The sequence below is a fragment of the Megalops cyprinoides genome, chromosome 22, assembly GCF_013368585.1.
Source record: "Megalops cyprinoides isolate fMegCyp1 chromosome 22, fMegCyp1.pri, whole genome shotgun sequence".
NCBI lineage: Eukaryota > Metazoa > Chordata > Actinopteri > Elopiformes > Megalopidae > Megalops > Megalops cyprinoides.
In genome coordinates this window covers 5,334,214-5,440,013 of record NC_050604.1, presented here as the reverse complement: position 1 = coordinate 5,440,013, position 105,800 = coordinate 5,334,214, and the positions used below count along the sequence as shown (strand labels likewise).

Sequence of the window (105,800 nt, the reverse complement as noted above, 5' to 3'; positions counted from 1 at the left end):
ATCGGTGCAACCCAGAAACATTTAGAGGCAGATGTTTGTAGCCTGAGTAACTCTTCAGACTGTTGCCAGTTGGGATGCCAACATTTAAACTCGCAGTTTGAGAAGGAAGTATAGAGTGAGAGAAAAATATAATTTCAGTTAAAGGCATAATATACTGTTGTAACTCAACAAGAAAATCAATCACTCATGTCGTGAATTCATCGAATACTTCTCAGTCGAAACCCTGGTCATTTTTTTGTTTGTGGAGTATGGTGAACCATTTTAATACTTAAAATTTTACTCATTGCAATTCTGTGTGGAAATTTATTTATTTATTTATTTATTTATTTTGATATTGATATTTTAATTGCAACTTAAACTCGTGGAAATGGCATTTTGATATTAATAAAGCAATTTCCCCACGTAATGTAACTACTGTTATCAAGAATTACAAATACTACTGAAAAAAATCAAAAATGTATTTTTTGACATGAGGGGAACTGATGATGGAATTATCAAAGGAATTATAATAAGCAAACTTGGGAGTTAATTTATATCTCTGTCACTGACTGGCCACTTTGTAAATGCTTTACAATAATGACGTAAAGGCAAGTAAAACTGGACCAATCAAATCAATAAACAGAAGACTGTTGAGCTTATTCGAATGAATTGTGAATATCAAGAATGGTGATTTTGGCTTCTGACAATAGAAGTGTTGATATCAAGATTTGCAATTGTGATGAATAAGAGTAGGCGGGAACTAAATGAACAATATCTTTAATGAAACTGGGTTAAATTTAAATGCAACATGCATTAATTCAACTGTACCATGCAAAATGCAATTATTGATACCACGGCCTGGACTGACACCCTTGCCATTTGACCTCGTAAATCTAACATTCTTGGCTCGAACTTGTAGCTCTATCTCTTGCGCTGTGTTTGTAGTACTCTTTTGCCTAGGTAGTATAGCAGCACTTTATTGTCTCAGTAACTGTATTTGATATATGTAACCTTAGATCAGATTAGTTCTGTCTCGCTACACTGACCTTGCGCTCAGCTTCAGTACTATCTGCATTGTATTGCCCACTATATGCGCTTTTGTACGTCGCTTTGGATAAAAGCGTCTGCTAAATGAATAAATATAAATGTAAATGTAAATGACGTGACTCCTGAACTGCCAAAAAAGAAAACCCACTCAATATTCTTGCATGAAAGGCTATCCAATCAAATTCCTCATACTCCTGATCTCTGTTGCGAACTGTCCAGTTAAATCCCTCTCCATTCTTGATTTCTGTGTGTAGTGTGTGGCGACTGTCCGATCAAATTTTTCGTCACACTGTTGATCGACGCATGGAGCGCGTGGTGACTGTCTAATCAAACCACCCGCCGCAGATGTGATGTGAAGTCAGCCCCAGCGCTGGCCTCGGGTTCCAGCTCAGCAGCGAATGGCACATACGCTTACGTAATACTTGACGATACTGGTTAAATAAACTCAAAACATCGAATCAGAGGGAAACTGCACATGGTACAGTGCAATAATGATCATCCCATATGTGTTAAAATTAGTCCCAAGCCTAAAACAACCCTCTGCATATACGTTTATTTAATGCGATGGTAAGCTCTGCTGCTTTACCATTTTTCGAAATCTTAAACTAACCTGGCATTTGGTGAATACGCGCTTTACGCCCGCATATGTTAGCGCTTAACACGCATGAAGCTGCAATGACACGTATGTCCAAGTCGGTTTCCTGCATTGGACAGAAAAGTAGTTCATGTGAGCCCTCAAGGAAGTGCTTGTCATGTTTTCACATTGGCATCTGCATGCCACGGCCGCTTCCGGCTACTAACGCTACACGCTGAAGTATGGAAATGCAATTATATGCTTGGGTGAACACCAAAATGATAGATCTCATTTTGATATCCGTGAGGCATGAGGTTATGTTCATACATCATTGCCTTATAATTAAGTAAGGCACACTAAATATCCACCTCGAAGGATCTAATCAAAACAAATACAAATTTGTCTTTGTGTTCTCGTCAGCATCAACATTACACTGCATTTGCACTGATTGATCGGACTTGGAGATCCAATTAGCAGCGTAGTATACGCAACATATTAATTGATTGCTTCGGTAATCAGCGTTTATGAATACAACATGAAGCAAGGCCTACCTCAAGCAAGGAACCCAAGCCCCGCCCCTCCCCCCAAACACTATTTGACGCGTCATGCAGCTTCATTCTGTACGGCATTTGGCCCAAGCGTTATGTTTTTGAATGACATGCTCCAAGCTTAGCGCACACCAACGCTCTTTCCAGCAGAATTAATATGATTAATTGCACCCAGCCTCACACATGACCAAGGTTTCTGATAAATAGTTTTGTCTGTCTTCAGTAAATTGATGAAAAACCCACTTGTAGATTTAGCACGTTATTGATTTCACACAAATCATCATTCATAAAGTTAAATCATACAATAATGTGCAGTCTTTGTTTATTAACACTGGTGCCGTGCTATTCTTCACCGTCTTATCCTGTTTGCCCTGCTCCGTGGCTTGCATATAAGCGTTGCCGCTGCACTGCATATCTCCCTGGGAAAGCATGTCGGCTGGAATAACCACTACCTTACAGGAAATGTTTCACACTAAAAATACACCACCAATTACGGCACAGTCTTTCCCCCTCAAGCCACGCATGTCCCTCCGCCAGCGTTTGACCTTGATCCCGCTTGAACGGGAGTGCACTTCATCTTTGAGGGTGCCCCCATCATCGTTATGGAAACGGCGCTGTCACAGATTCCATAAAAAGGAACGAACTCCGCAATTCACAGGTCAAGCGCGATCGTTTATTCTCAGGAAGACAATGGCTTGAAAGACGAAGAGATGAACTGGCACTTTTCTAGTTTCTGTTGCCACGCTTATTCTTTTAATCGAACATCAGAACAGTAAAAACTGCCCAAACAAGCCAGTTAAGATAAATGGCAGAATACATAAGTGATGCTTGTATTGCATTTTCTTCACCTTTAGGTTTCCAATATCCAATTACATAAATATTGCGCATGATATGAAAGAGTTTTGCCTAGCTAGTTCTACTTGCATACAGAGTAAACTTTCCACTCTCTACTGTGACCACACAAGTCACGTCAGAAACACCTTAAAGAACACAGCAGCCCCTGAACATGTAACCGACACAAAACTGTGCACACAGGCCTACGTTCACGTCATAACACCCTTTAACATATATTAAAGCATTTTCGCAAATCATTTCATAAGACACATTAAAGCATAGGAGCTGACACCCTTTCAGACAAAACAACCATTCGCTAAACAACCGACATTGACGTTACAGGTGATGGACTACAAGTGACACTGTCAAATATTGGTCTGGAGCTGCAGTGCTGGGTGCATAGCGTCCTCGTGGTTATTTGCAGTCTTCTTCCTTGAGGCTTGATCCACACCAGTGAGCGTGTTCTCAGCATGCTGGGTAGAGCACATTAACCATGGTTCAGCGGAGGATCATCAGGAATGTCCTCGCCAGCACACCTGTATGTAGTCTGACAGCAGCATTAGTGCCACGATTTAGCCCAGAGGTCCTTTAAAAGCTACTGTGGGCACACTCCTGTTAGCACAAAATGGTTACAACTTCTCATCTCAGCATTATCCAAGCTGCCAAAGATGTTGTGCTGCATTAGTATAGACCACCTTGGTACACACTGAACATAAACACGCAAACAGACCTCGTGAATGTTATCCCACTGAATGAAAAATAAAATAAAAAAGAGCATTTATCATCTGTCTGTGGAGATTCACAGTTTAACAGTGGCTTAGGGCCTTGTTCAAATTCTCCCTGTATAATTCATCCAAGAACAAAGAAATCAAATGTGAAGTGGTGTGGGGAGGTTAGATAAACCCCCACCTGCTCCTATAACATATGCTCATTCGTTATGTTATGGTATCCTACAGTCAATTTAATTCAATCATAGGTTTGACCAGGAGGTCATTGACATGTATTTGAAAACAAAAATAGGCATTTAACTTCAGAATCAGATATTTGTTTGAGTAGTGTCAAAAAGACCTTCTAGCACAATTTGCAGAAAATTATATGCAACCCATCCCCTTGAAAATAATGATTAAATATTGACGGTGAGTCAAAATGCATTAAGTTCATGTTTATTAAATATAAACAATTGTGGTATGTATTTCTCTTCGTTTTGACAATATGGACACTTTGGACATGGGGGAAGAATTACTTTTAGCAACTTTCACTTAATAGGCATCAAGACTGGCAAGGCAGATATTTGCTCACATTGTATCATGGATCAGAAAATTTAATATTGTCTCAATTTCAAATGTTTTTCCACAGGAACCTTACTTTTTAACTGTGCTCCTGTATCTGGTTATGAAAGATATTCAGAATCACAGTTCTTAAACCCAGGGTCTAAGAACAGAACACTATGATAGACAATACACACATTACAGACTTTTAATGCACAAATTATCCACCCACAGACCGTAAATACCATATTTGGTTAAGACAACATACAGCAACAGAGACAGAATAATGTTAACAATGAGACCAATACAAGACATGGACCCAGCTGGATGGCTCTGTTCACTCAGACCTGTCTGCTTTGTTTTTACTTTTGAGTGTTGAACTTAAGTGAAGGTTTTTGTTATATTGTAGACTTGTTACACATTAATTCTGGTTATGGTGGAACTTCTGATGAAAACAGCACTTGAAACAAGCAACAATAAAGAACTGCTATGTTTTTGTTGTGTTCAAAACCTGTTGTGATTAGAGTCAAGACACCAAACTGCCCAGCTTCACCACCAATACAGTGTTTCACACGTTCTTTATTTACCCTAAAGCTTGTCAGTCTGTTATTTTTATCAGCTTGAGGTGACAATTGGTGAATGGGGGGGAGGGGTAAATCAGCATAAAAATAACATGGTGGATGGAGACAAGCTTGCTGTTGACAAGGTAACGGCTCCTCAGCTGTAGCGCTCTCCGTAAAACAACCCTGCGCTTATACACGCATCCGTGCAGGCAGAGAACCCTGCCCAACATTTCCATCACTGCCCCCACCCCACCTCTGTCTGCCTCCCCCATTAGCTGGAGAGTGCAAGTCCATCCCATCTCCCCACCCCCCTACCCGCTGCCCCGCCTCCAAACCCCGCCTACAGGCCCTTTTTCTCCGCCTCCCGCCTGGTCTTGTGGACGTAGGCCTCCCGGAAGAACTGGCAGAAGAGCACGAAGTAGCTGAGGTACATGAGGGAGGACCAGACCACGTTCTGCACGTGCGACGGGCAATCGTGGCCCGGCTGCATCCAGGAGAACACCAGGCAGTTGACCAGGCAGCCTGCTGCCATCTGGGCGATCTGCGTGGCCGTGACGAACATAGCCACCTTGCGCGACACCCGGAAGCCGGCCGCCCGCAGGGCGTAGTAGGAGTACATGACCGCGTGGACCAGGTAGTTCATGGTCATGAACCAGCCGCCACCAGCCACCATGTCCTTGTAGGAGTACCAGGAGTAGAGCAGGACCGTGACGTGGTGGTACCAGTGCAGGAAGATCAGCTTTTGCTTGCGGAGAACGATGAACAGGGTGTCTCCTGTGAGTAAGACAGGAGTGGTGAGAGGAGTGGCCAGGATCCTCCTGAAAGCCCCTCCCACATCAGATCTGCAGCCACCAACCCCACCCCCCAGTCATGCTTTGTAGACCTGCTGGTGACCTGGCTTGGGATTAAAAAGATTCTAGTGAGCATTACCATTAGTTTTAGCAAACAAACAGGACACATGCCGCCACTAAATTCTTTTCACCTGCTCTATGTGCAGGTCAGCCTCCAAGTCTGATCTTCAAGCCCTTGCACAGTCTGTCCTGATTGACTGAGTGGAGTGAAGTCAGTTTATACTCTTCACCTACATGGTCCTTCATCAGGACTGCCAGTGCCTACAACTTCAATACACTGGCTACATTCAATTCATCATTTATGGCAACTTGGTGTGCAATGGTGGGTCTTATGTAACCACACGTGACATTTCAGGCTGTGCTCACAGTTCACCGCCTGAACAGCCTGGGGCAGGTTCAGATGGACAGGAGTGCCAGGGTGGATGGCGGGGTGAGGGGCGGGCCGCGCCTGCTGCGGTAGACCTACTGGAGAGGATCAGCCTCTCCCCCACGCAAACACATCAAAGGGAGTGTCTTGGGCCGGGCTGCTGGGAGTGAACCAGAGCTGGTCTGGGGCCACGGCGCTGCCCCAGCGGGGAGTTCGCGTCTGTCGGGGGGCCCGCGCAAACACAAAGGGCCAACGTGGGCGGAAAATGAAAGCTCACTCACCGAGGCTAGAGTTTGGTTATGGATTCAGAGCTGGGCCCAACCAGGCACATCAGAGAGAGGGAGGAAGAGAGAGCCAGGGATAGAGACAGAGAGATATGCATACGGAGAGAGGGAGAGAGGTGGACAGAGGGGGGGGGGGGGGGGGGGGGGGGGGGCAGAGGGAGAGCGCAACATGCATGGCAATAGCTAGAAAGAGAGACACAAATAAAGAGAGAGGAGCTTGATAAAGTGAAAGAGAGAAGGATGGAGAGAGGTTGACATAAAGAAAGAAAGGGAGACAGAAAGAAAGAAAGACAAGTTTGGGAGAGTGGGGGTGTGGTATGCAGGAAAAGAAATGTGTGTGCGTGTGTGCAGAGAGAAGGAGAAGAGAGAGAGGCAGGGAGAGAGAGAGAGAGAGAGAGAGAAAGAGCGATGGGAGAGTGGGAAGAGGAAGGGTCAGAGAGAAAGAGATGCGAGAGTAAAGAGAGAGACAAAAAGGTGAGAGACAGAGAGGGAGGAAGAGAAAGAGACAACCAACATTTATTTACTATGCTGCATTTTATCACCAGGGTTGTGACAAACTAATGCAGACAATTTCCAGAGGGAATCAAAAAACAGGACCAATTTGGAAAAAAACTTAAAATTCCTGGAAAATATTTCAAGACAAAAATAAATACAATAAATACTGCACACATATACAGTGAGGTACGTGCAAGTTATCAGAAATTCATGAGAGGATTGCTTAAAAAGAGCGAGTGAAAGAGCCAAAGGGGGGAAGAGAAAGAGTGAGATGGCGAGAAGGCAGTATGTTAGTTTCACATTACTTCCTCCTGGGTTTTGGGAAAAGAGAGGCTGCTGTGAGAGTGGTTGGCTGCAGGTGTTAGTGCAAACAGGCTCAATTTTCTCTCCCTCAGCCCAAAAACCATTACGCATCACCACAGTTCATGTGCTGTATGTGCTATTTGGGGCTTCAGACAGGAGGTGCTAAATCAATGGGCACACAGAGGACCAAAGGCGAAGGCATTTCATATGCATATCTACATGGAAATGAATTATGACTTCTGGAAGGTGAAAATCAATTGGTAAATAGGAACCTCAGGGTAAGTGTTTAGTTGGATGGAGCAAGTGCACACCAGCACAATGTCCCTCATGAGTTAAATTTCTGAATGCTCTATAGGTCTGGCTGAACACTGTCTCTAGGTTAATTTCCAGCAGGGTGGTTATTGGACTCTGTTATGCTGTGGCAGACTGGATCTCCTCCAACAGCAAGCATCTGCTGCCGACTCGGTGTTTCTACATCCATCCACAAGTGACAAGAAACAGAGGCACCAGATCACATGCAAAACAGAGAGAGGATCTCGCACGCCTACGCAGTGAATATTTAATCACGGAGCGCTCGCCAGTGTTACTGTCGGAAAACATGGCACTCACAGACACTTTTAAAGCCACTCAGCCACTTCTAAAATCACTATTCATTTATTTGCTTAGCAGACTGAATAATTTGGGGCAACTTACATTACATTACATTATTGGCATTTAGCAGATGCTCTTATCGAGAGCAACTTACATAGGATACCTTTTTTACATGTTATCAATTTATACAGCTGGATATTTACTGAGGCAATTGTGGGTATAAGTACAGTATCTTGCTCCAGCAGGGAATCACACCGACAACCTTTCGGTTACAAGTCTTGCTCCTTACCACTATGCTACACTGCCACCACATATCCATCCCTACATTAGATACATCCTCAATTCAAACAGCTGGACATTAAGCTTATAGGTTAAAGGTCACACACTTTACCCAAGGTGCAGCTGCAGGGTTACACTTGGAATTTGAACCCCTGACATGCTGATTACAAATCTAGGTCCACTACATAGCATTTTCACCATTTAGATCTCACCCAAGATGAGAAACTATAACACAAGTCTTGCATTTCTTCTTCAGTGAACAAGGTTCCCTGCTCAACAGCACTGTGAAATTGTGGTAAGGAGCAGGATTTGAACCCGAAAGGTTGCTGGTTTGATTCCCTGCCTGGGCACTGCTGTTGTACCCTTGGGCAAGGTACTTAACCTAGAATTGCCTCAGTAAATATCCAGCAGTCCAAATGGATAACATTGTAACACATCTAAGTTTCTCTGGATAAGGGCTTCTGATAAATAACAATAATATAATGCAATCCAACCACAGCTATAGAGATTCACTCACCCAGCTCAGGAGCCTTGCTGAGGACAAAGGCGTACGCCCAGAATTTACTGACGGGCCCATTGTAGAAACTCTGGTCGCACACAGACTGCTTCAGACCCTTGGTCATCAGGATGAACACCATGTACCCGCCGGTGCGCACGGCTCCAAAAATACTGTAAAGGAGGGAGAAGGGGAGGGGGTGGTTCAGAGAGGAGCAAAGCCTGGCTGGCCCTACCTCCTAACCTGCCGGGCTAATCTTTCTCTGCAGCACCTAGTGCGCTTCTCTGGAGGGCTAGCAGGCAGAATTTAGCATGTGTACCCATATGGAGTCTAATAAAAGAAACAACACCCAGTGTGCACTGAACCCCAGGAAAAGTGTTTTGTTGGTAGTACTGTGCAGGCACAGAACTGATGGCAACCAGAAGACCAATTGCTTTTAGACATGATTAGCATGTCCACACACCTTCCCTGGGTTTTATTTTCTCATGAAATCAACTGCAGGTCCATTAGTAACCTGTGCGTGTGTCTATGAGTATACCTACTTAAGAGCCTTTCTGGATATTCAAGTACACATTAAAAAAAAAACGTGTATCCACAGGTAATCAGGTGACTCTCCCCTTACCTGAACACAGCAAGGGACAGTGACCACAGCACCAGCGGCTTCCTCAGCTCGAACTTCTCCCGCTGCTTCATCAGCCTCCGCCCACCCAGGATACATGCACCATAGAGGGCGGAGAAAAGGAAGGACTTCTTCCTGCAGGGCAGACACAGCTGTCAATCCACTGGTCCCTGACCAATCACAGTCACATTTGCACCACTGGCTTCCAGGGAGAAGGAAGCACACAATCTCCCCATAATCTGGTGGTGGGAAGGTGAGACTTCATGAACTGAATAATGGCTGGAGCTATTGTACCACATGCTGTCAGTCACTGACGTGTAGAAACCATAGTTCTTCATGACAAAACACTGATTGGTTGAAGTCAGGGGGTAACTAAGGGCAAAAAATGGTTGCCCTTACTTTGGGGTTTATGAGACTTCACTCCCCAATCACTCTCAATATGAGCATCAGAGGGACTGGTTACATAACCCCTCACATGGGTGAGACTGTGACCCTGAGGTGACTCTGACTTAATGACTCTGGCCTGCAAACCTGGTGTACCCCCCCCCCCCCCCCCCCATATCTGTTCTCAGAGGCGGAGGGGGGTACATCACTGCTGTGCCATTGATGAAGGAACTTAACTTCCACTGGCATCTCCCTAGATATGGGTGACCACAAAAACAACCGAGTAGCAGGTCACTGGAGTGTACCCCACCTTGCAGCTGGGTTCTTGAATAAGTTGAGTCGAGGTCACGCAGTGACAATCACTGGGAAACACCCACAAAACATCTGGGCAGTGCCGACTAAGCAGTTCCATTCAGAGAAGGATCCCATCACTCACAGACACAGCCTGCACATGAGATGATGTGTCCTTGCTGATTGTGAGTCCTTAGTTTAGGGGATTCATCTCAGGAAGTTCAACTCTCAGCAGCATATTGCTGAAACTGCAGAGCTGGCTTCACTACAGTAGAGCAGCTGTGTGAATCACGGCACTGACAAAACACTCTGATAGCATAATAGCAAGGAGAGCAAAAGGAAGACCTGACACTGCCAGGTGGGTATGAGTATGGTGGGTATGGGTATGCATGGAATGCCTTTACAACCTTTACAACCTTTACAACCGCCTTTGTTGTTGTTGCACAGGTTATACCAGCACAATTCCCAAGGTGTACCATGACAGCACAAAAGAGCATTGACAAACTCAGAGAAGAGCCACAGATTACAACTCCATTTTGTGTGTGTTTTTGTTTGCATCCTTTAAGGTGGCTCTTATTATAGTGATTCTGAAACACCCTCTGATAACTTCAGATGCCATTAAGCTTGGACCATCATTCCTGACAATTTGGCACCAGTGAAATATACGGAGTCTGAACACTATATTGACAGACCCTGAGGCTTGAACCCTTGGCCTGCTGGGCAGGAGTTCAACGCCCCGCCCATGTCTCCGTGGAGCTCCCCGATACGCACTCTGAGACAGGTCTCTGTTCGTTTCCAGAGCACATCACCGGGTCGGTCCTGGGCCAGAACTGTCTCTATTCATTGTTTTTAATGACTGCTGGAATTTGGGTGGCGTGGGTTGGGAGGGGGGGGGGGGGGGGTGACTCTGCCTCTTGGCCAGGCTCGGCGGACAAAGAGAAAAGACAACACGTCTGAGCGGCCGAGAGAAGGGAGTGAGAGAGCGAGGGGGATGGGGGGATGGGGGGCACCCGCTCTGTCATTCTGATAACACTCCTTCAGCCAGCGAGCCAGTACAAATCCCTCTCCCTGAATGACCTACGCACTGCACCACAGGACATACTGGAATGCGCTAACTGAAGACATGGGGAAAAGACAGCTTACCATGGACACTACAAACAATAAAATTATTATCTAAAAATAAAGGTTTGCTTGAGTCACTCCTCTATAGCCTTGAACCCACAGAAAGATGTGAATCATCTGAATTGACTGTATGGGTAAGGGAAAAGCTCCCAACAAATTAAATACAATGGTAAGAACACTGACTGTCTCATAAATATGAACATGAAGACAGGACACTGTCATTTTGATTAACTTTAACATTCTCATTCTTCTTCCAGATGCCTACAAAAAATTAACTTGGACGTTCTTTTGTATCTTTGACATAGATAATGCAAAAATGCCCCATGTCCACATTTAAAATAGCTAACCATCTTAAATACGTTTGTTGTTTTTCATCAGTGCACATGAGACTAAATATCTTAGGGAGAATATTGATTACAGATGTATATTGTAATTACTGCCCTGTAGGAAGGACTGAAAGACCTTCATGCATTTTCAAGTCTTGCAAATTCAGAGCGATATAAAAGGGGACAGAAAAAGTGGTGGTGGGAGGGTCTGCCGAGGACAGGAGGGAGCGAAAGAACAGTTCGACTTGGAGAATCGCTCTGCACTCGGAAAAGCATGTTCAGAGCGGCATGCATACTTGGTAAAGAGAGGCATAGCACAACGTTGTTTTTCAGTCAAACTTTTCAGACATGTCACCGAAGTGGCAGAGAGAGAGAGAGAGAGAGAGAGAGAGAGAGAGAGAGAGAGAGAGAGGGAGAACTGCTGAGCCTTACTACAGCCAAAGGCCTCGAGGTAAAATCCCAGTAACTACGGTCACCGGGAAATCAACCACTCCCATGCACTCAGTAAGGGGTGGAATTCACCAACTAACTAATTTGGGAACAGAACTGCGTTAACTTCACCTGAGTCACAATCAGATGACAACACAAATGGGCTGCAAAAGCATTTGGCTCCAAGGCTGGTCAGTAATGGGCTCCACACTTCTTTTCACCAATTAGCCTTATTTCCAGCAGACAAAAACCTCATCCTCAGTTCTACACATGTTCAACGCCAAAGCGAAGCCAAGCCCTCAAAAAAACCTGCATCTCCATACAAAGATACAAAGAACCACACTATCTTCCTGTGGGTGATGGGGCGTTGACAAACAGACGAAGAAAGCAAGGTAAACAAACCCTCTGACGACACTCTCTCCTTAAATGAGAGGACAGAGGTGGACAGATTACCCCCTTTTACTCTTCTCTGCAAAATAAGCCCCAGTCAGGGCTCGAAGCGAGGTGCGAGAATGAGAAAAGTAGCTTCTTGTGACCTTTTGGCTTTGGGAACATTTCTCTTCTAAGTTTGTTGACAGGGGATGAAACGGCACTTGATGGAAAGAAACTGCCGCATTCCAACAGCGCTTTCTCTTTTTTTCTCTCTCTCTCTCTCAGGGATGAAGCCAATTACCTGGGCTGCCGAGTGCGGGGACGAGGCGAAGGGAGGATGAGAGCTCTGAATTTTACATCACTCACTTTTATGACGTGCAAGGAGCCTGCCAGCCCGCATATTTATGTAGTCTTCGAGAACAAAATCACCCTGGTCACTGGCAGTTGCCCTTTCCAAGAATCTGTGCTGGCTCAATTCAGGGCACCAGCCAGGTTCGCTCTGACAAATAGCTGCTTTTTACGATACTGAATTCTACGCTGTCCTTGGGAAAACTGTATCTCGGCCTCAGAATACGCCGCGAAAGCAGAAAATCTGTACAAAGTTCTGACTGCATTTACATACATATGAGACAATACACTTAAAGTCACTCCTCTGAACAACATTGCATTTTTTTATCCATGATACTGTAACTGAGGAAGTAACATTTTTAATTTGCATACTTTTGGTACAATAATTCATATTCTGCTCCTTAGTCATCAGCTGTTTCTTTTTTTTTTTGCTGTTGCAGTGTGATTCTTATACTTGCTTTATCACTTTATCACTATAGTCTATTTTGCATCTTAAACTTGTCTTTGTTGCCTTCTAAGACAAGAGTCCCACAGAAAAATGTATAATCTCTGTGGGGACTTCCTCATCAAGAAAGAGGATAAATCATTTAAAAATACCTCAGTCTGCCCCTCTCTTTTCTGTGTTCTCGCATAGTGAGCAAAAAGGCTAGCTGCAGAGCTGAGCTCGCAGACTAAATCCCGGACTTTCTGTACTTTGGGTCGGCCTGTGTTGATTGCAGCATTATTTTGTGCTGACGGCTTCTTCGGGGTGGTGGGGGGAGTGCTGTGCACTCTGAAAAAAGTCACAACTTGACAGGGCGGGCTGTCATTTGTCAGGCGATGAAAGCTTCACCTTGTGAAAAGTGACAAAATGAACAGGGAGAGGAGAGGGGAGAAGGGGATGAGAGGAGAGATACAAGAGGCACAAGATGGCGCTCAAGATGAAACGTGCTTATGTTATACTTTCCCAGAATTAACACCCACCAACATAACATCTGTCCAAATGGTTTGTTGTCAGTACAGGTTAAAATATTATCATCATGCATCTTCAGCTGGTTTGGTACAGGGGCCTACCAGCTATGTAGGGAGTTATTTGTTCTGGTCTTTGGACCTGGCATTATCTTAATAGAGATATCATTCTTGAATGGTACACGACTGTTTGGTTTTAAACCTGCTGGACCTTTATACATCAAGTATTCATCCCTGGTTTGTGTTGAAGTAACACTGGTGGTAACCAGGGGATTTGTCCTTTTCCTATGCTTAGGTCCTGCGTTGCAAACTGCACCTAAATCTGACATGCAAGTCCTTGCTGATCTGGGAGGGAGAAACAACCATTAACAATGCAGTAATGTAGTATAGTTGTAAGGAACAGGGCTTTTAACCCAAAGGTAGCCGGTTGAATTCCCCGGTTGGGCACTGCTGTTGTACCATTTAGCAAGGCACTTCACCTCAGCAAATATCCAGCTGTATAAATAAAAAACACATATGAAATGTAAGCTGGACAAGTACTTCTGGATAAGAGTATCTGCTAAGCAACTGTAATGAAAATGAACACTGAACAGTGGGACCAATCAGAGCGACAAGTTTAATATTTGGTTGTCTAGTTTTTCCACTCTAAAATATGAAGCCATCCACAAACCGCACACTGATGTGAACACAAGTAGTTTTGTACAGTATAAAAATATATTATTACATTGCTGTGCATTTTGTAAGTGGTTTTGTATTTCACAAAGAAAGCGTACTACTGAAAGCAGATCTGTGCACCTCAAACTATGCAGATCTGCTTTCATCGTTGGCTCTGAAGGTCTTTTGGGTTTTCATAGAAACCTTTTGAATTAGAGGACTGGGGGTGTCATTCAAACACACTGAAAGTAAGGGGATCTTGGATGGAGGCACACATGGAAAGCACATTCAAAGTCAAACTGTGCAACCATATGTATGCCAACTTTTACAGGTGAGTGTGAATACATTTTTCTGCCAGCTTGTAAAGTCTGGGGGCCTTGTCCAAAACACCTCTTACTTGGAAAGTAAAGTACAAAAATCATGGCTGCATTAGGGCTGTGTATTGGCAAGAATCTGGTGATGTGATTATGTATCATGATACAAGGGTTACGATTCAATATATTGCGCCATATTGCGATACTGTAAGCAAGGCGATATATTGCGATTTTTTAAATCTAATTTTTGGAAAACTGACATAATATAAAGAACACACCACCGTATGTATAAAATCTCATTAAAAAAATTTACTTTTTTATGCAATCAGAACAGTGGGATCTGAATTTGCATTTATCACAGTCCCTGTAACGACCAACATCATAGCACTATTTTTTGTGCAATCTGAGCAAAGGAATTAACATTTGCCTATATCAGTCAAAAAATAAAAAAAGTGCTTGCAGGATTCTTTAGGTAAACAAATTAAGTTGTCACGGCTCAGGCAACGACTCAAACGCAGGCCACCGGAGAGTCGAGTTACGGGCGGATTTATTGATATCGCAGGCAGGATCGTAACGACAAGCAAGCAGGGTCAAAACCAGAGAGCAGTCCGAGGGCAATCCAGGTTCAGGGGGATCAGGAGCAGGCAGGGTCAAAACACCGGGAAGACAAAACAATCAGGCGATCAGAGCAGAGCGGCAGGCAGGAATCAGGTCGGCAACAATCACGTCAAACACGGAAAAAATGCACAGAAGAGAAACGGTGAGGACGAAACAGGTGTACACACGCTCCTACGAACTAGCAACAAGACAGGGAGACACGGGTAGATATAGGGCAGGGCTAACTAGAGAATGGGAAGCAGGTGCACAGGTAATCAGGCGGCGGGAGATCGGGCGGGAAGCGGGGCAGAGCTAGAACACAAGGAAAACAAAAGCACATGGACAAAAAAAAACGAAAACACCACACCTAAGAGGGCGGAGTACTGACATAAGTAATTTTAGCCAGTGTAGTCCAGTCGAGGTACAGTTCGCTGAACTCATAAATAAGCAATCGTTATAGCTAAATAAATGAATAGCCTTCGTTATAGCTACGTTTTGTATGAGCATTATTACCGGACATTTTGACCGGCAAAATTTTACCAGGCAAAAACCAGTAATTAGCCTACTGGATAACGGAAACCCTGATATATATACACAAACTGTACATATTTTTAGATCCTGCTTTAAAGGGTCACAATATGCCAGTTTTCAATTTCTCAAGTAGTTACTAAAGGAAAATGCATAGTCCCTGTAACATCCCACATCTGTTCGCCGTGGGAGCCAGTCTAACTCTTTCGGATTCAGCCATCGGTGGTAACGTTGCGAGTCAGCTAGGTTTGCTAATGCTAACGTTAGCGGTGCGTCCTTACGCTACGTCCCCTCTCAGTTTACATTGTTACATTGGAGTGGAAGAGTTAAACGGCTGAAGACAGATTACAACACTGCTGTCTAGCAGTCGGTACAGTATCACAAAACCTAATATCGCGATACTCAAGTGTATCGATATTTTCTTACACCCCTTAGACTGTATAGGTCCTTAATTTGAGATTAGTTGTGGAATGTGAGGTCACTTTGATTAAACTGTCACCCTGACATTCTGACAACATTATTTTTGTCATTTGGCGACAGGCGGGTGTGTATGTGCGCATGTGTTTTTGTGTGTGTGAGAGTGTGAATTTAGCTGGATTAAAAAAGAGTCAGACAATGGCATTACATTACAGACAATGGCATTTTCCACCCTGTCCCTACTGTTGCCACAAAACTTCCTTTTCACTGCATGTGCAGGCTTGCTTTCATTTCTGTAATATCACTTAATGACAGCAGCTCATGGACCACTCCAGGACTGCCTCAAAAATCTGTTGATTTACCACAATTCAGGTATTGACACACGATATTAACATTATGGAATCAGCGATATGGAGGTTTAATTTGGGAGCAGTAAGGAGCTTTAATTTGGGAGCAGTTCACCACGTTCTCTGGGAACAGAAACACATGCAGCCACTGATAGAGGTGTACGGGTGTCATCAGTCTACAGTGCCTGGTCAGGGGTGAAAACAGGTGCTAAAGACAGAGAGCAGTTAAAATGAGATCATGCTAACATTACAGCTATGTTGTAGAGGGGCTATGTTGTTGCAAGAGATCTGTATTTCTTTAGTGTACACCGTGCTTAGCATAAAGAGGAGGGGCATACCTGGAGATGGCCTACAATAGGCTGTTTTTTTCTGAAACAGAGTGTCTTTGAAAATGTACAGTGGAAGTATACTTGTAAATAGGGGAAAACTGTTTAAAATAGACAATCCACAAAAGTCAAAAGGGCAGAAATTTACAAAGGCAGTAGTAAGCTCTGCCTTGCTCAGTCAAAGTGACAGAGGTTCTGCTTTTGCAGAATGATCGTCCTGGTTGACTTTGCCTTTTTTAATCGAACCAAAAGGGGATGGAGGTGGGTGGGGATCGGAACACTGCAACCCAGTCAGAGAAGCCGGTCTAATGCTAAAGCAGAGCAATAACCTGAAGAAACTTCAGAATCTGCCCCATGCAAGGTGTACTGTGGCAAGGGTGTCTCATTTTGAAGCACTGTTCAGCACACCCATCAGCAGCACAAGATGAAGCACAATATGCCATTGCTCCTCACCAGTCCATTGTCACATCAACTTACTGTAATAGAGGCTGAAGTCAAACTGATGGTAGTACTAGGCAGAAACCAGTACTAATCTTAATGCGGTATAGCTCTACAATTTTACAGACAGAAAGAAGGAAAAAAGATGAGTGGGGCAAGACAAAAAGACTGAAGGAAGAGAGTGGTTGTCCTAGCCACTGGCTTTCACCAGGAAATCCAGTTAACAAGTTCAGCTGCTGCCTTGGAAATGACACAGAGGTCAGCAGGACCTCAGAGCGCACTCAAAGCGAGCTCTGCGAACATGTAACAAAGCCATCAAGCCCCCCCCCGACTTGCCATTGGCCCCAGCACTACGAGGATGTGCCTGTGGCTATGGAAACGAGGTGAGAGGGAGATGTCAGCGCGAATCCGTTTCATGTGTCCATTTTTATTGCACGCTGCGGAGTAGCCAAATTGCTTAGCCAGTTGTGGCTAAATGGATTCGGTCGGAGACAGGAGACGATGAGTCACTGACTGTCGGCTGAAAGCACTGCAAATTAAGCCGAGGAGCGCCCAACAAACGGAGCGATCACTTGTCTGCTTCTGACGATATGCAGGCATGGAGCTCCTCCTCCCTCGGGTAGCCGGTCGTCAGCTGGCCTGTTTAGTTTAATGCACTTTGGGAAACTTCAAGAGGCCACCTGCTGGTGTCTTGGTGTCCACGGCCTGTGATTAAGACTCATGGCACTGCTTAAGAGCACTGTTCACTGGGAACGGGGTCAGACGATGAGAGGTCAGGTTAGGAGGTGGGTGGGGGACAAAGACATTAGAAAAAAGCAGCAGGAAGTCTGCGAGAAATGGTTCAGTGTCCCCAGGGAACCAGGTGATTTTCCCTGCATCAGCTGCAGAGAGATCCACACAAAGCCTTGCACTGTTCACAGGAAATCCACAACCCACCACACACAATCTGGCAACTGACTCAGAAAAGGCACATTGAACGCATAATTGTGAACGGGCACAATGATGACACCCGCGACCTCTATGTGACCTCTGTTTGTGCCCTGTCCTTACAAATTCAGCAAGGCTGTTTTCTGGTGTGGTTTGATAACTGCAGATGGATATTTTGGATGGAAAAAAGAACAAGACAGAGGCAAATCAAGGGGAAGAAGACCATTAAGTAAATATGGCCATTTGGATTTAAAACCACCCTGGAGGCTAGCAGTTGAAGCACTGCACCTGGATGTCTGCTCCTGATGAATTACTTCCGACAACAGCCTGACTGCTTTTGGTTGTTGTTGTTGTTGTAGTGCTCTCTGTCTGACTCACCAGATGTGACATAAAGCAATGAAGACATTCTGGAGAGCGTGCTCAGGATCAGAGAACATGGAGCGACGAGCGATGTTCCATTTTTCGTCGGCTGCCCCTCTACAACCCCCTTGTGCGTTTGTTTGCTTGGCAGACGCTGTCATCCCAAGAGAGATTTGCAGAGCAGTTTATACCCAAAACTTCTGAGCGTTCCACGTTCAGTCAATCACCACGTTGCAGAGCGATTTACCCTTGCATGCCTGCCTATCCCCGCTAACTCAGCTGAATTTACCAGGTCATCAGGTGGCATTCTCCAGCATTTCCTCCTCCGGGGCTGAAATAACTGCACCCGAATCCTGCATGCGCACTCATTCTTGCCCCCTAAAGCTTGCTTACACCACCTCCTGAACTCCCAATCATTCTTACCTCCTAAAGCTTGCTTGCATCACCTCCTAAAGCTTGCTGGCCTGAAGCTGTGCCCAGGAAGAGTAATGGCTAAAGACAGGCCATGTGTTGCCAGAGGGGGTGGCCTTTCCCCCCAGCTGCTCTGCTCTGACAAACAAACCCGTGAATATTTCAATGATACTCAGAGATGTGCCCAAGGACAACCACGCGCACCCACTGGAGCAAAATGAAGCCCTACCATCTGGTGTTATTTAGCGTTAATGACTTTGTAACTGAATGTTAAATGGGCCACTGAACCTCTTGCTGAGCAGGTAATTAATACTAATCTTGATAAAGGGGAGATGTACCTTAACATGCCCAGTTGTGTAATATCGAGTCTGTGCAAAATGACACCTCAATTTCTGCCTTCTCGCTCTCAAAAACCACCAGAGGGACTGTAGTCAACCCATTCACCACTCAGGCAAGTGAAGCTTAGCTGGTCACCCCCACAAGTATTCATTCTACTGAGTGCTACTGAAGTCACTGCAATGCTCCATGCTATACATCACAGACCCCCAAGTGGCATCCATGCCTTAACGGTACAAAGAGTTCTCTGGAGCTGTGCCAAATAGTCTTACAATACAAACATCACTCAGTTCCAAGGCCCTGAAACATCTGGCCAATCAGCAAGAGTGATCCACGCAGGTAGCATCCTTTATGATGCAGCAAAGCAGCAAGCACCCAAGTCCAAGACACCCTGTCATGTTGCAATGAGGTAAGAAGGGCTTCTTTCTGCTCGAGGCACCTTGAAACCCAGCATCGTGAAAGTGCTATGATCTATTAACGAATTATCAGGTCGCATCTGACACGTTATAATGTTATGTGATGTATCATTTGATACAGACAACAGCTCGCTTTTTTCCAAAAGGAGAGGACAAGGGGAGCAGTGAGGTACAATAGTAAGGATCGAGGCTCATAACCCAAAGCTTGCAGGTTTGAGTCCAAAGTCGGCCTTTGCTTAGGCGAGATGCTTGACCCGAACTGCCTTACTGAAGACCCAGCTGTACACATGAATGGAATGTAAAAATTGCGAACTACGCAAGTCACTCTGCATGTGAGCGTCTGCTACGCGAATGTAATGTAATGTAATGAAACATGACGAGATGCCCTTGCTCAGAGCTGCTGCGAGTCACTTTCCGGCAGCACTCTGCGGCTACCGTCCCGCAGAGGTTGGGCGCACAGCGCAGAGTCAGACAGCGAGACCAGGAGGTGACAAACGACTTCAAACCTGGAGGTGACTTTCCACAGAAGAAATGCGTTCTCTCTGGGGGGGGGGGGGTGCTCTACCATTAGATTCTACTGCTCCCTTTTAGCAGGCACCAGATTTAACATTTACACCCAGAATGCAGAGGGGCTGGACTATCCCTACAAACAAGTACTGACCTTCAATTAAACAACAAAGACTTACAGTGTGGTGAAAGAGTAATCACCTAACCTTAAGAAAGAACTTCAGACTGAACATACCATATTTACCTGTAATGTTGTAATCTGTTATATTACCATCTTGATGAGCTCTTTAATATGCTCTTTAATTGAAAACAAGCAATATACCTGAAATGGTTATGCAACAAAAAGACTATTACTGCACACTTCCTACTGTTATCACATTCCTGAGAAAAAAGATACAGACACACACAAACAAAGGTTCTCACATATGCACACAGATTTATCTCACACAAACATACACAGAAATCTCTGTCACATGAACACTACCGCAATTCTCTCACCCTCTATCACAAACACAGACAGTACCTACACACAATTGTCTGACAGACACACACGCGCACACGCACACACACACACACACTGAGACACCCTCAGGAGAAGATGAAGCTGGTTTCCCAGTCTTGCTGCTCCAACACAGAGCCAGGCCCCGGGTGGCACAGTGGTGTCAGAATGTGTAATGACTCAGAACATCGGTGGAACGCTCACAGACACGCTCCTCCCTGGACCAAGCACCACCTCTCACTCAGTGCAGTGGGCCAGAAAGCACACAGTGCACACTAAACACTCTGCTTACAGGAGAAAGTACACACTCCATGTTACACACACTTCTTACAGCAGAGAGCACACACTAAGTGTTACACATACTGCTATCAGCAGAGAACACACACTCTATGTTACACACACTGCTTACAGCAGAAAACACGTTACAAGCACACACTCTGCATTACACAACCAAAAGTGTGTCCTCAACATGGTAATGCGACATTCTAACCATACCATAACTACATATCGATGCTTATATCTACTTATATAAACTTATGCTCTATGAATTGTTTTGATGCAAAGAGACATTTGTGTTTATATTGAGTTAATGCTAAGAGATGAGTTTGTTCATACTGAGTTGTAATGCTAGGAGCTGTGCGTGTCCATAAGAAGCCCTAGACCTTGAGGAGAGTGTGTTCATAATGCGTCTTAATGCTTGGTGACATTGTGTTCATAATGTGTCATAATGCCAGGAAAGAGTGTGTTCATACTGAGTCCTAATGCTTGGTGAGAGTGTGTTTATAATGCTGAGTGGATGCTGCAGTGCAGTGTCTGAGCCACTTCCTCTTTACATTAGCTCCCATTTAAGATTGCATTAGGTACTTGATCTTAGCCAAACACAGACAGTCCATTGCGAGCACTGTCTGCCTGGCGAAACAAAACATCCAGTCAATTTGGCTTCGTGACAAGAACAGCTAACTGCATTATCCTGATATTTTTGGTGGCCAGCCTTACGCCATGACTCCGCCGTGACAAAAGACCAGCGGAGGCCTTAGCTATTCTGCAGACGCTTGCTGACTGCCTGGATGCAGCTGGTCAAAGCAGCCCACTGGGGGACAGGGTGTGTAGAACCTACATGCTCAGTATGGGGACAGTAGAAATTTGTTTTACAGCAAAGTTCCAAACAGCTCTGAACTCATAGCTTGGTATGTCATGTAAACAAACAGAGCCACAGATGAAAACTAAATTAGCATTTGCACATCCTTCACCTGACTCCCCACATAATGGTGTGGTCTCCTTAGATTACATTTCATTACACTATTTTCATTTAAGCAGACTTTGTGATCCAGAGCTACCTACATAGGTAATAATTCTATCCATTCATACCGTTGGACATTTGCCAAGACTATTGTGGGATAAAGACCGTACCCAAGACAACGACAGTGGTGCCCCAGCAGGGAATCAAACGTGCAACCTTTCAGTGATACGCCCTGCTCCTCACCACTATGCCACATTACAAACATTCGCTCGCCGCATGGCAAAACAGCTAACTGACGAGTGAGGGCGGGGTACAGCAGTACTCAGCTAGCTAAAGAGCAAGCCACTGTTTGTAAATAAACATTCTTCTCCACTTTTTGGAGCTGCTTAATTTGTACCCCGTCTCCCCAGCAGCAACGGTGCTATGGAGGCACGCCTCGGGCGGCAGGACGAAAGTGCGGAGTCAGCGACGCGACCGTGTTTGAAAGTGCCTTGACATAACACAGAAGAGCCGTTTGTGCTGGTGCCGCGGTCAGGGCTGTGAGAGAGTTGCGCTCGTTTTAAAGCAATCGTGGCAAAGGTCTGGAGAGGTTAGGGCGCTGTGGGTGCCATTCTGGTCATCTATCTGTGCGTTTGCACTACCCCTATTGATTTTGCGAGTAATAATGCAGATATCATAAAGTGACTGTTCTGCATAGAAGGCTCGCCTCATTAATGGGAGGCTGGGTAGTTTTTTACACACTTTTATTCCACACAATTATAATTAATTAAAAATATGATTTTTGTTGTATATTATTTCACTACTCTCTCAAATGTTTGTTCGTATGGACATATTTGCTTTTCAGAAAAGCAGTTGTGGCTGACAATTACGATCACTGTTTTAATGATAGATGCATTTAACAAGGCATGTAACAGCATTACACTTGTGTATATTGTAATTGGTTATTACCAAGCTCTCTGACTAAAAAACAGCATCTGGATAAGAAACGCACATGGATAAGCATCTGAGATACATTTATATCCTTTCTGATCACCTAACATGCATGGCGCATGTTTCTTATGAATGTTTAGAAGCAGGAGTGTCCACATTCTGTTACAGTGTCATGTGACACATACGGAATTGCAATCCTTCTGGCAGAACCAACTGGAATGTATTGTACTGTAAATACCAAAACACGCAACTTGCGTAAACTAACTCTGAAAGGTGTCATACCGGATGGTACCGCCTTTATGTACCACATGTAGATTTTTTTGTTAGAATGCGGATATGGACTTTGGGGGCGACATGGTAGTGTGTAAAAAAATGAATTAACATCTAGACCAAAAGATGTTTCAAAAGGATCTCTGCCTGCACTGCCCGCCACATTGACTTAGACACACGTGCTTCAACGCTCATTATCAGTTGTGCTTCACTGCCTTGCACTTCCAAACATGTGGGCAAAAAAGTGCGCTCAAGTGCGCAGCGGCAAAATAAAAATATTTTTTAAAAATCTGTTATAAATTACCTCAGGATCAATGGATTTACTGTAATGCCACACTGATATAAAATATGAATCCGTGTGTTCCGCGTTGGTAGAAGCATTCTGGTGTCGCAGTTTGTTTCTCCTCATGAGTACCTGGTAAGTAATTTATACTTGATTGAGGGTTAATAATAAATAGGAAGCGCTTTCACTACATCCATCCGCCAGTGATGAATCATGCATCTGAAAATTTCTTCAAGAGGTCTGGGCAGCCGCAAAGCACATGTGTAGCTAACGAGGCGTCTCCTTTTCGTTTTGAGACGCAAATAAACGCGTTATGTGGTGGGCGCTCTTCCTTCCTTGTCAGTCAATGAGACGTGCTTCATTCAGTCTTTTCCATACAGCCGGAGCACTACATGGATGGGCAGTGATTCCAGCCTCCTCAGGGAGACATACCTTAATGTAGCTAAAATATTACATTCGGTGCCGGTAATCGGATTATCTGTAATACTAACGCATGAATTGCACATGCACGGCCCCAATCTAACGCTAAAACTACCCGAATCACCTAAAGTCACACAAACCAACTATGCGAGGACGCGCGAACACACATAACATTGCGAAAATACTCAAATATGAAATAGTGTATCGCATATTTAAGATACTTCACCATATATTAATTGCATTTCATATACACTGACATTTACAATGTATATAGTCTACATATTAGTTGACACCATATTCTAAAGCTGCATAAGATCACGGCCTTTTTTCATCTTAATAACAGACATCGACTATTTATATATTACTAAACGTTACACATTACCACGCCCGCCCGATCTGTCCTGCGCTAATCATTTCAACGATTAGCTAAGGTAGCTACATACCAGTTTTCTTGCATCCATTGAATAGCTTCGTTTTCGTTGAACTGTCTTTCAAATTCGTATTCTTGCAGAGTCAGGACTGACATGTCCATTAAATGTCTTACGTCACAGACACAGAGACAGCAAATATTATTGTACGGTATATGCTAAATTGGGTATGTCTCTATTTATCTCAGCTGTGCCACTGATCTCGCATCGCTCTCCCTCCACCAGCAACTCATCCACTTGCTCGCGAATGTTAGCGAGTATAAGCCTCCTACTTCCAGCCGGCATACGCCCTCACCGTCAAGGAGGCGGACTCCAGGTCCTAAAGCCTTTTAGCTCTGTAGCATCCTTATAACGCTTTGCCAGCACAGCCTAAAACCGTACGGAGGGATTCAGTGTTTTCCAATCCGCGATGCTGCCTTACCGGCCTTAAAGACGATTTTGGCTCCAAACGGATTTAATTCTGTAGGCTTTATTGATCTTAAATACTAAATTGGATGTGACAACAGTTGTCAGTTATGTACTATATACTCACTGTGGAAAAATGCATTGCCGCCCCAGTGGTGATTGTGCCATGAAGTACATACATTTAAAAGTTACATTTGCTGTTTTAACACGCAACTCAGACTAATTTAGGACAGCTCTTGGTTGATTACGTTTAATTCATTGTTTTTGTCGACCAACAGAAATTAATTTAGAATTAACTGCAAGAATGAATCAATTGAACAGTTCACAATAAATTACCTTGAATGCAGTCAGATCACCAGTAAAGCGCCAGCTCAGTCAGACCCTGACTAATTGAGTCTAGTTGCAGCTTAATGCAGGAAAGGGGGTGATCAAGCAGAACTAGGGCTGTAAAGTACTAATCTCACCAGGCCTCTCACTGATAGGATCCAAAAGAAACCATCTGGGCCTGTGTGAGGTGTAAACTAACACAGAAAGCTGTGAAATAATAAAACATAAATGTGATGTTCTTTCTCTGTCAAATATTTTTAGCATAAATGCTGTTATTAATAATGTTTGTATGTGCACCTGTCATCCTCAGTAGTCTTAAGTGTCAGGTAGCAGCCACTGACCTATGCCTGTGTGTCAATGACAATTTTACATATGTGAATTTACTAGTCTGATGTGTTCGATGGAAGAAAATGTTTGCCCCCTCTCTCCCTCTCCCTCTCCCTCTCCCTCTCCCTCTCTCTCTCTCTCTCTCTCTCTCTCTCTCTCTCTCTCTCTCTCTCTCTCTCTCTCTCTCTCTCTCTCTCTCTCTCTCTCTCTCTCCACTATGAATGAATGAAGTATTGTACAAAAGAATGAATTTAACCGCTAGGATCCAGCCCTTATGTTGGTAAGACTACATCTCTATCCTGGCCATGGTTCAGACATGCTGCATTATCAGAGATCTAATTTTACCATCAACATATACACATGGCAAAAAACTCTCCTGGACAGTTAATATAATATCAGTATGTGGATTAGAATATGAATTAAATAATATTGATTGCAATATACACCTTCCACCATATTTATTCCTCATATCCTTTTTAAATATGAACAAAAATCATGACACAGCAGAAAAAATGGATGTGTCAGATTTTTTTCTGCCTAAAGAAATTGCACAGAAAAAACTCAACACAGTATATATTTCTTTCTGTTTTTTTGTCACTTTTTTGCTGTATTTAGTCAGAGAAATGAATAAATATGAAGGCACTGTATACATTATGAAGGACTGATGATACACATAACTGTATTCTGTTTTAATATGTTTGTATATTATGGGTCTTCCATCTTAGACAATTCCTTAGTATTATCCCATAGCATAGCATAGCATAAAGAAAGAAAGATGTGTCCAAATGTTTGACTGGTATTGATGTTTGACTGGTATTGTATATTCAACAAAACCAGACATTTATGTATAGCACATTTAGCATTGTTATCTGTGAATTCATGATTTACATTTTACATTTATTCATTTAGCAGACGCTTTTATCTAAAGCGACTTACATAGGTTACAGTTCTTTACAATGTTATCCATTTATACAGCTGGATATTTACTGAGGCAATTGTGGGTTAAGTACCTTGCCCAAGGGTACAGCAATTGTGGGTTAAGTACCTTGCCCAAGGGTACAGCAGCAGTGTCCCAGCGGGGATTGAACCGGCAACCTTTCGGTTACGAGTCCTGCTCCTTAACCACTATGCTACACTGCCGCCCTATTTTTAGGCACTAAAACTAGGGCCACTGAGAAGTAGAGAGAAACATGTACAGTACCAATCAAAAGTTTGGATAGACCTTTGCTTCTTTATTTTTACTATTTTCCTCAGTTTAGAATAATCATAAGGATATCAAAACTATGAATTAACACAAGTAGAATAACCAAAAAAGTGCTAAACAAATAAACTAAACAAAACTATCTCATATTTTAGATTCTTCCAAATAACATTTTCTAATTAAAATGCTTTTGGAAAAAAAATCATACATAGGCATCAATTTCACTGTTTATATTTGTCTAAGAAACAAATTTCAAGCATTTAAGCATAAGCCTTTACATCAAAATGTTTTTGAATGCATGTTTCCCATTATCTTAATCAGGTGTGTCCAAACCTTTGACTGGTACTGTAGGTTGGAGTTTAATATGAAACCTGAGAATAGCTAATGGAAAATCTCTGTAAAAATAGCCAGGTACAACAAAAGACATGGCCCAGAAAATAACAAGGCAAAGGCAATGGAGGAAGATGTGAAAAAGATGTTGTTGTCAAAAATATCATATTCACGTACTTTCAGGCTGGTTAGTGCTCTCAATATGAATAAAAAAATCAAAAGAGAAAAAACTATACATGATGTATAGTTTCCTAGCTGTGTTATCTCATTCCATATGAAGACCAACACAGTAATACATAGTCATGTGACTACTTGTTGTGTTGCACATTGAGATATCTTTCATTGAGGGAACCTTAACCAGCAGCATGCTGCAAGTGTAACTGCAATGAGGCTGGTTGGCCTGTAGGTGGATGTAGTGAATTTTAAGACTTTAGAGCCTCTCCTGGCTTTCTGTTAACCACATTCTGTTAACCCCCAGTGAGGGGTGGCCCACAGTGTGTGCAGGTTTTTGCCATTAACTTAAGGTGTTTGGATTTGCAATGAGAAGATGAATGCAAAATAAAAGTAGAAACTATCATCTTGTATTTAATGGTCTTGACATGCACATACATACACATTTTCATCTGGCAGATTGCATTTGGAGCAAGAAGGCATACACCAGCATGAAAACCATAGAACTGACTATGGCAGAAAAAACAGCTAATCTGTAAGAAAAGAGAACAAAAAAGTCATTAAGAACCATAGCACAGACAATGGCTATATCAGGTACAGTAGTTTGGAAAGTTATTAAAAAAACTGGTGGACTTCAAAATAAACACAGAGCAGGTTGCTCATGGAAAACAACTGCAGCTGATGACAGAAAAATCCTAACAGCTGTGAAGAAAAACCCTAAAACAACGGTCAATGACATCACTGCCAGTCTACACAGTGCAGGTGTGAAAGTATCACAATCCACTGTTCACAGAAACTTCAACAGCAGAATTATAGAGGGTATACTGCAAGATACAAACCTCTTATCAGCAGCAAGAATTGAAAGGCTAGATTAGAAGTTGCCAAAAAATACAGAGGCAAGCCAGAAGAGTTTGGGAGCAAAGTTTTATGAACAGATGAGACCAAAATAAACTTTCACCAAAGTGATGGAAAGCCAAAAGTGTGGAGAAAGATAGGAACTGCCCATGATCCAAACCATTCCACCTCATCTGTGAAACATGGAGGAGGTAATGTCATGGCCTGGGCACATATGGTTGCTTCTGGAACTTGTCTTTATTGATGCAACAGATAATGGCAGCAGCAGGATGAATTCAGAAGTGTACAGAAGGATTTTGTCTGGCTATGTACAAAGAAAATTCCTCCAATCTCACTGGCCGGTGCTTCATCCTGCCACAAAACAATTGTCAGGGCTCCCGCCCCCTAGCTGTTGTGTTTTTGTTTTTCCCTGTCCATGTGCTTTTGTTTTCCTTGTGTTCTAGCCCTGCCCCGCTCCCCTCCTGGTCTCCACCCGCCTGATTGCCTGCACACCTGCTTCCCATCCTCTCGTCAGCCCTGCCCTATATCTTCCCTGCATGTCCCTGTCCTGTTGCTAGTTCGTAGCAGTGTGTATTTCGCCTGTTTCGTCCCCGTCATTTCTCATCTGTGTGCTGTTTCTCGTTTTTCGACCTGCCTGTTATCGACCTGATTCCTGCCTGTCGCTTTGCCCCGATCGCCCGATATTTCTGCTTGCCCGGTGTTTCACCCTGCCTGCTTCAGCTTCCTGAACCTGGATTTGCCCACGGACTGCTTTTCTGGTTTTGACCCTGCTTGTTTTCCGATTGCAATCTTGCCTGCGGATTTAATAAATTTGCCGGGAACCCGATGCTCCTGTGGTCTGCGACTGAGTCCTTGTCTGAGCCGTGACAACAATGACTTCAACCACACTGCCCACGCAACCAAAGCTTTAATCAATGACAAGTTCATTGTGGAAAGTTTTAGTCTGGCAAAGTCAGTCACCAGATCTAAATCCAATTCAGCATACATTTTATTGCTGAAGAGAAGACTGAAGACAAAGAGCCCCTGTAACAAACATGAACTGAAAACAGTTGCAGTGAAGGCCTGGAAAAGCATTTCCAAAGAAGATACCACACGTTTGGTATGTCAATGGGTTGTAGACTTGATGCAACCATTGCCTCAAAGGGCTATGCAACCATATATTACCATACATATTATATATATCACCTTATGACTTCGTTTTGTTTTGAAAGTCATCTGTTAACTAACTTTTGCACATCTGAAAAAGGGGAATCATCATTAAAATGGCTCTTTCTATAAAATGATAAAAGTGTATGTGCATGTATATAACATGAAATAAAAGCTGAAAGCTAGTCTCTACTTTGGTCTTATAGTCATTTTTTTTATCTCAAACGCAAATGCCTAAAGAAGCTACTGTTAATATACTTTGGCGGGCACTCTCTCTCTCTCTCTCTCTATATATATATATATATATATATATATATATATATATATATACGTGTATGTTTGTGTGTATTCCATTATATTAATATGTTTATATAAAACTATATATCTAATTTTATCTAATATCTAATTTGTTCATTTACATACATCTGATTATAACTACACATAGCTTACTTTTGGTTTTTATATAATTTAAAACTGAGATTGAGAGAATTATATACATATATATGGATATGTTATAGATTTATATTATGGATGTTTATTATGTATGTTATGGATATTAATATACAACCTTCATTGTCACTTTCTGCTACTATTGGCTGAACTTCAATGGTTTTCCTTGCTCTGCCGTACTGAAGCATGTAAGTAACGACAACAAAGACAATTGCCAAATGCGCAGATTGTACAGATTCTTCATCAGCCGTCGGCTGAGGGATTTAGGAGGTAGGGACTGGTTTGGGTAATGAAATGTCGGCTTTGAGGGGCAGTGTCTCAAAAATGCAATACCCATGTTTTCCAGCAGGTGTCTCTATATTACTACTACGACATTGCTGTTACGGTTCAGTGACGATAAAAGCCAACAGTGCAGGAGTTATATTGGAGCAAAGCTATAAATTTAGACAAACACATTCTTATGTCACATATTTCCTTTCGAACTTAGCATGAACTATATATGTTATCGCCTTTAATTTTCCAAGCCACAGACACCATAATTTTTCTGGCTAGGAGGTGATGAGAGTTTTATTTTCACAAAAGGTGAAGCACAAGGTCCAAACATGTTTTCTGTAGATGCTGTGTAAATTAATATTCTTCATCTTTCCTTGATTTGCATCTTCTCTTGAATAATCCTGTCCATTGCAGCTCTGAAGTTGTAGTTTGCATTTACCATATAATGTCAAGGCAACAACTTGAAAAACGGGGACAGTCAGCTTATTGAGTTATAGGTTGGTGAGGCATAACCCACAAAATGTTTGTTGTTTTTCTTTGTTTAAAAAATATTACTTAGCCATCCAGGATTACGTGTTCTTAGATTATTGATATTGCTGTTTGTTTCACCATAACAAACCGTGGGAATCAGTTTAAAAGAACAGGATTACATCTTTGTAAACTATTGATGATGATGACGATTATTATTATTATTATTATTATTATTATGTAATCTGTGCATTGTCAAGCATTGGGTACACAATCTTCCACTTAGAAACATATAAACAGTCTGAATCAGTCTGGTGCTGATCTGAAATATAGAATAATTACTTTAAAACCAACATCTTAAAGCCTTATGGTGTTGAACAGTTCAGTGATGATAAAAGTCATCAGTTATATTGGAGGCAAAGCTATTAATTTAGACAACTACATACAAGCTGCACAGCTCTTTGTCCAGGCTCTTGTCATCTCAAGACTGGGCTACTGCAATTCTCTCTTGGCTGGCCTTCCTGCATGCACCACTAAGTCTCTGTAGCTGATACAAAATGTGGCTGGTTTTTAACCAGCCTAAGAGGGCTCATGTTATACCTCTCTTTGTGGCTCCCTGTAGCTGTCTGCATCAGGTACATGGCCTTCTTGCTTGCGTTCAGAACAGGCAACAAAGTTGCACCTACCTAAGTGAATGGTCTACTACAAGCGTAGTTCCATTCCGACCACTATGCTCTGCTACCGAACGGCGTCCAGTGGTTCCATCACATCACAGCATAAAATCACTATCCAGAACTTTCTCTGCCATTGTCCCCCGATGGGGGAACGGCCTTCCACACTTCATCCATTCTGCTGAATCCCTCAAGAAACATCTGAAGACACAGGTCTTTTGCACTCACCTGATCACCTGAATCTCCACCACTTAAAACAATTTCTGTACTAAACTCTGTTTTACTTGGAAAAAAATTAATGGTTTAGTGCACATGTGTTTCTACCAGCTAGCTTGTACCTTGTCTGGGCAACTGTTGAAACATGAATCATTCAGCACTTCTAATATTATGACTCCATGTTTGGGTTTTGCTTGTATTGGTCTCTGCCTCACTTGTAAATAGCTTTGGATAAAACCGTCTGCCAAATGAATAAATGTAATGTAGTAGTAGTAGTAAAATGTAATACAATTGAAATACAACTTCTTATGACATTATAGGTTTCGAAGATTAACTTGTGCTGAGCATTTGGGCTGGTTCAGGAGAGCAAAGTTTTATTCTCGTAGTCTGGAGGAGAGTCAATACAAACACAAGCATAGTATTTGCCAGCTCTGTCCTGTGCAGACCAGACAGACAGAATATATAGAGCACTTGATTACATTGAAACTAGTGTGCCACGCTCAACTGCCTCTTATTAGTTTCTGCACAAAAAGCCAGAGACGTGACCTAATCAAATCTGGACTGCATACCTGTATGTCAGTTGAGCAGACGTCATCCCACGCAGGGGAGGCAATATGCAGTTTCAGCTTTTCGCACTTCGTCTTATATAATAATTAGCATACAGCACATACATCATGGCCCAGCATCTTCCACTGATGTTTGCAATTTGTACAGTTCAGTCTAAGGTCACCCTCTTACAATATTGGTTCATTCTATTGTCACCCCCTTACACTTTTGTTATTCAAAATATCAGTTTATTCTTAGGTCACCCTCTGCTAGTCAAAATGCCAGTTCATTCTTAGTTCACCCTCTTACAATGTCCTTTCATATAATTTTACTTTCACAATAGGGTTTGAGCCCACCAGGAACTAAGGTCACATTGAACAAAGGTTTAATTGACTAAACAATATATTGTCAAAAAACAATGCTGAGGATTATTGTGAAAGAACTGCATTTTTTCTTCAACTGTTTTAACACATTTTTAGGAAAACGTAACAAAGTGTAAAACTCAAAAGCTATGACCCTTTCAGACATATTCTCACCTATACCTATATTAAGAAAAACTGTTAATTACCAGGTCAGTCCTTTAAATACAGCAGTCTTCCATGAGGCCACATTTAAAATGCAGTTCTGGCAAAATACTAAACTATTACGTTGTGTGCTAACAATTAGCGCTCATTCTAAAAATGGCTATTTTCTGGTGGTGGATTGCAACATAATTGATAATTATTACGTCACAACATTAGTGTCTGTAACAATCTGGAGCTGGTTGCAGAAGCTGCTGGTTACCATTGTGCTTGTGGCTGACAGCCAAGACATGCCTGGAGAGCAACAATAATTAACCACGTCATAAACAGAGTTTTGCCATCGTCAGCAGGTTGACAGCTTGTGCAACACAACCTGAGCTGATCAAGTACTGCCTCATTCTCGTATACTGCTCTGGGAACTGTTAAGTGAAATATAAGCAGCACCGTATAACACTGCATGCCTTTATATGCAGCTACACCACAGCTATGGCTACTGCTATGAAATCATTCGCCTTACAATTCTGTAATCTGAGTGCAGAAAGGATACATAATGGTGGTGGTACTGGCAGGAGAACTCTAACAGGAGGCGTCAGCCAAACCTAAAGCAACATTTGCCACAGGGAGATTGAAAAGATGCCATTGCTGTTAATGGCATGTTCCAAGGCATAAATTTACATAATAACCACAAGAACAACATCGCTATGAAATGAGTCACTTCATTTCTATTTCAGAGAAATGGGGGAAGGATACATGTGTTGTGGAGGTGATATGTCAGGGAAATACTCAGTAATTGTAGAAACACAACAGCAATTATTGACTGGGCTCAGCTGCAGCGGATACAGCCAGTCTTCACATTTGGAAAGCATTGCATTAGCATGTGTGATTAGTACAATTTGTTTGTTTTGGTTTTGTTCACAATTACTGTAAATCCCCTTCCATTTGGGGGAATTGAGATGATTTTCCTCTTTCTGAGATCATATTGCATTTATTCATTGTTTGATAACAATGTTTGACAAAAATGAATTGTACTATTTTGTATGGATGATTAGACCAGCAGTTGGTCCTAATTTTGAGTTCCTCTCCAGTGTTTGCTCTTGCAATATGTGTTTATCAAACCAGACTCACAGAGTTGGGTTTTGTAAATTTTAGTGACCTTTCTTTGTGCCCCAGAGAGTTTGGTCTTTTGTGTTGGAGCTTTCTATTCTGACACATATCAAGGCAACTTAAAAAAAAAGACAAATTACTATTGTTCACTGATACAGCGTTTATACAAAGGACTTGGAAACATTGAATTGACCTGTTAACGGATATGCTTATGATGTCTTACAGATGGAGGGTAATTATGTCTGACAGATGGAGGCAGATGGAGGGGAAATGATGGACATGCAGAGCATATTTATGACTAAAACATTTATGACTGGAAACTATGTAGTAAGTTCATGAAGCAACACATCAGTGAATAACTCTGCCTAGTCTTATCTGAGTCTCATGGCAAGGAAGTTCTTGCAGTAAAGCATATGAATAAATTACTCTTGTACCAAGTGGAAAGTCCAACAGACAGCCTCTTCCATCAGCTTTATTGCGCTTGAACATTACATACGCTGTAGGATGTTGACTATCAAGTGAGGAATATCCCCATACAAAACTTGCAGGGCAGCGGTGCTCTGTTGCTCATTCTGAGACAGGTGCTAGTCTGTGCTAACACCTCCTGTTGAAAAACACCTGGGAGAGATCAAACCCTGTCAAGTGCTATCAACCAACAGACACACACATCCACACACAGCTCTGCAACATTAACAACTTGCAGAAAAGCACAACTACACTCACAGCAACACCCATGGAAATACACACCTCCAGGTGTAGCTACACCCACAAAAACACACAACTCCACCCATGGAAATACACACCTCCAGGCACAACTACGCCCAGGATAACAAACAGTTCCATCCATGAAAATACACACCTCCGTCCACAGCCACACACAACTCCCCACATAGTGATACAAAGCTCCATCCATGTAACACACATCCTTTCAGATGGCAACACATGCCTCCACCCACAAGAAACACACACACCTCCAGCCACAGCCACATACACCTGCCCACATGGCAATGCAGAGCTCTGCTCATGGCAGCATGCACACCAACCTACAGAAAAACAAACCTCCACCCATGGCAACACACATCTCCACACAGGGTATATGCCCACCCATGGCGACATGCACGTCAACTGACAGGAAAACACTGCCCTACTTCCAGCCTGTGAATGTGTGAGCCACTTTCGGGTCACATTAGACCTGCTGAAAAATCTGGACAATTTGGATTTATTCACAAGGATAGTTATGGTAACATTTGCTCCATCCACGTGTTACAACTTGTGGTCAATCCCAGTAAGAACCTATAAGGAGACGAATTTTCTGACATTGAATTAAATGGTACAGTTTCAGACAAAGAATATGTGTTAGAAAACGAATGATCGTGTTATCGAATTAGCGATGACAGTTGACGCCAGATTAAAGTTTTTGGTAACATGAGAGAGTAACATGAAACAGACACGGAAAACAATGTGTCATTGAAATCACTTCCAATAACTTTGGTACATCTTCTCCCATCACGTTTTTACTTGATTTGAAGCCAATATAACATGTGCTTGTGTGGGGTTATAACCCTATTAATAAACTCTTATAGTCCCTCTGTTGTAGTCTTTGAATAGCGTATGAGGGATCCATATAGCCTACTAGCGTCATACTGATAGCAGATGGAAAGACTGATATCAGTTATCAGGTGCTTACCTACCACAGATTATCCAAGCTGTAAAGTCTCAAGGACAGATTTCGGCATTATGATCACCTGAGAAATTGTCCGCGTCGGCATCCGCGTATTTCCCACCTTCCCGTTTGAAACGCTTCAGCTGTTGAACAAAGCGAACACCTCTACGCGTCGGTTTAGCAGTGCTATCACATCTCCCGAGCAATCATATTAGCAACACCTGGCAACAAATTCTGCTCTCATACGAGCAAGAATATTTTCACAGCGCTACTTTTGCTGATTTCATAGTAATTTGATATGCTGGAAAGATATACAGGGTGCTGGCAGCTTTTCGGTGTTTGTTCTGCCAACAATGTCATTTTCCCCTTATGGCTTAGGGGCTCGTAAAATTAATGACATGTTCTTTTAATTCCATTGGTTTGATTTCTTTTATACGAATTACGACACTTCAGAATGTGGTAGATGTTTGCGGTTTGCCGTTTGATCGTGTTCGTGTGATGTTCAGGTTAAGAGATGTCGGTTTTTGCGGCGTAGTTTACAATTATGAGTAATAGCACTTGAGCTAATACGGAGATGCATGGAAGCCTGATTGAAGCAATAAAAGAATAAATCAGGAAATACCACTGGAGGGTACAAGTAACGTGACAAGGAGTCTCGAACACAGTTTGATTTCATTACAATACATTCTGTGTTCTCTCTCCCATTTCTGACACGGTTTGCCTCCCTTGCAGTGTGTTTTATTAGTCTGAGACCTGCTCTGCCCGTTTACTGAAGGATTTGGCCACGAGCTGATTTACGGTGCCCCAGGAACAGTGGGCTACTATGTGGGGACGTCTGGAAGCAGTTTGTTTTAATAATGCGAGATCGATCAACGGAGTAGCATTTCCCCGTGCCGTCTAGAAATTCGATTTTAGCCGACTGTTAAAAAACATGCACCAAAAAGCATTGGCTATGAGCTTTTTAGGCTACGCTGACTGAGCGCGTCACGAAAGTTATCATTCAAATTCAGGCTAACCTTAACTGAAAAAAATCACCAACAACTCTTACTCGCCTCAAGTATGATAATGTGTTACTTCTAACACTATAAATAGATGCCAGGTCTTTGGCAGACATGCATGGTAATGAATGTCCCCCTTTCCCAAACACACTTGTAACTAGGGGAGCTTTGAATACGATTGCTTGAAAACTTGCATAGAGAGATGAGTTGCCGGGAGCAACGCGAGCCTGGATGATCAGAATCTCGGTTTGCCTTTCAGAATATCCGAAACCTCTGAATTCACTCCATACTGCTACGTCGGCGTGCAATAGTCGTGAATATAAATGACTTTAAATAAAAAAAATGCTTATTCATGGTGTGTATTTCAGTTCATAAAGTCCTCTGAAGAAAGTATCATTGGAGAAAATGCATCTTCCCGGCAGTTTTATCTTTTCGTTGCGCAACTGTACCGGGTAAGGGTACAATTAGACCATTGCGCCGTTAAATATAAACTCTTATCATTTAATTACGGGCTGGACTGGGAGCCTTCCAAAATGATGCAGCTCCCCCGTTCTCACCGAAAGACGCGTTTTCCAGAGTCTGGCAGCCGACTGGCACGTGATCGCTGGTTAATACACCGCTGATTTATGTTTAACCCGAGGGGGGTTATGAATAGAGGAGCGGAGCTGCGTCTGCCCGCTGTCTGTGGCTGGACTTCGGCTCGCGCGACTCCTCCGCTGCCCCTCTCACGCGCGCCTCTCTTTCTCTCGCCTGACGACTTCCCCACCTCTCCAAGGGAGTCCTGCAGAAAGGAAAACGCTTTCATTTCCACAGCCAAAAAAGAAAACCCAACACGTTGAATCCATCGGATTTGCGCCGTGAGTGTCAGAAGGTTTGCGTTTTCGAGACCCTGGAGCTACTCAGCTGTTCTCTCTCCCGTGCTTGTCCTTCTCATTAGAATTTGAGGAAGTCTGCGGGCAAGGTGCGCGCTGTCGCAGCCACGGTGCAGTCATGGTGGAGAGCATGGAGTTTGAAAAGGAGGATAAGAAGTACTGCATGCAGCGCAAGCACGTGGTGATCATCTGCGCTGTGGTTGTGGTGGCTGCCGTCTCCGTAGGGCTCGGTGTGGGCCTCAGCCGCCCGAGCCCCGCCCCCTGCGAGGAGGCCACCCCCAAGCCCACTGTGGCCCCGAAACCCACCCCCAAGCCCACCGAACCCCCGCAGCCAACCCCCACCACTCCCCCGTCCGACCGCGGGCCCTGTGCCCCCTCCGATGACGCCACAGGCGAGTGGAAGAACTTCCGGCTGCCCAGCTACGTCAGCCCGGTCCACTACGACCTCCACCTGGAGCCCGACCTGAATACAGACACCTACACCGGGCGCGTCTCCATCCAGCTGCACGTCACCAGGGCCACCACGCACCTGTGGCTGCACATCCGGGAGACCTTTGTCAGCGGAGTCCCCAAGCTGCAGAGGCGGACCGGGGGTGAACTGCAGGACGTGCCCCTGAAGGGGTGCTTCGAGTACAAGCCCCAGGAGTACGTGGTGGTGGAGGCCGCCGAATCGCTCCCAGACACCAGCGGTGATGACCATTACATCCTGACACTGGACTTTCAGGGATGGCTCAACGGCTCCCTGGTGGGCTTTTACAGGACCACCTACATGGAGAACGGGGTGTTGAAGTAAGTGCTCTCATAAATCCGCTCGCATATTTGCCCTTACATACAGCACAGGCAGTGCCGGGATACTCCGCTGGCAGGACCGTTGTGCTTGCATGCATTCCCGTGTGTGCTTAATGAAGCACGCAGACCCTCTGTTCGGCACAAACATGTACAGCCGGCTAAAGGCAGACATGCAAGGTCATTCTGAAACAGATAAAGACAGGATAATGAATGTGTTTTCTTAGATGCATCATGCATTCTTCACACAGCTTTGTAAGGGTCATTAACTTGTAGAATGCTTGGTATGTCCATCCAAACATTCCCCCCGTGTGTATAATTTTTAAATAATTACGGTTATTTTGCAGGGAGGGTAAAATGAATTTCAAATCCAAACATGACGCTTACTGACAGTGGTTTGGGAGAGTATGAATTATGTTTGAACTAGCTCAAAGTGTCCTTGAATGTTTAAGCACATGGAATTGTAGATGGTCAGAGAGTGGTGTTCCACCTGGGAGGAATCATGCTGGTGAGTGGGAGTCTGTTCTGTTCTGGTTCAAAAACAGTGGTGCAGCACCGTCCTATGGAGCGGTCCTACCCACAATGCACTACAACAGCATCCCTGCTGTTTAAGTCTCGGTCCTCAGCTGAATGTCATGTGCTGTCCTGGAAAAGCCTTTACAAGTGGACTGAAAAATAAATCACAGATGTAGCACACACACATACCCCCTACACACACCCTCACATACCAGAGTACGCAGGGTCAGCAGAGTGCAGTGTGTGAGATCTGTCATCTGGGATGGCGGTGTGTGTGTGTGTGGGTTTGTGGGGGGTGGGGGCTGAGCAGATGTTTATCTATTTCTTTCTTCTTGGGCTGTTACCTCTGTGAAGGGGAAATAGGTGCAACAGTCTCTTTAAAACAAAGGAAATGACAAAATGGTGAGATGAGACCATGAGACATACTCCCAAGGTGACTTGGGAGGCACTCAATGCACCTCTGACATATGCATGCACAACACACACACACATACAGACAAGACAAGCATGTACATCATGTCCAAATCTGGTAGGTAGAGCACTATCACAGTGAGTACACCGTTTGCTTGAATAGTATTCTGCAGATGTTTCAAGTTGATTGCGAATGGTGCAGGCCCTTGCTTTTCAAAGACTGCATTTAAAATACGAGCCTGGGATCAGAGAGGCAGGTACTGTGCTACAAGAAGTCTGCAAAAGGACTTTGGGTCTCCTTCCGACTCTCTGAAAGACCCTTTTCACATTTAAGGAACCAATGTCAAAAAGAAGCACTAAAATAGTAGTCCATGTACTCTGCTTCCTGCCAACTGAGTATCAGGAGAGCAGGGCTGGTAGGCTGAGAAAGCCTGCCTGATTGTAAATACAGGTTTTCAAGGTATGCCTTATAAATGCAGACCATACCAAGGTGCGCGTATTTGTGCAGAGAAGTGTGTTAAATACAGACAGTTTCCATCTTGCTCTGAGACTGTGGATTCTTCTGGTGGGTGAAATGAAATAGCAGAGGTGCCTTGACCCGCAGCAGCGCAGACCCCAAATGCCGTACTCCACAATGAACACCAGCCCTGGTTCTCATTTTCAGCGTAACTTAGCAGCACTGAGCTCAGTTTTGGCCCTGATTCAACCCAAACAGTGCGCCCGGTCCCCGCCTCCAGGTGAAGTGCTTGAGTGCTAAGCACTAGCCTGTTTTTTTTTCTGGTCCCCCCCAGCACCCCTGTCCCCATCCCTGTCCCCTCCCCGCTCAACATGCTTCATTCATTTCGGTCGACTGTGGAGCCCACGCTGACAGTAAAACAAACAGCAGACAAAAAAGAACATCGCTTCCTTAAATTGTTAACTGAGGAGTGCAGAACCCTTCACAGCTGCACTGGGGCCCAGCGTTCGCTTAGGCACTGCAGGCTCAGTGCCACAGCAGTGTTATGAAATATTGACCTTTAGTTTTCTTGATTTTCTTGGAACTGGAAGTTCCTGCACGGCGTGCAGCCTTGCAATCAGCCGTACGGGGATGAATATTTGGAACAGGTGGGAAGAGATGCTTGGGATCCACTGCCAATCAAGCCTTTAAATGTGTTATGCCGTCATACACGGTACTTAAATATAGCAGGCCCATATAAATAACTGTTAGAAATCATCAGTAAGCTAGTATTAATAGTGTATTATGGAGATCTCCATAGTAAATGTTATCTGCACTTTATTGATGTGTGCACATGTTAATTAAATAATACACTGAACGCACTGAATTAGCAATTATTCACAGTGTTTTGTGTGTGTGTGTGTGTGTGTGTGTGCGTGTGTGCGTGTGTGTGTGTGTGTGTGTGTGAGTAGTCACAAACAGATGTGCAACTGCACCTATCTGCAAACCCACTTGATTCCTCTGATAACTAAAAAGCCATTATGATCTGTAAATGAAAATGTGAAATTGTGCCATTTGTCAATTCTGTGAAAACATATGTAAGTGTCGTCTTATATATATGAACTCAAAGACAACTGGCATAGGGAATTCACAGTCAATGTGATCTACCGTGTCAGTTCCTATAATACAACATGTGTCTTTTACACTACACTGTCACTGCAGTCAAGTCTGAGTGAAACAGAAAATTCACAGAAGCAAAAAAATAGTGCTATTGGTTTTCACATTCACATTGCTGCAATACTCTCAGTGTTATGGGCGATGTTCTGAGTGCATCCAAAATAAACTGAATGCAATGGTTATTCCTCACAGCGCTCAAATGGTCTGTTGTTTTCAGGAAAATTGCTGCCACGGACCACGAGCCGACGGACGCCCGCAAGTCCTTCCCCTGTTTTGACGAACCCAACAAGAAGGCCACCTACAAAGTGTCGATAACACACGACCCTTCCTACAGCGCACTCTCCAACATGCCTATCGAGGTACCGCGTCCGGCGCCAATGCGGCGATCTTTGTGTTTTGCTTTGCTGTCTACGCCCCTCTAAAGAGTTCAAGCGATTGCTTCGCGCTCCGTCCGCGTGTGCCGAAACATGCGTTCGTTCCGATGGATGCCATAAATGCCGGTGACTTTCACCAAACTTCACAAATTGTGTTGTTGTTTCCCTGCCTTTCTCATCTGACGTCGCTGGGTCCGTTTCATTAGCCTCGTGTGGGAGTGGAATTGAAGGAGGGAGTGAATGTGGTTAATAAAAGATGCAAAGAAGTATTGAGCGAGGCCCAACTTCATAAATCTTCCTGCTACGCCGCTTCCAAGTTTGGCTGCTGGAAGCAAAACAATTGCAGAGCCCGTGCGACGTTTTGCTAACCTGAAAAACCTTCTTTCCCCCTCCCCAGAAAACTGAAGTTCTCCCTGGCAATAAGATGCTTACCTCTTTCCAGCGGTCAGTTCCAATGAGTACCTATTTGGTGTGTTTTGCTGTGCACCAGTTTGCCTTCGTGGAAAGAACGTCATCACGAGGAGTTCCTGTAAGCTATTCTTTCATTGCTATTTTTCTTATTTTATTTTGACTGGTCAAACCTGCTCATCCCTATTATGGAAAGAGAAGGTTGGAGCTGTACTGTTATTTTTTTCTCCCCTCGTGCTGCTTGTCCTCTCCAGCTGACATACGCGAGCACATTCAAAGAGCACCATGGCCAGTGCAGAGTATTTTGGCTTTCAAGGTATTTTTGGTCGATAGAGGATACTACCGAGCTAAATGCCAAGAGGACAACGTCCATGGGTCACGTGCCTTGGCTAAGGCTAGCTGGCTAAATCTAATGTTAAACAAAAAAAGGATCAAACGTCTTGAGCTGAGATGTGCAGAATCATTATTCAAGACTTCCTCCATCTCTTAAGCTCCTTCCAAGACCACTTCTTATAAAATAAACTTGTTAAAAATAGCTGCAGTTTCCTGTCAGGCAGTCTTTTATTGTGTCACTGTTGGCTATTGGTGAATGAATATTTTCCACTCTGATTTTTTACGCACAAAATCTGTGACATATGACTTATAGCCATGCTTACGTCTGTATACATTTAACTCAACATTCACATCATCTGACATTGAGTTGTCCGGCAACTGTCTGAATGAGGTCCTAGAGGACAGCTGAAGCCCTCTCTCTTAAAATAAATCAGCGTAACTGTATAAATCACGTCCATGTTAATGAGAAAGTACTCCAACATTTCAGCTAATAAGCTTTGACACAGCTCTGTCCTTCACTTCTCTAATTACATGGCACAGCAACATGATGGCTGTTTGATTGTGCACTGAGGTAGCCAGCCATCTCTGCTCTCATCAGCTTCTGTTATGGCAAGCTGTTATTCTGTGTTGATTTTTTTCCTACTGAAATGTTTCAAACACATGCTTTGGCAATTTCCGAGTTTTCATTTTTCAGTAATATTTTTATAACAGATGAAATTAGTTTTAGGGAAATGTACTCCCAGGTCTAACAAAAATATCAGGAATGTTACATTGATCATTATTATTATTTTTGGCAGATTGGAAAGCAATCATTTTTACACAGAGGGAGAGACATCTTTACTGGTTGCACATAACACATATGGTTACCAGGGCTACAGGAAAGATTTGGGAATATTAAAAGTGGCTGTCCATATGGTTGCAGACCAAGGAGCCAACATAAACCTCTGTACAAAAATGAAAAAAAATGAGAATATATTTTAGAGAATATATTTTTAAATTATTGCTGCTTTGGTATGTTGCAATACATTTCTGCTTTGCATTAATACATTGCGAATGAATTTGCAATACATTTTTGGGCTGAACAACATATTTCTTTATCTGTTAGGAAATATTTTGTTTTGGCATATTCAGGTTACTCACAATGGACCATACAACACTTGATAACTGTCCATGGTCAAATCTCAGCACTGTAAGATATTTAAAGTACATAGGAAAATGCACTGGCGATGGACACAGATAGACTAGCCATAGGGACCTAATGCTAGCACGACACGGAACATGTAGGGTATCAAATCAAATTAAGTCAATTAAACACGTACTAGGTTTTAGGGGTGGAAGCCCCTTACAATTTCTCTGCATTTGGTGCATTAGGTATGGAGGGAAAAGCCTCCATAATGTCTCTTAAAAAAGGATTAACAGAGACATCCAGAGCTTCCCCTGGGACATTTTAGGGAAAACCGGTGCTGTGTTAACCATTTACTTGCAAGCTATGTGGCCACAGTAATGTTACATTATCATGTAATATATTATCCTGTTTCTTTATCTTTGGTGCATTATTTGCTTTTGTTTCAGAGATACAGTATGGGTTTGTGTGGTTTGTGTAGGCAGTATAAGCCATGAGTTAAACCTGAGTTAAATCCTTCAAATGATCCAAAACTCAAAACATTGCTTTATAAATTTCACAAAAGAGGATCTCTGTAAGATCTACATGCCCGACTTTGGAACTTGCAACAACTAAAAAGTTGCTAAAGATGTTTTAATGTTTGTAATATATTAACTTTGACCTTGTCTTGTCTTGCAGCTGCGCATTTACGCACAGCCATTACAGATTCACACGGCAGAATACGCAGCAAATGTAACCAAGATTATTTTTGACCACTTTGAAAGCTACTTCAACATGAGTTACTCCATTCCCAAGCTAGGTAATTTTCTCTGTTATCCCTCTTTGTGTGCCAGCTTTGACAGTTGTTTGATGTAAAATCACACATTTTTCACTGAAATGCTAAAACCCACGTCATTGTAACAGGGTAGACATTTCTTTAATGAATTCTTGGCATTCCAGCAATTAAATTTCCCTATTACAAACATCCAATTTCAATTTTCTGGTCAATGTGCATGTTAAAATGATAATTGTAATGTAAACTACTGATGTAGACAACTGCCTAAGTTCTTTTTGTCTCCTCATCTTTTTTTACATATCACATTCTCTCTATATTTCACATACTTTTCTCATTGGTCACACTTCACCTCTCTTTTCATGGGAACTTTAATCTAACTTCTCTGGCTACTCCGAGCATCTACCTCAGCTAGGGTGTCTGTCAAGCGGGGCTTCAGTTAAAAACACCATTTTTCTGGTTTTCAACAAGTACTTTCCAAAGCCTTTCTGTTGTAAAGAGCAGTGGGGCCAAGCATTGCTCCAAAAAGAGTGTCCCACATGTATTGTGAAAAGAGTTCAAGAATGACCGTGGGATGTTACACGCGGGGAGCAGGGGAGGTCGCAGGGAGCTATTTTGCAGATGTGAAACACACACTGAGCTTCTCACTCTTTTACAGACAAGATCGCTATCCCAGATTTTGGCACCGGGGCCATGGAGAACTGGGGTCTGATCACCTACAGGGAAAATAACCTCCTTTATGATGAGAAGGAGTCGTCTTCTTACAACAAGCAGCGCGTGGCCAGCGTCATCTCCCATGAGCTGGTGCACCAGGTGAGAGCACACTGTGCGACACCCCAGTCACTCTCTCCCTTAACGCAGCGTTACTACAACTGTGAAAGAACGTTATGTTATGTGAGAAAAGGTTGTGTTATGCGAAGGGTGCGCTTTAACTTTAAGCTGCTGCGGTTCACTCCTCCTTATCAGTTTATAGACTTGGATTTGGTAGAGTTTATGACCGTAGTGTCAAATTCATTGTGACTGCTACCTTCATTGTAGCCTGTGAGGTCATCATCTTTGGCCATTTAGGGAAAAGTCAAACCATTGTTTCTTTCATCGAGCATTTCTTTTTCACGAACCAGTGATTCACAGTGGGAGGGAGCAGTCCCAATTCTTGAACCAATAGTATATAAACACACATTAAGTCTGTCTTGGTTGTATTATTACTGCGTTATTACTGAAAGATACATATTGATCATTGGCTACTATTTCACGTGACTATCTAATGCCTATTACCTACGAATGTAGAGAGCTTCTAGGATTAGCATGTACCCCAGAAACAGCACTCACTACAGGTTTTCTTGAGAAACTTCACTTTATACTCCCCCCTCCCGGAACGGCGAGGACGGCCAAACTCTGCCTTGTGATCACAACAAATTTCCTGTAACTCCATAAAATCCTTTATGATGTTCAGTGCAATAGGGGCTGTTTAAAGATAATCACAGCGATAAAAAAGTCAAACGCAGCGCTCAGCCATTTATTTTTATGGACTATCCAAGGCTGTTGTTGGACACGAGTGGGAGTGCCGCAGCGGGGGGCAGTGATGTAGCTGTGGCTCTTTTGGTTATTCGGGGTGAGAGATGCAGAGGGGGTCATTAACACCCTCAGTGCTTATGAAAGGGCAGACGAGCCCTTTGGCCCTTGTGCAAGAGCACAAGCTGCCCCTGCCAAAGGCAGCAGAGGAAGAGGGAGGGCAGGGCCTGCAGATCAGATAACATTTCCAGCTTGAAGCTTGTAGCGCACTGCATGTGCCGCCGTTCTGTTGTCCACAGCAATAGCAGGGGAGTTTTGGTCTCTATCTGCCAGGCAGTGAAGCCCAAAACCAATTCAATTTGTATATTTCTGTTTCTGTTCTATTCAATAAAGTGGTCTGGTTTGCATTTTGGCTTGTTTGGTGAAGTTTGGTTTGTGTTGTATTTGGCCTGGTAGTTTTGTATTGTATATCTGTAAAGTGATCCAGCTTCCACTTCAGCTTGGTAGGTTGGTACTGTATACATGTGAAGTGGTCCTGTTACCACCTTGACTTGGTACATTTGTATTGTACACGTGTGAAGTGGACGTGTTTGCACTTTGGCTTAGTAGGTTCAGTCATACAGATGCGTAGCATAGTCTGGCCCAGCAGGTTCCATTGTACAGATGTGTAAAGTGGTCTGGCTCACAGTCTCTGTTGTCTCGGCTGTCTCTATTGTACACATGCTTTAAGCAGCATGATTTGCAGTTTGGCTCAGTGCAATCTATGCAACAGATGTTTAAGAAATGATGCCAGAGGAGACTTGGAGTGGGCCACTGAATTCCTGAAATTCAAAAACATTGTGGTTGTTACAATAATGTCATAATGGTGTTGTATTAACGTTATTAAATAATTGTGTCGCAGGCTTTGCGAAATGAACCTGACAAATTTAAATTGGAACAACAAACTCGTGGCTCAGCTGGACTGTCAGGCATGGGACCATTTTACAGTCTTCATTTCAATCTTTTAGACATTGACCCCAGCAAAAGCTACACATGCATGATTTACAGTTTAACTTTTTATGGCCCATTTGACATAAGCAAATCCACATGGTTTCTTTTGTTCTCTTCAATGCTCTGTTTGATGGTGAAACTCTATTCTCAGAAAGGGCTATTGTCCTCAGTAAGTGAGGCCTTTCCCTGAAGTGAAAACATGTCAAAAGTCAAAAATCCTTTTTTAAACATATTTCAGTCATCTCCCATAAAATAATCAACTTGGACATTTGTTTTCCTTAGTAACCAAAGAGGTTTTTGTAGACATGTGTGGCAAATTTTGAACAGAGATTTTGAAGACAAACACAATTTTGAAGACATACAAACTTCCACTGGCAAAAGTGGAAGGCAAAAATCTGGTAACTTGACAGTTAATTATCTCCTTATTCTTTTAAAAGGAAGTGGCTGCAAGAAGTACCACTCTACTCAAGGCTACCCAACTTAAAAAAAAACTGCACATACGTTATTTTCTACTATTAATAGTAATGGATGAAATTAATAGTATTAACAGTGTTAGTGGTAACAAAATTAATATTAATTATGGTGTTTATAAAAAAACAGTTTATTTGGGAGAGACCCTCTTCTGCAGGAACAAAGGGAGATGCAGTAAATAGAGAAAACTAGAGTAATATGAACATAGTCACTGGATGGCAAGTGACAGATCGCTGGTACAACATCACTGATAAAACGGTGGTGATAGCGGGCCATCTTTGTGTGAAAGGAAAAGAAATGATCAGTGATCAGTGATCGGTAAGTAAGGAATATTGTGTTCTTGGCAGCAAGGAGACTCTAATTCTCACCTCACTGCCAAGGGTTTGGAGACAATCAGAGGTGTCTTTCCTTCCTTGTCTGAAGTACTTTTCTGTCCTAAGGCTGAAGACAGATGGTATCCTCTGACATCTTCAGATGTCACTGTCTGTCAGTGTCCACCAGAATGACTGGAATAGGGGAAATGTTCACAATTAGTTTCCCTGTTAATGTGAAATTCTTGACCTTACACTATGTGTATAATCTCTATAATGTACTAAAATGCTAATCTGTATTGGAGAGAAGGAAACATGATATACACACGTACATTCATAGGACAGATTCTGTGATTGACTACTTTTATATTGTTCAAGGTTATTATTTTGAAACCTGGGACAAAAGTGGTTTAAGGCCACACCTAGCCTCCTTTACCAGCCATGCGTCAGGCCTGGATGACAACATGTCTAGTGACAGCCGTGTGGCAATAAGGGATAGAGTGTGTAAACAACTTGCTGGTAATAAGCAGCACTTCTACCTTCAGTTAGTGGGGGTCCATGCACACTTATTTCATTTAAGTGTACAGTATTCACAGACTGTTGTATCAGACTGTCTGACAAGTCAAGCTTGAAGATGGCTAGGAAGCTGCTAGACTGTTTGGTAGACCAGACCTGATTGTTTAGGGTTATGATGTACAGAAGTATGTAGGACACCCTCTCTGTATTGCTGAGCTAGTTTTCTGTAGTAGCATGGTTACATTAATTAGGCACAGAGTGTGTGTTGTGAAGGCAGCAGTATGATATGGAGCAGGACTCATAACCCAAGCATACTGGTTTGATTCCTGAGTACGGCATTGCTTTTGTAACCTTGGGCGAGGTCCTTAGGCAACCTGAATTGCAAAATTTTAAACCTAACCCAAACTGTAAATATCCAGCTGTGATAATTGATAAATCTAAATATTGTAAGCTTTGTAAGTCTCCCAGGGTAATCTCATGTGTCTGCAAAGGGGCTCTAGTGAAATGTAAGGGGGAGATAACCATTTGTATTCCAATGCCCCTTTGCAGTGGTTTGGGAACATTGTAACAATGGACTGGTGGGACGACCTGTGGCTGAACGAGGGCTTTGCCAGCTTCTTCGAGTACGTGGGCGTAGAGGAGGCCGAGCCCACGTGGAAAATGGTGAGGGGTTGATTTTTTTTGCCAGGTGGGGTTCCCATCTCCCCCCACCCTATGCCAAACTGTGGCGTGCTCCATTTTGCAAAGCCCTGAAGGAAACGCCCCTCCCTATCCCCCTGACAGCGGGACATCATGCTTATCGACGACGTGCTTCCGGTCATGGTGGATGACGCCCTCCTCTCCTCCCACCCCATCATCGTGGATGTGTCCACTCCCGCAGAGATCACCTCGGTGTTCGACGGCATCTCCTACAGCAAGGTACCACTTCAACCACTGAGCTTTCTGCCTCCGCAACACTCTGCCAATGCATTCACTACATTTACCCTGTGTGCCACTCCTTCAGTTATCTCACTTAATTTTCACTGGTGAAATCCTTATTATACCCATGTCATTGTAAACACTATGAATGAAATTATTTAGTGCTTTACAGGGAAATATGACTGCACTAATGAATTCTCTCCTGTAGGGGGCGTCCATCCTGAGGATGTTGGAAGACCTGATGGGCCGGGATGATTTTAGGGATGGATGTCGGGTAAGAAACCCTTTCATCACCAGTCTTCTCCACCTTTAAATGCAGATGACAGCCAAGACCATGCAGCTGCACTCTGTCTGATGTAGCTACACAGTACACTTGAAACACCGCAGCTGCACTTTTCTTTTGCTGAAGCGACACATTGCAACTGAGAAAATGCACTAGCATTTTTCTTTCCTTGTGGAATCAGGGCGGCAGTTGTGACAGCTACAGACTAGTCTTTGGTGATGCATAATACTAACACATACTCTTTAGTATCCATATTTTCCCATCAGAAGATTATTCCTTTAGAATTATACTACACTAACTGCTAAAAATAGAAAAAAATGCCGGTCTGATGTTTCAAGAACAAATCAGTAAGAAAATGCATTATTCTTAAAAATGTTTGAAGACAAATAATGCCCAAATAAGAATATTTTCTTATATACATATATACTTGGAGCCTCTTTTTACTAAATCAGTTGCATTCAGTTGGATAATGCAATGCAATGTGAAATCATATTTTAAAGCCCATCATTTCACATATTTATTTTTATTGACAGTTGTATGTAACAGTCCATCAATATTTGCACAAAACAAGCAAAGTTGCTATGCTAACCTTCATGTATTTGTTCTCCTCCCCAGAAATATTTGAAAGACTTTCATTTCAAGAATGCAAAAACTGCAGACTTTTGGCGCTCTTTAGCAGTGGTATGTTATCTCGTGACCATTTTCAGTTTTAAAAATAAAGTCATCATTCTTTCTTTAGCCTTGACAACTGCAGGAAGACTAAAAATAATGTTGTACAATGATGCAGCAGGTAAAAGACAATAACATTGTACACCCATTCCCTAACTGAATCATAGCAGTGCTGCATGCCCATGAGGTAAATTAATGACACTAATGTTGTATAAATGATGTATGTAGGTTAGCGGACTGCCTGTGGAAGCAATCATGGACACTTGGACCAAGCAGATGGGTTACCCTGTTTTGAGCTTATCGCTGACGGGTGCTGAGGCCAGTCTGACACAGAAGAGATTCCTTCTGGACCCAAATGCCGACCCCTCCCAACCCGCCTCCCCATTTGGGTGAGCACGAGAGAGAGAGAATGAGAGATGAAAAGAGAGGGAATAGACCACTGCTGAAAAATGTAACAAAAGTTATTGAATTATTCATGTAATTCATTTACATAAATAAAGAGTCAGAAAGATATGCTTGTACCCTCTGTAAAGTATTTAAGCTTTTTAAAACTTCCTGTCTGAAATGTGGTTGTATGTACATCATATTGGACCTTGATGTTTTCTAAGAGAGGTAGTTCTAGTTCCTTGAAAAATGACCCCAGAGAGAGTGTTTAGCTGGATGAACCAATCACACACCAGGTTATAGGGGTATAAGGTCTGGTAAGGTTGGTAAGTCCACCCAGACAGTTTTTCTAAGTTTATGCCCTTAGAGAAAAACGCTTAGTTCCCTCTTAACTGGTGAAGTAATGAAATTATCATCCTTTCAGGTACAAGTGGACTATTCCCATACAATGGCACTCTCTTGGCAGCAATAACAATGGCACTGTGATGTTCGACATTGCCCAGTCAGGTAAAGCTGTGGTCCATTGTATGATAAACTACCTGTTGACTTATGAAATAGTGGCATGTGCACGTAAGGGAGTTTATGTTTTCCTTTGTTTCTTTTGTGTAACGTTTTCTGAATTATAATTCTTTTTTGTGGACAATCTGAATTTGCACTCTGCAATGCAATTAAGATTAAACTATTATAACTTTATCATATTAACAGAAAAACTATCTCATATGTACATTTTTTCTCATTTATAGCATGTTCTTGTTCCTTTTTAGACAGGGGTAGGAATAAATGTGAGGGGCCAGCTATCTAATGTGTTTTTTTTTTTCTGCGTAGAGCTGACAGTGACAGGATATAACAGCGCTGCGGATGGACTGCTCAAAGTGAACAGAGATCACATGGGGTTCTATCGCGTCAATCACCACGACAACATGTGGAGCACCATCAGCCAGCAGCTACTCACAAACCATTTGGTATTGTTGTTATTATTATTAAAGTTGTTAATTTGTTGATTATTGAAATTTGTTATGAGTCCATTTTAACGATGGGTATTTTAATGAGGTAATTCAGGCAACTTACTCACTGAAATGTAAAATAATGGCCTCTTCTACATTCGAATCTACAGCTGTAACATCACCTCTGTAATTTTTGTAACATCAGCATCAGTGGCGTCATTACCATCAGCAACAGCAGCAGGGCTCTCATGAGCAGACCATCTGATTTTATTTTTCAGGAATTCTACACTGCTGATCGATGTGGCTACATTGACGACGTGTTTGCCCTGGGAAGGTAAGGGGAGTGTTTATTTAATAGTTTCGTAAACAGCAAGACACATTGTCTGCCACGTTCACTAGCAGCATCACCCTGGCACCTTCACCATAGCTCAGCGGTGTCAGAGCATCAAACACCCAAAGGAGAAAGGTCACCCAGGTCCTTCGAAACCAGCTCACACTGACTAGCGCATGCTCCCAAAGTAGAACAAGGCACCGCGCAAAGGCGTAATCCGGCTGTTCCCTCTCTCTGTTAATCAGGGCGAATGTGCTGGACTATGGCAATGCTTTTAACCTGACCAAATACCTGGGCGCTGAAAAGGAGTACATCGTGTGGGACAGAGTGGCGTCCTCCATCTCCTACATAAACGACATGCTGATGGACGATAGAACACTTTACCCGAAGTTCCAGGTGAGGTCTCACGTGGGGCGACTTACATTTCGGCTGGTCAACAGGGGACACTTTAAACTGTCTTACCGTTTAACTGCCTGACATCAGAGGCATGCTGTGGGGATAGGTGAGCATTACCAGGGGCCTTTTTGGCCGTCAAACCTTTTTCCCTTAATAACAAACTCAGTCACAAATAGAAGGTGTTACTTTCTCAGTTTATACAGTGTTATGAGATTGATGGTCACAGAGACTTAAAATATTTGGGTTAGCATATGAAGAAATGTAGGCTTCCTTAAATGGTTAAATCAAGTTGGTCAAACTGTTCCAGATCCTTAGTTTTTCTTTAAAAATAAAACCATGTTGCACCTCAGCAGGAACATTTGTGACAGGAAGTGGCTGACAGTGACAATAAACATTTGTGTAAGCGGTACCTTTGAGGTATGCGTGGAATTTCAACATTGAGGCATTCTGGGGGTTTTCATCTGCTCAGCAGAGGCCGGTCCTCAGTGTCAACTCTATGGTGAAGTCGTGCCCCCTGCTGGCCAGATAAGGGCATTGCACCTAAAGCAAATAAGTGGGAAGTCGTTTGACAGTAAAGCAGGCTCAATCAGGCCGAGAGCCAGGTCTGAGAGCGGTTGTAGTGATGGCCAGCTCCATGCCAACATGACTGCATTGTTCTTTTTTCTTCTAGAAATATTTCCGTGATCAGGTGCGGAACATCACCAAGGAACTCGGATGGCAAGATACTGGAAGCCAAACAGAAAGGTAAAATGGTGCTCAAGTCATGTACAAGTAATGTACAGTAAAAATGTACATATTAGTGTATGAATGAGTGTGTCTGATGTTTTTGGGGAGCATGCATTATATATATATATATATATATATATATATATATATATATATATATATATATATATATATATATATATATACATACATATATACATATACGTATATTATATTTACATGCATATTGCTAAGATAACTTCCTATTATACTAGGTTATTGCGTGAAACAGTGTTGGGAATCGCTTGCAAGATGGGGGACCAGGAGGCTTTGGATCAGGCTTCTCAACTGTTTGACCAATGGATCAGTGGCACAAGGTAACTGGTTGACAAATGCATGTGACTTAAAATCATAACTAATGAAACCGGAAAAAAATGGTATTGAACATACAGAGCACAGGTGGTCCATCAGGCCAGTACCCTCTCCTGTTCTGTTCTCAGAAAAATGCACAGCCAGAATCATCCTTCCGCATTGCCCTCCCTTATCCTAATGAAAGATATTTGCGTGTCCTTTGAATAATTTTTAGACTGTGTTACATAATAATAATAATAATAATAATAATAATAATGCAAAAGTACACTCATTAAAGTTTAATCCAATGATATTTGCATGAATTGAACCATGATCCAGTATGTTCACCATTTATTGCACAATCAGATAAAAATCTCTCTAGCCAGTTAATTGGTAGTAGAGGGAAATTGCTGCGGTCCTCATCTCTCCTTTTAGACAGTCACACAAGCCAATCCAGTTTAGTCTTCTCCAGGCTCTTTTTCCCCATCATGACCTTTGACCTTTGCAGTGTGGGTGTTAACCTGCGGCTGCTCGTGTACCGCTACGGGATGAAGAACTCTGGCACGGAGGAGAAGTGGAATGTCACATTCGAGCGGTACCGCACCACCACGCTGGCGCAGGAGAAAGACAAGCTGCTGTACGGCCTGGCCTCTGTGGAGAACGTTGGCCTGCTGCACAGGTGAGAGATGCCACAGTCCCAGACCGGGAGGATCCACCGTGGTCCGGTTCTGCTGCGGTTCCCCCGGGCGATTAAACAACCCTGTATTGTCACTGAATGCCCTACCTGTGTTTTTGTCATTGAATGCCCTACCTGTGTTTTTGTCATTGAATGCCCTACCTGTGTTTTTGTCATTGAATGCCCTGACTGTGTTTCTGTCACTGAACGCCTTGACTGTGTTTCTGTCACTGAACACCCTGACTGTGTTTCTGTCACTGAATGCCCTGACTGTGTTTCTGTCACTGAACGCCCTGACTGTGTTTCTGTCACTGAACACCCTGACTGTGTTTCTGTCACTGATCGCCCTGACTGTGTTTCTGTCACTGATCGCCCTGACTGTGTTTCTGTCATTGAAAGCCCTGACAGGGTTTCTGTCATTGAACGCCCTGACAGTGTTTCTGTCATGAACGCCCTGAAAGTGTTACCGTCAATGACTGCCCAAATTGTGTCATAAAACCTTCTGAATGCTCATCCAAAAAATATATATATCTTGAGAATATATTATAGAGAAGACATATTCTAAATCAATCAATATATTTCAAATATGTAAGTTACTGCCTATAATTTATCTTGGTACATTGCAGTATGTTTCTGCTTTGCATTAATATATGTTAAATACATTTGCAATGAATTCTTGGGCTGAACAACATATTTCTCAAAATTATTCAAATTATATATTTCATTTTGGTATGGGTGTGTGATGATTGGTGAATGTGTTGGGAATGGTGGGTGTGATTAATGAGACCCACATGGTTGCACTGAAGGAGGGGGTAAATGCATGATCATGCAGCATGACTGTGGTAAGGGTGGGGTGATAAACCATTAATCAGACTGCCTGGGTTGAGGGGTGGGGGCCTTAAGTATAGCCTGGCTGACAAAACAGACTCTTACTATAATGTTTTGCCTTAAGTTTTAGAACAGCACCTACGTTAAAGGCATTTACTTCTGAATGCTGATGTGGTGCAGAATTTAACCACATGAATGCATGCACGGCACAACGATGCTTTAAAAGAATCTTAAAGCAGAGTTAGGTTTTTCGCACCTTGTTGGTGATTCGTTTTCGCTTTTTCCTCCAGTCACAGATGTTCAGACACTCATTTCAAAAGCCGCCTGAGGAATACAGCCGGTGTTAATGAGGGGCTACTGTGAGACCGCTCCGTATTCACTCTCTTTTCATCTGAAATGCAGCGTCACCTCCAGCACTTACGGATTTCATTAACAGAGCAAACAGCAATTACGGGAAATATAAATCTCGTGAGCGGGGCTGGTTGAATTAGGGCGAGGGGAAGACATGATACGAGTCAAAAAAACAAAAGCAAAAAAAAAACATGTACAACAAACCATTCTCTTCCTGTGTCATACTGCCTCTCTCTCTCCCGACAGACTCCTGGAAGCTGCACGGGACGAGAGCATCGTCAGGAGCCAGGACGTGTTCACCCTCATCAGATACGTCTCCTTGAACAAATATGGAAAAACCATGGCATGGGACTGGATGACCCTCAACTGGGAATATCTGGTGAACAGGTGAGGAGGCCCAGCTCAGCAGTGGATGAACACACAGAGCAGCTCATTACATGCTAAAGACGTCAAAATGGTTTATTCCCAGGAATCTAATTCACTACATGCAAAAGACATCAAACCAGTTTATTGCCAAGAAAATTAATCATTACATGCTAAAGACATCAAAATGGTTTATTCCTAGGAATCTGACATACTTCTTGCAAAAGACACCAAACCAGTTTATTCCCAGGAAAATTATTCATAATATTCTAAAGACATCAAAATCGCTCATTTCCAGGAATTGTACTGGTGTCAGAGACGTGACAGAAAAGGTCTGAGAATGCGGAGTGGTGAAGCTCCACTTTTAAAGGTTCTCAAATATTTTCAATGGTTTGGTTTCAGCTATCTTTCAACATTGTTGGATGCTGGAAACTAAGTTTTACTTGCCAGGAAAGGAGGCATTTAAAAATCCACATAAAGTGTATAGTTGGACATACCAAGTTCACACCAAGCTGATGGCCCTTACAAGGCATGTTCACACAGTTAATCCTGACTACGTCCAACCAAACACTTCATGTAGGTTGTCACAGAGCTGCCGTATGTTTTAAATAGGACAAATATATGAGTATGCAGACAGCAAGAAATCAACAATTCACCTCATTGCTTCAAGTTGCCCACTTCACGACAGTGTAAAGAAATGTAGTATCCATTATAAACAAAGCGTTAAGATTTTTCCTGCAGTAGATTAATAAAATGCACTACCACAGATCAGCCAGCAGATGTCAGCACTCTAGTAGATTTAGGGGAAACAATTTCAACGTTAACTACAACCTCTTGGATTTCAGTCTGGGGAAATTAACTTCACGTCAATACATGGCCTGACTGATTCTACACACTGAGAAACAGCTTAAGTTGTCTAGTGTTCATGATTATGGTTTACTACACAGTCAAGGTCTACAAATGTGATGATGCTTTTCTTATCTTCAGTAATTTCAGTTACCTTCATCACGCTTGCAATGTGATCAGTCATGAATCACACTGTACATAACCTTTATGATCTGGCTGTTCAAATTGGAGTAACTGAGCTGCTCTGAAATACCTGGCACCAATAACATTCTCTTATGTACATTGCATTATTAGCAGACACTTTTATCCAGAATACAATTTTATCCATTTATACAGATGGATATTTACTGAGGTAACTATGGGTTAAGTACCTTTACCAAGGGTACAACAGCAGTGTCCCAGCAAGGAATCACAGCAATAATCTCTCAGTTATAAGCCCTGCTCCTTACCACTACACCGCACTGCTACCCTATATAGAAGTACAAGTGTGATTAACATTGTTCCTAGTAACATAATAACCTAATAACTTCACCGTGTAGAACATAGTGTAAGATTCCAAAAATAGACATGAAAGTACAGCTAAAAATACTTTGTTCTGAAGGTAAAAAGGTTTACACATCAGCAAATATTAATGCGTGTGTTACAACCTGGTCAAACACTCAACCAATAGGAAACAGCTGGAGGTTGAAAGCTCTGTGCATATAGGAAGGAGGTGGGGGAGCCTGGTAAAGTATCTGGACAGTGAAGCGAGATATCGCCCTTCCTGTCACTGAGCCAGTTTAGGGGACGCAGCATTTCTCACGGCAGGTCGGTGGGACTCCTTGTAATGTCATGCCCGCATTTCTCGCCTTTACCCTTTCAGATTCACCCTCAACGACAGGAACCTGGGCCGCCTGGTCGCTAGGATCACCACCACATTCAACACAGAGCTCCAGCTGTGGCAGGTAATGGCAGAGGCGTTACACCTAACACCGAGCCCCCTCACCGGGCACAAGACTGACCATTCAATGAACATCATTATGAACCTCGGCACTTACAGCAGTTACGTTTCTAATGAGGCGGAGACTCCTTCTTCACACCCTCTTCAGTCAGCGAAAATGTATTTCTGCCATTAGGAAGACATCTCTGTGCAGCTACAGGGATTTTGAAGCTCTTGCCCCCTCTGCAGACCCTCCTTATATGTATACAACAATGTAGTGTCAAGTATTTATAATGTAATTTTGGGGGCTGAGTTTGTCTCTTATCAGTGTGGTGTAGATACAGTCCTTACCTCACATGTCTATAGCAATATGGTGCCATGTATTTATGATGTAAACATACCATTATTGAATAATTGGCTTTTGTGGTGAAGATACAGCCCTCAGCTCCCATGTATATAGCAATATGGTGTCGTGTATTTATTATGTAACTACAACATTATTGGAAGATTGGCCTTTGTGGTGTAGGTACAGCCGTCAGCTCAGGCATACGTATCAATAGTGTCATGTATTTATGAGGTGATATTAACATTTTTTGGGGGTCTGGTTTGTGTGGTATAGATGCAGCACTTCTTCGAGAGGTACCCAGAGGCAGGGGCAGGAGAGACGCCCAGAAAGCAGGCCCTGGAGACGGTGAAGAACAACATCGAGTGGGTGGCGACCAACATAGCCGAGATCGGCGCCTGGCTGGAGAGCAATGTCATGTGACGGCGGTGGCCAATCACCGCGGAGAGCAGCACAGGGGTGAAAGGGCACCATCTTATGTTTCATGTGCAGCGTACCCACACTACATGAGTAAACTGAGCACTATCCTAACAAAAGGAGCCGCCTCGAAGCAGAGTGCGTATATCCCAGAAGCCCAGAAAGACTGGTATTTATAACGTATACTGTAGTATTTATAAAGTAACCTGCAATTTGCCCACACTGCAATTTGCCCTTAACTTTAAGTAATTCAAGCAAGTGTTCCAATTCTTCATTATTTTTTGTCATTGCACCAATCACCAAACTCAACACTGTATACAAATGAACACTTAAATGAACACTGAAATGCCTAATTTTGACGCTCCAATTGAAAGAAAAGTGCATTATGGGTACACTGAAGAAAGTCTATGGACTATAATTATAATACCCCAAACGGAATCAAATCCTACAGGTAGCAAGGCCTGAAGTCTTTGGAAACCTGGTTAACCTCTGTAACAGAGACAAAAATTACATGTGAGGCATTCACTGTGTAGGGCCAGAGTGCATCGATTACAAAAAATGAAGAAAGAAAATACAGCACAAAATCTGGGTAGTGTAACCTTAATCATATTTTAGAGTGTTCAATGTGAAGGACTTCAAGTGCAGTCAAAGGCCACAATCACTTGTGCATATCATCCCGTTACCTCTAAGGGCAAAGAAGAGTCTATTTTCTGCCTGTGTATAAAATGAAGTGTATTTTTCTAAATTATATTTCAGCTGATACAAAGTGTATTGCAACTTTATACAATTTTGTAAAATGGTTAATGCTCAGATGGAAATGTGTCTTACCAAATTTAAATAAAATGTGAAAGTTGTTTGGGATTCAAGGCAAGTTGTTTTATACTTGCACGCGAGCGTGCGCGCACACACACACACACACACACACACACACACACACACACACACACACACACACACACACACACACACACACACACACACACACACACACTACACTCTACAGTCTTTGCTCCAAAGAGCTAATGCAGAATAAATAATGAAATCACTATTTATATGTAGCCTGCCCCCACTACCCCAAACATTGAGACGATTTAATATGGATTATACAGACCAAACGGGATCGAGACAGGCATGTATACCGCCATATTTTGTCACACTTTTGTGGCAAACATTGATAGGACCACAGTAAAGTCAGTCACACAAAATCATTTAACACTGATTATAGACTATTTATTGACTAAACTCAGCTGTATGAACCTTAATGTGGGAGCTATTTCAGTTTCTCCTGTTTCGAATAGATTATTCAGTAACGGGGTGTCTGTCGACACAAGATAAGAGATTTTTTTCACGTTGTCTCCTTAAATTGCCTCGACAGTATTAACAACCTGAGGCCACAATGCAAATAATGTAACGCGATATCCCTGTATGCAAACGTATTACTCCCTTGAATCATAAATCATACCTGCACCCTTAAAAATAAAAACTGAATTGTACGTGTCAAAAACAACTAGAACTGCCAGAAAAGTACATTATTAAAGACAGACTTGTCTACAATATTATCTCATAAATTTCCAGTGTTCTTTAAATAGAAATTATTATTATTATTGCCTTTTTTTTTTTTTTACTATTAAGAGACGTATTTGGTAACGTATGATTGAGGAGATAAGCGCGATAAAGCCTATATACGCCTTGGACGTGATTGCATCTTCTTACCGCCGCCTAGTGGCTGTCACGGGGAGTGTATTCTCTGCCAGAGAAATTGCAGGGGGACCGGCGGAGTGATTGAGCGGAATCCACAGAACAGCTCAGAGTTCCCGTGAGGCTTTTCCGTCTGCCTGTTTACACGGGGCTGCCGAGGACCCATCTCTCCCCTTCTCCCCTGTCGCCTCCTCAGCCCGCTCTTTCCACTCTTCTAAGCTGTGAATGATATCATCTGAGCAGTCGGGCTGTGTTTTTGTTCTCTCTTTCTCTCTCTCTCTCTCTCAACTGCATTAAGCATTCTTTGACTGTAAAGGTGAAAAAGAACACGGGAGTTACACAAGGAGATGGATTATTAAAGAACATACTGTACTTCCATATGTGTATGTTTAGAAACAAAGTGGACAATGCCACTGCACCATGTAATATAAAGACCTACATATAAATGACTAGAGTCAGCAGTGATACACAGTCAAATAGGGAGGCACAGAACTATTAGTGAATACTTTTGCAATTATTAGTAACACATATCCTGTCACAGTGGTTTTAGTACATTACATTACATCCATTTAGTACACGCCCTTATCCAGACTGACTTCCAGCACAAAAGAACAGAAATGTATAGTGTTACTGTACTGGTAAACTTGTCCTTATTTTCAGTACCATGACTAACAGAAAAATGCAGATTTCTTTTAAGAGGAAAAAGAGATAATATAGAATGGTTATAAAATGTAAATATGAAAATAAATATAAAATAAAAATAAGATGTAAAATGTTTACAAATCCAATGCAAATTTTATCAACATCATTTTTTTTCTTTAAACATACACATCCAATATGTGTGTGAGTCAGTTGGAGAGTTTAATAGAGCCCTTCAAGGTGTATAGTAAATGAACATATTTTAAATCTGTGGAGCGCATCAAAGATGAGTCAGCTAACCTGTGTATTAGTCCTGCAGGAGAAGATTGGTGTGTTTGTACTGAAGAATGGCCTGGCGTGGGAGGTGGTGGTCTATCTGTAGTGAAAGGTTTGTTGTGGTCGGGTGTCCTTTCCACAGCAGACTCTATGACGCGCCGCCTTTTCAAGCTGTCTCAAAACTTGTGCGGTTCGATTCCCAACTTGTTGGAGAAGTTGTTTTTGGCTGAGGCATTTGTGTATGTGTGTGTGTGTGTGTGTGTGTGTGTGTGTGTGTGTGGGAGAATTGCAAACCGAATCTAATCTGACTTGATTGCCTCCTAATGAAGCGTCACTGAGATGAATTTCACACCTCACGACACCACGTCCTCAATAATTAGGTATAATTAGATCTAATAAGGACTCTTTGAAAGTTCCCTCTACAAAAATGTACTCCGGCAATTGGGCCAATTAAAGTGTGCACCTTCACTGGTATCAATGTTTTTCTTTCTTCTTCTTTTTTATGGCTAAGAAAGGCTTATTTGTCTAAAACTGTAGAGGAACTGCAGCTGTATCAATGATGCAGACTAACTTGGCATTTCAGCATAATATTACATTATGTGGTTAATGTGATTTTCCATTACTGCCCATCAAAAGTGGCATATGAAAATATGTTGAACAGGACTTTTTACTGCCAGCGTGGTCAAACTCAGCTATTCATGCTCCTTAAGAGCCATACACCTCGACAAATCTACCTTGACAAGCCCCGTACTGCTACAGTCTTGCAAATGTTTTTTACATAAACACATAACATATCAACAACAATTAGAGAACCCCAGCAAAATGTAAACGTGCAATTTAATTTTAAAATGTATTTTTTATAATGTGTTCTTGTTGATTCTCACTCTCTCCAACAGAGTACTGCATTTTGGGAAAAAAAACCCCAGAACTGCTGGTTGATTTAACTGGCAGGCAAAGAAGGCATAGAAGAGTGAGAAGCTGCAATTGAATATGAGGAATGCGAAACGATCAGGGTTATGCATTTATCATAGGCCAGCAGCAAATAAAAACGGGAATCCCGGTGGTCTTACAAGTGGCAGAGTGGTGCAGAGAGCATAAATTACAGGATTTAGACCTTGGGGTGATTTAGGTCATGCCTCTGGGAAACCCTGAGAGAGAGAGAGTGATCTCTCAGCGTTGTGTAGGTGGGTCACACGCCTGCCAAGAGAACCGACTTGGCAGCACAGCCTGCCGACCGAGCCAGCGGCTCTCCCATTCACCGCGGGACAATGGATCAGCTATTCTGCACCAACTCCTGATGGCTCCTGTTAGCACCTAGACACACCCCTGGCACCACAAATGTCCCTCTGAGCTATCTAAACCTAAAAGGATCTGTGCTGAAATAATTGCCACATAACAGTCTGTTTCACAGGAGACCTGCACAGTAATGGCAGAACCACTTGCACATTGCAGTTGTGCACTTTGAGTGATCACAATATGTTTGTCGCAAGTATTACTGGACACTCTTGCCTTGCCAAAATCTCACTAAGTAGCAGGATGCATTACAGGGTACTAAGGGAAAACTGAGATGAGTAGGGCACCAGGGAAGTATGGAGGCCCCTGATACTTGGTTTTACTTTTTTGCTATGCAGAATTCGAGACATTTTTCCATTCATTCCTATTGTGTTGCCCAGTTGTTACTGGAATCCTAACAGGCACTGTTAAACAAACAAAGAACTAACTGCATTATTCTCTACATTCTCTCTAAATGCAAGTATTTTGAAAATAAAAACTGACAAAATTGTTTACTTTCTCCACATATTCTACACTATCCTGGAGCAGGTCAAAATTTGATCGATCGTGATCATTTTCTCTATAGCCTCTCAAGCACACTTTTCACCCAGTCAGTTATGCAGTGCTTTTTTAGAAAGGAGAAACACACAGACGGCAAATGCACGTAGATGCAATTAGATGCACTGGCCGGTGATAACAAAACCGCACCGCGCGCCCCCACGCACCCCCATGGTTTCCAACAATGCGTTTCTTCCACAAATACCCGCGGCCGAGCAGCAGTCCACTTTGGACGGATGATGCAAAGCACTGCAACTGTGTACCTATAAATCTGCCTCTCTTAACAGGAGGCTCATGTGACACATTGCAGCAGCAGCTGCGGTCGCTGAAACCCTGTTCGTGAATACCAGCCTGTGCACCTCACAGGACCTCGTCATGCAGCGAACATCAGAAGGCGGGGGCTGACTGACATCTGACAAGAGCGACCACTGCAACTGAGCGATAGTTTGTGTGTTATCCCCACCACACCGACACAAAGTATTTAAACTGGCCCTAGTGTGGACCAGGTGAGAGTGGTACCAGTACACAGGTTCACAAGTTCTGAAGGCTCGACCCCTGACCAGCACAGAAGTACCGTAGAGGCTGTGATGTGTCTGCCGTTCTCGTTTTCAGTTACTAACTGACAATACTCTGAATTTAGTTTGCCTGGGAAGAATTGCTTCATTTTCGTTTGCTCTCCTTGCTCTACTGGGACAGACAAAGCGGATTTTGCTCCAGTTTATCTTTTATCTTTCATTGCTTTTCTAGGGGCCCAAGATGAAATTATTCACTTTCTTCCTGACATGCAAGGGATTTTTTGTGTGTTTTTTTCATTCTCCAAAGAGAACAGGGCTTATACACACACACACACACACACACAGTCTCAGCCATAAATCAATAGTTTGATAGAATATTGACACCATCACTTCTGTCACTCCAGTTGCCTCCTTTGCTTTGGCCAAAACATCAGTGCTCTGCTATTTTGAAGTTTCATGCACCATAGCTTACATTTTTTTCTGCGGAACGGGCTCTCTCTGACGCACTCTCTGATCTCTGACGGGGCTACGTCGAATAAAAGCTGATTGACCGGTGGGCTCGTTTACGAGCGGCCGCGGCAGGATTCCGGGGAGGGTGAGGTTGTTCGAGGGCCGCCTCGGAGCGGGAGCAGGCAGGCACAGGTGCGCTGGCCGCAGGCACTGGCCGGGGAGAATGCGCGCGTCCCAACCCGCGCCAGGGACATGCGACCTCAAACCCGCCGACCGACGTGGCACGACCTGCCCTTTGCCATTACGGAATTGGCGAGGCTAAGGGCGGCGTGACATAAACATTGTTTTCCATGCTAACTTGTCTGTCATACCCTTCCTTTTTGTGTGCGGTAAGGTTGTGAATACGAATGTCGCCTGCGTTATTTATCTGCTCGGCGAAATCCTCTGTTCATCCATCCCAGCTTAGAGCTTTTATTTGCATCTGTTCTCTATTTGTCCGCTTGGACAGCCGGACATTTATTGAGGTAAGATAGTTCGGGTTAAAAACCTTGCGAAAGGATGGGAATCGCAGAGGTGCTCCTGATATTCAAGCACGAAACCTTCTGGTTACAAGAGCAGCTATATAACAACTGTAACATATCTGCCGCCCCTAGTTGACACGACTGCACACTTAAATGAATTACTATTTAAAATACACTTGATGAAAAAAAAAACTTTCTGTGATATCAACGAGGAAAGGAATCTGTTCTGGATTATAACGAATGAACACAGAATTTCTCTCTGCGGGGGCTTTACATTGTAGGGCGACTACGATAGCAGCTCTTCTATCTGTGAAGGTTCCCTGTAGGGTGAGAGTGTCTAAATTCTGCCACAAGATTGCATTATTGGAAAGGCTAAGCCCTGCGAGAAATATGCCAGCACTTATGAAACGCTGAAGTGGATAATAAATCAACAAAAAATTTTGTAAGCATTCGCAGAAATGCTTTCCGGGGGGAATTAAATCTAAATTGATTATAGTTTATTAGAATGTAACATTCAGAATGAGCCAGACTCACTTATCAAAATTGATCATGCACTTCCTCGGGGTTGATTAAGCACTTAATTAAGAGTCCTACACACTCTCTTTAATCAATGGGATTTATTAAAATGGATTACAATACAACTAGGAGTGTGTCGCTTTTTCATTTTAGTAAACTGTAAGGTTGGACGCAAGCAAAGAATGGAGGGAACCTCCTCTCCACATATTCAGTTGGGATTCTATTGCGCACTGCTGATGTTTGCGCTTTAACATTAAGGACCGAAAGAGGGGTGACCAGTTTGATTTGACAATAAAATAAGACTGACGTCACCGACACCGTCACAGTTGGTAAAGTTTACGGAATTTCGCACGTCGACGTGACTTGAGTCGTATTGGCCGGTACGACACACAATCTCTGCCCAGTTGCGGCGTTCCTCAATTAACAACGAACATCGACGTTACCCGGATCGAAGCAATTGCCGCGTAATGTTTAGCCATTCGCTGCCACTTCAGAGGCCAGTCGACAATATTCTGAACAACATTTTTGGGTCTGGCCAAAATACGCTGAAGGAGTCCCCTTTACTGCAGATAGTGTGTGCTTAAATAAGTGGAGAGGTAATACAGCAATAGAGGAGACCCTTAGCACTTGAGGATGTGCCAATCGTCGGTTCGATTTTTTTTTGCGCCAGGCAACACACAGGCGCTCCTGGTTGCGGACCACAACACCAACCGTCGCGCTCTTCGCGTAATGCATTAACACTTAGTTACCGCGCCCTAACTAATGCGCCAATGCATCGAATCTGCCTTTATTTTCTGTCGCTTATGTCACACGTGTCGAATTTTACAGTTTAGGAGATCAATGCGTTTATTTTGTGATTGCACGAGGCTACACATGAATCTGTAGTTAATTGTTAATTCGTTGTTTTAGTTTGGATATGTGGTTGTTCTAAATCAGGAACACACCCCGCTCAATCCCAATTTATTATCGGTGCAATACAGCGAAATTTCCTATCTCGGCCGATCTCTTGAACAAAGGCCTATCGCCCCGCAAATGGCTGGAAGTCTCCCGTACGCTGCATTGTGTTTGTTTAGAGCCCACGACAGTATTTTCCCCTTTAACCTGCAACCCGTCTGTTTGAAAGCCTGTAGGAATTCGATGGTAAAATTGTCGGGATTATTGGAACGAATACGCCGTATATTACTGACTTGAGAGAAGTATAATTACAGTCACCTTAAGGCTTGTGGACGTTGCAATGTTGAACAAAAATCCTGTAAATAATGTCTTGAAAAATGAATTACTAGAATAAGCACTTCATATTTCTTGATTTTAGATCTGGCATGGTAAATTCCCCTCGCACATTTTACTTCCAAAGCCTAAATTTACACGCGAACACAACCCGCGAATGAATTATTGTCGTTCGGGCACACGGTTGGAGATAGAGGTCATTTATTTAAGTCATCTACCTCACCATTCCTGCATGGAAGACATAGGCCTATTCGCGTTTGTCCGAACGTTCATTTTTATCAAGAGGACTGTATGCCACAGAAATCCACTGGGTTAAGAGAAGCTTTTAGATTATGACACAGTAATAGGTTACAGTACATTTGTATGGTTTGTGTACTATTGTTGTTTTTGCAGAACCCCCTGCAATTTGTATACGTTTATACACCCGGACATTTTACGTAAGCGAATCCGGTAAAGCGCTTTGCTCAGCTCTACAACAGGTAGTATCCCGGGATGTCGAGCCGGAAATACTCGGGTTATCAATTCAAATTCCCTTTAGTGTCGATGTATTACCAAAGGAGACGCCTCTCTTTGTTCAAAACCTGCCATCCATTTACCCCACTGCGAAGTGCCCGCTAGATCAAAATAATGTTTATATTTACAACAATTCAAACCAATCACAGACAAAATTAAATTAAATTGCAAAAAAGTTCTTACAACTTACAACAACCTGTTCGGTGCATTGTTGCCGGGCCTGGAGGGTGTAAAATGAGAAAAAGGTGATTACGACACGGAAAAAACGACTGTGTATATGAGTGTTGGGCATAATTTCTGGCTTTGTTTAAGCGTGTAGCGCAGGTATCGTTGTGTAGTTAATGCATTTATGAATACGTAAATACTCAGTTATGCGAACACAATGGTAAACTTCATAAAGATATCTGATGTACATATAAACAGCACTACCCACCAGTTTAAACTATCACTAAAATTCCTAGATCAGATTCGATTGCCTTCGAAGTGAATTGTTTGCTTACTGACCACTTTTAATCGGTTGATCTGCTTAAATATGGGCATGCGAAAATAATTTAACAACAAACACTACATTACAGCTGAGTGAATAACAATCACCATCAGCCAAAACGATATTTGCAGTTTTTACAATATGTCATTGTATTAATAATGACGAAATGATGATCATGTGTTAATTCGCGTGAACGAAAATAGTTCCAACCTTTCTATAAAGGTGGGAGCAAGTAATTGGAAGAACAAAAAGCTCCGCTATCAGTAAATAAGTTAATGAACACGCGTTGTTAATCAAATGGATCGTTATCTTAGCGTTATGTGCGCACATGCATTTAATCTACCTCTACATATTAATACCTGTAATAATAACAAAACAATTAATTACGCGCGCACCAACTGAGGCGCAAATGGTGGATATTTCTTACCTTAATTGTAAGAGAGGAGATACGCGTGGCTGCTGACCTCTGGTCTCTGTCCGAATAAATCCCTCTTCCTCGAATACATACTTGTTTTGGGCCTTCTTACCAACGTTTATTGCGATGTGTATTGCAGCCCAGACGGCCTAGTTTATTCGCGCGGAGGGAGGAGTTCGCCCTTTCGCGCATTCTTTCTCCGCATCACAGATACCAGCATGAGCAGCCGAAGCGGGTAATTTATAGGCTGTGTGTTTATCTTTTGAAGACGGGGATGTTCTGAGTGCGGAGACAGAGAACATAAATTGTCTCTTTTTAATGTTATCGCCTCATTATACTTGATTAGCTCTGTTTTAATCGCCCGTGCAGCTACCGATCCATTTTAATGTAAGACCACACTTTGCTCAACAGTGATTTTGTTTGCACTACAGCGTTCGTGTTTCAAAATTAAGTGAATTGACCAATTTCTCACTTTGAAGTACATTAAATTTTTATTTGAATCGAAAGCGTTTTAAATTAACTTCACCAAAAAAAAAAACAATAAACAACTACAAAACCGCAAGCCCACGAGAAACGGCCACATTAACACACACTCAATTACTTGCTCTGCTTGTCAATGGAGAAGACCAGCGCTGTCTGACATTCTGCGGGGTGTTCTAACGCAACCGCTTTGCGACTCAGTGTTACGCGTTCACTTTTCACTGGCGTCCAACACAAGCTCCACTACCCCGGAGATGATAGGAACGCCCCCGCCTCCACCGTTGTGCCCTTGTTTGTTTTTGCTCGTTGGTGGAACGATATTTTCTCGCCCTTTGTGTATTTAATGAAAAACCATCACTCTCCAGCCCAGCGTCTGCCCGGATTCATTGTCGAAACAGAAACGACAACGGACTGTGCTTGAGATTTGTTGCAGGGATAAAATCACGCAAAGTCCTCAGAAAATATGTAAAACTGTTATTGGACCTGTCGGTAAGAGCTATCGTTAAAAAATCATTGTTTTGAAGACCGTATACTTTTCCACAAAAAATGAATACTGCTGATTTGATTCCAGACATGCGTACGCATTTTCGCATACGTCGTTTTTTTGACTTCACAATCAGCGTTGGTATATCTTATTTCTGTAACTCCCTGGTTTTTTCACTTGTTTAGATTGTTTAGTCTAAATATGTAAATATTTTGGAAGCAATTGTTTAATGTTGCCGTCTATATCCGCCGAACAGAAAGCCTAATAAAAATATAGATGTCAATGTGCGCTTGGGCGGTTTGCTTGGAATTTGCTTTGAAATCCCGAGTGAATAAATGTGCAAACAGACTATGAATCAACATTATTATTACCGAGACCAAACGCATGGCATGTGAGACAGTGTACTGTGGTATTTGCATTAGTTAATAATAATAATAATAATAATAATAATAATAATAATAATAATAATATCAAACTCGATTCTTGTATAATCTATAATAAATCTACGAATATAATTTTACGGGCCAGTTTTGACTAGTTTTTACTTTTCCCCAATTATTCTCCAATAAAGGGAGATCACAGGAAGCCTGTAAGATAAGCCCGTCTGTCTGGAAGAACCTCACCCCGTACTTGTGTGTATTACATCTCCTGGATGTGTATTGGAGAGGAGTATTGTTCTCTTTCTAAATGAGAAGAATATCCGAAGTTGAACACCAACAAAAAAGTCACTTCACATGATGAAATTTCAGATACGGCTGTGGTTGTGCTAGCAGTTCAAAAACGGCAACATAACGCATTTGAAAACCTTAACAATATATTTACTTCCATTAAATAAAATTCACTGTTTTATTACTTCTTTGCTGCTGAAAAAACGAAACAAAATCCGTACCAAATACTAAACACAGAGCAAATCCTATTTCATTTTGCTGCCACATTTTATGCGTCTTAATAACCGAATCGCTACTCTAAAACCGATATTCACACATACATTTAATAATAAATTTAGAATATGTTAGAAACATACAACTGGTGCATTTAGTATATACATTCCCTTATTTGCAAGCAAAACATTTTTACGTTTCTCACATGCTTTGAACCTTGAAAACAATGTAGCTAGCATTTGCTCTTAGAAAATTAATCGACTGTTCGACATATATACAACCTCAGTCATTAGTGTCCAGAATTCGAAACTTCAAAATAACAACAAAATTAAAAATATATATGTATATCCAGTACAATTCTTCACTCGCTCCCAACGAACAAAACCAATCATTGGAGGATGCCTATTTAATTCCGTTTGAGTTAAAAACTCCATCACCGGATACAGCTCGTTTCAGGTGTGTAGTCTTTTAGTGCCTTTCGAGACAGAAAAGATTGAAAAAAAAAACGGATTTGGTAGTCTCCCCTCACTGTGAATCGCGTTTAGAATTCCCGGGTTTCACACTGGCCGATCCACCGCGTACTGGCAGGCGCTCAGGTTAGAGGCCGGGTTCTGAACGTATCCAAAGCTCGAATGCTGCTTGGCCTTCAGTCTCAGACTGGCCAGGCTGGAGTTACACGTGTCCCTGTACACGTACGGGGGTGTCGGCGACGCGTACGGGCAGGCCGGCGTCGGAACTCCCGAATTCAGCGACGGGTTACTGAGATTGTTCAAGTTGTTGAGGCTGTTGAGGCTGGAGCCCGGCACGCCGGTCACTGCGGACGGCACCATAGTGGAGGTCATGCTCATGGAAGAGATGGAGCTCGGCGGGGAGAACATGGTCTGCGACGACAGCGGGTTGACATTCATGGAATTGAAGAAAGGAAAGCTTTTGGTGGACAATGAGGCCGACGTCAGCCCCTTGGCGGCCCAGTTGTTGTACGTGTAGCTGGAGTACATGTCGTCGTATGGCTGCATAAGTCCATTAAATTGAGGGCCAAAACCGTTCTTACACAGTTCTGTCTGCTGATTTCTCTCCCTTTTCCTCCATTTTGCCCTGCGGTTCTTGAACCATACCTAAAACAATACAAATGAATAAATAAATGTTATTGTCCAATTTGTCCCCTCTCTCAGCTGCAACATGTGTCTTATATTATCAAGTTAATCGTATTAGGTCCAAATGTATTGTCCCCCCCCCCCTCCCAAAAAAAAAAAAAAAAATACCAGTAAGGTATTGATTGTACAACAGAAAACAAAATAGGCCTAAAATAGCGATAAAATGTATTCTGTTGGGTTAAAAGATTAGCCAAAGTTAGGTTAGGTTATTAAAAGACTAGGTAAAAAATCCACAGCCACAGATTACATTGCTTTTACAATCTGCACATACGTTTAGAAACGACACATGTAGTGTTTTTATTTTTTATTATTATTATTTTATTGCGGCATGTTCTGTTGTTTTACGATTAGGCCTCGTGTTGTTTTTGTTAATTTACTAGGTCTAATTAGGGTACTAATGGAGACGTTTCATCCCACCCACTAAATAATGAGGTTTGATCCGACGGGAATCTCAATACACACGCCGCTGTCTTATCTATCACTTAGCCACTCGAATGTATCGTCTCGAGAATTGTGTATTCCGCCATGACCCGAGACAATTGTTGTCCCTAAACTTTAAACATCACGCTGACCATCACAAAATACAACCGATGTTCCTCTGTCACGGGTCTCTGACACGGTACAGATATGTACGACGTATTTACACGGTTGAAATGAAATGTTTAAATATTTCACCCACTTTCCAGTATTTATTTCTAACCTTGGAAAACCCACCGTTGAAGTAAGAAGGCATAAATAATAATTGTGATTCAATGTGTGTTTTACAAAGGAATTTTTAAAAGAAAGAAATGCAATAATAAATTCAATTACATTTTAAAAGTAGTAAAATGTTTTTGAAAAAAAGGAAAAACAGCTTTGTCGCCTCTTGCACCGATCTCTTATGACGCTCTTCAAAAATCTGCTCTATAAATATATTAAGCAAATATTGCTTTGAAGACAAAGATTAGGTTGTTTAATTAGAACAAGTTAAGACAGTTCGGTTTTACGCAAGAGGCGTTTAGCTCTCCCACGTTGCTGTGCACGTTTTGTAGATGAATTCATACTACAACATATATCCCGGTTATGAGCTATAATTTAAAGCACGTGTTTAAAGAGCACAATCCTCGATGAAAGGATACATGTTGTAAGACTAAAAATATCAAACAGAAAAAAAAACACTTTTAGACTATGAACAAAATGGCTTGCGATTCAAAGGGCAACTATATATAAACGCTAAAGTTAATCGAACAAGGCAGTAGCATGGGCCAGATGTGGGTTTGCAGTACATAGATATATTTACTTTGCAGATATCACTTCAATTCACGCAAAAAAAATCGCATGAGAAAAATACGATTCTATGCAGCCATGTTATAGATTAATAATAGACGGACATATGCTTTGTATGCAGTTCAAATGATAGTACAGCATTCTTTATAAAGTATTCTTTAGACTCTCAGCACAATGGAATGATAATGCGTTGTGAATCAAACTTCGGTCGGGGCATGGAAAGTTTATCTGGCAGTGTCAAAATTATTTTTGAGCATTATGCATGTATTATGCTCACGTAAGTGACTATATATTATCCCAATAAAAGAAAAAGGTAACACAAGTAAAAGACAGGAAAGAATAAAAAACAAAACAAAACAGTTTCAGTCTGAGAAATGATACTCTCACGGCCTTACCCTGACTCTGGCCTCTGTGAGGTTGGTCCAGACAGCTATCTCCTCTCTCGTGGACATGTCCGGATAGCGATTTCTCTGGAACGTGGCCTCCAGTTCCTGGAGTTGCTGGCTAGTAAAATGAGTCCTCTGCCGTCGCTGTCTTTTCTTTTTTGAAGGGTCGTCAGAGGGGTCGTCGTTTTTGCTTTGGCTTTTCTCTCTCTCTGCAACGATTAAACAGGTTTCAATCACCATGCAATTATGTTAATACATCACACTTCCTCGAGCGCTACGCTGACTGTACACGACATGTAAATATGCCATAACGACGGGTTTGATGCTTTTTGGAATGGACGATTCTTTCAAGAAAGCGCGAATTTATGAACAGAACTGTCTTTCTGTTTAAATAAAATCTCCATATGCCCTCAGCAGAGGACATGTTGAAACAAAAATATTTGTGGTACTTGGCACTGGGAAACATGGGCGTTTTAAACAAGGAGGATATTACACATTTCGGAAAGAATACGTCATGTCAAGTAAAAGGGGTTTCTGGCCTTTAATTCCATGCAAATAATAACTGATAATTCCAGAGACCCCTTATTTTATAAATGGTGTGTGCGTGCTGTAGGCTACTCAGTTTTATTTGAGACGCGTGTCCCTTTTCACCTAACAAACGTGCAGCAAAACACATCAATAAATACATTAATAAATTAAGTCTAATTCATGTATTTAAAAACAAAAAGGAAAAAACACAAACAGATCTAGTAAAATGCGTTTACTCCTCACAACATTGTAAAACTATTTCCAAGTATTTGATGTCACGGCGGACGCGCTACGGTTTTAGAATGCATTTCCATGGAAAAAAAAAAAAAAAAAAACGCGTGAGGGATGGAGCCATCTTCTATTCCGCGGCGGTGAAACGCTGTTAATTATAAACTCTCCCTTACCTACAGACTCCGGACTGGAGGTGCCCGACAATGCCCGCACCTCCAGACGGTGTTTGGAGTCTACAGACCGCTGCAGCGGCTGCAGACTAGACGCCATAGCAAGTGCTGTTTGGTGTGGAGAGGCGAGTTTATTGCCGGTAAGCTGATGGTCCAGAAGCAACGAATCCTTCATAGAGTTCATCGATAAGCAGGCAAAAGAACAACGCTGGACACAGTTTTTGCTCCAAAGCCCCAACGACAGCGTTTGACAGGAAGAAAATACTTAGTAATTAAAATTTAGGCGGCGCCACTCATCCAATAAATAACTTGCAGCTCTGCTTAAGTAGCTTAAGATGTCTTAAATTAAAGCCATACTGGTATTATCAGCCTCGGAGGGACATAAAGATCCTTCTTTTAGGAGAAGCTGCAGCAAATAGACATATCCTGACTGATACTGCTAGTGGCTACGAGAGTCGGAGTGACAGGGACAGGTAGCTGATATTATATCCGAAGGCTCGCGCACATTAGGTGGTTCGCTGTTCATTTCAGCTGTTCCCAGTTCCCTCTCTGTTCCACAGAGCCACTTTTCTAGGCTTTGACGTCATGAGAGGCCTCCCACCTTCTGACAGGCTGTCAAAGTCAGACATGACGCTTTGCCCAACCAACCAGCGCAAGGTCGGTCGGGAGGGAAAAAGCCGACTTCCAATGGCATTCTGCTTGGTTTTGTGCTTATTGTTGTTCCTAATAAAAACCCTGTGGAACCCCAGTGCACCCACAACACAGAAGACACCTCTTTTTTCCTCAGCAGTATTCCACTAAAAAGTTAGGCCTTAACGCTGTCAGAACAGGAGTGCATTTATTAAAGTTGCGACAAGAACACAATACATTTATTCACTGGCATTTTGAACAAGACTGATTCACATTAGCATGGTAATTGTTTGACGGTGTATTAAAATATATGTCATTACAACTGACCTGTAATGTTAACACACACACACACACACACACACACACACACACACACACACACACACACACACACACACACACAGGCACACACACACACAAACTGGAGTAGTGTGATGTATCCGCTGATGGTGCGGAGGGGGAGAATGGTGAAGACAGCAAATTGCGGATTGTCGTCTCTCAATTTAAACGGGCTCCAGATACCACTAATTAGGCGCATCTTTTTCTTGCTTAAATTATTACAACAATGACATTAGGAATACAGCACCACTATATCACAGTACCACTGCAGATCATTGTAAATGCGTAAAGAGGAAACGTGAAAGTTTGATCCAGGAATCTATTAAATGGTCTGACGCAGTATTTTCACCGTAAATTTTGTGTAATATATTATGCTATTTCTCTCTTTTTTCAAACTTCCAGACTTAAATCGGAAAACAATGCCGTCATAGAAGTTTTAGTTTAAGACCAAACCATGATTTAATCGTAACCCGTGAAGCGAGTTTCATTCATTTTGATGAATAAGCACTCCCCTTTATTAACGGCTTATTAATTTATTGCGATCCTGTTCTCCAGATATTAAATGACGTAGCCGAACCACCACCCCCCCCCCCCCAAAAAAAAAGAAAAGAATCAGTCAATGGGTGTATTCCTATGACCCTGCAGCGTGTTCGAAGGAGAACCGCTCTTAGTTGTAATGGCTTTTAATCTGATAAGAGTCATTTGACTGTCTTCTTTTATCTTTTCCCTGACTCACAAAACATAAGGTGGAATATTTCCTCCCGTCAATTTTAGCAAATCATTGAAAGTTTAATCGAGCATAAAAGTGCTCATATTTCTCCAAAAAATCTTTTTGTGGATTTCCACGTTTCGAAATGTTTGCCGTCTGCCGAACTGCTCACTACCATAGGCTACTACAAGTTAATGAACAGAATTACGTAATTTAGTGATACAGTGTTTCATTAAATGAATGAAAGTCGCTCTTGGGGCCTCGCAATCAAAGCACACGTATATGAAAAAAAAAGAATAAATGTCGCATTTGTTTTTAATAGGCGCAACCTGGTAGACTTTGCTGTTCTCATTACGGCACTGTAAACTGCTAAAAATGCAGCCCTCACAAACCCCTCAGCGTACTCTCGTGCTTACGAAGGCTACTAATACGTTATTGAGCTAATCCGTTGAAAACCACTGATACACACCTCATTTGCAGTCTTCGGGGACGGATGGAGACAGGGGAGGGAGAGGGAGAGAGAGCTGTCAAGTCATTTCCGACCCTGTAATCGGTTTAAAAATAACCTCTTCTAATTTGATCTGTCTGTTTGGTTCTCCGTGTCCCTGCGTATAGGTGAATGCCCGACATTTATATCTTCTCGTCTTTATGCGAGTGTAATTCAGCTTGAATTACTCCGCGTTAAATGCTGCGACGTTTGTTTCCCTCGATTCCAGTCCATTCAGCCAACAAACTGTTAAACACATGCAACGGTTTTGCAACCATATGTGTTATGTCATGCAAAACCGTGGGGTCCTTGATACATTTCAAAGTCAAATAAATTTTGTTGTGTAAGCAAATTTACCCTTCATAAAATAACCCTTTATCTCTTCCAACATATTCAATCTTGAGGAGAAACGCACTATTGCGGCATTAAACCGTATAGCGACGTTGTTTTGCCGAAAGCATTGTAGAAATTCCATCGTTGTTACGTTTCCAAAATTAGCAATTAAGCTTTTGGTGAAGTGAATTTGAAACAATACCATAATGGTTATCAATAATGAGTGCATTTCATATCAAACTTGGATTTCACATTCTCAAAACATATAGGCCTATCACCATCGAAATGTATTTACCTTTACATTTAGAAATTACATGCTTGCAACATCAGTTATTACATATTAGAAAATATTGATCTATGTTAATACAACAATGACGCGATTTTTTTAAATAAATGAACAGAACTGGATTTATAGAGAGATTCATTGAAATTCGACACTGACAAGGGTGACTGAAATAAACGCGCGATTTTATTTACTTGCTATTTTTATTGGCAGTGTTGTGGCAGACAATGAATGGGGTTTTGAGTTTTTCCCTGATTTCACATCTGTAGCCAGGCCCCTCTCTCTCCCTCCCTCCCTCTGAAGGATTATCCTGTGCTATTCGCCATAGAGAACCATTAATTACCCATTCAGTCAATATTGGGGCTGCGACAGAGCTTTTTACATAGGATTAAGAAGACATCAAATTGTTCCATTAGTATATTCCTCCTCACGAATAAGCTTTCATTATACATTTCCTTTTCCCATGAGTCAATCCACCAACTACTGCCTAATAAAGGGTGGTGAGGATTGATCGAGAGAAACAAGTCATTCTGAAGGCCTGTTTCGCCATTGGTTGCGTTTGAGGTTTATCGGGGTATGTCCTTCAATTATGTATCCAGTAGCTGCAATTGTATTAGCAGCAGTAATAGTAACAGCAAGAGAGGAAAATGGATTGCTTGGATAAGTGATTCCGATTACTACCATGTTTGATTATCCATATATGGTATAGTTCCGTGGAATGCTTTGCAGTGTAAAGTGCATAGCAAAAGACCAATACCTTGACAGAAAATTGACCTCATTTTGGAAGTTAGTCTATTATGTTACGTCCTTAGCTTCAAACACAGATCGTTAGAAACAGTAATACGCTAACCTATTGTTTCCTTTTTAATTAGACATTGTAAACACCCCCGTATATTTTCGTGTTATTTTTATTTACAGTAATTCCGTGGAAATATAACGTGGCAATGTTACGCCGTCGACATAATAACGAAGATTTCAATAATGGTGTACATGAGATTTTAACAGCAAAGTTCGGAGAAACTACGGTTTTCGTTTTAAATTAAAAACGCATTGCTGTAAATCCAGGACAATGCTGGGCAGAACACGCCACGTTAAGTGCTGTGGTGGTTATGGGGTTAGCTTTATGCGGGGGTTGTGGGTTCACCTGTAAGGTGGGCAACCCAAACTAAGGTACTTTACCACAGTGAGATAAAGAGGTAACAGAATATGCCAGGTGTAAAATTTCACACAGTCGACACAGTTCACACAGTCGACAGTCGATTATCTGATTATCAGATATTTTAGGATGAACATTAATCACAACTAGCGTCTGACGTGTTGTAGTAATGGGACGGTTTACAATTTGTAAGACAGAGACTTCTTACATACTTTCTCGCCATTTAAAAGTCAAACTGTCTTCCCAATTCAGATGCATTCTGTAGTTAGAAAGCAGGTAATGTAAATAGTCAACTCACTTGTCACCTAACAGTCTTAAATGCAAATACACGAGCTATTGTCAGCTTTGCCTTGTAATGAAGGAAACATAAGTCGTATGGTAGAAGAGGCTTAGAACAAGCAGCAGATAAGCAGTTACAGTAAGGTGGTACTCGTCAGAGCCATTTGTTACCACTAGAGGGCATTACACTACAACTTAAATGACCTTGAATGTACTGTGTCCACCAACAACTGTATTTAACAACAACAAAGTTATCATACAAGTCCTTGAGTGGACACACACGCGGTAAGTACATACATATTTTAAAGGAGAAACAACCAGGAGCATTCTCACTCAAGTGAAATTTTTTTCTTTCTTTCCTTGACTGACAAATCGCATTACAAAGCACGTAAGAGACCGCAATGTACAAATCAGGTAAAGCTAAAAATTAATATTGATACACACACTCTGAATTCATACTCACCTATTTGGGTACACGTCGCAAGCTTGCGGCATTGAGAGTCCATTGTATTTTCCGGTTACTGCTTCTGAAAAACAACATATATAATATAGAACGTAATTATCATCGCATTCAACGAGAATTAAAGGTGATTATAAATGCTCTTTGATTATTATTATTATTTATTTCTTAATGATGACAAAATATTATATTAATAATAAATATAATAATAAATTAATAACGCACACTATAGTTTCAGTCGAAACAAGAACAATAATAAATAACTAATATGTTCAACAATAAAAGTGATTGTGGGCATAGTTACTTGAATTAGTCCCCCTCTCATAATTTCCTGATGTCTGGGTCTCGCGGCGCAGTGCCTTGGTTCTGTATTGGTGCCAAAGACCAGCAGTTTGGCTGATAGTTTTGTGATTCTGCAGTAAAATCACGGGATTAGTGCCTGATTGAGATGTCTGTCGGTGGGGTATTACAAATTTCATTACCACAGCTCTCTACTAACTCGATATGAAGTAACACAGATGGGATTTTATTGGCACAGGCTTCCCGTGTTTGCTTATGATAATTTAAGATAGCAATTTGCATGCTATGATGCTTTCGACCGTTTTTCGTCTTCTCTTTTCTAATATGCCGCCCAGCACGAAACCGCTTCCTCTATCATTTATATTTTTTAATCAAAGGCGCGAATCACGATAGGGTATGTTTTACATAATGGGCGCGAAGATGACACGTCTGTAAGTAATGAACTTATTTCCAGCACGAATCCGAGGAACACCAGTAATATACCTTACTGTCATGTCTGAGTCAGGCCTTCCTTAAGTGTTTACAATGATTGATTTCCTCACCTATGCTCGTCCTGATGCCGTCAAATGGAATAGTTGCAGACCGGAAGTTAATTGTGTTGTAGCTTCACCCATGCCCACATTTACGCTTTACGAAATGGAAAAAGTATCATACAACAGATGGAATCTGACAGAATGCTGCGTTGTATATACATCCTGTACACTGCTGAAATTCTTGATAAAGGAGACGGAAGCTGTAAGGGCACTGGACTCTACACACCTGTGACACAGCGGCCAAGGACTCCACGGATGTAAAAGTACAAGAGCACGTCTCATCAGCAAATAAGTGACACTGACAAATATGACACTGTTTGTACATTTAAAACTGATTATTGAGAGAGGCGAACGTTGAATATATTCGATATTCAAATATTGTTCCTCACCAATAATATAAGCTAATTAGTCGGATCAAGCCAGTGAGGCAGATATTGTAAATTGCATACATACATTAAAAAAAGAAAAAAGAAAAGAATATATATATATATATATATATATATATATTTATATATATATATATATATATATATATATATATATATATATATAGATATATTTGTACACACACACACACACACACACACATTTTTTTCTGGAATGTAGTAAAGGTCTTTAAATTAAATATGTAATTATTTATACCAAGAAATATTTCCTGAAGTTAAGCAAATACCTAAAATTTGTTGATACCCCGAATTTGAATGCAATCGTGGACATGAAGTTGAAGGACGTAATAATTTTTCGGGATACTGATAAAATATTGTAAGTTAAGTAAAATTGTGGGACACGAAAAAAACAATAACAACAATGTAAATGTATATATATATATAAAACAACAATAAAAAGATCAACAACAGCACGTTATGTTTGTTAGCTAAAATTAAGGGCAAAGCGCACTCCAAATAGACGAAATCGCGGCCTAAAATCAATAACTCCATGTTTGTAATTTCAGAGATTCGAGTGGCGTGTATATAATATAGTTTAATATATATTTTAGACAGGAGACCTCAATTTATTAATATTTGACGATAAATAAATTAACATTTCTATTTGCTAAGGCCCGTGTACAAATTGATCAATATGTCGCCATGTTTCAATGTCTGATAATTCAAACAAAACTTTTAATTAAACCGTGCGCTTTTAATTAAAAGGTTAGTGTTTAAACTAAAGTACTGTGCGAGACTCCATGGGGAACATTTTCATACGATCATGCGTTTTGAGATTCACATATGGCTTTGATGTTTTTAAACATAAACTATCCATACCTTTTGTGTTTCTATCATTGTAAATACCGTCATCAATGTAAATTTACTGTATGGACGTTATGATCAGTAATGTTCTCAATCTTAAGAAGAATTGCAGTGAAAATCAATTTCGTATAACGCATTATACGACTTTATTAGGGTCATATTTATATCGGAACCCTTTCCATAATGTTTTCTGTGCTGACAATAAATTCTTGTCACCCTCGGGACCCACCAATCCTCCTGTCAAATCATTCTCCGTTTGCTTTCCCGCAACTTAACCAGCGACTGATTTCAGGTCAGTTACACGTCTCACACCGCGAAGACTCTTCCAAAGTGGAACGAATTCCTTTGCCCGCATTATCTCACATCTCAGGAGGGATAGCTTCTTCACTTACCTGTAGTCGCCACGCAGTGTTACTTTTTTTTCCTTTTCCAGTTATGTATTCTCACTGAACTCCTTCAGACCGGCCAATTGAAAATCCAAAAAGGACAATCAGCGCTGACTTATTTCCGATGAGGTCTGATGGCATCTAAGTCACAGGTCCAAAATAACGCTTTGGCTCGCGTTCGGGAATCAAATGTCGCGAAGCTCCGTAGATCACTCGCAAACTTTACGCTCTTTTCAGATAAAAAACGCAACGACAAAGTGAGGCTGGAGTACCCTCCTCTACAGACACGAGTCAGAAGAGTTAACCTAGCGCAGTCTGAGTCACCTCCACTGGTTATTTCTGCCACTGGGCCGTCGATGTTTTTTCCGCAGAACACACGGGCACTTTTTCTTCTCCTAGGAGACTGTGCGCGCGTGTATTCCAGTGGGTGTGTTCCTGACTGCGTGTGCGCGCCTGTGGGTATAGTCTGAACTGAACAGGTCCAGATGACATTTCAAAGTATTAAAAGCAGAAGCGCTCATGCTACCAGACTGTTTTGAGCCAATCTTCTCTTTATTACGCTTGGAAGGAAAAACGACATTAAATTGCGAGATTTATTCGTTTTCATTCACCAAAACGGTTCTTGTCAGCCAAATAAATACAGAATTAACAACCGTCTCATTTTCAAAACAACAGTGTTAGTTCTGCTATGACTGTTTATATGACTAATCTTCATTATCACCATCATCCTTTTTGTGCAAACAGGCCTGTTACGATATTTCATCCTCAAAATCAGTGCGATATTGCAAGTAAATGTTATGGTCTTGCTCTTGTTTTGAACTCACTGTGATAAAACTTTCATTAGATGTTATATTAAATGTAAATCAATATTTAATTTAATTTTAGGAAAATGTCTATCCGTTTAATTCGATGTTCGATGAAAATACTGAAATGATTCCGAATCTGTGAGGCAGTTACTCAACGAAAATTAAATTGGTGGGATATACAATTAGGAATAAAATGAGGCGAGAGCGTTCGAAATGATTCAGATTTACAAACATTGTGTTAGTTGCCGATATAAAAACCTAATATGCACATATTCCTTTTAACTCTCGAAATATCATTTTATTCACCAAATTACACTTACAAATTATTTAATTACATTTCCCTTTCCTTAAATGATTAGGAAAATGTATCATGTGTCCATGCAATCCTTTAGACTTATATTTTAAATTACTGCAGAACGAATGTACTGAATCTGAATTGCGGATGTTGTTGTACTACTGTTGTCAATGTATCATTGGCGCATTTAATCGTACTGTAAGAATACATGATTTGTCTTTATTGAACACATTAAAGACATATTAAATTTGTGAGCAGAAGTGAGCAGCTGTGACTGATGCAAATGTGCTTTAAAGAAACGTGATTTAAACATTGCGATTATCCCCCAAACGCCAAATGAGACCGATGTACGTTCCAGGCGCTTAATCCTTGTTTTACATTTTTAGTCATACTCCCATCAAACAGCTAATTAATGCACACAATCGCAAGGGAATTCTGCAACAGCAACGGAGAAGGAAGCGCAGGAGCAATAACGGAGTAAAAACGACGAAGGCCTTTATAAACACATATGTGTATGTACAAAAATGCCATCACTTGGTGCGTGTATTATGCGTGAAAACGAAATCGGAGACAATTATATTACTGTAAAACCGAACGGCCATGTCACCTTCGAAAGACTTTAACAATTTGGGGTTTTAAAACTAATCCAGTTATATTAACGAAAACTGGGCCCATGTTGTAAGAAATACCCTGTATTGTGTATTAAAGGATTGTGTAACAGAGAAGAAAATAATTAATTTTAGTTTCCGTTCATCGTTGTGGGTTGTAAATAATCTTTTAATTTAACACGACTCCTTGTACATGAACAAATCAATCAAATTATTTCCGAGCGAGCCCACCCCCTAAATGTGCTGTATGGTCTGAAGAACTGTAGAGTGCAAAGATGCTTGCCATCGCTATATCCATGGCCGGGGATATCTGAATTGAATGAGTAACTGTTTAGAACGTCATCCTGCGACAAACGGTCTACTAGGTTAATACCAGAGAGCTATCACCAGAATATTAAGAGCGATTAAATTTTCTGTATAGCTTGTGACCTGTACTATCAACTATATCAACTACAGCATTGCAGATTTGCTGGAACCGCGATATGAACCTAAAATGCGTGAAATATGAGATCGTTGTCTCGTCCTAGAATATCAGACTCGTTATTACGCGTGACACCATGTCCAGTCCCTGGCCTGTCATTGCAAGAAGCGAGGTCTCGTGGATTCATACACTAATCGTACTCACCGCCATCTGGAGAATAAAATGAAGGGCTTCGCTTGCTCACAGAGAAGGGTGCTGAGGAATGTTGGAAGTTCAGAACAGGCTGGTTCAATAAGATCTGCCTCGAGGGCTAGCCTGCAGCTTCTTTTCATTTCAAGCACGTATCGATTAGCTGTTGTCATCTTTGGCGACGCAGAAGGACACTTGAAAGAATTTCTGATAGGGCTCTGATCTGGCGAAGGAGGTGACCTGGCTAAGCATTCCCCAATATTCTTAATTTCCACATCAACCGCTTCACTCCAACATATCTGCTGACTGCTAAAAGTTTGAGTAAAAGTTGTAACTTTTTTTAACAATTTATTCACGACCCACACCCGCGCGTGCACAGCGTGTCTCGGTACAGAATAAATAAATCGAGCTCAGGCTTGGTGAGAACACCATTTAAAATTTCTCTTTAATATTCAACGTACATGAGAAGCATTTGCAAATTTGTAAACCATTTGCATACACAAACACCGGCGAGTCAGAAACATTACAAAAGAAAGACAAATCTTGTTAGCTGTCGCTTTCGATTAGGGTTAACAGAGAAGGAATCATGTCTTGTGCCAAGTCTGTGTCTTGTCATCTTTGACTAATTCTGTCAGTTTCGGGTAAAGCGCAGAGCAGGCTCCACTGTTAACAACGCTGTGGGCTACTGCGGGGTCTTCTTTTGAGTTTAATCAATGTAAACTGTCGTGAAAGAAAACAAAATGTATACCGTTTCGTATTATGCATGTTTTATTTTTGTATTAAAATGAGAATAAAGTTACTCTGAACCTGATGGTAAACCAAAATCAACCGATCACTTACAGTTCTTGTTGAAATATTTATTGATCTAGGGTAGCCTATTTATTTAATCAAATATAGGCTGCTACATACAGTTTTAAGGTTCAAGATAACCCCGAGGGTAATTTTATCACAACCAATAGAACGGCTTTAATTTGATCCGCTTTTTCTTTCTCATACTTTCTGTTTCTGACTGTTCACCTGCGTGACGCACTTTATTACACTTTTGTTGGTAAAGGTTTGAGTTTAAAAGTGATATTGTGTGTTTACACTTTGTGCATTCACTTATTAACAATGTAATTATGAGGCTAAGTTATTTTGTCATTATCAAGCTAGGTATTATTAGGTAGTTATTATCAGAGTTAAATATTAATTTTTAAAATTTGATTTATACCCCACTTTCTGTGACATTTTAATTGCCCTTTTAAGACAGACGAATTTATCAAACATAATGTTTACGCTCTCAAATGTTTCAGCCTGAACCACTGTTCAAAAGGTCGTTTATTTTAGTTTCTTCAAAAAGGCCATAACAAGCGTAGTGGCTCACAATATAATAATTTTTCAACTTTACATCAAGCATAAAGCAAATGACACTTCATTGGCCAAAAAGCAGGGAAGTTAAGTGGTACTGTTATGAAGTATTTTCTTGGCTTTGTATTGAACAGTTAAATTCTCCGTAATGTCATTTTGCTGTTGACACTACGCCAGCACTTCAGGTAGTACCGATTTATTTCCAGAATAGTTTATATTCGCTGACACATGGGGTAAATGGCTTAGTATAACAAGTTATTTTCCATGCTCTAGTTTCGAGTGATTAAAGCGGAATCCAGTTTTCGGGCATGAGGAATCAATTAAATGATCATTTCTTCAATTCCCTCACAGTCTCTCATAAATAAAAATGGACTCGTTCCAGCTAGACGTGAAGTTGTGCGTCCTTTCGCTGCTTGGATCAGAGGCTAAACCTAATTCAAGTATCAAAATAATTACAGTAAACAGGCGTAAGGACGACACCCCTCGATGTATCCCAAACTAAACCATTTCCATTGAACTCTTTGCCGCAGTTTGAGAGGTTGTGCATTTTTGAAACGGTCCTTGTCAAATTCCCTGTTCTCTCGGCTTGAAAGCCAATCCTAGACCGCATTCAATTTTCGCCTCGCAGCGCCGGCCGCCACTCCATGGCCGTATAATGACATTTGGAGAGAAGTTTGTGTTTCCGAAGCCACAGGTCTTTAAACAAATGAGTTTATACAGTGCTAATATGCAAGACAGAGTAAGGGCTTGAATGAGATTCATTTGTGGGTATAACTGCCTCACCAGGGATATTTGTGTGTGTGTGTGTGTGTGTGAGTGTGAGAGAGAGAGAGAGAATCTGTGTGTATATGTGTGTGAGAGAGAGACAGATGTAGGTGTATATACGTGTGTGAGAGTGTATGCATATGATTGTATGCGTATGTATGTAAATGTGTGTGCATGTGTGTGAGCCTGTGAGAAAGAGAGAGACAGATCTTATTGACTGCCTACAAAAATCCATGCTGTAATTACCTTTGCGGCCGGTTCCTCTGTGTATTTCTGTTTGCTGTTTGCCAAGCAGACTGGAGAACACTGCAAATGAGGAAAAAACCCATTCATATAAACAAATGATCTGATTAAGTAGGACCTACCAATGAGTGTTCTATAAGGTCAAAGTCTTTTTTTTCTCTTTCTGTGCTCAGTAACGTTGAGGAGGAAGCCATAGTCTCAGATAAGTCACATTTACTGGAGTGAAATGAACTGGAAATGACATCATCTAGTACAGTATATTGACCTCTCTCCTTCTTCCTGAAATACACTGCCAATACTGCATATAATTAAAAGGGAGCTAGTTGCCTTTTTATTTAGTTTCACTGTCTGCAAAACAGCCCATGGATGTAACAGAGGTCTCGTGTTTAACTAATGTGGCATTCCTTTTGCATATTTAGCCTGTTGTATTAGGCAAGTATTTTCACAGCAACTTATTAATACGTACATGTTGATGTTTCCTCTTAGACTTGATTTTAGTTTGTAGATTTCAACTCTATGAAATCTATGAAGTACACCAAATGACACTGTTAATCTGTTGCACATCATACATTCATATGCTTTTTAAATCTAAAGCATGTTTCATTGATACAATTACCCATTAAAATTGTTTTTATCATCTCTGAAAGCTAGCTACCAGCTCTGTCACAAAAGTACAGATACCAGCTGTATCATTGTGTCTGAAATGAGGTAAGCTCCTTGTAATAAATTCACTATAAGGCTCTGCAAAAGTGGATGGATGTACCAAGGACATAGATGGGGTTCTGCCAGGCAAGACCAAGATCTCGTTGTAAGAAAAATGAAATGAAGACCAAATTAATCAGCACTGTGTCTGTGTGTATGCGTGAGTGTGTGTGTGGTTACTATTACATCTGATTTAATCACAGACGCATTAGGGAAGATTCAATTGCTCCAGGAGTTGTCAATCAATGAAAAAAAAATCAATTGCTTATCTGCCGCTAACCTGCCGAAGGGGAAATCATCCAAGAATGAAATAGGTGTAATAACATGGCTACGATGTATCCATATCAAATACATGGAAAACAGAGCTGCTTCAGGCCTGCTCCCCAAACACCTGGCACAGAGGGAGGGAGGTGTGCAAATGGAAGAGCTCTCCCCTAATTGGTCCACTGAGGCAGTGACCAGGGACTAGAGGTGGAGTCTCGGCCAGACAGAGGGAGGGGTTCACTTCAGAGCAGGCCTGGTAATTAAGAGTATTCTGATCAGCTAAAGCTACACCTAGAAACATTAAGATTTAGAATCAAACTTTTTCCTGCTGATATTTTTACTCCATTCTCGTGATGGTCAGATGTACAGGGTGACGGTTCTGTTCTGACATCAAAATGCCCGAACACCTTCAAATGTTTTCTTTGACCGTCTCAGAAATAAGTGGCCAAGAAAACCGCCATGCAGGCAGCTCCAGCTACAGCAGTTAGAGCTGAAACAAAGCTCACACATGTTCCAAAAGCACAACCATTTTAACTCTATTGCAAATAGCAAAATCAGGCCAATTCCTGAGTGGAAAAATCAGTATCAGAGGGGCGGGGTTTGAAGTGTGTCCGTGTGTGCGTGTGTGTGTGGGGAGGGGAGGGGGTAGCTAATCCAGTGTCTGCATGAGCCCAGTGACATTTTTGTGTCTTTTCTCCACTCAGTTATGGAACAGGGGCGGCTGGGTGCTGGATTAGAGGCAAATCTCCCCAAGCGGTGCCTTCACCACATCACCCGTGGTCCTCACCTCATTAATAATGGATGAAGACAACATAATCCGACCGGGCTTGGGGGTGGGGGGGTGCGTCTGAAAACGGCAGTTCTTCTGCTCTCAGAACCGCAACGGTGATGACAACCATTTCTGTTTGCTCGCCGCTATTTAGCGGGTACGCGCGCTGTGGGACGGTCTTGGGCCGGGGCGGCTGGTTAAAGGTACGTCCCAGTGGAGGATGTGCGCTGGCTCTAGGAATGGGCCTGAATAGGTCCCATTCTCTGCTGGCTGTGTTTACTGAGGGCTCTCTGTGACAGCAGACACGCCCTTCTCTAATGGGCTTAGCAGGAGATGCTCCAGCAGTGACTTAAATAGGTTTAACACTCGTAATGTTCATCATCCTTTGTTCCGCCAGTGGAATTTGCTTAATATCACTTGAGTCTCGTAGATAGTACTCATGCTTAATTAGCACATTTAAATAAAAACATTGTGTAAAAAAGGGTCATATAAATGATGTTATATGACCCATTATTCAATCCATCTGCAATGCAATTTATGGAATAAAAGCTGTTTACAAAACACAAAGTTCAGGGTTGCTGACGAAAACAACAAAAAATCGTTTTGATTGAACACAGAAAGTAAGCCTTTTACACAACAGAGTTCAGTGGATGCTGAAAAAACGATCAAGACACACATGCATACACAAAAACTCATGGAAAACATTTCTTGTTCAACTTAATGACCAATCACACCGTGGTTAGTACAGGCCTATATTTCATTTAAGTTTGTCCCGTGTCCATGTCAGATTCTCCCTCAGACGTTACACTTTGGACAACTTAGCCTCTCTCGCTGTCAGCTGTGCTCTCCCATCTCCTTGAGCAGCCTGTTCGGGGCGGTCGCAGAACAAGTGCTTTTGTGTGGCAGCCAGTGCGTCTGAACTGGGAACAGCTGCGAGAGAGTTCTTCCTCCAACAAAGAACGTGGCCTGGTAATCCTACTGAGATTCCACCTCCACCAGCTTAATTATGTCACATGGAGCCGTGATGGAATAATTCAAGTGAAAAAGCACCCCCAAGGCTTTGATCTTCCCTCTCTAACCCTTTCTTTTTCTTGCCCCCATGGAATGGTCTTCTGAAGATTTAAAGACACTCTGATGGCATGATCTGGCGTGCGCTTGAACCCCCAGATCATTCTATTCCTCTCATTTTATCCAGCGGAGGAGGAAGGCGTTTCACTCTCCATTGTGAATTAAAATGGCGGGGAAACATCCCTTTCTGAAATCCGTAATTTTTTTTTCTTAGATATGCTCGCCTGTACTGTTTTGGCGGTGTGGCGTGTGGATTTGTGAATTGATGCAATTAAGGCCCATGTTCAGTCTAATGCGCAAAGTACTTGTCCTTAAGTGTGAGTGAGGAAGTTTTATTGAATCCTTTTGTTTTGACAGTTGCACATCAAGAATTCAGTATCCAATAAAAAGTAATGAAAAGAAAAAGGGATGGTTTTCAGTGTCAGAGACAAAGTGCATTGTGGTTAGATTTAATATTGGCTTAAATTTGTGACTATCTGCATGTTGATGAGCAGTCTTTAGAGTATACAGAATTAATTTAACAGAATTGATTATGCAAATTTACTCCATCAACTGTTTTAAATTGGACTGTATTAATTATTAGTAATCACATTATTAGTAATCACATCACAATTAGTAAAAAAAACCCACATATCCTTCCAGAATGTTGACTAAACTATATAGCATTAGCATCATAAACACTATTAGCCAAGTAGTTCAACCTATTATGTGCATGTTGCACAATGTCAGATACAACCGTCAATTTCAAATGGGACCAGCACGCTCATGCTGCCAGCTATGAGACTCAAACATCCATCCTTTGGGACAGTGCGTAAAAGTATAAATCAGATCAGGCCTGGCGCTGTGTATTCACATGAAACCAACGCAGAAATCCACCATCTGCAGAGGTTTATCATGTCCGTATCTCCCTGTCAGGGAAACGGGAGGCACTGTCGCAACGCAGGCGCAGGGCGGCTCGTGCCGGTGCATTGTGTTGTCTGTTTAAGCTTAAGGGCGGTTAAATTATGTCTGGGGGTTCGCCCAGTTTGTTTATCTGGGGCCATCGTAAATCGACGTTTGACATTTGGATCAAATACAAGCACAGATTTTTTATGCCCCCCTTAAGAAATAGACAGATTACATATGTGTATTAGATGTGTGTAATTCATTCAGGTAGAGGCTGGGGTTAAGCGCAGTCACATAAATCTCTCATGGTGATTTATAATACAGAATATTATGGTACACATTAGGAATGATATTCCCTTTACAAATTGTACATCATACATTCCTTTGAAGCACAATACTAACAGCACTTGGACTCTTCCATGTTTTTTTTTATTTTCTGTGCCTTGGATGCATCTAAAAATTCATCGTATTTCATGCTGTGTGTTTCTTATCAAATTGATTGTTACGCAACAGCTAGGAAGAAATTAAAAGTAGTTATAAATGAAACATATAGTCTCTCCCCCTGTCCCCATCAATATCTATCTTTAACTTTGACTCATTTTGTTGGAATGTTAATCTAGAACACATCATACGTACTGCACAAGGATTGCATGTGCATACCTGAAAAGGTTATGAGCGTGTGTGTGTGTGACAGTGACAGAAATGTGCACATAGATATTCACCATGCTGAGTCTCCTTGTGCAGCATTAATGTAAAATGTTGGTATATACAGTGGGAATGTACGTGTCTGAAATGCGTGTTTTTTTTTTCCTCTGATTTCAGGGGTTCTGTTCGGGGAGCTCAATCCTGGGCTCAGAGAAAGGAAAGATGGGGCACAGGACAAACTGTTTTGGTCTCGAATGCCACAGAGAAGACTTTCCTGTGACAGGACCGAGGGCAGCACCCAGGGGTGCTCTGAAAGACACCTCTCCTTCTGATCGCTTTTCCACCTGACTACTGCCACATATATGTAACCCTGCATATACTCAATATCTGTGTCTGTCTTTGAGTGATAACATGAAGAAAGTGCCATGTGATTAGGTCATGACCTAATCTCCCTGTTGGACGTAACTTTCCAAACACCCCTCTGAATTGAGTCAAAGCCACCAAGTTGCCATAAGGGAAAGTGCTGTGCAATCAATCAAAAAATAAGACAAAGAAAACTATAAAACTCAACATAGAAAAATCCAGTGCTGTTACAACAAAGTGACTTTTTGTCTTGAGTGGGCTTGGTGATTTTGATCCTCAGTGAATCCAGTACTTGCTTTATTATAATATGGAGTTAGATTCAAAGGGATTAATATTTAATTGAATAGCACTTTTCCTTAAATCATCTTGGCTGCTTTAATTGAATCCAGTGGCCAGACTTCATTGCATGCATTACAATACATGCAAACAATCAAGCTCCTTGCAGACAAATCACAAAAAATCTATTAAGATGAACTGAAGCAGTCAGTGACCAGGTAGTCAGTATTTAAAGTCAGTATTTTTATAGTGAAAAAGAAAACAGCAGAAAGGAAAGAAAGGAACAAAAACAAGGATTAGCCAGACCAGCTGTCCTGCTAGCAGGCCCAAAAACACCACTCGTGGTAATAACAATACCCCAAGAAGCCACAAGACTGCACCGGGAACAGCTTCAGTTGTTGCACATTACCCTTACTGAGAGTCATTTTCCCATTAAACTAACAGCACTCTAGGCGTAGCATTCTCACCAGCATATGCAAACATCTACATGGCCTCCCAGGAGAACAGTGCTCTATTCAAATGTCTCCTTCTACCACTCACCTCTTACAGGAGCTTAACGATGCATTTGGCTTGTGGCCCTGTGGCAGATCCCTGCTCAGATGATTTCTCATCATTCTCAATGCCCGCCACTCATTCATCGACGTGCAACGGCCAGCTTCTCACACACTGAAACCTTTTCTACCCTCAGAATGGCCCACGCAAAACCCGTCTGTATCCCAGTCATCCAACACCCACTCCCTTCTCTAAAGCCGCACATACAAATTCACAGTGAAATCCCCAACTCTGGTTCCTCCTGCAGGATTCCCATACAGTCACAAACAGGGGCCCTAAAATGCAGGGTAAATTCAGGGGATTAACCACTCTCCCAGCTTTGCCTCTGAATTCACTCTGGCACCATCACTGAGGGCCTCACTGTGCCCAGCAAGGCCACTCCTGCAGTGGTGCACGGCCTGGTTATCGTGCCAGACACAGGCACGCGGGGGAAACGGATCTCTGCACTTTATTTAGAAAATCCCCTCTGGCGTCACGCGTCGGCTATTAGCCCGCGGCGAGCTCGGTAATGGCGTTGAAATGTACTGGGCGGACGGGGGCGTGATTTGTTGAGTGCTAAATAGTCGCGACCGAATGCCCAAAGGTCATGTTTAAGCGTTATCCTGATTTATTCTCCTGCCTAATGCAGGCCTCGTAAATAATGCTCAAAATAAAGCAGTCCCAAAGTCTCCCTTTTGACGGTCGCCTTCCCTGCTGCAGAGATGGTAACCCTGATATTCGGACATTCTGAGGGTGTAAACTTAGTTTCCAGCGCGGCCTCCTTGTCTTTTAATGGCACGTTCCAGCTTTGATGTCGGGGCAGAGCTCGCCTGTTTCTCACTTCATTATAACTCCGAGGGCTCAGCTTAAAGCCCTGTGGAGATACCATTTCTTTGCATGTGATCAGGTAAAGAGATTCTGCTCGAGGGGCTTCCACACTGACAGAAACAGTATCGCGGTGGAGAAACCGGATCAGTTTGGGGTCCCCATTTGAAAGTGAGCACATATCCACATCCATAGTCCATCTCAAATCTGAACATGGCAGCTTTAAAACATTCAGTGATCTCAAACACGCACTACTCCTTTTCAATCTGTTAACTGCAAGTTTGGCTGGGCCCACCCACTTACACTGCCAGCAAAGCTTTTGACAGTTGCACTTGATTTGATCAACTGGAAATATGAACATTTTACTCTCAATTTAATACAGCCATTGTTTATCTCAGTATTTCATACTTCTTCACCAAAGCCGTAAATGATTATAAAGAGGGGCACAATACCATTTTGCTTTGCCAGAGTAAAAAAGAGAAAAGAGAAAAGAAAAGAAAAGAAAAAAGAATAGAATTGATTATTGTTTATATAACCTCAGATTCCATTCTGATTAATCCTAAACTCCAGATGACCCAGCGACAGAACTTTGTACCCTGACAGAATTATCTGAACTGAACATTGAGGAATGGGAGCATCTAGCTTTGATATCTTGGGGGGGGGGGGGGGGGGGGTTGGCTATCTGCGTGCGTGTGTGAGGCAGTGCTGTTGCTGATGAATGAGGCCGTTGGAGAAATTTTCTGAGGGAACATAAGACACTCCATGGAGTGACGCTGAGATCACTTTAGTTCTAACGGAGCTGCTGATGCAAGAGGGGCCCAGATTACTTCCCATGCTAATGTAGAAGGGTAGGCGATCTCAACGGTAATTAATTGGATTGGATTGCCATTAAAAGAAGGTTACAATCTGACTGCTTTTGTTCATGAGATTCACACTGTCCTACCCTGGCCAGCGCTGTATCTCAGTGATCTGGGGATTTAGCCTGTCAACACAGCACTGTGAGTTCAAATCACATGCATGCAGGTCACTGCTGTTGCAACTTTCTCCAATTTAATTAACATAAAGGAATTTGGTGAACATTCAGTTGAATAAATACGTAAAATAAAAGCTATGCAATTTATGCTGTATAGGCTACAGACTGCTTTAGTGCATAAATACAGATTGACGATGTCAATCTGACGTTATAGACAGGGACAGGCGTCTCCCCAGACTGCTTCAGACAATCCCTTTCAATATTAACACATTTATTTTATACATCGTGGTCCTTGCTTATCCATTAGAAAAAAATATTAATTTAACGGTTTAAACCGTCCTTCTCCGCACATTGATTAAACTGTTTTAACATACGCGCCTTGGGATTTATGGATGTTTTCGTACACTCTCGGCCCATCGTGTTTAAATGTGAACGGTTGGCTTATTTTTACATGATGACTAATGGGCACTGACAGACCTGTAATTGAAAGAAATTATACAATAAGGGGCCATAAATGATGACTGTGAGGGAAACAGCTGTGCGAGACTCTGCCGTCACAAAATAATGTGCTCTCCCCTCCTCACTCCTATCCGTAAGATCTACATTACCCGCGTTACATCAGTTTTAGTTTCATTCTAGGTGTAATAATCGCATGACTGAAGACTACGGAACAGCACTCGATAAACCTGAAAGCGCAAAATCAGATACTGGGCATCTGTTCAATTAATGTACTTAATGGTTTCCTGTGAGTAGCACATTTAAGAAATTCTTATATTTTCCTGTTTGTGTACAGCATCGACTTTGATGGCTACAGAAAATCGAATCAACAAACAAATATTAAGTAAATAGGGTACTGTTAGACAACACTATCGACTCCTGTTGATATTCTTAGAATAGAAGATAGACACTAGAAGATGACACCGTAGTCCTTTTTTAATGTGCGAACAACATATAACCTCATTTATGAAAACGATTTCTCTCGCATAGCAAACAAATCTTTATTATATTGTATGAAGTACCCACAACAGTAAATTTGCAGAAGTCAACGGTCAGCATTAGTTACTCTCAGTATTGTTCGTCACGCTATTAGTATTGCCAATACCACTTTGTAATCCGACTTTCCGTTTTTTCATTATTTACCTACTTTTACCATAAAGTATCTTGGGACTATCATGTCAATAAAGTTCATTTGAATTTGAATTTATTGAGAAGTCACCTGTTTAGTGCAGTGTCCGCCCCGGCCGAATGGGCCGATCACCTCCCACTCTGAGCTTACTGTTTTGCTATGTGTGGTTGTGTTTGCGGGGCTTTCTTGTACTCTTCACGACCGTTCGTGCTTACATTCCCCGCGCTCTCGGAACCGCACGCCGCCCCGCTTTGCAAAGCTGCTAGCTCTCATGTGCCAGGGCTCCATCCAGCTGATAATACTGCGGTGACTTATTTTCCCCGTGGTGCTGAACGCTTTGGTGTGGGTTCATGTCTAAAAAAGTCCATAAAACACACAACGCACAAAAAGAGTGGAAAACGGAGCAGGGCTATGCCGCCACACACCCGGGCAGTCATTTTGATTCTTCAGGGCTATATGTAATTACGGTTTCCGCAACCGAATGCTGCCAAAGTCAATCGGTAAAACGCTAAGAGCAGAAAATTGCCCCGTGAGTTTGGGCGCTTTAAAGATGGCAACTTGCGGCAGAAGGAGCTGCAGCGTGGAAACGAACTGAGACTGACAGCGAGTTCAACGAGAAACATTCACAAGCAATTAATGTTAAACGTCCTAAATCTGCTGCCAAAGCACTTTGCAAGTAAAGAGCTGTGGCGGTTTTAAACTTGAGATGTCTGTAATTCTAGCCGCGTGTCTGCACACTGCAAACCAGAACCCAGCTTCATTGTGTGAAATTAGTCTTTGGGTCTTGGCATAAAGTCGTTATGTTCTGACTGTGGATAGATGTGTGTTCTGAAGCTTTTTTATTATTAAAATGTGCCCTCACTCTCCTTCTCAGTGTCTGAACAGCAAACACGCGCGCGCGCGCGCACACACAACCACATAGATATACATATAGACATACATATACATATATAGTATATTCACCATCTTATGCAATTCCAGGCTTCTTGTCATCACTCAGTCACTTAATTGATAACACAAATGCACAATTACAAGTACACAAGACAAAACAAAAGCTTAGATAAATCTATTTATCCATACAACTGTGATATAGCTGTAAAATATTTTTACAAAATAGAATAAGGATCAAAGCACTGCAGTCTCTATGTAAAGGAAGTCAAACAATTTCATCAATTATAGTGACTGAATAATGATTGAATTACTGGTGACTGTATCCAAGGGCTACAAGCTGTTAGCCAAAATTCTGTAATGTTAACATACTGTAAAAGAATGCAGAGACCAAGACTAGTTGTATTAGTGCATTAGTGAAACGTTAGCTTAACATTTCATATCAGTACTGAACGTATTTGTGATTTAATGTTGCTGTCAAAGGTGTAATTATCCAGTTTGGTTTGACTGGATTAGTTCTGTAAGAACACATGAGCACTGATTAAGACTACGGCAGCTTTGCTCTACAAAGCTCTCTGGGACCTAAATGAGAGCCCTGCCCCTATTCCATCCCTGCCCTGGCCTTACCCACCCCTGCTCTACCCTGACACCACCACTACTTCACCTCACCCCCGCCCCTCTCACCACTGCTCCACCCCCACCCCACACAGCACACCTTTGCACCATGGTTAGTATTATCACTTGACTGAAATGCTTATCCTGCACACTCACCACACTGACTGAAGACTTAAAGTCCAGAAAAGCAATCTGCTTTAATATGTAGGTGTGTCCTCTTTGTCACCAAGACAGAACACGATTACATGTCACGTCTGTCAGTAACGGATGCTGCTAAAGAAACAGTATCGCAGGGCAATTCTTTTTTATTCGAATCTCGTTCTTCATAAGTTTATCAAATTAAGCTTTAATTCTTAACTACTTTAATTAGTTTTCCCCAATACACACAGCAAAAGCACAGGTAAAACCTCAAACACTGTTTTTTCCATTTGTGTGTGCTGAGACAAAGCAGAGGAGAGAATGATTAATTAAAAGGCATCTGGTGTGGTAACAATATCCACACATGGAATGCAAACAGACCATTTCTTGAGGGACCTCTGTAATCCGTATGGATTTTAAACACCCCCCCCCCCCAACCCCTCCCTCCCTCTCTCCCTCCCTTCCTCCCTCTCCCTCATTGTCTCTGTGATTTAATTGCATGTGTAATACAGTTTTGATTGTGATGGTAAGGAATGCTTCACAATGGAGGAATCTGAAATGGCTTTGGCTAAGGATTTAGTTTCATTGGTGCCCCCGCCCCCCGCAAAAAAAAAAAAAAAAAAAAAAAAGTGCAGGGACACGGCTTTAATGGGGGCTCTGGTTATTCCTCATAAGTGCTGAGCGAAGACGGGGGCCCTCAGACGTCAATTGCCGTAAAAGCGCTGATGCCTGAAATGTTAAATGATTACAGACAAAAAAATAATAACAGAGAGCCCGATGTGCTCCCCTGCCAAGCGCCTGCGGTCTCGGAGGAGACTGGCGTGACGGCAACAGAACAGTGGGCCCAAATCCTTGCTCTTTTTCCGAAAATGCGTTCCCCTACCAGTGTTACACGGTTTACTGCTGCCATTTTAGAAAGTGTAGCCTTTTGAATAATGCAAAATCTCCTTTTCACTCATATACAGTTGGATTTTTTTGTTGTGTTAAAACGCCATACACCATTTTGAGCTCTGATGTTACAGTAGGCTGGGTGTGGGACGATGAAGGTCCATCATGTTGCCAGAGTGTCTGCGTTTGCAGAAGGCATGGCGCTGGGAGCATGTTTCTGATGGCACTCAGGACCTTAACTCACAGCTTTGAATATAGTGCACTGGCATTGCAACAAAAATTTGAATTTTTTTGTCTTTAACTTTTACAAGTGCAAGTCAGCTTTATTGCCACATCAACCATTTGGCTGAAATTTCATTTGGTGTGCTCACTAAAATGAGGACATACAAAAACACAGAACACACAGTAGCATATGCACTCACACATCCACACAGTACAATGCAATAGCAATATATCCAACAGTAAAAGACTAAAAACAACTTTTGAGAACTGAAAAACATTCAACCAATTAATCAAATTCAATCTGATACAGCACAAATTCTTTACAAAAATTTCTCACATTGTGCTTTACAGTACAAACACATTATTATTTGTTTGCCCTGTTGTGTCTTGCCCAACATTTTCTGCTAATAAGGCAGTTCAGACAATTACAAACAGTTGATGTTGTACAGTTTAGGCTTTGTCTCAGTGGTAAGTACACCATGCATTGTGATTGGTCTAATTCTGCGCCAGAGTCACGCACACTTTGCTATAACCCTCTCGGTGACATGAAATTCGAGCCCCCTCAGTGGGTCTGGTGGAGTGACAGGGTGGGGTGTTGGTCCAGCTGCCCCGCGTCCTGGGAGAGCCTGGCCTGGCAGAGGTTCGCAAATTTGGAAGGGTCGTTCTGCCCCTGGTAGCTGGATTAGCCCAAAGTGAAACAGTCAACTTCAGATTTGGTGGGAGAAACGATACAAACCCAAACATGACACTGATAAATGATAGGGACTGAAGACAGATATGTTTGTTGGGCATAGAAATGCATTTGTGGTGTGAACATTAGAAAAAGCATCCTGTTCAGTCTGCTGGCATCTGCTGGATTTTTCATTTTCATCTCTAGCGTTAACAACAGTTTTAGGGTGGAAAAAATGAATGCATGAACATAATGATTTTTTTTTCCATCATTCCTAATTTCATTCATATTTCATTCATATGAAGTCCATGAATTGCTGCAAAGAATAGCCTATAATACCACTTTATTCCTCAATTAATTCAGCATTCATACCAAGATGTGAAATGTGTTGTGAAGAGAATATCAAGGAACTGAAGCTTTTCTTTTTAATTAGTAGACTTTCATTTTTTTAACTGGCACCCATTACTTGGGCCACAATTAGTTTTAACAGTGAAAAAAAGATGCAGTTATACTTTGCCACTTTGTATGTGATATTTAAGGTAATCAAGGTACTTTCCGTGTGATATTGAAACATGCCACTGTGTTTTGTTGTGACTCCAATTCTTATTGCGCTCAAAGTATACACACACACATGCATGCACGCTCAGATTCACATCCGCCTAATAACATGCAATAGACATGCAGAGCTGTACTAGATGCACAATCCAAATTTTTTTTTAAGTCAAACCATTTTGTCCTTAATTAAACTAGCGCAATAACATGTTATAAGAATGAGAAGATATTGCAGATGGCGGAGTTTGCTCTCAAAGTCTCCGTCTTTTTCTTATAAAGCCTTTTGTCCGCAGATTCGTTTGTGTTCCTTGGTTGCCGTCCCATCCAGATGTTTCTTTTTCAGCCACTGTAACCGATACTCCTCGCAAAGTGTAATTTTTCAATCCGCTCTGAGTCCACCGCTCAACACCCACGCTATGCTTTATTGCCATAAGTAGAGCTGATATGGCTTTCGAGGTAACATTCTTCAGAATAATTTACCATGTGCGAGTCTGACGTCTTTAACTCGCTGAAAATGATGTTTTGGAAACATAGCTCAGAGTGTGGGAGGACTCGGAAAATGAAAGAACTGAAAAAAAAAATCTATAAGAAATATCTATGGGACTAATTGCTTGTTGAGGGAAGAATAAAGCTTTTATTTCTGTCATGCTGGGGCTACAGTTTACAGTAGTGGCCAGGGAACCAGACTCCTAACGAGGGAGATGCAGGTTTGATTCCCAGATGTGGTACGGCTGTCGTACCCCTCAGCCAGGCACTTAACCTGAGTTGTCTCGGAAAATATACAGAGCTGTCTGATATGATACTGTGTGAAAGTAACTGGCATGGACACCTGCTAAGCAAAAATAATAATGCATCAGAGTTCTCTTCACAACTGGATATCACAACAAAAACAACACTATGGTTTAGGGGGGATGATTTCCCCTATTGTTGTTCATTTGTGTAGGCAGAAACAGCTCACAGCTTGCTGTGGAATTCTGCCTGAATTTATTCGGTACAGCCAGAACAACATTTGCACCATGAGCAAGACCCACAGGGACGCACTGCAGCGCTATCAATCAATACTTTTCTCAGAAGAAGGCCTTAAAAAAAACCCATGGCAGATTCACTGGCCGCGCTTTGTGGTGGGTTTATTTTAGCCCTGCTTTTTTTCTGTGAACGCTGAGTCATCGCCATTTCTCCGCTCAGCGCGTCTGCGACCGTGACTGCACCCTGTCCCTCTGGGCTGAAACTGCGAAGCGTCGTGCCCGAATTCACAATATTCCCAAAGCTGGCTGAAATATGGGTGTGCTGTATGCTTCAATGTTCTGCAACTGTCTGTAACATAACCGTGTGTAATGGGGTCTCTTCAGCAATGTCTTTCCCTGAGCTTACTTGGGAGCTATAAAGGTCAAAGGTCATATGTATGACTTTTATATATTTATTTTATTTTATTTAACCTCTAGTAAAAGAAGCAGGCAGGTCTATTGAAATAAGGCATGTCTTTTACAATGGAGGCCTGACCAAGAAGGCAGCTCAACAGGTTACTTAGAGCTTTAGCAGAGTATACAAAAATACATGATAAATCCTGTCTGTATCACTGGCCTGGGACACAGTGAATGAAGACTAAGACAAAGCAGTCTAGAGGCTGTAAATTCTGTGTACAAACCCCCAGTTTGCTTCATAGCAAAGAGTGCATAAGAGACAATATTACACTATTCTGACTGATATCCAAGTAACTGTCCCCTTTAAAATGGCAAAACACAAAAACAGGCTAATCTCTTGTTATATGACATTTTCGTGTGGCCAAGAAAATGTGTTCATGTCTGTCCCTCTACCAAAGTCCGCTGAGTAAGCACTGGATTGACGAATTTGCCATGATTTTTTTTTTTAATTTGTTTTGACAAACAAATTAGCATGACACATCAGCTTTAGAGGTTATGCTGAAACAGTATTCTCTCTGGGAGTGTATGGACAGAGAGTAGCTATAATATATCCCATTGATGTTTATATTTTTTGTATGTTTGTATGAGTATCATAGCTGTATCCAGGGTCCAGCTGAGCACAATCAATGCGTCTGTGCCACATATCAAATGTCCACGTTATGATACATGATATTATATGCAAACACACGCACGCACACATGCATCTTTCTTGAGGCAGTACACACACACATCACCCCCCCCCCCCCCCCCCAAGCCCCTTCCCCCACACAAATACAGAAATGTACACTCACACATTCCTATCCGGTTAGTTTGTCCACCGAATCAGAGCCGAGGTTGCAGAATGCGACGACTTTGTAATGGGGTATCAAAGGCTGAAACCCAATGCCCGTCTGCTGCTCTGGGACAGCGCCCCAAATGTTCCTGGGGTCCCACAGGGCCGCATGGCTTTGGCAGGGGTGGTGGGGCTGCTGCAGCACAGCCCGTTGGGGGGGGGGGGGGGGGGTGCAGGTGGGTGTCAAGTGCACGCGGAGCGACAGGTGGGGTGCATTTACGATGTCCCCGCTGCTGTGCCCCATAATGTTCCTGGGACGCAACTAGAAACTCGGAACCCACAACAGACCCCCCCCATCCAACCCCAAAACCCAGCCGCCACAGGAAAGGTGAAACCCGTGCTCTGCTCGGTGTATATGGTGCTGATGGTGATTGATGGCGATTTTTGTTGTTAATTGCACAATTGCTTTAATCCCGCTTGGTCCTCTCTGCTTCTCAGACACTCAGCCCTGATCATGGGCTTCGCAGGTCTGCACACACATGAGGGGAGTGTTCCAATTTTGTGTTGCTTTTTTTCTAAACCAGGGTCAAACAACTGCATAGACATGCGGTTGTGTCACAATGTCCGCTTGCCATAAACTACGAATGCAAGCAAGACCAGATGGTGTAGGGGTGAACAGGTGAATAACTCACGAAAAAGTAATAAACGGTGAAAAACTGGACTGGGAATCTGTTGTTTTTATGGGTCTGGCAATTTCAGTGCATATGTAAAACAGATATTTAGAGGAGTAATGGCATAGCATCAGGAGTCTTACAGCCCACTGAACCTGTGTAAATAAGAACTGGGGCCATATACTTGACAGTGTATTCTTTGGAAACTGCAGTGGGAGAATGGCTTGAGGATTTTAAGAGCCACACTGAATGCTCAAACTGAAACCCCATAACCTACAGCTAATTGAAGGAAAAATAATTGTTGCTATTAATAATGTGAAGCATAGCTAAGGATGTATTCAGCACACCATGAACCGAGGGAATATCGGATTTCCGGTCAGTGCAGTGCGAAAGAAAACGGACATTCTGACCTTGAAACGACATATAACATATAACAAGGGAAAAGGCAACAGCCTTTAGTTACAGATCATCTGTGTGAAAATAAACGACCTGAAAGTACCAGTTTCACCATTCAGCAGTAGAAACATGTTAGCTTCACCCTGAAACCTTCATGGTGCTCTACACTGATGGCTCCCTTGTGCTTTACATTAGAGCTTCACAGCCCCTTTACACAGATGCTGTGAGACTGCATTGAACTGAAGCGTCACACCAGAGCTTCAGGTGTGCCTCACAGTGAAGCTTCAGCGGTCCTTTATACCTTGCCAGTCCTTCCTTTACATGAAGCTTCCCAGATGCAATACACAAAAGCTTCACTGGTTCTTTGCATTGTTATATCACATTTTTGCTTGGCATATACTCTTACCCAGAGAAACTTGCATAGCTTACAATTTTTGAGGTACCCAGTTAGAAGAGCTAGATGTATACCAAGGGTCTAGGCTAAGCAACTCACCCATCGGTATATGAACCAGTGCCCTACGGGGGAATAAAACCTGCAATGTTTGGGTTAAGAGCCCTGATCCACACCACTACACCACACTACAGCCCCTTTTTCACTATGAGCCTTCATGGTTGTTTTACGCTGAAGCTGGACTGGGCATTTAAATCAAAGCATCAAGATACCACTGGGAGGACACACTCTGGAGGGTCTGCTGAAATGAACAGCCAATGTCAAGCAAGCTCTTCTGAAACCACTTGGAAAGCATTCACTCTGGAATGTCCAAATATAAGAATAAGACGAGGGGCATAGAGGTGTCCCCAACAATCTTTCACATGACACTTGAGCTTCACCTCGCTGTCTGTCATTCTTTCATTTCTTAATGACCAAACCCACAGCTGAGGGTAAGGCAAAGACTCAAGTGTGAGGCAGTCTAACAACTCATCAACTAAAAATTTCAGTGCCATAAGTCATTTTGAACTCCCTCAGTTGGGTCAAGGAAATGAAATGTCAGTCATGCCGCTCAACCTTCACTGTCACTTAAATGTGCACTTCCGTGTTTTGCATGTACAAAGTTTTCATTGTTCCGGGGTGAATCTTATTAGGCACATTCAGTACATACTGTCCAAAGTGTTTTATTCAGTTACTGCATGGACAAGGTACACAGCGTGGTGTTTGGTAGTAAAGCTGACACGTAGCGACACAAAAGTTAAGCCGGTGGAATTTACCCTTCCTCACTATCTGGGGTCCCTCTCTGCTGACAATCCCATCCTTTGGTACTTGATCAGAGATTAACACCCAATTTTCTTGGCACCAAGTACAATAGTAGATATGGCAACGAATAAACGCACTCATCTTTATTTAGTACCTTTGAATCCCCCAGCTAAATAAGTGGACGGGCAACTTCTATTTTGGGAAAGAGGGTGTTTATAAAAAGCCCTTTGCTTATTTACTGCCTGCTGAGAGCCTCTTCATTAGACCTTTCAGAGAGTATGTGTGTTTAGTGCACCCGGGGGGGTTGGGATTCAGGGGCTTGGGTGTGTGCATTATTCAGCAGCTGGGGGGTGGGGGGGGGGGGGGGGGGGGGCGGAGTCGGGATTTTGAAGTTTATGATCACAGGGGCGTGTGTGCAGACTTTATTTTCCTGCCATGTCCCGTGGACAGGTGGGCCGCGGTTCTGATTTCGGGACTGTCTGTCAGAGAAGGGCACGAGAGACGGAGGGGGGGAGTTCCCCAGGGCTCCCCTCTGGGCCCATAAGTGGGCATTTCGTCTGTCAGTCTTGTGTGCTGTCGTGCCTCCTCAGCCCCCCTTTGCTTTCCATTCACTCTCCCTCTTCTTTCTATCATCCCCCCTCTCTCCCTCCCTCCACGCCACACCAGCTGTGGTCTGCACGAAACGGGAGTTCAGATTTCAGTACACACCCTTGTCTCTTTTTCCTTGTGCTGAAAAGGTCTGCTGTGATAACATTTGCTGTGTGTAGGGGGCAATATCTAGAGTAATTCCAGGGCTTAGGGCTGCTGATCTTTTCACAGCTCTCTTCGGGAGAAAGATTAAACCTCTAGCAAGGACCTTCCTCCTAGCACCCATATGACTTGGTGGACTGGCCAATGATCACCTCTGTACCATACACGCCAGCCACTGAACACCTCTGTAACATACACACCAGCCAATGAGCACCTTACCACCATGGTGTCTCTCACTAAAACAACTGCAGGTCTTGTGTGCCTGTGTCATTACCTTAATCAGGTACTAAATGCTCAAATTTAACATGTGCAATGGATTGAGTCCAAAGCATCCACAGATGGGGATGCCATAGTATCGTAGTGCAGATGCAGTGCCATAGCATCTTCTGGCAACAAACACGGTTGTTGTTGGTGGATTGCATATAAATACACTATATGGACAAAAGTATTCGGACGCCTGACCATTACATTGTAATGACATTGCATTCAGATACATATACTTTAATATGGAGTTGGTCCCCCTTTTGCAGCTAGGCTTTCCACAAGATTTTGGAGTATTTCTGTGGGAATTTGTGCCCATTCATTCTGTAGAGCATTTATGAGGTCAGGCACTGATGTTGAATGAGAAGGCCTGGCTCGCAATCTCCACTCCAGTTCATCCCAAAGGTGCTCAATGGGGTTGAGGTCAGGGCTCTGTGCGGGCCAGTCAAGTTCTTCCACACCCAACTCATCAAAGCATGTCTTTATAGTCCTTGCTTTGTGCACTGGGGCACAGTCATGTTGGAATAGAAAAGGGCCTTCCCCAAACTGCTGCCACAAAGTTGGAAGCATAGCATTGTCCAGAATGTCTTGGTATGCTGAAGCATAAAGATTGCCCTTCACTGGAGATAAGGGGCCTAGCCCAAACCCTGAAAAACAGGTGTGGCTAAATACTTTTGTTCATGTAGTGTATATTGCGTAAAAAAAAGACATGACGAGTCTGAGCCAGAGAGACAAATAACTTTTTTGGAGTGTCAATGTACTATTGAGTATTATTATTTAATTTATAGCACACTCAACATATGATTAAATGTGAAGCTTCATGGACAGAGTAAAAGAAAGAAGGTAGACCACTGTGTAGGCAATAGAGAGACTCTGATAGAATGCCATGATTGCCATGATGAAATTACAAAGCAGGATTTATTGAAAAAAAAAAAATCAACAAAATGTTGAGATTGGACTAGGGAGCCACCAATAAATGTCACCAGCAGAGCCTGCATGAGGCTCCATGTTTAATTGAAAATGAGTCACGCTAGCCGGCAGCCCCTGAAATAACACAGCCAAGTGATATCACTGCAGGTAATTTGTGATAAAACATGAAGGGTGGAAAAGCATACATGCTAGAGAGTAACACTTTGACCGCCTGGATATTAAAATCACTCGGGTTTCACTCGTCGCTCGGTGAAAGGCGGCCTGCTTTCGAGCTTTGGGCTGTCTGCATGTTTGCCTTATGAAGACACCGATGGTCACTGCAGGAGCAGTGACTGAAGCTGTGTCATATTGAAAAGGCAATTCAAATCGCACCCAGGCACAATGAAGCTCAGTGCAGTGACAGAAATAAATGTAAGCACTGTAAACCATGAGTCAATCAAAGGCACAGGCCAGTTAATCTTGTATCTGAAACATGCTGTGGTTGCGTGGTTACGACACGTAACAGGACAATTAGAGGATTTGCCCCTGGACTCAAACATTTGTCCTTAATGTTAATATACAAATAAATGTAAGTTTCCATTTTTTCCAACACAAACACATTTTGATCTATTCATTTTGGTGATGTCAGCTCACTGAAGTGTTTCTCTGAATAAAAAAAAAAACACATATGTAAACTGAGGACAAATTCTGGTTTTAATCCAGGAGTTTGCCTGGGTGAGACATTACTGGTGCAAACTTTGACAAAGTTCTCAAACTGAGATGCTTCAGGACAAGCTCAGCTGTGGAAACAGAGAATACTGCATGTGTACATTTAAGCTATGTAGGTAGGCTCAACACGAGTAATATATTTTCATGTTCCTTCACTGAAGTTCCCTTATGAAAAGGAAAATGTCACCTCAAGAAAGTAATTAAGGCCTGCCGTTCTGTTTGAAATGAGCTGCAATTAATTAGGCATGACTGCATTTTCTCTCCATTCTGTGGGGGTGTTTCTTTTGAATGGTGTCAGTTTACCATGCACTCTCCAGACAGCTTGGAGAGAGGAACACCTTTACTGAAGTCTGCCACACTTGACTAAATAGGCCTCCCATTGAGGTAATCCCTAAATCCTAATGAGGATAAGCAATGAATTGCAGCTAGAAAAACTAACAACTCCTAATGTGATTTGGATACTGAGAAACCAGAGGAGGTAGCTATTGGCTGTGTTTGTGTGTATGTGTGTGTGTCTGTCTGTGTATGTAAGTGAATGTGCATGCATGTGTGTATTGAGTTTACTTAAGTCATACTTGTATTAGCTATGATATGTTCAGACATTATGAGCGTAATACAAAGTTGTTCATGTGCCATTTCATGTCAGGCTTTCCACAGCCTGGCTTTCTCTATCTCAACATTAGATATAAGATACTCATTGATTAATCTCCTAAATTTCTATGGCTAGCCTTCAGATAACATTCATAAATGTCTGCCACACTGCGCCAAGTAATACAGTTCCTTCTTAATGACCCCACTCACATGAGAGTCATAACAGACAAGCAACATCATACATTTGGAAATGAATCATAAAAATCTTAAATTCAGACTAATTTTCAGTTTGTTTCTTACACAATATTCAGGCTGCATATGATATAATGATATATGATATGATTTAATGGGTATCACGCGATGTTGATTTTGGATTTTTTTCCGGTCACTTTGGAAGACTACCAAAATGCCCCAAGTCCTTATCTGCTTTCCATGAAATTTTACTTAAAGAGATGTCATCCTGATATCGTCATTAAACTCTAACATAAGGGGGCAACACCATTATATTATCAATAAAATTTTATGCCAGGACATGTATGGTCTGAAGCAGATGGAAACTGTTGCACCCATTGCTCCTCACACAAAAATGTAATCTTCCTTTGACTTATTTTTACTCTTTTCTTTTTACATTACTCTTGCATTGCACATGTTGTTTCCGGTGTCATTCCATTTATAATCAACCATGCCATCTACATAAGATTCATTAGATGCATACCACACTGAGATTAGCGCTGGTTCCTGTCCTCGAAAGGTCCAGAATAATTACATCTAAATTGATCATTGATAGTGGCTGGCAAATGAGGACCAAAAGCACCAGCTGACAAGAAGTTTTATACTCTGGGACTCTGTAGAGCATAGTACAACATAAGTATAGTATTTATATAGTTTAAGTATATTAAGGTCCACTTGCTTCTTTTAGCTCCACATGCATTTTCTAAGTTGTTATCCAGAGCTAAATTATCATTGAGAGAAATTGCAGGACTCTCATCTCTTCAGGATACATCAGTGTCGCCAAAGCAGTCACACTTTCCTCCAGAAAGGGCAAAAGGCATTGAATTGAATAAGGTCAGCATCACTGGGTCTGCCTCTGATGTGACCCAGAAGGTCAGTATCCTCTGATACCTCCAAGTCCATTCCGAGGGTGTAACAGACTCTGGGGGTCTGGGTTCCTGTGCTGTAATGCTCCAGGTCAAAAGGGCAAAGAGTGTGCATACCTGTAGTGCTGCTGTTAAATACCACCAGGACAAAACAAGGCCCCATGTGCAGTTGAAGAACACTGTGCTTTGCCTGTAACTTCCACTAAGGGATTTGAGCAAAAGTTCTGTTTTTCGTGTTTCTTTCTTCCACGGTGCTTCCCTATTAATTTTAATTCAGACCAAATTTGTCCTAAAGAAACCCATCCTTTTCTTCCTTAGATCAAAGCGCACTGTGGCTAACTGAAAAGAGGGCCTGGCCTATTGCTGGAACTGAACAGACAGACCTATAAGGACGGGACTTCTGGCAGTGGCAGCAGTTTTGTGTAGCTGTGCCGAGGTGTTAGTTATTAAAACCGAAAAGTGGGGATGCTCTCCCTGAACCAGGAGGGACGAGAACCACTTGTGTAAACACAGCGCACCGCGCGGTGAGGAAGAGAACACCGTAATCAGATTGGTTTCCTGTGACAAACAATAACATTTGTTTTAGAACCAGCGGGAGTCTTCTCCTCTACTTCTAATAAATCCCAGACTTTGCTAAAAACCAGAGTCCTGAAAGGTCGGTAGCTCTAAATCCAGAGTCCTGAAAGAGACATAATTTGAATTTTAGCATTCTGTAAGGTAGAAAGCTCTGAAACCACAATCCTGAAAACAACATAATGCAGAGTCCTGAATGGCACATACATCAGAAATGGGAGTCCTGAAAGCTGTAAAGTATATCACTCTAAATAAGAGTCCTGAAAGGTACACAGCACTAAGCACAGAATTCTAGATGGTACATAGCTCAAAAACAGGAGTCCTGAAAGGTATGTAGCTCTAAATCCAGTGTCCTGAAAGGTACATAGCACTAAGCACAAATTTCTGGATAGTACATAACTCTAAAACAAGTGTCCTGAAAGACACACGGCTCTAAATTCAGACGCAAATCCGGGGCAGCAAATATGTTATTAATAATTTACCTTAGGGAAAGGATAACATTCACAGTTCAAAAAACAGGCCCCATTACCTAATCTGTTTCCTAGAGAAGAGCTCCAATAAAAATGTCATCCTTGATATTTGCACCAATCGCAGCCGGAGAAAGCATCACTTTACTCAACAATAAAGATGTTCCTTTGACATGGCTATGGGAAATGTGCACCATGTGTATATATCATGTGACTGCTTCTCATCTCGTTCCCTCAGAGCAGCAATAAAACGGTGTTATGAATCAGCCCAGACAGCTGTGCGATGCCATTCCTGTGGATACCGAGCGTGGGGTTAATGCGCCGAATATGACATCCACATTCATAAGACGAGTAATCTCCGTAATGCGAAACTGGTGTCGGCGCAACCCGTCGTGTCTCCTGTTACGAAGAGCAGACTTGCACATGCGCAGCCCCTGCGACCACTGCAACGGCAAGCTCGATATTGTAGGGGGCACTGCCCTGAACACACGTGTGTGTGTTGCAGAAAGCCAGTCGACAGTACCTGGAGCGCTGTTCAAAGTTCAACCTACAGTAGTGCCTTATTTGAAAGCTGAGCTGAGGGTGATTAACTGAATACAGGCGCTCTGTGTCGTTGAAGACTGTGGTGGGCCTTCCTGACAGACACATATGAGTGATGTATGCAGTTGGAAAGGGGATGGTGAACAGTAATTTGTTCTCTGTCACGATTCATTTGT

At 42.2% G+C, this 105,800-nt stretch overlaps 3 protein-coding genes across 6 annotated transcripts; 1 reads left to right on the top strand and 2 right to left on the bottom strand.

Moving 5' to 3' along the window:
- Nucleotides 1-4,176: 4,176 nt before the first annotated feature.
- LOC118769760 (elongation of very long chain fatty acids protein 6-like) lies at nucleotides 4,177-24,189 on the bottom strand. The gene is made up of 4 exons (XM_036517062.1): nucleotides 23,982-24,189; nucleotides 9,102-9,233; nucleotides 8,501-8,652; nucleotides 4,177-5,587 (listed from the first exon to the last, which is right to left on the bottom strand). Exons 1-4 carry the CDS (start codon nucleotides 24,068-24,070, stop codon nucleotides 5,154-5,156), a joined length of 807 nt encoding a protein of 268 aa, XP_036372955.1. The 5' UTR covers nucleotides 24,071-24,189; the 3' UTR covers nucleotides 4,177-5,153.
- Nucleotides 24,190-36,628: 12,439 nt separating this feature from the next.
- LOC118769843 (glutamyl aminopeptidase) lies at nucleotides 36,629-56,797 on the top strand. 3 transcript variants are annotated; one of them, XM_036517191.1, is made up of 21 exons: nucleotides 36,638-36,799; nucleotides 36,842-37,299; nucleotides 40,053-40,194; nucleotides 40,607-40,738; nucleotides 42,752-42,872; nucleotides 43,504-43,658; nucleotides 47,195-47,308; nucleotides 47,429-47,563; nucleotides 47,772-47,837; nucleotides 48,462-48,527; nucleotides 48,744-48,904; nucleotides 49,324-49,406; nucleotides 49,725-49,861; nucleotides 50,122-50,177; nucleotides 50,420-50,570; nucleotides 51,241-51,314; nucleotides 51,551-51,652; nucleotides 52,135-52,305; nucleotides 53,728-53,868; nucleotides 55,553-55,634; nucleotides 56,229-56,797. In XM_036517191.1, the coding sequence occupies exons 1-21, from the start codon at nucleotides 36,641-36,643 to the stop codon at nucleotides 56,373-56,375; spliced, it is 2,853 nt and encodes a 950-aa protein (XP_036373084.1). In that variant the 5' UTR covers nucleotides 36,638-36,640; the 3' UTR covers nucleotides 56,376-56,797. The 3 variants fall into 3 exon arrangements, with proteins under 3 accessions (XP_036373081.1, XP_036373084.1, XP_036373083.1); XM_036517188.1 differs by having other exon boundaries at nucleotides 36,629-37,299; XM_036517190.1 differs by lacking the exons at nucleotides 50,420-50,570; nucleotides 51,241-51,314 and having other exon boundaries at nucleotides 36,641-37,299.
- Nucleotides 56,798-67,858: 11,061 nt separating this feature from the next.
- On the bottom strand, nucleotides 67,859-78,261 carry LOC118769737 (pituitary homeobox 2-like). 2 transcript variants are annotated; one of them, XM_036517024.1, is made up of 4 exons: nucleotides 78,188-78,261; nucleotides 75,716-75,779; nucleotides 70,117-70,316; nucleotides 67,859-68,416 (listed from the first exon to the last, which is right to left on the bottom strand). In XM_036517024.1, the coding sequence occupies exons 2-4, from the start codon at nucleotides 75,756-75,758 to the stop codon at nucleotides 67,859-67,861; spliced, it is 801 nt and encodes a 266-aa protein (XP_036372917.1). In that variant the 5' UTR covers nucleotides 75,759-75,779; nucleotides 78,188-78,261. The 2 variants fall into 2 exon arrangements, with proteins under 2 accessions (XP_036372917.1, XP_036372916.1); XM_036517023.1 differs by lacking the exons at nucleotides 75,716-75,779; nucleotides 78,188-78,261 and adding an exon at nucleotides 71,040-71,530.
- Nucleotides 78,262-105,800: the final 27,539 nt, after the last annotated feature.

Excerpts from the sequence above, each read along its gene's own strand:
- LOC118769760 (XM_036517062.1), bottom strand. The coding sequence starts at position 24,070 with ATGGACATGTCAGTCCTGACTCTGCAAGAATACGAATTTGAAAGACAG. Across the intron at positions 9,234-23,981 it reads CAATGGATGCAAGAAAACTG|GAAGAAGTCCTTCCTTTTCT; the intron begins GTATGTAGCTAC and ends TCTGCCCTGCAG. Across the intron at positions 5,588-8,500 it reads CAGCAAGGCTCCTGAGCTGG|GAGACACCCTGTTCATCGTT; the intron begins GTGAGTGAATCT and ends TCTTACTCACAG.
- LOC118769843 (XM_036517188.1), top strand. The coding sequence starts at position 36,629 with ATGGTGGAGAGCATGGAGTTTGAAAAGGAGGATAAGAAGTACTGCATG. Across the intron at positions 49,862-50,121 it reads AGCTACTCACAAACCATTTG|GAATTCTACACTGCTGATCG; the intron begins GTATTGTTGTTA and ends TTTATTTTTCAG. Across the intron at positions 55,635-56,228 it reads CAGAGCTCCAGCTGTGGCAG|ATGCAGCACTTCTTCGAGAG; the intron begins GTAATGGCAGAG and ends TGTGTGGTATAG.
- LOC118769737 (XM_036517023.1), bottom strand. The coding sequence starts at position 71,220 with ATGAACTCTATGAAGGATTCGTTGCTTCTGGACCATCAGCTTACCGGC. Across the intron at positions 70,317-71,039 it reads CTCCAGTCCGGAGTCTGTAG|AGAGAGAGAAAAGCCAAAGC; the intron begins GTAAGGGAGAGT and ends TAATCGTTGCAG. Across the intron at positions 68,417-70,116 it reads TCACAGAGGCCAGAGTCAGG|GTATGGTTCAAGAACCGCAG; the intron begins GTAAGGCCGTGA and ends GTATTGTTTTAG.